Below are 144,179 nucleotides of genomic sequence, written 5' to 3'. Positions count from 1 at the left end.
TGCTGAATTCTACAAGGCAAAGCCTTAAATATCTGTGTCCGAGTCTTCTATTAAAAGTTACAGCTGTCTTCATCTAGTAAATGAAAATCGCTTTATTTCGCCAAGACAGTGCGTTCCTCGCTATTACATGCATTTGAATGGAATTCTCGCCTGAAACAAAGTACAGGTTTTCATTTTGTGAATAACTTGAAAATCTTAGCTCAAACAGCTGCAAAACCTATTTCCCCAGCACAGAAATGCTGAATTCTACAAGGCAAAGCCTTAAATATCTGTGTCCGAGTCTTCTATCAAAAGTTACAGCTGTCTTCATCTAGTAAATGAAAATCGCTTTATTTCGCCAAGACAGTGCGTTCCTCGCTATTACATGCATTTGAATGGAGTTCTCGCCTGAAACAAAGTATAGGTTTTCATTTTGTGAATAACTTGAAAAGCTTAGCTCAAACAGCTGCAAAACCTATTTCCCCAGCACAGAAATGCTGAATTCTATAAGGCAAAGCCTTAAATATCTGTGTCCGAGTCTTCTATCAAAAGTTACAGCTGTCTTTATGAAGTTAATGAAAATCGCTTTATTTCGCCAAGACAGTGCGTTTGGCGCTATTACATGCATTTGAATGGAGTTCTCGCCTGAAACAAATTATAGGTTTTCATTTTGTGAATAACTTGAAAATCTTAGCTCAAACAGCTGCAAAACCTATTTCCCCAGCACAGAAATGCTGAATTCTACAAGGCAAAGCCTTAAATATCTGTGTCCGAGTCTTCTATCAAAAGTTACAGCTGTCTTCATCTAGTAAATGAAAATCGCTTTATTTCGCCAAGACAGTGCGTTCCTCGCTATTACATGCATTTGAATGGAGTTCTCGCCTGAAACAAAGTATAGGTTTTCATTTTGTGAATAACTTGAAAATCTTAGCTCAAACAGCTGCAAAACCTATTTCCCCAGCACAGAAATGCTGAATTCTACAAGGCAAAGCCTTAAATATCTGTGTCCGAGTCTTCTATCAAAAGTTACAGCTGTCTTCATCTAGTAAATGAAAATCGCTTTATTTCGCCAAGGCAGTGCGTTCCTCGCTATTACATGCATTTGAATGGAGTTCTCGCCTGAAACAAAGTATAGGTTTTCATTTTGTGAATAACTTGAAAATCTTAGCTCAAACAGCTGCAAAACCTATTTCCCCAGCACAGAAATGCTGAATTCTATAAGGCAAAGCCTTAAATATCTGTGTCCGAGTCTTCTATCAAAAGTTACAGCTGTCTTCATCTAGTAAATGAAAATCGCTTTATTTCGCCAAGACAGTGCGTTCCTCGCTATTACATGCATTTGAATGGAGTTCTCGCCTGAAACAAAGTATAGGTTTTCATTTTGTGAATAACTTGAAAAGCTTAGCTCAAACAGCTGCAAAACCTATTTCCCCAGCACAGAAATGCTGAATTCTATAAGGCAAAGCCTTAAATATCTGTGTCCGAGTCTTCTATCAAAAGTTACAGCTGTCTTTATGAAGTTAATGAAAATCGCTTTATTTCGCCAAGACAGTGCGTTTGGCGCTATTACATGCATTTGAATGGAGTTCTCGCCTGAAACAAATTATAGGTTTTCATTTTGTGAATAACTTGAAAATCTTAGCTCAAACAGCTGCAAAACCTATTTCCCCAGCACAGAAATGCTGAATTCTACAAGGCAAAGCCTTAAATATCTGTGTCCGAGTCTTCTATCAAAAGTTACAGCTGTCTTCATCTAGTAAATGAAAATCGCTTTATTTCGCCAAGACAGTGCGTTCCTCGCTATTACATGCATTTGAATGGAGTTCTCGCCTGAAACAAAGTATAGGTTTTCATTTTGTGAATAACTTGAAAAGCTTAGCTCAAACAGCTGCAAAACCTATTTCCCCAGCACAGAAATGCTGAATTCTACAAGGCAAAGCCTTAAATATCTGTGTCCGAGTCTTCTATTAAAAGTTACAGCTGTCTTCATCTAGTAAATGAAAATCGCTTTATTTCGCCAAGACAGTGCGTTCCTCGCTATTACATGCATTTGAATGGAATTCTCGCCTGAAACAAAGTACAGGTTTTCATTTTGTGAATAACTTGAAAATCTTAGCTCAAACAGCTGCAAAACCTATTTCCCCAGCACAGAAATGCTGAATTCTACAAGGCAAAGCCTTAAATATCTGTGTCCGAGTCTTCTATCAAAAGTTACAGCTGTCTTCATCTAGTAAATGAAAATCGCTTTATTTCGCCAAGACAGTGCGTTCCTCGCTATTACATGCATTTGAATGGAGTTCTCGCCTGAAACAAAGTATAGGTTTTCATTTTGTGAATAACTTGAAAAGCTTAGCTCAAACAGCTGCAAAACCTATTTCCCCAGCACAGAAATGCTGAATTCTATAAGGCAAAGCCTTAAATATCTGTGTCCGAGTCTTCTATCAAAAGTTACAGCTGTCTTTATGAAGTTAATGAAAATCGCTTTATTTCGCCAAGACAGTGCGTTTGGCGCTATTACATGCATTTGAATGGAGTTCTCGCCTGAAACAAATTATAGGTTTTCATTTTGTGAATAACTTGAAAATCTTAGCTCAAACAGCTGCAAAACCTATTTCCCCAGCACAGAAATGCTGAATTCTACAAGGCAAAGCCTTAAATATCTGTGTCCGAGTCTTCTATCAAAAGTTACAGCTGTCTTCATCTAGTAAATGAAAATCGCTTTATTTCGCCAAGACAGTGCGTTCCTCGCTATTACATGCATTTGAATGGAGTTCTCGCCTGAAACAAAGTATAGGTTTTCATTTTGTGAATAACTTGAAAAGCTTAGCTCAAACAGCTGCAAAACCTATTTCCCCAGCACAGAAATGCTGAATTCTACAAGGCAAAGCCTTAAATATCTGTGTCCGAGTCTTCTATTAAAAGTTACAGCTGTCTTCATCTAGTAAATGAAAATCGCTTTATTTCGCCAAGACAGTGCGTTCCTCGCTATTACATGCATTTGAATGGAATTCTCGCCTGAAACAAAGTACAGGTTTTCATTTTGTGAATAACTTGAAAATCTTAGCTCAAACAGCTGCAAAACCTATTTCCCCAGCACAGAAATGCTGAATTCTACAAGGCAAAGCCTTAAATATCTGTGTCCGAGTCTTCTATCAAAAGTTACAGCTGTCTTCATCTAGTAAATGAAAATCGCTTTATTTCGCCAAGACAGTGCGTTCCTCGCTATTACATGCATTTGAATGGAGTTCTCGCCTGAAACAAAGTATAGGTTTTCATTTTGTGAATAACTTGAAAAGCTTAGCTCAAACAGCTGCAAAACCTATTTCCCCAGCACAGAAATGCTGAATTCTATAAGGCAAAGCCTTAAATATCTGTGTCCGAGTCTTCTATCAAAAGTTACAGCTGTCTTTATGAAGTTAATGAAAATCGCTTTATTTCGCCAAGACAGTGCGTTTGGCGCTATTACATGCATTTGAATGGAGTTCTCGCCTGAAACAAATTATAGGTTTTCATTTTGTGAATAACTTGAAAATCTTAGCTCAAACAGCTGCAAAACCTATTTCCCCAGCACAGAAATGCTGAATTCTACAAGGCAAAGCCTTAAATATCTGTGTCCGAGTCTTCTATCAAAAGTTACAGCTGTCTTCATCTAGTAAATGAAAATCGCTTTATTTCGCCAAGACAGTGCGTTCCTCGCTATTACATGCATTTGAATGGAGTTCTCGCCTGAAACAAAGTATAGGTTTTCATTTTGTGAATAACTTGAAAATCTTAGCTCAAACAGCTGCAAAACCTATTTCCCCAGCACAGAAATGCTGAATTCTATAAGGCAAAGCCTTAAATATCTGTGTCCGAGTCTTCTATCAAAAGTTACAGCTGTCTTCATCTAGTAAATGAAAATCGCTTTATTTCGCCAAGGCAGTGCGTTCCTCGCTATTACATGCATTTGAATGGAGTTCTCGCCTGAAACAAATTATAGGTTTTCATTTTGTGAATAACTTGAAAATCTTAGCTCAAACAGCTGCAAAACCTATTTCCCCAGCACAGAAATGCTGAATTCTATAAGGCAAAGCCTTAAATATCTGTGTCCGAGTCTTCTATCAAAAGTTACAGCTGTCTTCATCTAGTAAATGAAAATCGCTTTATTTCGCCAAGACAGTGCGTTCCTCGCTATTACATGCATTTGAATGGAGTTCTCGCTTGAAACAAAGTATAGGTTTTCATTTTGTGAATAACTTGAAAATCTTAGCTCAAACACCTGCAAAACCTATTTCCCCAGCACAGAAATGCTGAATTCTATAAGGCAAAGCCTTAAATATCTGTGTCCGAGTCTTCTATCAAAAGTTACAGCTGTCTTTATGAAGTTAATGAAAATCGCTTTATTTCGCCAAGACAGTGCGTTTGGCGCTATTACATGCATTTGAATGGAGTTCTCGCCTGAAACAAATTATAGGTTTTCATTTTGTGAATAACTTGAAAATCTTAGCTCAAACAGCTGCAAAACCTATTTCCCCAGCACAGAAATGCTGAATTCTACAAGGCAAAGCCTTAAATATCTGTGTCCGAGTCTTCTATCAAAAGTTACAGCTGTCTTCATCTAGTAAATGAAAATCGCTTTATTTCGCCAAGACAGTGCGTTCCTCGCTATTACATGCATTTGAATGGAGTTCTCGCCTGAAACAAAGTATAGGTTTTCATTTTGTGAATAACTTGAAAAGCTTAGCTCAAACAGCTGCAAAACCTATTTCCCCAGCACAGAAATGCTGAATTCTACAAGGCAAAGCCTTAAATATCTGTGTCCGAGTCTTCTATTAAAAGTTACAGCTGTCTTCATCTAGTAAATGAAAATCGCTTTATTTCGCCAAGACAGTGCGTTCCTCGCTATTACATGCATTTGAATGGAATTCTCGCCTGAAACAAAGTACAGGTTTTCATTTTGTGAATAACTTGAAAATCTTAGCTCAAACAGCTGCAAAACCTATTTCCCCAGCACAGAAATGCTGAATTCTACAAGGCAAAGCCTTAAATATCTGTGTCCGAGTCTTCTATTAAAAGTTACAGCTGTCTTCATCTAGTAAATGAAAATCGCTTTATTTCGCCAAGACAGTGCGTTCCTCGCTATTACATGCATTTGAATGGAATTCTCGCCTGAAACAAAGTACAGGTTTTCATTTTGTGAATAACTTGAAAATCTTAGCTCAAACAGCTGCAAAACCTATTTCCCCAGCACAGAAATGCTGAATTCTACAAGGCAAAGCCTTAAATATCTGTGTCCGAGTCTTCTATCAAAAGTTACAGCTGTCTTCATCTAGTAAATGAAAATCGCTTTATTTCGCCAAGACAGTGCGTTCCTCGCTATTACATGCATTTGAATGGAGTTCTCGCCTGAAACAAAGTATAGGTTTTCATTTTGTGAATAACTTGAAAAGCTTAGCTCAAACAGCTGCAAAACCTATTTCCCCAGCACAGAAATGCTGAATTCTATAAGGCAAAGCCTTAAATATCTGTGTCCGAGTCTTCTATCAAAAGTTACAGCTGTCTTTATGAAGTTAATGAAAATCGCTTTATTTCGCCAAGACAGTGCGTTTGGCGCTATTACATGCATTTGAATGGAGTTCTCGCCTGAAACAAATTATAGGTTTTCATTTTGTGAATAACTTGAAAATCTTAGCTCAAACAGCTGCAAAACCTATTTCCCCAGCACAGAAATGCTGAATTCTACAAGGCAAAGCCTTAAATATCTGTGTCCGAGTCTTCTATCAAAAGTTACAGCTGTCTTCATCTAGTAAATGAAAATCGCTTTATTTCGCCAAGACAGTGCGTTCCTCGCTATTACATGCATTTGAATGGAGTTCTCGCCTGAAACAAAGTATAGGTTTTCATTTTGTGAATAACTTGAAAATCTTAGCTCAAACAGCTGCAAAACCTATTTCCCCAGCACAGAAATGCTGAATTCTATAAGGCAAAGCCTTAAATATCTGTGTCCGAGTCTTCTATCAAAAGTTACAGCTGTCTTCATCTAGTAAATGAAAATCGCTTTATTTCGCCAAGGCAGTGCGTTCCTCGCTATTACATGCATTTGAATGGAGTTCTCGCCTGAAACAAAGTATAGGTTTTCATTTTGTGAATAACTTGAAAATCTTAGCTCAAACAGCTGCAAAACCTATTTCCCCAGCACAGAAATGCTGAATTCTATAAGGCAAAGCCTTAAATATCTGTGTCCGAGTCTTCTATCAAAAGTTACAGCTGTCTTCATCTAGTAAATGAAAATCGCTTTATTTCGCCAAGACAGTGCGTTCCTCGCTATTACATGCATTTGAATGGAGTTCTCGCTTGAAACAAAGTATAGGTTTTCATTTTGTGAATAACTTGAAAATCTTAGCTCAAACACCTGCAAAACCTATTTCCCCAGCACAGAAATGCTGAATTCTATAAGGCAAAGCCTTAAATATCTGTGTCCGAGTCTTCTATCAAAAGTTACAGCTGTCTTTATGAAGTTAATGAAAATCGCTTTATTTCGCCAAGACAGTGCGTTTGGCGCTATTACATGCATTTGAATGGAGTTCTCGCCTGAAACAAATTATAGGTTTTCATTTTGTGAATAACTTGAAAATCTTAGCTCAAACAGCTGCAAAACCTATTTCCCCAGCACAGAAATGCTGAATTCTACAAGGCAAAGCCTTAAATATCTGTGTCCGAGTCTTCTATCAAAAGTTACAGCTGTCTTCATCTAGTAAATGAAAATCGCTTTATTTCGCCAAGACAGTGCGTTCCTCGCTATTACATGCATTTGAATGGAGTTCTCGCCTGAAACAAAGTATAGGTTTTCATTTTGTGAATAACTTGAAAAGCTTAGCTCAAACAGCTGCAAAACCTATTTCCCCAGCACAGAAATGCTGAATTCTACAAGGCAAAGCCTTAAATATCTGTGTCCGAGTCTTCTATTAAAAGTTACAGCTGTCTTCATCTAGTAAATGAAAATCGCTTTATTTCGCCAAGACAGTGCGTTCCTCGCTATTACATGCATTTGAATGGAATTCTCGCCTGAAACAAAGTACAGGTTTTCATTTTGTGAATAACTTGAAAATCTTAGCTCAAACACCTGCAAAACCTATTTCCCCAGCACAGAAATGCTGAATTCTATAAGGCAAAGCCTTAAATATCTGTGTCCGAGTCTTCTATCAAAAGTTACAGCTGTCTTTATGAAGTTAATGAAAATCGCTTTATTTCGCCAAGACAGTGCGTTTGGCGCTATTACATGCATTTGAATGGAGTTCTCGCCTGAAACAAATTATAGGTTTTCATTTTGTGAATAACTTGAAAATCTTAGCTCAAACAGCTGCAAAACCTATTTCCCCAGCACAGAAATGCTGAATTCTACAAGGCAAAGCCTTAAATATCTGTGTCCGAGTCTTCTATCAAAAGTTACAGCTGTCTTCATCTAGTAAATGAAAATCGCTTTATTTCGCCAAGACAGTGCGTTCCTCGCTATTACATGCATTTGAATGGAGTTCTCGCCTGAAACAAAGTATAGGTTTTCATTTTGTGAATAACTTGAAAAGCTTAGCTCAAACAGCTGCAAAACCTATTTCCCCAGCACAGAAATGCTGAATTCTACAAGGCAAAGCCTTAAATATCTGTGTCCGAGTCTTCTATTAAAAGTTACAGCTGTCTTCATCTAGTAAATGAAAATCGCTTTATTTCGCCAAGACAGTGCGTTCCTCGCTATTACATGCATTTGAATGGAATTCTCGCCTGAAACAAAGTACAGGTTTTCATTTTGTGAATAACTTGAAAATCTTAGCTCAAACAGCTGCAAAACCTATTTCCCCAGCACAGAAATGCTGAATTCTACAAGGCAAAGCCTTAAATATCTGTGTCCGAGTCTTCTATCAAAAGTTACAGCTGTCTTCATCTAGTAAATGAAAATCGCTTTATTTCGCCAAGACAGTGCGTTCCTCGCTATTACATGCATTTGAATGGAGTTCTCGCCTGAAACAAAGTATAGGTTTTCATTTTGTGAATAACTTGAAAAGCTTAGCTCAAACAGCTGCAAAACCTATTTCCCCAGCACAGAAATGCTGAATTCTATAAGGCAAAGCCTTAAATATCTGTGTCCGAGTCTTCTATCAAAAGTTACAGCTGTCTTTATGAAGTTAATGAAAATCGCTTTATTTCGCCAAGACAGTGCGTTTGGCGCTATTACATGCATTTGAATGGAGTTCTCGCCTGAAACAAATTATAGGTTTTCATTTTGTGAATAACTTGAAAATCTTAGCTCAAACAGCTGCAAAACCTATTTCCCCAGCACAGAAATGCTGAATTCTACAAGGCAAAGCCTTAAATATCTGTGTCCGAGTCTTCTATCAAAGGTTACAGCTGTCTTCATCTAGTAAATGAAAATCGCTTTATTTCGCCAAGACAGTGCGTTCCTCGCTATTACATGCATTTGAATGGAGTTCTCGCCTGAAACAAAGTATAGGTTTTCATTTTGTGAATAACTTGAAAATCTTAGCTCAAACAGCTGCAAAACCTATTTCCCCAGCACAGAAATGCTGAATTCTATAAGGCAAAGCCTTAAATATCTGTGTCCGAGTCTTCTATCAAAAGTTACAGCTGTCTTCATCTAGTAAATGAAAATCGCTTTATTTCGCCAAGGCAGTGCGTTCCTCGCTATTACATGCATTTGAATGGAGTTCTCGCCTGAAACAAAGTATAGGTTTTCATTTTGTGAATAACTTGAAAATCTTAGCTCAAACAGCTGCAAAACCTATTTCCCCAGCACAGAAATGCTGAATTCTATAAGGCAAAGCCTTAAATATCTGTGTCCGAGTCTTCTATCAAAAGTTACAGCTGTCTTCATCTAGTAAATGAAAATCGCTTTATTTCGCCAAGACAGTGCGTTCCTCGCTATTACATGCATTTGAATGGAGTTCTCGCTTGAAACAAAGTATAGGTTTTCATTTTGTGAATAACTTGAAAATCTTAGCTCAAACACCTGCAAAACCTATTTCCCCAGCACAGAAATGCTGAATTCTATAAGGCAAAGCCTTAAATATCTGTGTCCGAGTCTTCTATCAAAAGTTACAGCTGTCTTTATGAAGTTAATGAAAATCGCTTTATTTCGCCAAGACAGTGCGTTTGGCGCTATTACATGCATTTGAATGGAGTTCTCGCCTGAAACAAATTATAGGTTTTCATTTTGTGAATAACTTGAAAATCTTAGCTCAAACAGCTGCAAAACCTATTTCCCCAGCACAGAAATGCTGAATTCTACAAGGCAAAGCCTTAAATATCTGTGTCCGAGTCTTCTATCAAAAGTTACAGCTGTCTTCATCTAGTAAATGAAAATCGCTTTATTTCGCCAAGACAGTGCGTTCCTCGCTATTACATGCATTTGAATGGAGTTCTCGCCTGAAACAAAGTATAGGTTTTCATTTTGTGAATAACTTGAAAAGCTTAGCTCAAACAGCTGCAAAACCTATTTCCCCAGCACAGAAATGCTGAATTCTACAAGGCAAAGCCTTAAATATCTGTGTCCGAGTCTTCTATTAAAAGTTACAGCTGTCTTCATCTAGTAAATGAAAATCGCTTTATTTCGCCAAGACAGTGCGTTCCTCGCTATTACATGCATTTGAATGGAATTCTCGCCTGAAACAAAGTACAGGTTTTCATTTTGTGAATAACTTGAAAATCTTAGCTCAAACACCTGCAAAACCTATTTCCCCAGCACAGAAATGCTGAATTCTATAAGGCAAAGCCTTAAATATCTGTGTCCGAGTCTTCTATCAAAAGTTACAGCTGTCTTTATGAAGTTAATGAAAATCGCTTTATTTCGCCAAGACAGTGCGTTTGGCGCTATTACATGCATTTGAATGGAGTTCTCGCCTGAAACAAATTATAGGTTTTCATTTTGTGAATAACTTGAAAATCTTAGCTCAAACAGCTGCAAAACCTATTTCCCCAGCACAGAAATGCTGAATTCTACAAGGCAAAGCCTTAAATATCTGTGTCCGAGTCTTCTATCAAAAGTTACAGCTGTCTTCATCTAGTAAATGAAAATCGCTTTATTTCGCCAAGACAGTGCGTTCCTCGCTATTACATGCATTTGAATGGAGTTCTCGCCTGAAACAAAGTATAGGTTTTCATTTTGTGAATAACTTGAAAAGCTTAGCTCAAACAGCTGCAAAACCTATTTCCCCAGCACAGAAATGCTGAATTCTACAAGGCAAAGCCTTAAATATCTGTGTCCGAGTCTTCTATTAAAAGTTACAGCTGTCTTCATCTAGTAAATGAAAATCGCTTTATTTCGCCAAGACAGTGCGTTCCTCGCTATTACATGCATTTGAATGGAATTCTCGCCTGAAACAAAGTACAGGTTTTCATTTTGTGAATAACTTGAAAATCTTAGCTCAAACAGCTGCAAAACCTATTTCCCCAGCACAGAAATGCTGAATTCTACAAGGCAAAGCCTTAAATATCTGTGTCCGAGTCTTCTATCAAAAGTTACAGCTGTCTTTATGAAGTTAATGAAAATCGCTTTATTTCGCCAAGACAGTGCGTTTGGCGCTATTACATGCATTTGAATGGAGTTCTCGCCTGAAACAAATTATAGGTTTTCATTTTGTGAATAACTTGAAAATCTTAGCTCAAACAGCTGCAAAACCTATTTCCCCAGCACAGAAATGCTGAATTCTACAAGGCAAAGCCTTAAATATCTGTGTCCGAGTCTTCTATCAAAAGTTACAGCTGTCTTCATCTAGTAAATGAAAATCGCTTTATTTCGCCAAGACAGTGCGTTCCTCGCTATTACATGCATTTGAATGGAGTTCTCGCCTGAAACAAAGTATAGGTTTTCATTTTGTGAATAACTTGAAAAGCTTAGCTCAAACAGCTGCAAAACCTATTTCCCCAGCACAGAAATGCTGAATTCTACAAGGCAAAGCCTTAAATATCTGTGTCCGAGTCTTCTATTAAAAGTTACAGCTGTCTTCATCTAGTAAATGAAAATCGCTTTATTTCGCCAAGACAGTGCGTTCCTCGCTATTACATGCATTTGAATGGAATTCTCGCCTGAAACAAAGTACAGGTTTTCATTTTGTGAATAACTTGAAAATCTTAGCTCAAACAGCTGCAAAACCTATTTCCCCAGCACAGAAATGCTGAATTCTACAAGGCAAAGCCTTAAATATCTGTGTCCGAGTCTTCTATCAAAAGTTACAGCTGTCTTCATCTAGTAAATGAAAATCGCTTTATTTCGCCAAGACAGTGCGTTCCTCGCTATTACATGCATTTGAATGGAGTTCTCGCCTGAAACAAAGTATAGGTTTTCATTTTGTGAATAACTTGAAAAGCTTAGCTCAAACAGCTGCAAAACCTATTTCCCCAGCACAGAAATGCTGAATTCTATAAGGCAAAGCCTTAAATATCTGTGTCCGAGTCTTCTATCAAAAGTTACAGCTGTCTTTATGAAGTTAATGAAAATCGCTTTATTTCGCCAAGACAGTGCGTTTGGCGCTATTACATGCATTTGAATGGAGTTCTCGCCTGAAACAAATTATAGGTTTTCATTTTGTGAATAACTTGAAAATCTTAGCTCAAACAGCTGCAAAACCTATTTCCCCAGCACAGAAATGCTGAATTCTACAAGGCAAAGCCTTAAATATCTGTGTCCGAGTCTTCTATCAAAAGTTACAGCTGTCTTCATCTAGTAAATGAAAATCGCTTTATTTCGCCAAGACAGTGCGTTCCTCGCTATTACATGCATTTGAATGGAGTTCTCGCCTGAAACAAAGTATAGGTTTTCATTTTGTGAATAACTTGAAAAGCTTAGCTCAAACAGCTGCAAAACCTATTTCCCCAGCACAGAAATGCTGAATTCTACAAGGCAAAGCCTTAAATATCTGTGTCCGAGTCTTCTATTAAAAGTTACAGCTGTCTTCATCTAGTAAATGAAAATCGCTTTATTTCGCCAAGACAGTGCGTTCCTCGCTATTACATGCATTTGAATGGAATTCTCGCCTGAAACAAAGTACAGGTTTTCATTTTGTGAATAACTTGAAAATCTTAGCTCAAACAGCTGCAAAACCTATTTCCCCAGCACAGAAATGCTGAATTCTACAAGGCAAAGCCTTAAATATCTGTGTCCGAGTCTTCTATCAAAAGTTACAGCTGTCTTCATCTAGTAAATGAAAATCGCTTTATTTCGCCAAGACAGTGCGTTCCTCGCTATTACATGCATTTGAATGGAGTTCTCGCCTGAAACAAAGTATAGGTTTTCATTTTGTGAATAACTTGAAAAGCTTAGCTCAAACAGCTGCAAAACCTATTTCCCCAGCACAGAAATGCTGAATTCTATAAGGCAAAGCCTTAAATATCTGTGTCCGAGTCTTCTATCAAAAGTTACAGCTGTCTTTATGAAGTTAATGAAAATCGCTTTATTTCGCCAAGACAGTGCGTTTGGCGCTATTACATGCATTTGAATGGAGTTCTCGCCTGAAACAAATTATAGGTTTTCATTTTGTGAATAACTTGAAAATCTTAGCTCAAACAGCTGCAAAACCTATTTCCCCAGCACAGAAATGCTGAATTCTACAAGGCAAAGCCTTAAATATCTGTGTCCGAGTCTTCTATCAAAAGTTACAGCTGTCTTCATCTAGTAAATGAAAATCGCTTTATTTCGCCAAGACAGTGCGTTCCTCGCTATTACATGCATTTGAATGGAGTTCTCGCCTGAAACAAAGTATAGGTTTTCATTTTGTGAATAACTTGAAAATCTTAGCTCAAACAGCTGCAAAACCTATTTCCCCAGCACAGAAATGCTGAATTCTATAAGGCAAAGCCTTAAATATCTGTGTCCGAGTCTTCTATCAAAAGTTACAGCTGTCTTCATCTAGTAAATGAAAATCGCTTTATTTCGCCAAGGCAGTGCGTTCCTCGCTATTACATGCATTTGAATGGAGTTCTCGCCTGAAACAAATTATAGGTTTTCATTTTGTGAATAACTTGAAAATCTTAGCTCAAACAGCTGCAAAACCTATTTCCCCAGCACAGAAATGCTGAATTCTATAAGGCAAAGCCTTAAATATCTGTGTCCGAGTCTTCTATCAAAAGTTACAGCTGTCTTTATGAAGTTAATGAAAAGAGCTTTATTTTGCCAAGACAGTGCGTTTGGCGCTATTACATGCATTTGAATGGAGTTCTCGCCTGAAACAAAGTATAGGTTTTCATTTTGTGAATAACTTGAAAATCTTAGCTCAAACAGCTGCAAAACCTATTTCCCCAGCACAGAAATGCTGAATTCTATAAGGCAAAGCCTTAAATATCTGTGTCCGAGTCTTCTATCAAAAGTTACAGCTGTCTTTATGAAGTTAATGAAAATCGCTTTATTTCGCCAAGACAGTGCGTTTGGCGCTATTACATGCATTTGAATGGAGTTCTCGCCTGAAACAAATTATAGGTTTTCATTTTGTGAATAACTTGAAAATCTTAGCTCAAACAGCTGCAAAACCTATTTCCCCAGCACAGAAATGCTGAATTCTACAAGGCAAAGCCTTAAATATCTGTGTCCGAGTCTTCTATCAAAAGTTACAGCTGTCTTCATCTAGTAAATGAAAATCGCTTTATTTCGCCAAGACAGTGCGTTCCTCGCTATTACATGCATTTGAATGGAGTTCTCGCCTGAAACAAAGTATAGGTTTTCATTTTGTGAATAACTTGAAAAGCTTAGCTCAAACAGCTGCAAAACCTATTTCCCCAGCACAGAAATGCTGAATTCTACAAGGCAAAGCCTTAAATATCTGTGTCCGAGTCTTCTATTAAAAGTTACAGCTGTCTTCATCTAGTAAATGAAAATCGCTTTATTTCGCCAAGACAGTGCGTTCCTCGCTATTACATGCATTTGAATGGAATTCTCGCCTGAAACAAAGTACAGGTTTTCATTTTGTGAATAACTTGAAAATCTTAGCTCAAACAGCTGCAAAACCTATTTCCCCAGCACAGAAATGCTGAATTCTACAAGGCAAAGCCTTAAATATCTGTGTCCGAGTCTTCTATCAAAAGTTACAGCTGTCTTCATCTAGTAAATGAAAATCGCTTTATTTCGCCAAGACAGTGCGTTCCTCGCTATTACATGCATTTGAATGGAGTTCTCGCCTGAAACAAAGTATAGGTTTTCATTTTGTGAATAACTTGAAAAGCTTAGCTCAAACAGCTGCAAAACCTATTTCCCCAGCACAGAAATGCTGAATTCTATAAGGCAAAGCCTTAAATATCTGTGTCCGAGTCTTCTATCAAAAGTTACAGCTGTCTTTATGAAGTTAATGAAAATCGCTTTATTTCGCCAAGACAGTGCGTTTGGCGCTATTACATGCATTTGAATGGAGTTCTCGCCTGAAACAAATTATAGGTTTTCATTTTGTGAATAACTTGAAAATCTTAGCTCAAACAGCTGCAAAACCTATTTCCCCAGCACAGAAATGCTGAATTCTACAAGGCAAAGCCTTAAATATCTGTGTCCGAGTCTTCTATCAAAAGTTACAGCTGTCTTCATCTAGTAAATGAAAATCGCTTTATTTCGCCAAGACAGTGCGTTCCTCGCTATTACATGCATTTGAATGGAGTTCTCGCCTGAAACAAAGTATAGGTTTTCATTTTGTGAATAACTTGAAAATCTTAGCTCAAACAGCTGCAAAACCTATTTCCCCAGCACAGAAATGCTGAATTCTACAAGGCAAAGCCTTAAATATCTGTGTCCGAGTCTTCTATCAAAAGTTACAGCTGTCTTCATCTAGTAAATGAAAATCGCTTTATTTCGCCAAGGCAGTGCGTTCCTCGCTATTACATGCATTTGAATGGAGTTCTCGCCTGAAACAAAGTATAGGTTTTCATTTTGTGAATAACTTGAAAATCTTAGCTCAAACAGCTGCAAAACCTATTTCCCCAGCACAGAAATGCTGAATTCTATAAGGCAAAGCCTTAAATATCTGTGTCCGAGTCTTCTATCAAAAGTTACAGCTGTCTTCATCTAGTAAATGAAAATCGCTTTATTTCGCCAAGACAGTGCGTTCCTCGCTATTACATGCATTTGAATGGAGTTCTCGCCTGAAACAAAGTATAGGTTTTCATTTTGTGAATAACTTGAAAAGCTTAGCTCAAACAGCTGCAAAACCTATTTCCCCAGCACAGAAATGCTGAATTCTATAAGGCAAAGCCTTAAATATCTGTGTCCGAGTCTTCTATCAAAAGTTACAGCTGTCTTTATGAAGTTAATGAAAATCGCTTTATTTCGCCAAGACAGTGCGTTTGGCGCTATTACATGCATTTGAATGGAGTTCTCGCCTGAAACAAATTATAGGTTTTCATTTTGTGAATAACTTGAAAATCTTAGCTCAAACAGCTGCAAAACCTATTTCCCCAGCACAGAAATGCTGAATTCTACAAGGCAAAGCCTTAAATATCTGTGTCCGAGTCTTCTATCAAAAGTTACAGCTGTCTTCATCTAGTAAATGAAAATCGCTTTATTTCGCCAAGACAGTGCGTTCCTCGCTATTACATGCATTTGAATGGAGTTCTCGCCTGAAACAAAGTATAGGTTTTCATTTTGTGAATAACTTGAAAAGCTTAGCTCAAACAGCTGCAAAACCTATTTCCCCAGCACAGAAATGCTGAATTCTACAAGGCAAAGCCTTAAATATCTGTGTCCGAGTCTTCTATTAAAAGTTACAGCTGTCTTCATCTAGTAAATGAAAATCGCTTTATTTCGCCAAGACAGTGCGTTCCTCGCTATTACATGCATTTGAATGGAATTCTCGCCTGAAACAAAGTACAGGTTTTCATTTTGTGAATAACTTGAAAATCTTAGCTCAAACAGCTGCAAAACCTATTTCCCCAGCACAGAAATGCTGAATTCTACAAGGCAAAGCCTTAAATATCTGTGTCCGAGTCTTCTATCAAAAGTTACAGCTGTCTTCATCTAGTAAATGAAAATCGCTTTATTTCGCCAAGACAGTGCGTTCCTCGCTATTACATGCATTTGAATGGAGTTCTCGCCTGAAACAAAGTATAGGTTTTCATTTTGTGAATAACTTGAAAAGCTTAGCTCAAACAGCTGCAAAACCTATTTCCCCAGCACAGAAATGCTGAATTCTATAAGGCAAAGCCTTAAATATCTGTGTCCGAGTCTTCTATCAAAAGTTACAGCTGTCTTTATGAAGTTAATGAAAATCGCTTTATTTCGCCAAGACAGTGCGTTTGGCGCTATTACATGCATTTGAATGGAGTTCTCGCCTGAAACAAATTATAGGTTTTCATTTTGTGAATAACTTGAAAATCTTAGCTCAAACAGCTGCAAAACCTATTTCCCCAGCACAGAAATGCTGAATTCTACAAGGCAAAGCCTTAAATATCTGTGTCCGAGTCTTCTATCAAAAGTTACAGCTGTCTTCATCTAGTAAATGAAAATCGCTTTATTTCGCCAAGACAGTGCGTTCCTCGCTATTACATGCATTTGAATGGAGTTCTCGCCTGAAACAAAGTATAGGTTTTCATTTTGTGAATAACTTGAAAAGCTTAGCTCAAACAGCTGCAAAACCTATTTCCCCAGCACAGAAATGCTGAATTCTACAAGGCAAAGCCTTAAATATCTGTGTCCGAGTCTTCTATTAAAAGTTACAGCTGTCTTCATCTAGTAAATGAAAATCGCTTTATTTCGCCAAGACAGTGCGTTCCTCGCTATTACATGCATTTGAATGGAATTCTCGCCTGAAACAAAGTACAGGTTTTCATTTTGTGAATAACTTGAAAATCTTAGCTCAAACAGCTGCAAAACCTATTTCCCCAGCACAGAAATGCTGAATTCTACAAGGCAAAGCCTTAAATATCTGTGTCCGAGTCTTCTATCAAAAGTTACAGCTGTCTTCATCTAGTAAATGAAAATCGCTTTATTTCGCCAAGACAGTGCGTTCCTCGCTATTACATGCATTTGAATGGAGTTCTCGCCTGAAACAAAGTATAGGTTTTCATTTTGTGAATAACTTGAAAAGCTTAGCTCAAACAGCTGCAAAACCTATTTCCCCAGCACAGAAATGCTGAATTCTATAAGGCAAAGCCTTAAATATCTGTGTCCGAGTCTTCTATCAAAAGTTACAGCTGTCTTTATGAAGTTAATGAAAATCGCTTTATTTCGCCAAGACAGTGCGTTTGGCGCTATTACATGCATTTGAATGGAGTTCTCGCCTGAAACAAATTATAGGTTTTCATTTTGTGAATAACTTGAAAATCTTAGCTCAAACAGCTGCAAAACCTATTTCCCCAGCACAGAAATGCTGAATTCTACAAGGCAAAGCCTTAAATATCTGTGTCCGAGTCTTCTATCAAAAGTTACAGCTGTCTTCATCTAGTAAATGAAAATCGCTTTATTTCGCCAAGACAGTGCGTTCCTCGCTATTACATGCATTTGAATGGAGTTCTCGCCTGAAACAAAGTATAGGTTTTCATTTTGTGAATAACTTGAAAATCTTAGCTCAAACAGCTGCAAAACCTATTTCCCCAGCACAGAAATGCTGAATTCTATAAGGCAAAGCCTTAAATATCTGTGTCCGAGTCTTCTATCAAAAGTTACAGCTGTCTTCATCTAGTAAATGAAAATCGCTTTATTTCGCCAAGGCAGTGCGTTCCTCGCTATTACATGCATTTGAATGGAGTTCTCGCCTGAAACAAATTATAGGTTTTCATTTTGTGAATAACTTGAAAATCTTAGCTCAAACAGCTGCAAAACCTATTTCCCCAGCACAGAAATGCTGAATTCTATAAGGCAAAGCCTTAAATATCTGTGTCCGAGTCTTCTATCAAAAGTTACAGCTGTCTTCATCTAGTAAATGAAAATCGCTTTATTTCGCCAAGACAGTGCGTTCCTCGCTATTACATGCATTTGAATGGAGTTCTCGCTTGAAACAAAGTATAGGTTTTCATTTTGTGAATAACTTGAAAATCTTAGCTCAAACACCTGCAAAACCTATTTCCCCAGCACAGAAATGCTGAATTCTATAAGGCAAAGCCTTAAATATCTGTGTCCGAGTCTTCTATCAAAAGTTACAGCTGTCTTTATGAAGTTAATGAAAATCGCTTTATTTCGCCAAGACAGTGCGTTTGGCGCTATTACATGCATTTGAATGGAGTTCTCGCCTGAAACAAATTATAGGTTTTCATTTTGTGAATAACTTGAAAATCTTAGCTCAAACAGCTGCAAAACCTATTTCCCCAGCACAGAAATGCTGAATTCTACAAGGCAAAGCCTTAAATATCTGTGTCCGAGTCTTCTATCAAAAGTTACAGCTGTCTTCATCTAGTAAATGAAAATCGCTTTATTTCGCCAAGACAGTGCGTTCCTCGCTATTACATGCATTTGAATGGAGTTCTCGCCTGAAACAAAGTATAGGTTTTCATTTTGTGAATAACTTGAAAAGCTTAGCTCAAACAGCTGCAAAACCTATTTCCCCAGCACAGAAATGCTGAATTCTACAAGGCAAAGCCTTAAATATCTGTGTCCGAGTCTTCTATTAAAAGTTACAGCTGTCTTCATCTAGTAAATGAAAATCGCTTTATTTCGCCAAGACAGTGCGTTCCTCGCTATTACATGCATTTGAATGGAATTCTCGCCTGAAACAAAGTACAGGTTTTCATTTTGTGAATAACTTGAAAATCTTAGCTCAAACAGCTGCAAAACCTATTTCCCCAGCACAGAAATGCTGAATTCTACAAGGCAAAGCCTTAAATATCTGTGTCCGAGTCTTCTATTAAAAGTTACAGCTGTCTTCATCTAGTAAATGAAAATCGCTTTATTTCGCCAAGACAGTGCGTTCCTCGCTATTACATGCATTTGAATGGAATTCTCGCCTGAAACAAAGTACAGGTTTTCATTTTGTGAATAACTTGAAAATCTTAGCTCAAACAGCTGCAAAACCTATTTCCCCAGCACAGAAATGCTGAATTCTACAAGGCAAAGCCTTAAATATCTGTGTCCGAGTCTTCTATCAAAAGTTACAGCTGTCTTCATCTAGTAAATGAAAATCGCTTTATTTCGCCAAGACAGTGCGTTCCTCGCTATTACATGCATTTGAATGGAGTTCTCGCCTGAAACAAAGTATAGGTTTTCATTTTGTGAATAACTTGAAAAGCTTAGCTCAAACAGCTGCAAAACCTATTTCCCCAGCACAGAAATGCTGAATTCTATAAGGCAAAGCCTTAAATATCTGTGTCCGAGTCTTCTATCAAAAGTTACAGCTGTCTTTATGAAGTTAATGAAAATCGCTTTATTTCGCCAAGACAGTGCGTTTGGCGCTATTACATGCATTTGAATGGAGTTCTCGCCTGAAACAAATTATAGGTTTTCATTTTGTGAATAACTTGAAAATCTTAGCTCAAACAGCTGCAAAACCTATTTCCCCAGCACAGAAATGCTGAATTCTACAAGGCAAAGCCTTAAATATCTGTGTCCGAGTCTTCTATCAAAAGTTACAGCTGTCTTCATCTAGTAAATGAAAATCGCTTTATTTCGCCAAGACAGTGCGTTCCTCGCTATTACATGCATTTGAATGGAGTTCTCGCCTGAAACAAAGTATAGGTTTTCATTTTGTGAATAACTTGAAAATCTTAGCTCAAACAGCTGCAAAACCTATTTCCCCAGCACAGAAATGCTGAATTCTATAAGGCAAAGCCTTAAATATCTGTGTCCGAGTCTTCTATCAAAAGTTACAGCTGTCTTCATCTAGTAAATGAAAATCGCTTTATTTCGCCAAGGCAGTGCGTTCCTCGCTATTACATGCATTTGAATGGAGTTCTCGCCTGAAACAAAGTATAGGTTTTCATTTTGTGAATAACTTGAAAATCTTAGCTCAAACAGCTGCAAAACCTATTTCCCCAGCACAGAAATGCTGAATTCTATAAGGCAAAGCCTTAAATATCTGTGTCCGAGTCTTCTATCAAAAGTTACAGCTGTCTTCATCTAGTAAATGAAAATCGCTTTATTTCGCCAAGACAGTGCGTTCCTCGCTATTACATGCATTTGAATGGAGTTCTCGCTTGAAACAAAGTATAGGTTTTCATTTTGTGAATAACTTGAAAATCTTAGCTCAAACACCTGCAAAACCTATTTCCCCAGCACAGAAATGCTGAATTCTATAAGGCAAAGCCTTAAATATCTGTGTCCGAGTCTTCTATCAAAAGTTACAGCTGTCTTTATGAAGTTAATGAAAATCGCTTTATTTCGCCAAGACAGTGCGTTTGGCGCTATTACATGCATTTGAATGGAGTTCTCGCCTGAAACAAATTATAGGTTTTCATTTTGTGAATAACTTGAAAATCTTAGCTCAAACAGCTGCAAAACCTATTTCCCCAGCACAGAAATGCTGAATTCTACAAGGCAAAGCCTTAAATATCTGTGTCCGAGTCTTCTATCAAAAGTTACAGCTGTCTTCATCTAGTAAATGAAAATCGCTTTATTTCGCCAAGACAGTGCGTTCCTCGCTATTACATGCATTTGAATGGAGTTCTCGCCTGAAACAAAGTATAGGTTTTCATTTTGTGAATAACTTGAAAAGCTTAGCTCAAACAGCTGCAAAACCTATTTCCCCAGCACAGAAATGCTGAATTCTACAAGGCAAAGCCTTAAATATCTGTGTCCGAGTCTTCTATTAAAAGTTACAGCTGTCTTCATCTAGTAAATGAAAATCGCTTTATTTCGCCAAGACAGTGCGTTCCTCGCTATTACATGCATTTGAATGGAATTCTCGCCTGAAACAAAGTACAGGTTTTCATTTTGTGAATAACTTGAAAATCTTAGCTCAAACACCTGCAAAACCTATTTCCCCAGCACAGAAATGCTGAATTCTATAAGGCAAAGCCTTAAATATCTGTGTCCGAGTCTTCTATCAAAAGTTACAGCTGTCTTTATGAAGTTAATGAAAATCGCTTTATTTCGCCAAGACAGTGCGTTTGGCGCTATTACATGCATTTGAATGGAGTTCTCGCCTGAAACAAATTATAGGTTTTCATTTTGTGAATAACTTGAAAATCTTAGCTCAAACAGCTGCAAAACCTATTTCCCCAGCACAGAAATGCTGAATTCTACAAGGCAAAGCCTTAAATATCTGTGTCCGAGTCTTCTATCAAAAGTTACAGCTGTCTTCATCTAGTAAATGAAAATCGCTTTATTTCGCCAAGACAGTGCGTTCCTCGCTATTACATGCATTTGAATGGAGTTCTCGCCTGAAACAAAGTATAGGTTTTCATTTTGTGAATAACTTGAAAAGCTTAGCTCAAACAGCTGCAAAACCTATTTCCCCAGCACAGAAATGCTGAATTCTACAAGGCAAAGCCTTAAATATCTGTGTCCGAGTCTTCTATTAAAAGTTACAGCTGTCTTCATCTAGTAAATGAAAATCGCTTTATTTCGCCAAGACAGTGCGTTCCTCGCTATTACATGCATTTGAATGGAATTCTCGCCTGAAACAAAGTACAGGTTTTCATTTTGTGAATAACTTGAAAATCTTAGCTCAAACAGCTGCAAAACCTATTTCCCCAGCACAGAAATGCTGAATTCTACAAGGCAAAGCCTTAAATATCTGTGTCCGAGTCTTCTATCAAAAGTTACAGCTGTCTTCATCTAGTAAATGAAAATCGCTTTATTTCGCCAAGACAGTGCGTTCCTCGCTATTACATGCATTTGAATGGAGTTCTCGCCTGAAACAAAGTATAGGTTTTCATTTTGTGAATAACTTGAAAAGCTTAGCTCAAACAGCTGCAAAACCTATTTCCCCAGCACAGAAATGCTGAATTCTATAAGGCAAAGCCTTAAATATCTGTGTCCGAGTCTTCTATCAAAAGTTACAGCTGTCTTTATGAAGTTAATGAAAATCGCTTTATTTCGCCAAGACAGTGCGTTTGGCGCTATTACATGCATTTGAATGGAGTTCTCGCCTGAAACAAATTATAGGTTTTCATTTTGTGAATAACTTGAAAATCTTAGCTCAAACAGCTGCAAAACCTATTTCCCCAGCACAGAAATGCTGAATTCTACAAGGCAAAGCCTTAAATATCTGTGTCCGAGTCTTCTATCAAAAGTTACAGCTGTCTTCATCTAGTAAATGAAAATCGCTTTATTTCGCCAAGACAGTGCGTTCCTCGCTATTACATGCATTTGAATGGAGTTCTCGCCTGAAACAAAGTATAGGTTTTCATTTTGTGAATAACTTGAAAATCTTAGCTCAAACAGCTGCAAAACCTATTTCCCCAGCACAGAAATGCTGAATTCTATAAGGCAAAGCCTTAAATATCTGTGTCCGAGTCTTCTATCAAAAGTTACAGCTGTCTTCATCTAGTAAATGAAAATCGCTTTATTTCGCCAAGGCAGTGCGTTCCTCGCTATTACATGCATTTGAATGGAGTTCTCGCCTGAAACAAAGTATAGGTTTTCATTTTGTGAATAACTTGAAAATCTTAGCTCAAACAGCTGCAAAACCTATTTCCCCAGCACAGAAATGCTGAATTCTATAAGGCAAAGCCTTAAATATCTGTGTCCGAGTCTTCTATCAAAAGTTACAGCTGTCTTCATCTAGTAAATGAAAATCGCTTTATTTCGCCAAGACAGTGCGTTCCTCGCTATTACATGCATTTGAATGGAGTTCTCGCTTGAAACAAAGTATAGGTTTTCATTTTGTGAATAACTTGAAAATCTTAGCTCAAACACCTGCAAAACCTATTTCCCCAGCACAGAAATGCTGAATTCTATAAGGCAAAGCCTTAAATATCTGTGTCCGAGTCTTCTATCAAAAGTTACAGCTGTCTTTATGAAGTTAATGAAAATCGCTTTATTTCGCCAAGACAGTGCGTTTGGCGCTATTACATGCATTTGAATGGAGTTCTCGCCTGAAACAAATTATAGGTTTTCATTTTGTGAATAACTTGAAAATCTTAGCTCAAACAGCTGCAAAACCTATTTCCCCAGCACAGAAATGCTGAATTCTACAAGGCAAAGCCTTAAATATCTGTGTCCGAGTCTTCTATCAAAAGTTACAGCTGTCTTCATCTAGTAAATGAAAATCGCTTTATTTCGCCAAGACAGTGCGTTCCTCGCTATTACATGCATTTGAATGGAGTTCTCGCCTGAAACAAAGTATAGGTTTTCATTTTGTGAATAACTTGAAAAGCTTAGCTCAAACAGCTGCAAAACCTATTTCCCCAGCACAGAAATGCTGAATTCTACAAGGCAAAGCCTTAAATATCTGTGTCCGAGTCTTCTATTAAAAGTTACAGCTGTCTTCATCTAGTAAATGAAAATCGCTTTATTTCGCCAAGACAGTGCGTTCCTCGCTATTACATGCATTTGAATGGAATTCTCGCCTGAAACAAAGTACAGGTTTTCATTTTGTGAATAACTTGAAAATCTTAGCTCAAACACCTGCAAAACCTATTTCCCCAGCACAGAAATGCTGAATTCTATAAGGCAAAGCCTTAAATATCTGTGTCCGAGTCTTCTATCAAAAGTTACAGCTGTCTTTATGAAGTTAATGAAAATCGCTTTATTTCGCCAAGACAGTGCGTTTGGCGCTATTACATGCATTTGAATGGAGTTCTCGCCTGAAACAAATTATAGGTTTTCATTTTGTGAATAACTTGAAAATCTTAGCTCAAACAGCTGCAAAACCTATTTCCCCAGCACAGAAATGCTGAATTCTACAAGGCAAAGCCTTAAATATCTGTGTCCGAGTCTTCTATCAAAAGTTACAGCTGTCTTCATCTAGTAAATGAAAATCGCTTTATTTCGCCAAGACAGTGCGTTCCTCGCTATTACATGCATTTGAATGGAGTTCTCGCCTGAAACAAAGTATAGGTTTTCATTTTGTGAATAACTTGAAAAGCTTAGCTCAAACAGCTGCAAAACCTATTTCCCCAGCACAGAAATGCTGAATTCTACAAGGCAAAGCCTTAAATATCTGTGTCCGAGTCTTCTATTAAAAGTTACAGCTGTCTTCATCTAGTAAATGAAAATCGCTTTATTTCGCCAAGACAGTGCGTTCCTCGCTATTACATGCATTTGAATGGAATTCTCGCCTGAAACAAAGTACAGGTTTTCATTTTGTGAATAACTTGAAAATCTTAGCTCAAACAGCTGCAAAACCTATTTCCCCAGCACAGAAATGCTGAATTCTACAAGGCAAAGCCTTAAATATCTGTGTCCGAGTCTTCTATCAAAAGTTACAGCTGTCTTTATGAAGTTAATGAAAATCGCTTTATTTCGCCAAGACAGTGCGTTTGGCGCTATTACATGCATTTGAATGGAGTTCTCGCCTGAAACAAATTATAGGTTTTCATTTTGTGAATAACTTGAAAATCTTAGCTCAAACAGCTGCAAAACCTATTTCCCCAGCACAGAAATGCTGAATTCTACAAGGCAAAGCCTTAAATATCTGTGTCCGAGTCTTCTATCAAAAGTTACAGCTGTCTTCATCTAGTAAATGAAAATCGCTTTATTTCGCCAAGACAGTGCGTTCCTCGCTATTACATGCATTTGAATGGAGTTCTCGCCTGAAACAAAGTATAGGTTTTCATTTTGTGAATAACTTGAAAAGCTTAGCTCAAACAGCTGCAAAACCTATTTCCCCAGCACAGAAATGCTGAATTCTACAAGGCAAAGCCTTAAATATCTGTGTCCGAGTCTTCTATTAAAAGTTACAGCTGTCTTCATCTAGTAAATGAAAATCGCTTTATTTCGCCAAGACAGTGCGTTCCTCGCTATTACATGCATTTGAATGGAATTCTCGCCTGAAACAAAGTACAGGTTTTCATTTTGTGAATAACTTGAAAATCTTAGCTCAAACAGCTGCAAAACCTATTTCCCCAGCACAGAAATGCTGAATTCTACAAGGCAAAGCCTTAAATATCTGTGTCCGAGTCTTCTATCAAAAGTTACAGCTGTCTTCATCTAGTAAATGAAAATCGCTTTATTTCGCCAAGACAGTGCGTTCCTCGCTATTACATGCATTTGAATGGAGTTCTCGCCTGAAACAAAGTATAGGTTTTCATTTTGTGAATAACTTGAAAAGCTTAGCTCAAACAGCTGCAAAACCTATTTCCCCAGCACAGAAATGCTGAATTCTATAAGGCAAAGCCTTAAATATCTGTGTCCGAGTCTTCTATCAAAAGTTACAGCTGTCTTTATGAAGTTAATGAAAATCGCTTTATTTCGCCAAGACAGTGCGTTTGGCGCTATTACATGCATTTGAATGGAGTTCTCGCCTGAAACAAATTATAGGTTTTCATTTTGTGAATAACTTGAAAATCTTAGCTCAAACAGCTGCAAAACCTATTTCCCCAGCACAGAAATGCTGAATTCTACAAGGCAAAGCCTTAAATATCTGTGTCCGAGTCTTCTATCAAAAGTTACAGCTGTCTTCATCTAGTAAATGAAAATCGCTTTATTTCGCCAAGACAGTGCGTTCCTCGCTATTACATGCATTTGAATGGAGTTCTCGCCTGAAACAAAGTATAGGTTTTCATTTTGTGAATAACTTGAAAAGCTTAGCTCAAACAGCTGCAAAACCTATTTCCCCAGCACAGAAATGCTGAATTCTACAAGGCAAAGCCTTAAATATCTGTGTCCGAGTCTTCTATTAAAAGTTACAGCTGTCTTCATCTAGTAAATGAAAATCGCTTTATTTCGCCAAGACAGTGCGTTCCTCGCTATTACATGCATTTGAATGGAATTCTCGCCTGAAACAAAGTACAGGTTTTCATTTTGTGAATAACTTGAAAATCTTAGCTCAAACAGCTGCAAAACCTATTTCCCCAGCACAGAAATGCTGAATTCTACAAGGCAAAGCCTTAAATATCTGTGTCCGAGTCTTCTATCAAAAGTTACAGCTGTCTTCATCTAGTAAATGAAAATCGCTTTATTTCGCCAAGACAGTGCGTTCCTCGCTATTACATGCATTTGAATGGAGTTCTCGCCTGAAACAAAGTATAGGTTTTCATTTTGTGAATAACTTGAAAAGCTTAGCTCAAACAGCTGCAAAACCTATTTCCCCAGCACAGAAATGCTGAATTCTATAAGGCAAAGCCTTAAATATCTGTGTCCGAGTCTTCTATCAAAAGTTACAGCTGTCTTTATGAAGTTAATGAAAATCGCTTTATTTCGCCAAGACAGTGCGTTTGGCGCTATTACATGCATTTGAATGGAGTTCTCGCCTGAAACAAATTATAGGTTTTCATTTTGTGAATAACTTGAAAATCTTAGCTCAAACAGCTGCAAAACCTATTTCCCCAGCACAGAAATGCTGAATTCTACAAGGCAAAGCCTTAAATATCTGTGTCCGAGTCTTCTATCAAAAGTTACAGCTGTCTTCATCTAGTAAATGAAAATCGCTTTATTTCGCCAAGACAGTGCGTTCCTCGCTATTACATGCATTTGAATGGAGTTCTCGCCTGAAACAAAGTATAGGTTTTCATTTTGTGAATAACTTGAAAATCTTAGCTCAAACAGCTGCAAAACCTATTTCCCCAGCACAGAAATGCTGAATTCTATAAGGCAAAGCCTTAAATATCTGTGTCCGAGTCTTCTATCAAAAGTTACAGCTGTCTTCATCTAGTAAATGAAAATCGCTTTATTTCGCCAAGGCAGTGCGTTCCTCGCTATTACATGCATTTGAATGGAGTTCTCGCCTGAAACAAATTATAGGTTTTCATTTTGTGAATAACTTGAAAATCTTAGCTCAAACAGCTGCAAAACCTATTTCCCCAGCACAGAAATGCTGAATTCTATAAGGCAAAGCCTTAAATATCTGTGTCCGAGTCTTCTATCAAAAGTTACAGCTGTCTTCATCTAGTAAATGAAAATCGCTTTATTTCGCCAAGACAGTGCGTTCCTCGCTATTACATGCATTTGAATGGAGTTCTCGCTTGAAACAAAGTATAGGTTTTCATTTTGTGAATAACTTGAAAATCTTAGCTCAAACACCTGCAAAACCTATTTCCCCAGCACAGAAATGCTGAATTCTATAAGGCAAAGCCTTAAATATCTGTGTCCGAGTCTTCTATCAAAAGTTACAGCTGTCTTTATGAAGTTAATGAAAATCGCTTTATTTCGCCAAGACAGTGCGTTTGGCGCTATTACATGCATTTGAATGGAGTTCTCGCCTGAAACAAATTATAGGTTTTCATTTTGTGAATAACTTGAAAATCTTAGCTCAAACAGCTGCAAAACCTATTTCCCCAGCACAGAAATGCTGAATTCTACAAGGCAAAGCCTTAAATATCTGTGTCCGAGTCTTCTATCAAAAGTTACAGCTGTCTTCATCTAGTAAATGAAAATCGCTTTATTTCGCCAAGACAGTGCGTTCCTCGCTATTACATGCATTTGAATGGAGTTCTCGCCTGAAACAAAGTATAGGTTTTCATTTTGTGAATAACTTGAAAAGCTTAGCTCAAACAGCTGCAAAACCTATTTCCCCAGCACAGAAATGCTGAATTCTACAAGGCAAAGCCTTAAATATCTGTGTCCGAGTCTTCTATTAAAAGTTACAGCTGTCTTCATCTAGTAAATGAAAATCGCTTTATTTCGCCAAGACAGTGCGTTCCTCGCTATTACATGCATTTGAATGGAATTCTCGCCTGAAACAAAGTACAGGTTTTCATTTTGTGAATAACTTGAAAATCTTAGCTCAAACAGCTGCAAAACCTATTTCCCCAGCACAGAAATGCTGAATTCTACAAGGCAAAGCCTTAAATATCTGTGTCCGAGTCTTCTATTAAAAGTTACAGCTGTCTTCATCTAGTAAATGAAAATCGCTTTATTTCGCCAAGACAGTGCGTTCCTCGCTATTACATGCATTTGAATGGAATTCTCGCCTGAAACAAAGTACAGGTTTTCATTTTGTGAATAACTTGAAAATCTTAGCTCAAACAGCTGCAAAACCTATTTCCCCAGCACAGAAATGCTGAATTCTACAAGGCAAAGCCTTAAATATCTGTGTCCGAGTCTTCTATCAAAAGTTACAGCTGTCTTCATCTAGTAAATGAAAATCGCTTTATTTCGCCAAGACAGTGCGTTCCTCGCTATTACATGCATTTGAATGGAGTTCTCGCCTGAAACAAAGTATAGGTTTTCATTTTGTGAATAACTTGAAAAGCTTAGCTCAAACAGCTGCAAAACCTATTTCCCCAGCACAGAAATGCTGAATTCTATAAGGCAAAGCCTTAAATATCTGTGTCCGAGTCTTCTATCAAAAGTTACAGCTGTCTTTATGAAGTTAATGAAAATCGCTTTATTTCGCCAAGACAGTGCGTTTGGCGCTATTACATGCATTTGAATGGAGTTCTCGCCTGAAACAAATTATAGGTTTTCATTTTGTGAATAACTTGAAAATCTTAGCTCAAACAGCTGCAAAACCTATTTCCCCAGCACAGAAATGCTGAATTCTACAAGGCAAAGCCTTAAATATCTGTGTCCGAGTCTTCTATCAAAAGTTACAGCTGTCTTCATCTAGTAAATGAAAATCGCTTTATTTCGCCAAGACAGTGCGTTCCTCGCTATTACATGCATTTGAATGGAGTTCTCGCCTGAAACAAAGTATAGGTTTTCATTTTGTGAATAACTTGAAAATCTTAGCTCAAACAGCTGCAAAACCTATTTCCCCAGCACAGAAATGCTGAATTCTATAAGGCAAAGCCTTAAATATCTGTGTCCGAGTCTTCTATCAAAAGTTACAGCTGTCTTCATCTAGTAAATGAAAATCGCTTTATTTCGCCAAGGCAGTGCGTTCCTCGCTATTACATGCATTTGAATGGAGTTCTCGCCTGAAACAAAGTATAGGTTTTCATTTTGTGAATAACTTGAAAATCTTAGCTCAAACAGCTGCAAAACCTATTTCCCCAGCACAGAAATGCTGAATTCTATAAGGCAAAGCCTTAAATATCTGTGTCCGAGTCTTCTATCAAAAGTTACAGCTGTCTTCATCTAGTAAATGAAAATCGCTTTATTTCGCCAAGACAGTGCGTTCCTCGCTATTACATGCATTTGAATGGAGTTCTCGCTTGAAACAAAGTATAGGTTTTCATTTTGTGAATAACTTGAAAATCTTAGCTCAAACACCTGCAAAACCTATTTCCCCAGCACAGAAATGCTGAATTCTATAAGGCAAAGCCTTAAATATCTGTGTCCGAGTCTTCTATCAAAAGTTACAGCTGTCTTTATGAAGTTAATGAAAATCGCTTTATTTCGCCAAGACAGTGCGTTTGGCGCTATTACATGCATTTGAATGGAGTTCTCGCCTGAAACAAATTATAGGTTTTCATTTTGTGAATAACTTGAAAATCTTAGCTCAAACAGCTGCAAAACCTATTTCCCCAGCACAGAAATGCTGAATTCTACAAGGCAAAGCCTTAAATATCTGTGTCCGAGTCTTCTATCAAAAGTTACAGCTGTCTTCATCTAGTAAATGAAAATCGCTTTATTTCGCCAAGACAGTGCGTTCCTCGCTATTACATGCATTTGAATGGAGTTCTCGCCTGAAACAAAGTATAGGTTTTCATTTTGTGAATAACTTGAAAAGCTTAGCTCAAACAGCTGCAAAACCTATTTCCCCAGCACAGAAATGCTGAATTCTACAAGGCAAAGCCTTAAATATCTGTGTCCGAGTCTTCTATTAAAAGTTACAGCTGTCTTCATCTAGTAAATGAAAATCGCTTTATTTCGCCAAGACAGTGCGTTCCTCGCTATTACATGCATTTGAATGGAATTCTCGCCTGAAACAAAGTACAGGTTTTCATTTTGTGAATAACTTGAAAATCTTAGCTCAAACACCTGCAAAACCTATTTCCCCAGCACAGAAATGCTGAATTCTATAAGGCAAAGCCTTAAATATCTGTGTCCGAGTCTTCTATCAAAAGTTACAGCTGTCTTTATGAAGTTAATGAAAATCGCTTTATTTCGCCAAGACAGTGCGTTTGGCGCTATTACATGCATTTGAATGGAGTTCTCGCCTGAAACAAATTATAGGTTTTCATTTTGTGAATAACTTGAAAATCTTAGCTCAAACAGCTGCAAAACCTATTTCCCCAGCACAGAAATGCTGAATTCTACAAGGCAAAGCCTTAAATATCTGTGTCCGAGTCTTCTATCAAAAGTTACAGCTGTCTTCATCTAGTAAATGAAAATCGCTTTATTTCGCCAAGACAGTGCGTTCCTCGCTATTACATGCATTTGAATGGAGTTCTCGCCTGAAACAAAGTATAGGTTTTCATTTTGTGAATAACTTGAAAAGCTTAGCTCAAACAGCTGCAAAACCTATTTCCCCAGCACAGAAATGCTGAATTCTACAAGGCAAAGCCTTAAATATCTGTGTCCGAGTCTTCTATTAAAAGTTACAGCTGTCTTCATCTAGTAAATGAAAATCGCTTTATTTCGCCAAGACAGTGCGTTCCTCGCTATTACATGCATTTGAATGGAATTCTCGCCTGAAACAAAGTACAGGTTTTCATTTTGTGAATAACTTGAAAATCTTAGCTCAAACAGCTGCAAAACCTATTTCCCCAGCACAGAAATGCTGAATTCTACAAGGCAAAGCCTTAAATATCTGTGTCCGAGTCTTCTATCAAAAGTTACAGCTGTCTTCATCTAGTAAATGAAAATCGCTTTATTTCGCCAAGACAGTGCGTTCCTCGCTATTACATGCATTTGAATGGAGTTCTCGCCTGAAACAAAGTATAGGTTTTCATTTTGTGAATAACTTGAAAAGCTTAGCTCAAACAGCTGCAAAACCTATTTCCCCAGCACAGAAATGCTGAATTCTACAAGGCAAAGCCTTAAATATCTGTGTCCGAGTCTTCTATTAAAAGTTACAGCTGTCTTCATCTAGTAAATGAAAATCGCTTTATTTCGCCAAGACAGTGCGTTCCTCGCTATTACATGCATTTGAATGGAATTCTCGCCTGAAACAAAGTACAGGTTTTCATTTTGTGAATAACTTGAAAATCTTAGCTCAAACAGCTGCAAAACCTATTTCCCCAGCACAGAAATGCTGAATTCTACAAGGCAAAGCCTTAAATATCTGTGTCCGAGTCTTCTATCAAAAGTTACAGCTGTCTTCATCTAGTAAATGAAAATCGCTTTATTTCGCCAAGACAGTGCGTTCCTCGCTATTACATGCATTTGAATGGAGTTCTCGCCTGAAACAAAGTATAGGTTTTCATTTTGTGAATAACTTGAAAATCTTAGCTCAAACAGCTGCAAAACCTATTTCCCCAGCACAGAAATGCTGAATTCTATAAGGCAAAGCCTTAAATATCTGTGTCCGAGTCTTCTATCAAAAGTTACAGCTGTCTTTATGAAGTTAATGAAAATCGCTTTATTTCGCCAAGACAGTGCGTTTGGCGCTATTACATGCATTTGAATGGAGTTCTCGCCTGAAACAAATTATAGGTTTTCATTTTGTGAATAACTTGAAAATCTTAGCTCAAACAGCTGCAAAACCTATTTCCCCAGCACAGAAATGCTGAATTCTACAAGGCAAAGCCTTAAATATCTGTGTCCGAGTCTTCTATCAAAAGTTACAGCTGTCTTCATCTAGTAAATGAAAATCGCTTTATTTCGCCAAGACAGTGCGTTCCTCGCTATTACATGCATTTGAATGGAGTTCTCGCCTGAAACAAAGTATAGGTTTTCATTTTGTGAATAACTTGAAAATCTTAGCTCAAACAGCTGCAAAACCTATTTCCCCAGCACAGAAATGCTGAATTCTATAAGGCAAAGCCTTAAATATCTGTGTCCGAGTCTTCTATCAAAAGTTACAGCTGTCTTCATCTAGTAAATGAAAATCGCTTTATTTCGCCAAGGCAGTGCGTTCCTCGCTATTACATGCATTTGAATGGAGTTCTCGCCTGAAACAAAGTATAGGTTTTCATTTTGTGAATAACTTGAAAATCTTAGCTCAAACAGCTGCAAAACCTATTTCCCCAGCACAGAAATGCTGAATTCTATAAGGCAAAGCCTTAAATATCTGTGTCCGAGTCTTCTATCAAAAGTTACAGCTGTCTTCATCTAGTAAATGAAAATCGCTTTATTTCGCCAAGACAGTGCGTTCCTCGCTATTACATGCATTTGAATGGAGTTCTCGCTTGAAACAAAGTATAGGTTTTCATTTTGTGAATAACTTGAAAATCTTAGCTCAAACAGCTGCAAAACCTATTTCCCCAGCACAGAAATGCTGAATTCTATTAGGCAAAGCCTTAAATATCTGTGTCCGAGTCTTCTATCAAAAGTTACAGCTGTCTTCATCTAGTAAATGAAAATCGCTTTATTTCGCCAAGACAGTGCGTTCCTCGCTATTACATGCATTTGAATGGAGTTCTCGCTTGAAACAAAGTATAGGTTTTCATTTTGTGAATAACTTGAAAATCTTAGCTCAAACAGCTGCAAAACCTATTTCCCCAGCACAGAAATGCTGAATTCTATTAGGCAAAGCCTTAAATATCTGTGTCCGAGTCTTCTATCAAATGTTACAGCTGTCTTCATCTAGTAAATGAAAATCGCTTTATTTCGCCAAGACAGTGCGTTCCTCGCTATTACATGCATTTGATTGGAGTTCTCGCCTGAAACAAAGTACAGGTTTTCATTTTGTGAATAACTTGAAAATCTCTGCTCAAACAGTTGCAAAACCTATTTCCCCAGCACAGAAATGCTGAATTCTATAAGGCAAAGCCTTAAATATCTGTGTCCGAGTCCTCTATCAAAAGTTACAGCTGTCTTCATCTAGTAAATGAAAATCGCTTTATTTCGCCAAGACAGTGCGTTCCTCGCTATTACATGCATTTGAATGGAGTTCTCGCTTGAAACAAATTATAGGTTTTCATTTTGTGAATAACTTGAAAATCTTAGCTCAAACAGCTGCAAAACCTATTTCCCCAGCACAGAAATGCTGAATTCTACAAGGCAAAGCCTTAAATATCTGTGTCCGAGTCTTCTATCAAAAGTTACAGCTGTCTTCATCTAGTAAATGAAAATCGCTTTATTTCGCCAAGACAGTGCGTTCCTCGCTATTACATGCATTTGAATGGAGTTCTCGCCTGAAACAAATTATAAGTTTTCATTTTATGAATAACTTGAAAATCTTAGCTCAAACAGCTGCAAAACCTAGTTCCCCAGCACAGAAATGCTGAATTCTATAAGGCAAAGCCTTAAATATCTGTGTCCGAGTCTTCTATCAAAAGTTACAGCTGTCTTCATCTAGTAAATGAAACGAGCTTTATTTCGCCAAGACATTGCGTTCCTCGCTATTACATGCATTTGAATGGAGTTCTCGCCTGAAACAAAGTATAGGTTTTCATTTTGTGAATAACTTGAAAATCTTAGCTCAAACAGCTGCAAAACCTATTTCCCCAGCACAGAAATGCTGAATTCTATAAGGCAAAGCCTTAAATATCTGTGTCCGAGTCTTCTATCAAAAGTTACAGCTGTCTTCATCTAGTAAATGAAAATCGCTTTATTTCGCCAAGACAGTGCGTTCCTCGCTATTACATGCATTTGAATGGAGTTCTCGCTTGAAACAAAGTATAGGTTTTCATTTTGTGAATAACTTGAAAATCTTAGCTCAAACAGCTGCAAAACCTATTTCCCCAGCACAGAAATGCTGAATTCTATTAGGCAAAGCCTTAAATATCTGTGTCCGAGTCTTCTATCAAAAGTTACAGCTGTCTTCATCTAGTAAATGAAAATCGCTTTATTTCGCCAAGACAGTGCGTTCCTCGCTATTACATGCATTTGAATGGAGTTCTCGCTTGAAACAAAGTATAGGTTTTCATTTTGTGAATAACTTGAAAATCTTAGCTCAAACAGCTGCAAAACCTATTTCCCCAGCACAGAAATGCTGAATTCTATAAGGCAAAGCCTTAAATATCTGTGTCCGAGTCTTCTATCAAATGTTACAGCTGTCTTCATCTAGTAAATGAAAATCGCTTTATTTCGCCAAGACAGTGCGTTCCTCGCTATTACATGCATTTGATTGGAGTTCTCGCCTGAAACAAAGTACAGGTTTTCATTTTGTGAATAACTTGAAAATCTCTGCTCAAACAGTTGCAAAACCTATTTCCCCAGCACAGAAATGCTGAATTCTATAAGGCAAAGCCTTAAATATCTGTGTCCGAGTCCTCTATCAAAAGTTACAGCTGTCTTTATGAAGTTAATGAAAATCGCTTTATTTCGCCAAGACAGTGCGTTCCTCGCTATTACATGCATTTGAATGGAGTTCTCGCTTGAAACAAATTATAGGTTTTCATTTTGTGAATAACTTGAAAATCTTAGCTCAAACAGCTGCAAAACCTATTTCCCCAGCACAGAAATGCTGAATTCTACAAGGCAAAGCCTTAAATATCTGTGTCCGAGTCTTCTATCAAAAGTTACAGCTGTCTTCATCTAGTAAATGAAAATCGCTTTATTTCGCCAAGACAGTGCGTTCCTCGCTATTACATGCATTTGAATGGAGTTCTCGCCTGAAACAAATTATAAGTTTTCATTTTATGAATAACTTGAAAATCTTAGCTCAAACAGCTGCAAAACCTAGTTCCCCAGCACAGAAATGCTGAATTCTATAAGGCAAAGCCTTAAATATCTGTGTCCGAGTCTTCTATCAAAAGTTACAGCTGTCTTCATCTAGTAAATGAAACGAGCTTTATTTCGCCAAGACATTGCGTTCCTCGCTATTACATGCATTTGAATGGAGTTCTCGCCTGAAACAAAGTATAGGTTTTCATTTTGTGAATAACTTGAAAATCTTAGCTCAAACACCTGCAAAACCTATTTCCCCAGCACAGAAATGCTGAATTCTACAAGGCAAAGCCTTAAATATCTGTGTCCGAGTCTTCTATCAAAAGTTACAGCTGTCTTCATCTAGTAAATGAAAATCGCTTTATTTCGCCAAGACAGTGCGTTCCTCGCTATTACATGCATTTGAATGGAGTTCTCGCCTGAAACAAATTATAAGTTTTCATTTTATGAATAACTTGAAAATCTTAGCTCAAACAGCTGCAAAACCTAGTTCCCCAGCACAGAAATGCTGAATTCTATAAGGCAAAGCCTTAAATATCTGTGTCCGAGTCTTCTATCAAAAGTTACAGCTGTCTTCATCTAGTAAATGAAACGAGCTTTATTTCGCCAAGACATTGCGTTCCTCGCTATTACATGCATTTGAATGGAGTTCTCGCCTGAAACAAAGTATAGGTTTTCATTTTGTGAATAACTTGAAAATCTTAGCTCAAACACCTGCAAAACCTATTTCCCCAGCACAGAAATGCTGAATTCTACAAGGCAAAGCCTTAAATATCTGTGTCCGAGTCTTCTATCAAAAGTTACAGCTGTCTTCATCTAGTAAATGAAAATCGCTTTATTTCGCCAAGACAGTGCGTTCCTCGCTATTACATGCATTTGAATGGAGTTCTCGCCTGAAACAAATTATAAGTTTTCATTTTATGAATAACTTGAAAATCTTAGCTCAAACAGCTGCAAAACCTAGTTCCCCAGCACAGAAATGCTGAATTCTATAAGGCAAAGCCTTAAATATCTGTGTCCGAGTCTTCTATCAAAAGTTACAGCTGTCTTCATCTAGTAAATGAAACGAGCTTTATTTCGCCAAGACATTGCGTTCCTCGCTATTACATGCATTTGAATGGAGTTCTCGCCTGAAACAAAGTATAGGTTTTCATTTTGTGAATAACTTGAAAATCTTAGCTCAAACACCTGCAAAACCTATTTCCCCAGCACAGAAATGCTGAATTCTACAAGGCAAAGCCTTAAATATCTGTGTCCGAGTCTTCTATCAAAAGTTACAGCTGTCTTCATCTAGTAAATGAAAATCGCTTTATTTCGCCAAGACAGTGCGTTCCTCGCTATTACATGCATTTGAATGGAGTTCTCGCTTGAAACAAAGTATAGGTTTTCATTTTGTGAATAACTTGAAAATCTTAGCTCAAACAGCTGCAAAACCTATTTCCCCAGCACAGAAATGTTGAATTCTATTAGGCAAAGCCTTAAATATCTGTGTCCGAGTCTTCTATCAAAAGTTACAGCTGTCTTCATCTAGTAAATGAAAATCGCTTTATTTCGCCAAGACAGTGCGTTCCTCGCTATTACATGCATTTGAATGGAGTTCTCGCCTGAAACAAAGTATAGGTTTTCATTTTGTGAATAACTTGAAAATCTTAGCTCAAACAGCTGCAAAACCTATTTCCCCAGCACAGAAATGCTGAATTCTATTAGGCAAAGCCTTAAATATCTGTGTCCGAGTGTTCTATCAAAAGTTACAGCTGTCTTCATGAAGTTAATGAAAAGAGCTTTATTTCGCCAAGACAGTGCGTTTGTCGCTATTACATGCATTTGAATGGAGTTCTCGCCTGAAACAAAGTATAGGTTTTCATTTTGTGAATAACTTGAAAATCTTAGCTCAAACAGCTGCAAAACCTATTTCCCCAGCACAGAAATAATGAATTCTATAAGGCAAAGCCTTAAATATCTGTGTCCGAGTCTTCTATCAAAAGTTACAGCTGTCTTCATCTAGTAAATGAAAATCGCTTTATTTCGCCAAGACAGTGCGTTCCTCCCTATTACATGCATTTGAATGGAGTTCTCGCCTGAAACAAAGTATAGGTTTTCATTTTGTGAATAACTTGAAAATCTTAGCTCAAACAGCTGCAAAACCTATTTCCCCAGCACAGAAATGCTGAATTCTATTAGGCAAAGCCTTAAATATCTGTGTCCGAGTCTTCTATCAAAAGTTACAGCTGTCTTCATCTAGTAAATGAAAATCGCTTTATTTCGCCAAGACAGTGCGTTCCTCGCTATTACATGCATTTGAATGGAGTTCTCGCTTGAAACAAAGTATAGGTTTTCATTTTGTGAATAACTTGAAAATCTTAGCTCAAACAGCTGCAAAACCTATTTCCCCAGCACAGAAATGCTGAATTCTATAAGGCAAAGCCTTAAATATCTGTGTCCGAGTCTTCTATCAAATGTTACAGCTGTCTTCATCTAGTAAATGAAAATCGCTTTATTTCGCCAAGACAGTGCGTTCCTCGCTATTACATGCATTTGATTGGAGTTCTCGCCTGAAACAAAGTACAGGTTTTCATTTTGTGAATAACTTGAAAATCTCTGCTCAAACAGTTGCAAAACCTATTTCCCCAGCACAGAAATGCTGAATTCTATAAGGCAAAGCCTTAAATATCTGTGTCCGAGTCCTCTATCAAAAGTTACAGCTGTCTTTATGAAGTTAATGAAAATCGCTTTATTTCGCCAAGACAGTGCGTTCCTCGCTATTACATGCATTTGAATGGAGTTCTCGCTTGAAACAAATTATAGGTTTTCATTTTGTGAATAACTTGAAAATCTTAGCTCAAACAGCTGCAAAACCTATTTCCCCAGCACAGAAATGCTGAATTCTACAAGGCAAAGCCTTAAATATCTGTGTCCGAGTCTTCTATCAAAAGTTACAGCTGTCTTCATCTAGTAAATGAAAATCGCTTTATTTCGCCAAGACAGTGCGTTCCTCGCTATTACATGCATTTGAATGGAGTTCTCGCCTGAAACAAATTATAAGTTTTCATTTTATGAATAACTTGAAAATCTTAGCTCAAACAGCTGCAAAACCTAGTTCCCCAGCACAGAAATGCTGAATTCTATAAGGCAAAGCCTTAAATATCTGTGTCCGAGTCTTCTATCAAAAGTTACAGCTGTCTTCATCTAGTAAATGAAACGAGCTTTATTTCGCCAAGACATTGCGTTCCTCGCTATTACATGCATTTGAATGGAGTTCTCGCCTGAAACAAAGTATAGGTTTTCATTTTGTGAATAACTTGAAAATCTTAGCTCAAACACCTGCAAAACCTATTTCCCCAGCACAGAAATGCTGAATTCTACAAGGCAAAGCCTTAAATATCTGTGTCCGAGTCTTCTATCAAAAGTTACAGCTGTCTTCATCTAGTAAATGAAAATCGCTTTATTTCGCCAAGACAGTGCGTTCCTCGCTATTACATGCATTTGAATGGAGTTCTCGCCTGAAACAAATTATAAGTTTTCATTTTATGAATAACTTGAAAATCTTAGCTCAAACAGCTGCAAAACCTAGTTCCCCAGCACAGAAATGCTGAATTCTATAAGGCAAAGCCTTAAATATCTGTGTCCGAGTCTTCTATCAAAAGTTACAGCTGTCTTCATCTAGTAAATGAAACGAGCTTTATTTCGCCAAGACATTGCGTTCCTCGCTATTACATGCATTTGAATGGAGTTCTCGCCTGAAACAAAGTATAGGTTTTCATTTTGTGAATAACTTGAAAATCTTAGCTCAAACACCTGCAAAACCTATTTCCCCAGCACAGAAATGCTGAATTCTACAAGGCAAAGCCTTAAATATCTGTGTCCGAGTCTTCTATCAAAAGTTACAGCTGTCTTCATCTAGTAAATGAAAATCGCTTTATTTCGCCAAGACAGTGCGTTCCTCGCTATTACATGCATTTGAATGGAGTTCTCGCCTGAAACAAATTATAAGTTTTCATTTTATGAATAACTTGAAAATCTTAGCTCAAACAGCTGCAAAACCTAGTTCCCCAGCACAGAAATGCTGAATTCTATAAGGCAAAGCCTTAAATATCTGTGTCCGAGTCTTCTATCAAAAGTTACAGCTGTCTTCATCTAGTAAATGAAACGAGCTTTATTTCGCCAAGACATTGCGTTCCTCGCTATTACATGCATTTGAATGGAGTTCTCGCCTGAAACAAAGTATAGGTTTTCATTTTGTGAATAACTTGAAAATCTTAGCTCAAACACCTGCAAAACCTATTTCCCCAGCACAGAAATGCTGAATTCTACAAGGCAAAGCCTTAAATATCTGTGTCCGAGTCTTCTATCAAAAGTTACAGCTGTCTTCATCTAGTAAATGAAAATCGCTTTATTTCGCCAAGACAGTGCGTTCCTCGCTATTACATGCATTTGAATGGAGTTCTCGCTTGAAACAAAGTATAGGTTTTCATTTTGTGAATAACTTGAAAATCTTAGCTCAAACAGCTGCAAAACCTATTTCCCCAGCACAGAAATGTTGAATTCTATTAGGCAAAGCCTTAAATATCTGTGTCCGAGTCTTCTATCAAAAGTTACAGCTGTCTTCATCTAGTAAATGAAAATCGCTTTATTTCGCCAAGACAGTGCGTTCCTCGCTATTACATGCATTTGAATGGAGTTCTCGCCTGAAACAAAGTATAGGTTTTCATTTTGTGAATAACTTGAAAATCTTAGCTCAAACAGCTGCAAAACCTATTTCCCCAGCACAGAAATGCTGAATTCTATTAGGCAAAGCCTTAAATATCTGTGTCCGAGTGTTCTATCAAAAGTTACAGCTGTCTTCATGAAGTTAATGAAAAGAGCTTTATTTCGCCAAGACAGTGCGTTTGTCGCTATTACATGCATTTGAATGGAGTTCTCGCCTGAAACAAATTATAGGTTTTCACTTTGTGAATAACTTCAAAATCTTAGCTCAAACAGCTGCAAAACCTATTTCCCCAGCACAGAAATGCTGAATTCTATAAGGCAAAGCCTTAAATATCTGTGTCCGAGTCTTCTATCAAAAGTTACAGCTGTCTTCATCTAGTAAATGAAAATCGCTTTATTTCGCCAAGACAGTGCGTTCCTCGCTATTACATGCATTTGAATGGAGTTCTGCCTGAAACAAAGTATAGGTTTTCATTTTGTGAATAACTTGAAAATCTTAGCTCAAACAGCTGCAAAACCTATTTCCCCAGCACAGAAATGCTGAATTCTATTAGGCAGAAGACTCGGACTCTGTGTCCGAGTCTTCTATCAAAAGTTACAGCTGTCTTTATGAAGTTAATGAAAATCGCTTTATTTCGCCAAGACAATGCGTTTGGCGCTATTACATGCATTTGAATGGAGTTCTCGCCTGAAACAAAGTATAGGTTTTCATTTTGTGAATAACTTGAAAATCTTAGCTCAAACAGCTGCAAAACCTAGTTCCCCAGCACAGAAATGCTGAATTCTATTAGGCAAAGCCTTAAATATCTGTGTCCGAGTCTTCTATCAAAAGTTACAGCTGTCTTTATGAAGTTAATGAAAATCGCTTTATTTCGCCAAGACAATGCGTTTGGCGCTATTACATGCATTTGAATGGAGTTCTCGCCTGAACCAATTTAAAGGTTTTCATTTTGTGAATAACTTGAAAATCTTAGCTCAAACAGCTGCAAAACCTATTTCCCCAGCACAGAAATAATGAATTCTATAAGGCAAAGCCTTAAATATCTGTGTCCGAGTCTTCTATCAAAAGTTACAGCTGTCTTCATCTAGTAAATGAAAATCGCTTTATTTCGCCAAGACAGTGCGTTCCTCCCTATTACATGCATTTGAATGGAGTTCTCGCCTGAAACAAAGTATAGGTTTTCATTTTGTGAATAACTTGAAAATCTTAGCTCAAACACCTGCAAAACCTATTTCCCCAGCACAGAAATGCTGAATTCTATTAGGCAAAGCCTTAAATATCTGTGTCCGAGTCTTCTATCAAAAGTTACAGCTGTCTTCATCTAGTAAATGAAAATCGCTTTATTTCGCCAAGACAGTGCGTTTGTCGCTATTACATGCATTTGATTGGAGTTCTCGCCTGAAACAAATTATAGGTTTTCATTTTGTGAATAACTTGAAAATCTTAGCTCAAACAGCTGCAAAACCTATTTCCCCAGCACAGAAATGCTGAATTCTACAAGGCAAAGCCTTAAATATCTGTGTCCGAGTCTTCTATCAAAAGTTACAGCTGTCTTCATCTAGTAAATGAAAATCGCTTTATTTCGCCAAGACAGTGCGTTTGGCGCTATTACATGCATTTGAATGGAGTTCTGGCCTGAAACAAAGTATAGGTTTTCATTTTGTGAATAACTTGAAAATCTTAGCTCAAACAGCTGCAAAACCTATTTCCCCAGCACAGAAATGCTGAATTCTACAAGGCAAAGCCTTAAATATCTGTGTCCGAGTCTTCTATCAAAAGTTACAGCTGGCTTCATCTAGTAAATGAAAATCGCTTTATTTCGCCAAGACAGTGCGTTCCTCGCTATTACATGCATTTGAATGGAGTTCTCGCCTGAAACAAAGTATAGGTTTTCATTTTGTGAATAACTTGAAAAGCTTAGCTCAAACAGCTGCAAAACCTATTTCCCCAGCACAGAAATGCTGAATTCTATAAGGCAAAGCCTTAAATATCTGTGTCCGAGTCTTCTATCAAAAGTTACAGCTGTCTTCATCTAGTAAATGAAAATCGCTTTATTTCGCCAAGGCAGTGCGTTCCTCGCTATTACATGCATTTGAATGGAGTTCTCGCCTGAAACAAAGTATAGGTTTTCATTTTGTGAATAACTTGAAAATCTTAGCTCAAACAGCTGCAAAACCTATTTCCCCAGCACAGAAATGCTGAATTCTATAAGGCAAAGCCTTAAATATCTGTGTCCGAGTCTTCTATCAAAAGTTACAGCTGTCTTTATGAAGTTAATGAAACGAGCTTTATTTTGCCAAGACAGTGCGTTTGGCGCTATTACATGCATTTGAATGGAGTTCTCGCCTGAAACAAAGTATAGGTTTTCATTTTGTGAATAACTTGAAAATCTTAGCTCAAACAGCTGCAAAACCTATTTCCCCAGCACAGAAATGCTGAATTCTACAAGGCAAAGCCTTAAATATCTGTGTCCGAGTCTTCTATCAAAAGTTACAGCTGTCTTCATCTAGTAAATGAAAATCGCTTTATTTCGCCAAGACAGTGCGTTCCTCGCTATTACATGCATTTGAATGGTGTTCTCGCTTGAAACAAAGTATAGGTTTTCATTTTGTGAATAACTTGAAAATCTTAGCTCAAACAGCTGCAAAACCTATTTCCCCAGCACAGAAATGCTGAATTCTATAAGGCAAAGCCTTAAATATCTGTGTCCGAGTCTTCTATCAAAAGTTACAGCTGTCTTCATCTAGTAAATGAAAATCGCTTTATTTCGCCAAGACAGTGCGTTCCTCGCTATTACATGCATTTGAATGGAATTCTCGCCTGAAACAAAGTACAGGTTTTCATTTTGTGAATAACTTGAAAATCTTAGCTCAAACAGCTGCAAAACCTATTTCCCCAGCACAGAAATGTTGAATTCTACAAGGCAAAGCCTTAAATATCTGTGTCCGATTCTTCTATCAAAAGTTACAGCTGTCTTCATCTAGTAAATGAAAATCGCTTTATTTCGCCAAGACAGTGCGTTCCTCGCTATTACATGCATTTGAATGGAGTTCTCGCCTGAAACAAAGTATAGGTTTTCATTTTGTGAATAACTTGAAAAGCTTAGCTCAAACACCTGCAAAACCTATTTCCCCAGCACAGAAATGCTGAATTCTATAAGGCAAAGCCTTAAATATCTGTGTCCGAGTCTTCTATCAAAAGTTACAGCTGTCTTTATGAAGTTAATGAAAATCGCTTTATTTCGCCAAGACAGTGCGTTTGGCGCTATTACATGCATTTGAATGGAGTTCTCGCCTGAAACAAATTATAGGTTTTCATTTTGTGAATAACTTGAAAATCTTAGCTCAAACAGCTGCAAAACCTATTTCCCCAGCACAGAAATGCTGAATTCTACAAGGCAAAGCCTTAAATATCTGTGTCCGAGTCTTCTATCAAAAGTTACAGCTGTCTTCATCTAGTAAATGAAAATCGCTTTATTTCGCCAAGACAGTGCGTTCCTCGCTATTACATGCATTTGAATGGAGTTCTCGCCTGAAACAAAGTATAGGTTTTCATTTTGTGAATAACTTGAAAAGCTTAGCTCAAACAGCTGCAAAACCTATTTCCCCAGCACAGAAATGCTGAATTCTATAAGGCAAAGCCTTAAATATCTGTGTCCGAGTCTTCTATCAAAAGTTACAGCTGTCTTCATCTAGTAAATGAAAATCGCTTTATTTCGCCAAGGCAGTGCGTTCCTCGCTATTACATGCATTTGAATGGAGTTCTCGCCTGAAACAAAGTATAGGTTTTCATTTTGTGAATAACTTGAAAATCTTAGCTCAAACAGCTGCAAAACCTATTTCCCCAGCACAGAAATGCTGAATTCTATTAGGCAAAGCCTTAAATATCTGTGTCCGAGTCTTCTATCAAAAGTTACAGCTGTCTTCATCTAGTAAATGAAAATCGCTTTATTTCGCCAAGACAGTGCGTTCCTCGCTATTACATGCATTTGAATGGAGTTCTCGCTTGAAACAAATTATAGGTTTTCATTTTGTGAATAACTTGAAAATCTTAGCTCAAACAGCTGCAAAACCTATTTCCCCAGCACAGAAATGCTGAATTCTATTAGGCAGAAGACTCGGACTCTGTGTCCGAGTCTTCTATCAAAAGTTACAGCTGTCTTTATGAAGTTAATGAAAATCGCTTTATTTCGCCAAGACAATGCGTTTGGCGCTATTACATGCATTTGAATGGAGTTCTCGCCTGAAACAAAGTATAGGTTTTCATTTTGTGAATAACTTGAAAATCTTAGCTCAAACAGCTGCAAAACCTAGTTCCCCAGCACAGAAATGCTGAATTCTATTAGGCAAAGCCTTAAATATCTGTGTCCGAGTCTTCTATCAAAAGTTACAGCTGTCTTTATGAAGTTAATGAAAATCGCTTTATTTCGCCAAGACAATGCGTTTGGCGCTATTACATGCATTTGAATGGAGTTCTCGCCTGAACCAATTTAAAGGTTTTCATTTTGTGAATAACTTGAAAATCTTAGCTCAAACAGCTGCAAAACCTATTTCCCCAGCACAGAAATAATGAATTCTATAAGGCAAAGCCTTAAATATCTGTGTCCGAGTCTTCTATCAAAAGTTACAGCTGTCTTCATCTAGTAAATGAAAATCGCTTTATTTCGCCAAGACAGTGCGTTCCTCGCTATTACATGCATTTGAATGGAGTTCTCGCTTGAAACAAAGTATAGGTTTTCATTTTGTGAATAACTTGAAAATCTTAGCTCAAACAGCTGCAAAACCTATTTCCCCAGCACAGAAATGCTGAATTCTATAAGGCAAAGCCTTAAATATCTGTGTCCGAGTCTTCTATCAAAAGTTACAGCTGTCTTCATCTAGTAAATGAAAATCGCTTTATTTCGCCAAGACAGTGCGTTCCTCGCTATTACATGCATTTGAATGGAATTCTCGCCTGAAACAAAGTACAGGTTTTCATTTTGTGAATAACTTGAAAATCTTAGCTCAAACAGCTGCAAAACCTATTTCCCCAGCACAGAAATGCTGAATTCTACAAGGCAAAGCCTTAAATATCTGTGTCCGAGTCTTCTATCAAAAGTTACAGCTGTCTTTATGAAGTTAATGAAAATCGCTTTATTTCGCCAAGACAGTGCGTTTGGCGCTATTACATGCATTTGAATGGAGTTCTGGCCTGAAACAAAGTATAGGTTTTCATTTTGTGAATAACTTGAAAATCTTAGCTCAAACAGCTGCAAAACCTATTTCCCCAGCACAGAAATGCTGAATTCTACAAGGCAAAGCCTTAAATATCTGTGTCCGAGTTTTCTATCAAAAGTTACAGCTGGCTTCATCTAGTAAATGAAAATCGCTTTATTTCGCCAAGACAGTGCGTTCCTCGCTATTACATGCATTTGAATGGAGTTCTCGCCTGAAACAAAGTATAGGTTTTCATTTTGTGAATAACTTGAAAAGCTTAGCTCAAACAGCTGCAAAACCTATTTCCCCAGCACAGAAATGCTGAATTCTATAAGGCAAAGCCTTAAATATCTGTGTCCGAGTCTTCTATCAAAAGTTACAGCTGTCTTCATCTAGTAAATGAAAATCGCTTTATTTCGCCAAGGCAGTGCGTTCCTCGCTATTACATGCATTTGAATGGAGTTCTCGCCTGAAACAAAGTATAGGTTTTCATTTTGTGAATAACTTGAAAATCTTAGCTCAAACAGCTGCAAAACCTATTTCCCCAGCACAGAAATGCTGAATTCTATAAGGCAAAGCCTTAAATATCTGTGTCCGAGTCTTCTATCAAAAGTTACAGCTGTCTTTATGAAGTTAATGAAAAGAGCTTTATTTTGCCAAGACAGTGCGTTTGGCGCTATTACATGCATTTGAATGGAGTTCTCGCCTGAAACAAAGTATAGGTTTTCATTTTGTGAATAACTTGAAAATCTTAGCTCAAACAGCTGCAAAACCTATTTCCCCAGCACAGAAATGCTGAATTCTACAAGGCAAAGCCTTAAATATCTGTGTCCGAGTCTTCTATCAAAAGTTACAGCTGTCTTCATCTAGTAAATGAAAATCGCTTTATTTCGCCAAGACAGTGCGTTCCTCGCTATTACATGCATTTGAATGGAGTTCTCGCTTGAAACAAAGTATAGGTTTTCATTTTGTGAATAACTTGAAAATCTTAGCTCAAACAGCTGCAAAACCTATTTCCCCAGCACAGAAATGCTGAATTCTATAAGGCAAAGCCTTAAATATCTGTGTCCGAGTCTTCTATCAAAAGTTACAGCTGTCTTCATCTAGTAAATGAAAATCGCTTTATTTCGCCAAGACAGTGCGTTCCTCGCTATTACATGCATTTGAATGGAATTCTCGCCTGAAACAAAGTACAGGTTTTCATTTTGTGAATAACTTGAAAATCTTAGCTCAAACAGCTGCAAAACCTATTTCCCCAGCACAGAAATGCTGAATTCTACAAGGCAAAGCCTTAAATATCTGTGTCCGATTCTTCTATCAAAAGTTACAGCTGTCTTCATCTAGTAAATGAAAATCGCTTTATTTCGCCAAGACAGTGCGTTCCTCGCTATTACATGCATTTGAATGGAGTTCTCGCCTGAAACAAAGTATAGGTTTTCATTTTGTGAATAACTTGAAAAGCTTAGCTCAAACACCTGCAAAACCTATTTCCCCAGCACAGAAATGCTGAATTCTATAAGGCAAAGCCTTAAATATCTGTGTCCGAGTCTTCTATCAAAAGTTACAGCTGTCTTTATGAAGTTAATGAAAATCGCTTTATTTCGCCAAGACAGTGCGTTTGGCGCTATTACATGCATTTGAATGGAGTTCTGGCCTGAAACAAAGTATAGGTTTTCATTTTGTGAATAACTTGAAAATCTTAGCTCAAACAGCTGCAAAACCTATTTCCCCAGCACAGAAATGCTGAATTCTACAAGGCAAAGCCTTAAATATCTGTGTCCGAGTCTTCTATCAAAAGTTACAGCTGGCTTCATCTAGTAAATGAAAATCGCTTTATTTCGCCAAGACAGTGCGTTCCTCGCTATTACATGCATTTGAATGGAGTTCTCGCCTGAAACAAATTATAGGTTTTCATTTTGTGAATAACTTGAAAAGCTTAGCTCAAACAGCTGCAAAACCTATTTCCCCAGCACAGAAATGCTGAATTCTATAAGGCAAAGCCTTAAATATCTGTGTCCGAGTCTTCTATCAAAAGTTACAGCTGTCTTCATCTAGTAAATGAAAATCGCTTTATTTCGCCAAGGCAGTGCGTTCCTCGCTATTACATGCATTTGAATGGAGTTCTCGCCTGAAACAAAGTATAGGTTTTCATTTTGTGAATAACTTGAAAATCTTAGCTCAAACAGCTGCAAAACCTATTTCCCCAGCACAGAAATGCTGAATTCTATAAGGCAAAGCCTTAAATATCTGTGTCCGAGTCTTCTATCAAAAGTTACAGCTGTCTTTATGAAGTTAATGAAAAGAGCTTTATTTTGCCAAGACAGTGCGTTTGGCGCTATTACATGCATTTGAATGGAGTTCTCGCCTGAAACAAAGTATAGGTTTTCATTTTGTGAATAACTTGAAAATCTTAGCTCAAACAGCTGCAAAACCTATTTCCCCAGCACAGAAATGCTGAATTCTACAAGGCAAAGCCTTAAATATCTGTGTCCGAGTCTTCTATCAAAAGTTACAGCTGTCTTCATCTAGTAAATGAAAATCGCTTTATTTCGCCAAGACAGTGCGTTCCTCGCTATTACATGCATTTGAATGGAGTTCTCGCTTGAAACAAAGTATAGGTTTTCATTTTGTGAATAACTTGAAAATCTTAGCTCAAACAGCTGCAAAACCTATTTCCCCAGCACAGAAATGCTGAATTCTATAAGGCAAAGCCTTAAATATCTGTGTCCGAGTCTTCTATCAAAAGTTACAGCTGTCTTCATCTAGTAAATGAAAATCGCTTTATTTCGCCAAGACAGTGCGTTCCTCGCTATTACATGCATTTGAATGGAATTCTCGCCTGAAACAAAGTACAGGTTTTCATTTTGTGAATAACTTGAAAATCTTAGCTCAAACAGCTGCAAAACCTATTTCCCCAGCACAGAAATGCTGAATTCTACAAGGCAAAGCCTTAAATATCTGTGTCCGATTCTTCTATCAAAAGTTACAGCTGTCTTCATCTAGTAAATGAAAATCGCTTTATTTCGCCAAGACAGTGCGTTCCTCGCTATTACATGCATTTGAATGGAGTTCTCGCCTGAAACAAAGTATAGGTTTTCATTTTGTGAATAACTTGAAAAGCTTAGCTCAAACACCTGCAAAACCTATTTCCCCAGCACAGAAATGCTGAATTCTATAAGGCAAAGCCTTAAATATCTGTGTCCGAGTCTTCTATCAAAAGTTACAGCTGTCTTTATGAAGTTAATGAAAATCGCTTTATTTCGCCAAGACAGTGCGTTTGGCGCTATTACATGCATTTGAATGGAGTTCTCGCCTGAAACAAATTATAGGTTTTCATTTTGTGAATAACTTGAAAATCTTAGCTCAAACAGCTGCAAAACCTATTTCCCCAGCACAGAAATGCTGAATTCTACAAGGCAAAGCCTTAAATATCTGTGTCCGAGTCTTCTATCAAAAGTTACAGCTGTCTTCATCTAGTAAATGAAAATCGCTTTATTTCGCCAAGACAGTGCGTTCCTCGCTATTACATGCATTTGAATGGAGTTCTCGCCTGAAACAAAGTATAGGTTTTCATTTTGTGAATAACTTGAAAAGCTTAGCTCAAACAGCTGCAAAACCTATTTCCCCAGCACAGAAATGCTGAATTCTATAAGGCAAAGCCTTAAATATCTGTGTCCGAGTCTTCTATCAAAAGTTACAGCTGTCTTCATCTAGTAAATGAAAATCGCTTTATTTCGCCAAGGCAGTGCGTTCCTCGCTATTACATGCATTTGAATGGAGTTCTCGCCTGAAACAAAGTATAGGTTTTCATTTTGTGAATAACTTGAAAATCTTAGCTCAAACAGCTGCAAAACCTATTTCCCCAGCACAGAAATGCTGAATTCTATTAGGCAAAGCCTTAAATATCTGTGTCCGAGTCTTCTATCAAAAGTTACAGCTGTCTTCATCTAGTAAATGAAAATCGCTTTATTTCGCCAAGACAGTGCGTTCCTCGCTATTACATGCATTTGAATGGAGTTCTCGCTTGAAACAAAGTATAGGTTTTCATTTTGTGAATAACTTGAAAATCTTAGCTCAAACAGCTGCAAAACCTATTTCCCCAGCACAGAAATGCTGAATTCTATAAGGCAAAGCCTTAAATATCTGTGTCCGAGTCTTCTATCAAAAGTTACAGCTGTCTTCATCTAGTAAATGAAAATCGCTTTATTTCGCCAAGACAGTGCGTTCCTCGCTATTACATGCATTTGAATGGAGTTCTCGCCTGAAACAAATTATAAGTTTTCATTTTATGAATAACTTGAAAATCTTAGCTCAAACAGCTGCAAAACCTAGTTCCCCAGCACAGAAATGCTGAATTCTATAAGGCAAAGCCTTAAATATCTGTGTCCGAGTCTTCTATCAAAAGTTACAGCTGTCTTCATCTAGTAAATGAAACGAGCTTTATTTCGCCAAGACATTGCGTTCCTCGCTATTACATGCATTTGAATGGAGTTCTCGCCTGAAACAAAGCATAGGTTTTCATTTTGTGAATAACTTGAAAATCTTAGCTCAAACAGCTGCAAAACCTATTTCCCCAGCACAGAAATGCTGAATTCTATTAGGCAAAGCCTTAAATATCTGTGTCCGAGTCTTCTATCAAAAGTTACAGCTGTCTTTATGAAGTTAATGAAACGAGCTTTATTTTGCCAAGACAGTGCGTTTGGCGCTATTACATGCATTTGAATGGAGTTCTCGCCTGAAACAAAGTATAGGTTTTCATTTTGTGAATAACTTGAAAATCTTAGCTCAAACAGCTGCAAAACCTATTTCCCCAGCACAGAAATGCTGAATTCTACAAGGCAAAGCCTTAAATATCTGTGTCCGAGTCTTCTATCAAAAGTTACAGCTGTCTTCATCTAGTAAATGAAAATCGCTTTATTTCGCCAAGACAGTGCGTTCCTCGCTATTACATGCATTTGAATGGAGTTCTCGCTTGAAACAAAGTATAGGTTTTCATTTTGTGAATAACTTGAAAATCTCTGCTCAAACAGTTGCAAAACCTATTTCCCCAGCACAGAAATGCTGAATTCTACAAGGCAAAGCCTTAAATATCTGTGTCCGAGTCTTCTATCAAAAGTTACAGCTGTCTTCATCTAGTAAATGAAAATCGCTTTATTTCGCCAAGACAGTGCGTTCCTCGCTATTACATGCATTTGAATGGAGTTCTCGCCTGAAACAAATTATAAGTTTTCATTTTATGAATAACTTGAAAATCTTAGCTCAAACAGCTGCAAAACCTAGTTCCCCAGCACAGAAATGCTGAATTCTATAAGGCAAAGCCTTAAATATCTGTGTCCGAGTCTTCTATCAAAAGTTACAGCTGTCTTCATCTAGTAAATGAAACGAGCTTTATTTCGCCAAGACATTGCGTTCCTCGCTATTACATGCATTTGAATGGAGTTCTCGCCTGAAACAAAGCATAGGTTTTCATTTTGTGAATAACTTGAAAATCTTAGCTCAAACAGCTGCAAAACCTATTTCCCCAGCACAGAAATGCTGAATTCTATTAGGCAAAGCCTTAAATATCTGTGTCCGAGTGTTCTATCAAAAGTTACAGCTGTCTTCATGAAGTTAATGAAAAGAGCTTTATTTCGCCAAGACAGTGCGTTTGTCGCTATTACATGCATTTGAATGGAGTTCTCGCCTGAAACAAATTATAGGTTTTCACTTTGTGAATAACTTCAAAATCTTAGCTCAAACAGCTGCAAAACCTATTTCCCCAGCACAGAAATGCTGAATTCTACAAGGCAAAGCCTTAAATATCTGTGTCCGAGTCTTCTATCAAAAGTTACAGCTGTCTTCATCTAGTAAATGAAAATCGCTTTATTTCGCCAAGACAGTGCGTTCCTCGCTATTACATGCATTTGAATGGAGTTCTCGCTTGAAACAAAGTATAGGTTTTCATTTTGTGAATAACTTGAAAATCTTAGCTCAAACACCTGCAAAACCTATTTCCCCAGCACAGAAATGCTGAATTCTATAAGGCAAAGCCTTAAATATCTGTGTCCGAGTCTTCTATCAAAAGTTACAGCTGTCTTTATGAAGTTAATGAAAAGAGCTTTATTTCGCCAAGACAATGCGTTTGGCGCTATTACATGCATTTGAATGGAGTTCTCGCCTGAAACAAATTATAGGTTTTCATTTTGTGAATAACTTGAAAATCTTAGCTCAAACAGCTGCAAAACCTATTTCCCCAGCACAGAAATGTTGAATTCTATTAGGCAAAGCCTTAAATATCTGTGTCCGAGTCTTCTATCAAAAGTTACAGCTGTCTTCATCTAGTAAATGAAAATCGCTTTATTTCGCCAAGACAGTGCGTTCCTCGCTATTACATGCATTTGAATGGAGTTCTCGCCTGAAACAAAGTATAGGTTTTCATTTTGTGAATAACTTGAAAATCTTAGCTCAAACAGCTGCAAAACCTATTTCCCCAGCACAGAAATGCTGAATTCTATTAGGCAAAGCCTTAAATATCTGTGTCCGAGTGTTCTATCAAAAGTTACAGCTGTCTTCATGAAGTTAATGAAAAGAGCTTTATTTCGCCAAGACAGTGCGTTTGTCGCTATTACATGCATTTGAATGGAGTTCTCGCCTGAAACAAATTATAGGTTTTCACTTTGTGAATAACTTCAAAATCTTAGCTCAAACAGCTGCAAAACCTATTTCCCCAGCACAGAAATGCTGAATTCTACAAGGCAAAGCCTTAAATATCTGTGTCCGAGTCTTCTATCAAAAGTTACAGCTGTCTTCATCTAGTAAATGAAAATCGCTTTATTTCGCCAAGACAGTGCGTTCCTCGCTATTACATGCATTTGAATGGAGTTCTCGCTTGAAACAAAGTATAGGTTTTCATTTTGTGAATAACTTGAAAATCTTAGCTCAAACAGCTGCAAAACCTATTTCCCCAGCACAGAAATGCTGAATTCTATAAGGCAAAGCCTTAAATATCTGTGTCCGAGTCTTCTATCAAAAGTTACAGCTGTCTTTATGAAGTAAATGAAAAGAGCTTTATTTCGCCAAGACAATGCGTTTGGCGCTATTACATGCATTTGAATGGAGTTCTCGCCTGAAACAAATTATAGGTTTTCATTTTGTGAATAACTTGAAAATCTTAGCTCAAACAGCTGCAAAACCTATTTCCCCAGCACAGAAATGCTGAATTCTATTAGGCAGAAGACTCGGACTCTGTGTCCGAGTCTTCTATCAAAAGTTACAGCTGTCTTTATGAAGTTAATGAAAATCGCTTTATTTCGCCAAGACAATGCGTTTGGCGCTATTACATGCATTTGAATGGAGTTCTCGCCTGAAACAAAGTATAGGTTTTCATTTTGTGAATAACTTGAAAATCTTAGCTCAAACAGCTGCAAAACCTAGTTCCCCAGCACAGAAATGCTGAATTCTATTAGGCAAAGCCTTAAATATCTGTGTCCGAGTCTTCTATCAAAAGTTACAGCTGTCTTTATGAAGTTAATGAAAATCGCTTTATTTCGCCAAGACAATGCGTTTGGCGCTATTACATGCATTTGAATGGAGTTCTCGCCTGAAACAAATTAAAGGTTTTCATTTTGTGAATAACTTGAAAATCTTAGCTCAAACAGCTGCAAAACCTATTTCCCCAGCACAGAAATGCTGAATTCTATAAGGCAAAGCCTTAAATATCTGTGTCCGAGTCTTCTATCAAAAGTTACAGCTGTCTTCATCTAGTAAATGAAAATCGCTTTATTTCGCCAAGACAGTGCGTTCCTCCCTATTACATGCATTTGAATGGAGTTCTCGCCTGAAACAAAGTATAGGTTTTCATTTTGTGAATAACTTGAAAATCTTAGCTCAAACAGCTGCAAAACCTATTTCCCCAGCATAGAAATGCTGAATTCTATTAGGCAAAGCCTTAAATATCTGTGTCCGAGTCTTCTATCAAAAGTTACAGCTGTCTTCATCTAGTAAATGAAAATCGCTTTATTTCGCCAAGACATTGAGTTCCTCGCTATTACATGCATTTGAATGGAGTTCTCGCCTGAAACAAAGTATAGGTTTTCATTTTGTGAATAACTTGAAAATCTTAGCTCAAACAGCTGCAAAACCTATTTCCCCAGCACAGAAATGCTGAATTCTATAAGGCAAAGCCTTAAATATCTGTGTCCGAGTCTTCTATCAAAAGTTACAGCTATCTTTATGAAGTTAATGAAAATCGCTTTATTTCGCCAAGACAATGCGTTTGGCGCTATTACATGCATTTGAATGGAGTTCTCGCCTGAAACAAATTATAAGTTTTCATTTTGTGAATAACTTGAAAATCTTAGCTCAAACAGCTACAAAACCTATTTCTCCAGCACAGAAATGCTGAATTCTATAAGGCAAAGCCTTAAATATCTGTGTCCGAGTCTTCTATCAAAAGTTACAGCTGTCTTCATCTAGTAAATGAAAATCGCTTTATTTCGCCAAGACAGTGCGTTCCTCGCTATTACATGCATTTGAATGGAGTTCTCGCCTGAAACAAATTATAGGTTTTCATTTTGTGAATAACTTGAAAATCTTAGCTCAAACAGCTGCAAAACCTATTTCCCCAGCACAGAAATGCTGAATTCTATAAGGCAAAGCCTTAAATATCTGTGTCCGAGTCTTCTATCAAAAGTTACAGCTGTCTTCATCTAGTAAATGAAAATCGCTTTATTTCGCCAAGACAGTGCGGTCCTCGCTATTACATGCATTTGAATGGAGTTCTCGCCTGAAACAAATTATAAGTTTTCATTTTGTGAATAACTTGAAAATCTTAGCTCAAACAGCTGCAAAACCTAGTTCCCCAGCACAGAAATGCTGAATTCTATAAGGCAAAGCCTTAAATATCTGTGTCCGAGTCTTCTATCAAATGTTACAGCTGTCTTCATCTAGTAAATGAAAATCGCTTTATTTCGCCAAGACAGTGCGTTTGTCGCTATTACATGCATTTGATTGGAGTTCTCGCCTGAAACAAATTATAGGTTTTCATTTTGTGAATAACTTGAAAATCTCTGCTCAAACAGCTGCAAAACCTATTTCCCCAGCACAGAAATGCTGAATTCTATAAGGCAAAGCCTTAAATATCTGTGTCCGAGTCCTCTATCAAAAGTTACAGCTGTCTTTATGAAGTTAATGAAAATCGCTTTATTTCGCCAAGACAGTGCGTTCCTCGCTATTACATGCATTTGAATGGAGTTCTCGCTTGAAACAAATTATAGGTTTTCATTTTGTGAATAACTTGAAAATCTTAGCTCAAACAGCTGCAAAACCTATTTCCCCAGCACAGAAATGCTGAATTCTACAAGGCAAAGCCTTAAATATCTGTGTCCGAGTCTTCTATCAAAAGTTACAGCTGTCTTCATCTAGTAAATGAAAATCGCTTTATTTCGCCAAGACAGTGCGTTCCTCGCTATTACATGCATTTGAATGGAGTTCTCGCCTGAAACAAATTATAAGTTTTCATTTTATGAATAACTTGAAAATCTTAGCTCAAACAGCTGCAAAACCTAGTTCCCCAGCACAGAAATGCTGAATTCTATAAGGCAAAGCCTTAAATATCTGTGTCCGAGTCTTCTATCAAAAGTTACAGCTGTCTTCATCTAGTAAATGAAACGAGCTTTATTTCGCCAAGACATTGCGTTCCTCGCTATTACATGCATTTGAATGGAGTTCTCGCCTGAAACAAAGTATAGGTTTTCATTTTGTGAATAACTTGAAAATCTTAGCTCAAACACCTGCAAAACCTATTTCCCCAGCACAGAAATGCTGAATTCTATTAGGCAAAGCCTTAAATATCTGTGTCCGAGTCTTCTATCAAATGTTACAGCTGTCTTCATCTAGTAAATGAAAATCGCTTTATTTCGCCAAGACAGTGCGTTCCTCGCTATTACATGCATTTGAATGGAGTTCTCGCTTGAAACAAATTATAGGTTTTCATTTTGTGAATAACTTGAAAATCTTAGCTCAAACAGCTGCAAAACCTATTTCCCCAGCACAGAAATGCTGAATTCTACAAGGCAAAGCCTTAAATATCTGTGTCCGAGTCTTCTATCAAAAGTTACAGCTGTCTTCATCTAGTAAATGAAAATCGCTTTATTTCGCCAAGACAGTGCGTTCCTCGCTATTACATGCATTTGAATGGAGTTCTCGCCTGAAACAAATTATAAGTTTTCATTTTATGAATAACTTGAAAATCTTAGCTCAAACAGCTGCAAAACCTAGTTCCCCAGCACAGAAATGCTGAATTCTATAAGGCAAAGCCTTAAATATCTGTGTCCGAGTCTTCTATCAAAAGTTACAGCTGTCTTCATCTAGTAAATGAAACGAGCTTTATTTCGCCAAGACATTGCGTTCCTCGCTATTACATGCATTTGAATGGAGTTCTCGCCTGAAACAAAGTATAGGTTTTCATTTTGTGAATAACTTGAAAATCTTAGCTCAAACACCTGCAAAACCTATTTCCCCAGCACAGAAATGCTGAATTCTATTAGGCAAAGCCTTAAATATCTGTGTCCGAGTCTTCTATCAAAAGTTACAGCTGTCTTCATCTAGTAAATGAAAATCGCTTTATTTCGCCAAGACATTGAGTTCCTCGCTATTACATGCATTTGAATGGAGTTCTCGCCTGAAACAAATTATAAGTTTTCATTTTGTGAATAACTTGAAAATCTTAGCTCAAACAGCTGCAAAACCTAGTTCCCCAGCACAGAAATGCTGAATTCTATAAGGCAAAGCCTTAAATATCTGTGTCCGAGTCCTCTATCAACAGTTACAGCTGTCTTTATGAAGTTAATGAAAATCGCTTTATTTCGCCAAGACAGTGCGTTCCTCGCTATTACATGCATTTGAATGGAGTTCTCGCTTGAAACAAAGTATAGGTTTTCATTTTGTGAATAACTTGAAAATCTTAGCTCAAACAGCTGCAAAACCTATTTCCCCAGCACAGAAATGCTGAATTCTACAAGGCAAAGCCTTAAATATCTGTGTCCGAGTCTTCTATCAAAAGTTACAGCTGTCTTCATCTAGTAAATGAAAATCGCTTTATTTCGCCAAGACAGTGCGTTCCTCGCTATTACATGCATTTGAATGGAGTTCTCGCTTGAAACAAAGTATAGGTTTTCATTTTGTGAATAACTTGAAAATCTTAGCTCAAACAGCTGCAAAACCTATTTCCCCAGCACAGAAATGCTGAATTCTATTAGGCAAAGCCTTAAATATCTGTGTCCGAGTCTTCTATCAAAAGTTACAGCTGTCTTCATCTAGTAAATGAAAATCGCTTTATTTCGCCAAGACAGTGCGTTCCTCGCTATTACATGCATTTGAATGGAGTTCTCGCCTGAAACAAATTATAAGTTTTCATTTTGTGAATAACTTGAAAAGCTTAGCTCAAACAGCTGCAAAACCTAGTTCCCCAGCACAGAAATGCTGAATTCTATAAGGCAAAGCCTTAAATATCTGTGTCCGAGTCTTCTATCAAAAGTTACAGCTGTCTTCATCTAGTAAATGAAAAGAGCTTTATTTCGCCAAGACAGTGCGTTTGTCGCTATTACATGCATTTGAATGGAGTTCTCGCCTGAAACAAAGTATAGGTTTTCATTTTGTGAATAACTTGAAAATCTTAGCTCAAACAGCTGCAAAACCTATTTCCCCAGCACAGAAATGCTGAATTCTACAAGGCAAAGCCTTAAATATCTGTGTCCGAGTCTTCTATCAAAAGTTACAGCTGTCTTCATCTAGTAAATGAAAATCGCTTTATTTCGCCAAGACAGTGCGTTCCTCGCTATTACATGCATTTGAATGGAGTTCTCGCCTGAAACAAATTATAAGTTTTCATTTTGTGAATAACTTGAAAATCTTAGCTCAAACAGCTGCAAAACCTAGTTCCCCAGCACAGAAATGCTGAATTCTATAAGGCAAAGCCTTAAATATCTGTGTCCGAGTCTTCTATCAAAAGTTACAGCTGTCTTCATCTAGTAAATGAAAAGAGCTTTATTTCGCCAAGACAGTGCGTTTGTCGCTATTACATGCATTTGAATGGAGTTCTCGCCTGAAACAAAGTATAGGTTTTCATTTTGTGAATAACTTGAAAATCTTAGCTCAAACAGCTGCAAAACCTATTTCCCCAGCACAGAAATGCTGAATTCTACAAGGCAAAGCCTTAAATATCTGTGTCCGAGTCTTCTATCAAAAGTTACAGCTGTCTTCATCTAGTAAATGAAAATCGCTTTATTTCGCCAAGACAGTGCGTTCCTCGCTATTACATGCATTTGAATGGAGTTCTCGCTTGAAACAAAGTATAGGTTTTCATTTTGTGAATAACTTGAAAATCTTAGCTCAAACACCTGCAAAACCTATTTCCCCAGCACAGAAATGCTGAATTCTATAAGGCAAAGCCTTAAATATCTGTGTCCGAGTCTTCTATCAAAAGTTACAGCTGTCTTTATGAAGTTAATGAAAAGAGCTTTATTTCGCCAAGACAATGCGTTTGGCGCTATTACATGCATTTGAATGGAGTTCTCGCCTGAAACAAAGTATAGGTTTTCATTTTGTGAATAGCTTGAAAATCTTAGCTCAAACACCTGCAAAACCTATTTCCCCAGCACAGAAATGTTGAATTCTATTAGGCAAAGCCTTAAATATCTGTGTCCGAGTCTTCTATCAAAAGTTACAGCTGTCTTCATCTAGTAAATGAAAATCGCTTTATTTCGCCAAGACATTGAGTTCCTCGCTATTACATGCATTTGAATGGAGTTCTCAACTGAAACAAAATATAGGTTTTCATTCTGTGAATAACTTGAAAATTTTAGCTCCAACACCTGCAAAACCTATTTCCCCAGCACAGAAATGCTGAATTCTATAAGGCAAAGCCTTAAATATCTGTGTCCGAGTCTTCTATCAAAAGTTACAGCTGTCTTCATCTAGTAAATGAAAATCGCTTTATTTCGCCAAGACAGTGCGTTCCTCGCTATTACATGCATTTGAATGGAGTTCTCGCCTGAAACAAATTATAGGTTTTCATTTTGTGAATAACTTGAAAATCTTAGCTCAAACAGCTGCAAAACCTATTTCCCCAGCACAGAAATGCTGAATTCTATTAGGCAAAGCCTTAAATATCTGTGTCCGAGTCTTCTATCAAAAGTTACAGCTGTCTTTATGAAGTTAATGAAAATCGCTTTATTTGGCCAAGACAATGCGTTTGGCGCTATTACATGCATTTGAATGGAGTTCTCGCCTGAAACAAATTATAAGTTTTCATTTTGTGAATAACTTGAAAATCTTAGCTCAAACAGCTGCAAAACCTATTTCTCCAGCACAGAAATGCTGAATTCTATTAGGCAAAGCCTTAAATATCTGTGTCCGAGTCTTCTATCAAAAGTTACAGCTGTCTTCATCTAGTAAATGAAAATCGCTTTATTTCGCCAAGACAGTGCGTTTGTCGCTATTACATGCATTTGAATGGAGTTCTGCCTGAAACAAAGTATAGGTTTTCATTTTGTGAATAACTTGAAAATCTTAGCTCAAACAGATGCAAAACCTATTTCCCCAGCACAGAAATGCTGAATTGTATTAGGCAAAGCCTTAAATATCTGTGTCCGAGTCCTCTATCAAAAGTTACAGCTGTCTTCATCTAGGAAATGAAAATCGCTTTATTTCGCCAAGACATTGAGTTCCTCGCTATTACATGCATTTGAATGGAGTTCTCGCCTGAAACAAATTATAAGTTTTCATTTTGTGAATAACTTGAAAATCTTAGCTCAAACAGCTGCAAAACCTAGTTCCCCAGCACAGAAATGCTGAATTCTATAAGGCAAAGCCTTAAATATCTGTGTCCGAGTCTTCTATCAAAAGTTACAGCTGTCTTCATCTAGTAAATGAAAATCGCTTTATTTCGCCAAGACAGTGCGTTCCTCGCTATTACATGCATTTGAATGGAGTTCTGCCTGAAACAAAGTATAGGTTTTCATTTTGTGAATAACTTGAAAATCTTAGCTCAAACAGATGCAAAACCTATTTCCCCAGCACAGAAATGCTGAATTCTATTAGGCAAAGCCTTAAATATCTGTGTCCGAGTCTTCTATCAAAAGTTACAGCTGTCTTTATGAAGTTAATGAAAAGAGCTTTATTTCGCCAAGACAGTGCGTTTGGCGCTATTACATGCATTTGAATGGAGTTCTCGCCTGAAACAAATTATAAGTTTTCATTTTGTGAATAACTTGAAAATCTTAGCTCAAACAGCTGCAAAACCTATTTCCCCAGCACAGAAATGCTGAATTCTATAAGGCAAAGCCTTAAATATCTGTGTCCGAGTCTTCTATCAAAAGTTACAGCTGTCTTTATGAAGTTAATGAAAAGAGCTTTATTTCGCCAAGACAGTGCGTTTGGCGCTATTACATGCATTTGAATGGAGTTCTCGCCTGAAACAAATTATAAGTTTTCATTTTGTGAATAACTTGAAAATCTTAGCTCAAACAGCTGCAAAACCTATTTCTCCAGCACAGAAATGCTGAATTCTATTAGGCAAAGCCTTAAATATCTGTGTCCGAGTCTTCTATCAAAAGTTACAGCTGTCTTCATCTAGTAAATGAAAATCGCTTTATTTCGCCAAGACAGTGCGTTTGTCGCTATTACATGCATTTGAATGGAGTTCTGCCTGAAACAAAGTATAGGTTTTCATTTTGTGAATAACTTGAAAATCTTAGCTCAAACAGATGCAAAACCTATTTCCCCAGCACAGAAATGCTGAATTGTATTAGGCAAAGCCTTAAATATCTGTGTCCGAGTCCTCTATCAAAAGTTACAGCTGTCTTCATCTAGGAAATGAAAATCGCTTTATTTCGCCAAGACATTGAGTTCCTCGCTATTACATGCATTTGAATGGAGTTCTCGCCTGAAACAAATTATAAGTTTTCATTTTGTGAATAACTTGAAAATCTTAGCTCAAACAGCTGCAAAACCTAGTTCCCCAGCACAGAAATGCTGAATTCTATAAGGCAAAGCCTTAAATATCTGTGTCCGAGTCTTCTATCAAAAGTTACAGCTGTCTTCATCTAGTAAATGAAAATCGCTTTATTTCGCCAAGACAGTGCGTTCCTCGCTATTACATGCATTTGAATGGAGTTCTGCCTGAAACAAAGTATAGGTTTTCATTTTGTGAATAACTTGAAAATCTTAGCTCAAACAGATGCAAAACCTATTTCCCCAGCACAGAAATGCTGAATTCTATTAGGCAAAGCCTTAAATATCTGTGTCCGAGTCTTCTATCAAAAGTTACAGCTGTCTTTATGAAGTTAATGAAAAGAGCTTTATTTCGCCAAGACAGTGCGTTTGGCGCTATTACATGCATTTGAATGGAGTTCTCGCCTGAAACAAATTATAGGTTTTCATTTTGTGAATAACTTGAAAATCTTAGCTCAAACAGCTGCAAAACCTATTTCCCCAGCACAGAAATGCTGAATTCTATAAGGCAAAGCCTTAAATATCTGTGTCCGAGTCTTCTATCAAAAGTTACAGCTGTCTTTATGAAGTTAATGAAAAGAGCTTTATTTCGCCAAGACAGTGCGTTTGGCGCTATTACATGCATTTGAATGGAGTTCTCGCCTGAAACAAATTATAGGTTTTCATTTTGTGAATAACTTGAAAATCTTAGCTCAAACAGCTGCAAAACCTAGTTCCCCAGCACAGAAATGCTGAATTCTATAAGGCAAAGCCTTAAATATCTGTGTCCGAGTCTTCTATCAAAAGTTACAGCTGTTTTCATCTAGTAAATGAAAATCGCTTTATTTCGCCAAGACACTGCGTTCCTCGCTATTACATGCATTTGAATGGAGTTCTCGCCTGAAACAAAGTATAGGTTTTCATTTTGTGAATAACTTGAAAATCTTAGCTCAAACAGCTGCAAAACCTATTTCCCCAGCACAGAAATGCTGAATTCTATAAGGCAAAGCCTTAAATATCTGTGTCCGAGTCTTCTATCAAAAGTTACAGCTGTCTTCATCTAGTAAATGAAAATCGCTTTATTTCGCCAAGACAGTGCGTTCCTCGCTATTACATGCATTTGAATGGAGTTCTGCCTGAAACAAAGTATAGGTTTTCATTTTGTGAATAACTTGAAAATCTTAGCTCAAACAGATGCAAAACCTATTTCCCCAGCACAGAAATGCTGAATTCTATTAGGCAAAGCCTTAAATATCTGTGTCCGAGTCTTCTATCAAAAGTTACAGCTGTCTTCATCTAGTAAATGAAAATCGCTTTATTTTGCCAAGACAGTGCGTTCCTCGCTATTACATGCATTTGAATGGAGTTCTCGCCTGAAACAAAGTATAGGTTTTCATTTTGTGAATAACTTGAAAATCTTAGCTCAAACAGCTGCAAAACCTATTTCCCCAGCACAGAAATGCTGAATTCTATAAGGCAAAGCCTTAAATATCTGTGTCCGAATCTTCTATCAAAAGTTACAGCTGTCTTTATGAAGTTAATGAAAATCGCTTTATTTCGCCAAGACAGTGCGTTCCTCGCTATTACATGCATTTGAATGGAGTTCTGCCTGAAACAAAGTATAGGTTTTCATTTTGTGAATAACTTGAAAATCTTAGCTCAAACAGATGCAAAACCTATTTCCCCAGCACAGAAATGCTGAATTCTATTAGGCAAAGCCTTAAATATCTGTGTCCGAGTCTTCTATCAAAAGTTACAGCTGTCTTTATGAAGTTAATGAAACGAGCTTTATTTCGCCAAGACAGTGCGTTTGTCGCTATTACATGCATTTGAATGGAGTTCTCGCCTGAAACAAATTATAGGTTTTCATTTTGTGAATAACTTGAAAATCTTAGCTCAAACAGCTGCAAAACCTATTTCCCCAGCACAGAAATGCTGAATTCTATTAGGCAAAGCCTTAAATATCTGTGTCCGAGTCTTCTATCAAAAGTTACAGCTGTCTTCATCTAGTAAATGAAAATCGCTTTATTTCGCCAAGACAGTGCGTTCCTCGCTATTACATGCATTTGAATGGAGTTCTCGCCTGAAACAAAGTATAGGTTTTCATTTTGTGAATAACTTGAAAATCTTTGCTCAAACAGCTGCAAAACCTATTTCCCCAGCACAGAAATGCTGAATTCTATAAGGCAAAGCCTTAAATAGCTGTGTCCGAATCTTCTATCAAAAGTTACAGCTGTCTTTATGAAGTTAATGAAACGAGCTTTATTTCGCCAAGACAGTGCGTTTGTCGCTATTACATGCATTTGAATGGAGTTCTCGCCTGAAACAAATTATAGGTTTTCATTTTGTGAATAACTTGAAAATCTTAGCTCAAACAGCTGCAAAACCTATTTCCCCAGCACAGAAATGCTGAATTCTATAAGGCAAAGCCTTAAATATCTGTGTCCGAGTCTTCTATCAAAAGTTACAGCTGTCTTTATGAAGTTAATGAAAATCGCTTTATTTCGCCAAGACAGTGCGTTCCTCGCTATTACATGCATTTGAATGGAGTTCTCGCCTGAAACAAATTATAGGTTTTCATTTTGTGAATAACTTGAAAATCTCTGCTCAAACAGCTGCAAAACCTATTTCCCCAGCACAGAAATGCTGAATTCTATAAGGCAAAGCCTTAAATATCTGTGTCCGAGTCTTCTATCAAAAGTTACAGCTGTCTTCATCTAGTAAATGAAAATCGCTTTATTTCGCCAAGACAGTGCGTTCCTCGCTATTACATGCATTTGAATGGAGTTCTCGCCTGAAACAAAGTATAGGTTTTCATTTTGTGAATAACTTGAAAATCTTAGCTCAAACAGCTGCAAAACCTATTTCCCCAGCACAGAAATGCTGAATTCTATAAGGCAAAGCCTTAAATATCTGTGTCCGAGTCTTCTATCAAAAGTTACAGCTGTCTTCATCTAGTAAATGAAAATCGCTTTATTTCGCCAAGACAGTGCGTTCCTCGCTATTACATGCATTTGAATGGAGATCTCGCTTGAAACAAATTATAGGTTTTCATTTTGTGAATAACTTGAAAATCTTAGCTCAAACACCTGCAAAACCTATTTCCCCAGCACAGAAATGCTGAATTCTATAAGGCAAAGCCTTAAATATCTGTGTCCGAGTCTTCTATCAAAAGTTACAGCTGTCTTCATCTAGTAAATGAAAATCGCTTTATTTCGCCAAGACAGTGCGTTTGTCGCTATTACATGCATTTGAATGGAGTTCTCGCCTGAAACAAATTATAGGTTTTCATTTTGTGAATAACTTGAAAATCTTAGCTCAAACAGCTGCAAAACCTATTTCCCCAGCACAGAAATGCTAACTTCTATTAGGCAAAGCCTTAAATAGCTGTGTCCGAATCTTCTATCAAAAGTTACAGCTGTCTTTATGAAGTTAATGAAACGAGCTTTATTTCGCCAAGACAGTGCGTTCCTCGCTATTACATGCATTTGAATGGAGTTCTCGCGTGAAACAAATTATAGGTTTTCATTTTGTGAATAACTTGAAAATCTTAGCTCAAACAGCTGCAAAACCTATTTCCCCAGCACAGAAATGCTGAATTCTATAAGGCAAAGCCTTAAATAGCTGTGTCCGAATCTTCTATCAAAAGTTACAGCTGTCTTTATGAAGTTAATGAAAATCGCTTTATTTCGCCAAGACAGTGCGTTCCTCGCTATTACATGCATTTGAATGGAGTTCTCGCCTGAAACAAATTATAGGTTTTCATTTTGTGAATAACTTGAAAATCTCTGCTCAAACAGCTGCAAAACCTATTTCCCCAGCACAGAAATGCTGAATTCTATAAGGCAAAGCCTTAAATATCTGTGTCCGAGTCTTCTATCAAAAGTTACAGCTGTCTTCATCTAGTAAATGAAAATCGCTTTATTTCGCCAAGACAGTGCGTTCCTCGCTATTACATGCATTTGAATGGAGTTCTCGCCTGAAACAAAGTATAGGTTTTCATTTTGTGAATAACTTGAAAATCTTAGCTCAAACAGCTGCAAAACCTATTTCCCCAGCACAGAAATGCTGAATTCTATAAGGCAAAGCCTTAAATATCTGTGTCCGAGTCTTCTATCAAAAGTTACAGCTGTCTTTATGAAGTTAATGAAAAGAGCTTTATTTCGCCAAGACAGTGCGTTCCTCGCTATTACATGCATTTGAATGGAGTGCTCGCCTGAAACAAAGTATAGGTTTTCATTTTGTGAATAACTTGAAAATCTTAGCTCAAACAGCTGCAAAACCTATTTCCCCAGCACAGAAATGCTGAATTCTATAAGGCAAAGCCTTAAATAGCTGTGTCCGAATCTTCTATCCAAAGTTACAGCTGTCTTTATGAAGTTAATGAAAATCGCTTTATTTCGCCAAGACAGTGCGTTCCTCGCTATTACATGCATTTGAATGGAGTTCTCGCCTGAAACAAATTATAGGTTTTCATTTTGTGAATAACTTGAAAATCTCTGCTCAAACAGCTGCAAAACCTATTTCCCCAGCACAGAAATGCTGAATTCTATAAGGCAAAGCCTTAAATATCTGTGTCCGAGTCTTCTATCAAAAGTTACAGCTGTCTTCATCTAGTAAATGAAAATCGCTTTATTTCGCCAAGACAGTGCGTTCCTCGCTATTACATGCATTTAAATGGAGTTCTCGCTTGAAACAAAGTATAGGTTTTCATTTTGTGAATAACTTGAAAATCTTAGCTCAAACAGCTGCAAAACCTATTTCCCCAGCACAGAAATGCTGAATTCTATAAGGCAAAGCCTTAAATATCTGTGTCCGAGTCTTCTATCAAAAGTTACAGCTGTCTTCATCTAGTAAATGAAAATCGCTTTATTTCGCCAAGACAGTGCGTTCCTCGCTATTACATGCATTTGAATGGAGTTCTCGCCTGAAACAAATTATAGGTTTTCATTTTGTGAATAACTTGAAAATCTTAGCTCAAACAGCTGCAAAACCTATTTCCCCAGCACAGAAATGCTGAATTCTATAAGGCAAAGCCTTAAATAGCTGTGTCCGAATCTTCTATCAAAAGTTACAGCTGTCTTTATGAAGTTAATGAAAATCGCTTTATTTCGCCAAGACAGTGCGTTCCTCGCTATTACATGCATTTGAATGGAGTTCTCGCCTGAAACAAATTATAGGTTTTCATTTTGTGAATAACTTGAAAATCTCTGCTCAAACAGCTGCAAAACCTATTTCCCCAGCACAGAAATGCTGAATTCTATAAGGCAAAGCCTTAAATATCTGTGTCCAGTCTTCTATCAAAAGTTACAGCTGTCTTCATCTAGTAAATGAAAATCGCTTTATTTCGCCAAGACAGTGCGTTCCTCGCTATTACATGCATTTGAATGGAGTTCTCGCCTGAAACAAATTATAGGTTTTCATTTTGTGAATAACTTGAAAATCTTAGCTCAAACAGCTGCAAAACCTATTTCCCCAGCACAGAAATGCTGAATTCTATAAGGCAAAGCCTTAAATATCTGTGTCCGAGTCTTCTATCAAAAGTTACAGCTGTCTTTATGAAGTTAATGAAAAGAGCTTTATTTCGCCAAGACAGTGCGTTCCTCGCTATTACATGCATTTGAATGGAGTGCTCGCCTGAAACAAAGTATAGGTTTTCATTTTGTGAATAACTTGAAAATCTTAGCTCAAACAGCTGCAAAACCTATTTCCCCAGCACAGAAATGCTGAATTCTATAAGGCAAAGCCTTAAATATCTGTGTCCGAATCTTCTATCAAAAGTTACAGCTGTCTTTATGAAGTTAATGAAACGAGCTTTATTTCGCCAAGACAGTGCGTTTGTCGCTATTACATGCATTTGAATGGAGTTCTCGCCTGAAACAAATTATAGGTTTTCATTTTGTGAATAACTTGAAAATCTTAGCTCAAACAGCTGCAAAACCTATTTCCCCAGCACAGAAATGCTGAATTCTATAAGGCAAAGCCTTAAATATCTGTGTCCGAGTCTTCTATCAAAAGTTACAGCTGTCTTCATCTAGTAAATGAAAATCGCTTTATTTTGCCAAGACAGTGCGTTCCTCGCTATTACATGCATTTGAATGGAGTTCTCGCTTGAAACAAAGTATAGGTTTTCATTTTGTGAATAACTTGAAAATCTTAGCTCAAACAGCTGCAAAACCTATTTCCCCAGCACAGAAATGCTGAATTCTACAAGGCAAAGCCTTAAATATCTGTGTCCGAGTCTTCTATCAAAAGTTACAGCTGTCTTCATCTAGTAAATGAAAATCGCTTTATTTCGCCAAGACAGTGCGTTCCTCGCTATTACATGCATTTGAATGGAGTTCTCGCTTGAAACAAAGTATAGGTTTTCATTTTGTGAATAACTTGAAAATCTTAGCTCAAACAGCTGCAAAACCTATTTCCCCAGCACAGAAATGCTGAATTCTATAAGGCAAAGCCTTAAATATCTGTGTCCGAGTCTTCTATCAAAAGTTACAGCTGTCTTCATCTAGTAAATGAAAATCGCTTTATTTCGCCAAGACAGTGCGTTCCTCGCTATTACATGCATTTGAATGGAGTTCTCGCTTGAAACAAAGTATAGGTTTTCATTTTGTGAATAACTTGAAAATCTTAGCTCAAACAGCTGCAAAACCTATTTCCCCAGCACAGAAATGCTGAATTCTATAAGGCCAAAGCCTTAAATATCTGTGTCCGAGTCTTCTATCAAAAGTTACAGCTGTCTTCATCTAGTAAATGAAAATCGCTTTATTTCGCCAAGACAGTGCGTTCCTCGCTATTACATGCATTTGAATGGAGTTCTCGCCTGAAACAAAGTATAGGTTTTCATTTTGTGAATAACTTGAAAATCTTAGCTCAAACAGCTGCAAAACCTATTTCCCCAGCACAGAAATGCTGAATTCTATAAGGCAAAGCCTTAAATATCTGTGTCCGAGTCTTCTATCAAAAGTTACAGCTGTCTTCATCTAGTAAATGAAAATCGCTTTATTTCGCCAAGACAGTGCGTTCCTCGCTATTACATGCATTTGAATGGAGATCTCGCTTGAAACAAATTATAGGTTTTCATTTTGTGAATAACTTGAAAATCTTAGCTCAAACAGCTGCAAAACCTATTTCCCCAGCACAGAAATGCTGAATTCTATAAGGCAAAGCCTTAAATATCTGTGTCCGAGTCTTCTATCAAAAGTTACAGCTGTCTTCATCTAGTAAATGAAAATCGCTTTATTTCGCCAAGACAGTGCGTTTGTCGCTATTACATGCATTTGAATGGAGTTCTCGCCTGAAACAAATTATAGGTTTTCATTTTGTGAATAACTTGAAAATCTTAGCTCAAACAGCTGCAAAACCTATTTCCCCAGCACAGAAATGCTGAATTCTATAAGGCAAAGCCTTAAATAGCTGTGTCCGAATCTTCTATCAAAAGTTACAGCTGTCTTTATGAAGTTAATGAAAATCGCTTTATTTCGCCAAGACAGTGCGTTCCTCGCTATTACATGCATTTGAATGGAGTTCTCGCCTGAAACAAATTATAGGTTTTCATTTTGTGAATAACTTGAAAATCTCTGCTCAAACAGCTGCAAAACCTATTTCCCCAGCACAGAAATGCTGAATTCTATAAGGCAAAGCCTTAAATATCTGTGTCCGAGTCTTCTATCAAAAGTTACAGCTGTCTTCATCTAGTAAATGAAAATCGCTTTATTTCGCCAAGACAGTGCGTTCCTCGCTATTACATGCATTTGAATGGAGTTCTCGCCTGAAACAAAGTATAGGTTTTCATTTTGTGAATAACTTGAAAATCTTAGCTCAAACAGCTGCAAAACCTATTTCCCCAGCACAGAAATGCTGAATTCTATAAGGCAAAGCCTTAAATATCTGTGTCCGAATCTTCTATCAAAAGTTACAGCTGTCTTTATGAAGTTAATGAAACGAGCTTTATTTCGCCAAGACAGTGCGTTCCTCGCTATTACATGCATTTGAATGGAGTGCTCGCCTGAAACAAAGTATAGGTTTTCATTTTGTGAATAACTTGAAAATCTTAGCTCAAACAGCTGCAAAACCTATTTCCCCAGCACAGAAATGCTGAATTCTATAAGGCAAAGCCTTAAATATCTGTGTCCGAATCTTCTATCAAAAGTTACAGCTGTCTTTATGAAGTTAATGAAACGAGCTTTATTTCGCCAAGACAGTGCGTTTGTCGCTATTACATGCATTTGAATGGAGTTCTCGCTTGAAACAAATTATAGGTTTTCATTTTGTGAATAACTTGAAAATCTTAGCTCAAACAGCTGCAAAACCTATTTCCCCAGCACAGAAATGCTGAATTCTATAAGGCAAAGCCTTAAATATCTGTGTCCGAGTCTTCTATCAAAAGTTACAGCTGTCTTCATCTAGTAAATGAAAATCGCTTTATTTCGCCAAGACAGTGCGTTCCTCGCTATTACATGCATTTGAATGGAGTTCTGCCTGAAACAAAGTATAGGTTTTCATTTTGTGAATAACTTGAAAATCTTAGCTCAAACAGCTGCAAAACCTATTTCCCCAGCACAGAAATGCTGAATTCTATAAGGCAAAGCCTTAAATATCTGTGTCCGAGTCTTCTATCAAAAGTTACAGCTGTCTTCATCTAGTAAATGAAAATCGCTTTATTTCGCCAAGACAGTGCGTTTGGCGCTATTACATGCATTTGAATGGAGTTCTCGCTTGAAACAAAGAAGCGGTTTTCATTTTGTGAATAACTTGAAAATCTTAGCTCAAACAGCTGCAAAACCTATTTCCCCAGCACAGAAATGCTGAATTCTATAAGGCAAAGCCTTAAATATCTGTGTCCGAGTCTTCTATCAAAAGCTACAGCTGTCTTTATGAAGTTAATGAAACGAGCTTTATTTCGCCAAGACAGTGCGTTTGTCGCTATTACATGCATTTGAATGGAGTTCTCGCTTGAAACAAAGTATAGGTTTTCATTTTGTGAATAACTTGAAAATCTTAGCTCAAACAGCTGCAAAACCTATTTCCCCAGCACAGAAATGCTGAATTCTATAAGGCAAAGCCTTAAATATCTGTGTCCGAGTCTTCTATCAAAAGTTACAGCTGTCTTCATCTAGTAAATGAAAATCGCTTTATTTCGCCAAGACAGTGCGTTCCTCGCTATTACATGCATTTGAATGGAGTTCTCGCTTGAAACAAAGTATAGGTTTTCATTTTGTGAATAACTTGAAAATCTTAGCTCAAACAGCTGCAAAACCTATTTCCCGAGCACAGAAATGCTGAATTCTATAAGGCAAAGCCTTAAATATCTGTGTCCGAGTCTTCTATCAAAAGTTACAGCTGTCTTTATGAAGTTAATGAAAATCGCTTTATTTCACCAAGACAGTGCGTTCCTCGCTATTACATGCATTTGAATGGAGTTCTCGCCTGAAACAAAGTATAGGTTTTCATTTTGTGAATAACTTGAAAATCTTAGCTCAAACAGCTGCAAAACCTATTTCCCCAGCACAGAAATGCTGAATTCTATAAGGCAAAGCCTTAAATATCTGTGTCCGAGTCTTCTATCAAAAGTTACAGCTGTCTTCATCTAGTAAATGAAAATCGCTTTATTTCGCCAAGACAGTGCGTTCCTCGCTATTACATGCATTTGAATGGAGTTCTCGCTTGAAACAAAGTATAGGTTTTCATTTTGTGAATAACTTGAAAATCTTAGCTCAAACAGCTGCAAAACCTATTTCCCCAGCACAGAAATGCTGAATTCTATAAGGCAAAGCCTTAAATATCTGTGTCCGAGTCTTCTATCAAAAGTTACAGCTGTCTTTATGAAGTTAATGAAAAGAGCTTTATTTCGCCAAGACAGTGCGTTTGTCGCTATTACATGCATTTGAATGGAGTTCTCGCCTGAAACAAATTATAGGTTTTCATTTTGTGAATAACTTGAAAATCTTAGCTCAAACACCTGCAAAACCTATTTCCCCAGCACAGAAATGCTGAATTCTATAAGGCAAAGCCTTAAATATCTGTGTCCGAGTCTTCTATCAAAAGTTACAGCTGTCTTCATCTAGTAAATGAAAATCGCTTTATTTTGCCAAGACAGTGCGTTCCTCGCTATTACATGCATTTGAATGGAGTTCTCGCTTGAAACAAAGTATAGGTTTTCATTTTGTGAATAACTTGAAAATCTTAGCTCAAACAGCTGCAAAACCTATTTCCCCAGCACAGAAATGCTGAATTCTATAAGGCAAAGCCTTAAATATCTGTGTCCGAGTCTTCTATCAAAAGTTACAGCTGTCTTTATGAAGTTAATGAAAAGAGCTTTATTTCGCCAAGACAGTGCGTTCCTCGCTATTACATGCATTTGAATGGAGTTCTCGCTTGAAACAAATTATAGGTTTTCATTTTGTGAATAACTTGAAAATCTTAGCTCAAACAGCTGCAAAACCTATTTCCCCAGCACAGAAATGCTGAATTCTATAAGGCAAAGCCTTAAATATCTGTGTCCGAGTCTTCTATCAAAAGTTACAGCTGTCTTTATGAAGTTAATGAAACGAGCTTTATTTCGCCAAGACAGTGCGTTTGTCGCTATTACATGCATTTGAATGGAGTTCTCGCCTGAAACAAATTATAGGTTTTCATTTTGTGAATAACTTGAAAATCTTAGCTCAAACAGCTGCAAAACCTATTTCCCCAGCACAGAAATGCTGAATTCTATAAGGCAAAGCCTTAAATATCTGTGTCCGAGTCTTCTATCAAAAGTTACAGCTGTCTTCATCTAGTAAATGAAAATCGCTTTATTTCGCCAAGACAGTGCGTTCCTCGCTATTACATGCATTTGAATGGAGTTCTCGCTTGAAACAAAGTATAGGTTTTCATTTTGTGAATAACTTGAAAATCTTAGCTCAAACAGCTGCAAAACCTATTTCCCCAGCACAGAAATGCTGAATTCTATAAGGCAAAGCCTTAAATATCTGTGTCCGAGTCTTCTATCAAAAGTTACAGCTGTCTTTATGAAGTTAATGAAAAGAGCTTTATTTCGCCAAGACAGTGCGTTCCTCGCTATTACATGCATTTGAATGGAGTGCTCGCCTGAAACAAAGTATAGGTTTTCATTTTGTGAATAACTTGAAAATCTTAGCTCAAACAGCTGCAAAACCTATTTCCCCAGCACAGAAATGCTGAATTCTATAAGGCAAAGCCTTAAATATCTGTGTCCGAATCTTCTATCAAAAGTTACAGCTGTCTTTATGAAGTTAATGAAACGAGCTTTATTTCGCCAAGACAGTGCGTTCCTCGCTATTACATGCATTTGAATGGAGTTCTCGCCTGAAACAAATTATAGGTTTTCATTTTGTGAATAACTTGAAAATCTTAGCTCAAACAGCTGCAAAACCTATTTCCCCAGCACAGAAATGCTGAATTCTATAAGGCAAAGCCTTAAATATCTGTGTCCGAGTCTTCTATCAAAAGTTACAGCTGTCTTTATGAAGTTAATGAAAAGAGCTTTATTTCGCCAAGACAGTGCGTTCCTCGCTATTACATGCATTTGAATGGAGTGCTCGCCTGAAACAAAGTATAGGTTTTCATTTTGTGAATAACTTGAAAATCTTAGCTCAAACAGCTGCAAAACCTATTTCCCCAGCACAGAAATGCTGAATTCTATAAGGCAAAGCCTTAAATATCTGTGTCCGAATCTTCTATCAAAAGTTACAGCTGTCTTTATGAAGTTAATGAAACGAGCTTTATTTCGCCAAGACAGTGCGTTTGTCGCTATTACATGCATTTGAATGGAGTTCTCGCTTGAAACAAAGTATAGGTTTTCATTTTGTGAATAACTTGAAAATCTTAGCTCAAACAGCTGCAAAACCTATTTCCCCAGCACAGAAATGCTGAATTCTATAAGGCAAAGCCTTAAATATCTGTGTCCGAGTCTTCTATCAAAAGTTACAGCTGTCTTTATGAAGTTAATGAAAAGAGCTTTATTTCGCCAAGACAGTGCGTTTGTCGCTATTACATGCATTTGAATGGAGTTCTCGCCTGAAACAAATTATAGGTTTTCATTTTGTGAATAACTTGAAAATCTTAGCTCAAACAGCTGCAAAACCTATTTCCCCAGCACAGAAATGCTGAATTCTATAAGGCAAAGCCTTAAATATCTGTGTCCGAGTCTTCTATCAAAAGTTACAGCTGTCTTCATCTAGTAAATGAAAATCGCTTTATTTTGCCAAGACAGTGCGTTCCTCGCTATTACATGCATTTGAATGGAGTTCTCGCTTGAAACAAAGTATAGGTTTTCATTTTGTGAATAACTTGAAAATCTTAGCTCAAACAGCTGCAAAACCTATTTCCCCAGCACAGAAATGCTGAATTCTATAAGGCAAAGCCTTAAATATCTGTGTCCGAGTCTTCTATCAAAAGTTACAGCTGTCTTTATGAAGTTAATGAAAAGAGCTTTATTTCGCCAAGACAGTGCGTTTGTCGCTATTACATGCATTTGAATGGAGTTCTCGCTTGAAACAAATTATAGGTTTTCATTTTGTGAATAACTTGAAAATCTTAGCTCAAACAGCTGCAAAACCTATTTCCCCAGCACAGAAATGCTGAATTCTATAAGGCAAAGCCTTAAATATCTGTGTCCGAATCTTCTATCAAAAGTTACAGCTGTCTTTATGAAGTTAATGAAACGAGCTTTATTTCGCCAAGACAGTGCGTTTGTCGCTATTACATGCATTTGAATGGAGTTCTCGCTTGAAACAAAGTATAGGTTTTCATTTTGTGAATAACTTGAAAATCTTAGCTCAAACAGCTGCAAAACCTATTTCCCCAGCACAGAAATGCTGAATTCTATAAGGCAAAGCCTTAAATATCTGTGTCCGAGTCTTCTATCAAAAGTTACAGCTGTCTTTATGAAGTTAATGAAAAGAGCTTTATTTCGCCAAGACAGTGCGTTTGTCGCTATTACATGCATTTGAATGGAGTTCTCGCCTGAAACAAATTATAGGTTTTCATTTTGTGAATAACTTGAAAATCTTAGCTCAAACAGCTGCAAAACCTATTTCCCCAGCACAGAAATGCTGAATTCTATAAGGCAAAGCCTTAAATATCTGTGTCCGAGTCTTCTATCAAAAGTTACAGCTGTCTTTATGAAGTTAATGAAAAGAGCTTTATTTCGCCAAGACAGTGCGTTCCTCGCTATTACATGCATTTGAATGGAGTGCTCGCCTGAAACAAAGTATAGGTTTTCATTTTGTGAATAACTTGAAAATCTTAGCTCAAACAGCTGCAAAACCTATTTCCCCAGCACAGAAATGCTGAATTCTATAAGGCAAAGCCTTAAATATCTGTGTCCGAATCTTCTATCAAAAGTTACAGCTGTCTTTATGAAGTTAATGAAACGAGCTTTATTTCGCCAAGACAGTGCGTTCCTCGCTATTACATGCATTTGAATGGAGTTCTCGCCTGAAACAAATTATAGGTTTTCATTTTGTGAATAACTTGAAAATCTTAGCTCAAACAGCTGCAAAACCTATTTCCCCAGCACAGAAATGCTGAATTCTATAAGGCAAAGCCTTAAATATCTGTGTCCGAGTCTTCTATCAAAAGTTACAGCTGTCTTTATGAAGTTAATGAAAAGAGCTTTATTTCGCCAAGACAGTGCGTTCCTCGCTATTACATGCATTTGAATGGAGTGCTCGCCTGAAACAAAGTATAGGTTTTCATTTTGTGAATAACTTGAAAATCTTAGCTCAAACAGCTGCAAAACCTATTTCCCCAGCACAGAAATGCTGAATTCTATAAGGCAAAGCCTTAAATATCTGTGTCCGAATCTTCTATCAAAAGTTACAGCTGTCTTTATGAAGTTAATGAAACGAGCTTTATTTCGCCAAGACAGTGCGTTTGTCGCTATTACATGCATTTGAATGGAGTTCTCGCTTGAAACAAAGTATAGGTTTTCATTTTGTGAATAACTTGAAAATCTTAGCTCAAACAGCTGCAAAACCTATTTCCCCAGCACAGAAATGCTGAATTCTATAAGGCAAAGCCTTAAATATCTGTGTCCGAGTCTTCTATCAAAAGTTACAGCTGTCTTTATGAAGTTAATGAAAAGAGCTTTATTTCGCCAAGACAGTGCGTTTGTCGCTATTACATGCATTTGAATGGAGTTCTCGCCTGAAACAAATTATAGGTTTTCATTTTGTGAATAACTTGAAAATCTTAGCTCAAACAGCTGCAAAACCTATTTCCCCAGCACAGAAATGCTGAATTCTATAAGGCAAAGCCTTAAATATCTGTGTCCGAGTCTTCTATCAAAAGTTACAGCTGTCTTCATCTAGTAAATGAAAATCGCTTTATTTTGCCAAGACAGTGCGTTCCTCGCTATTACATGCATTTGAATGGAGTTCTCGCTTGAAACAAAGTATAGGTTTTCATTTTGTGAATAACTTGAAAATCTTAGCTCAAACAGCTGCAAAACCTATTTCCCCAGCACAGAAATGCTGAATTCTATAAGGCAAAGCCTTAAATATCTGTGTCCGAGTCTTCTATCAAAAGTTACAGCTGTCTTTATGAAGTTAATGAAAAGAGCTTTATTTCGCCAAGACAGTGCGTTTGTCGCTATTACATGCATTTGAATGGAGTTCTCGCTTGAAACAAATTATAGGTTTTCATTTTGTGAATAACTTGAAAATCTTAGCTCAAACAGCTGCAAAACCTATTTCCCCAGCACAGAAATGCTGAATTCTATAAGGCAAAGCCTTAAATATCTGTGTCCGAATCTTCTATCAAAAGTTACAGCTGTCTTTATGAAGTTAATGAAACGAGCTTTATTTCGCCAAGACAGTGCGTTTGTCGCTATTACATGCATTTGAATGGAGTTCTCGCTTGAAACAAAGTATAGGTTTTCATTTTGTGAATAACTTGAAAATCTTAGCTCAAACAGCTGCAAAACCTATTTCCCCAGCACAGAAATGCTGAATTCTATAAGGCAAAGCCTTAAATATCTGTGTCCGAGTCTTCTATCAAAAGTTACAGCTGTCTTTATGAAGTTAATGAAAAGAGCTTTATTTCGCCAAGACAGTGCGTTTGTCGCTATTACATGCATTTGAATGGAGTTCTCGCCTGAAACAAATTATAGGTTTTCATTTTGTGAATAACTTGAAAATCTTAGCTCAAACAGCTGCAAAACCTATTTCCCCAGCACAGAAATGCTGAATTCTATAAGGCAAAGCCTTAAATATCTGTGTCCGAGTCTTCTATCAAAAGTTACAGCTGTCTTCATCTAGTAAATGAAAATCGCTTTATTTTGCCAAGACAGTGCGTTCCTCGCTATTACATGCATTTGAATGGAGTTCTCGCTTGAAACAAAGTATAGGTTTTCATTTTGTGAATAACTTGAAAATCTTAGCTCAAACAGCTGCAAAACCTATTTCCCCAGCACAGAAATGCTGAATTCTATAAGGCAAAGCCTTAAATATCTGTGTCCGAGTCTTCTATCAAAAGTTACAGCTGTCTTTATGAAGTTAATGAAAAGAGCTTTATTTCGCCAAGACAGTGCGTTTGTCGCTATTACATGCATTTGAATGGAGTTCTCGCTTGAAACAAATTATAGGTTTTCATTTTGTGAATAACTTGAAAATCTTAGCTCAAACAGCTGCAAAACCTATTTCCCCAGCACAGAAATGCTGAATTCTATAAGGCAAAGCCTTAAATATCTGTGTCCGAGTCTTCTATCAAAAGTTACAGCTGTCTTCATCTAGTAAATGAAAATCGCTTTATTTCGCCAAGACAGTGCGTTCCTCGCTATTACATGCATTTGAATGGAGTTCTGCCTGAAACAAAGTATAGGTTTTCATTTTGTGAATAACTTGAAAATCTTAGCTCAAACAGCTGCAAAACCTATTTCCCCAGCACAGAAATGCTGAATTCTATAAGGCAAAGCCTTAAATATCTGTGTCCGAGTCTTCTATCAAAAGTTACAGCTGTCTTCATCTAGTAAATGAAAATCGCTTTATTTCGCCAAGACAGTGCGTTCCTCGCTATTACATGCATTTGAATGGAGTTCTCGCTTGAAACAAAGTATAGGTTTTCATTTTGTGAATAACTTGAAAATCTTAGCTCAAACAGCTGCAAAACCTATTTCCCCAGCACAGAAATGCTGAATTCTATAAGGCAAAGCCTAAAATATCTGTGTCCGAGTCTTCTATCAAAAGTTACAGCTGTCTTCATCTAGTAAATGAAAATCGCTTTATTTCGCCAAGACAGTGCGTTCCTCGCTATTACATGCATTTGAATGGAGTTCTCGCTTGAAACAAAGTATAGGTTTTCATTTTGTGAATAACTTGAAAATCTTAGCTCAAACAGCTGCAAAACCTATTTCCCCAGCACAGAAATGCTGAATTCTATAAGGCAAAGCCTAAAATATCTGTGTCCGAGTCTTCTATCAAAAGTTACAGCTGTCTTCATCTAGTAAATGAAAATCGCTTTATTTCGCCAAGACAGTGCGTTCCTCGCTATTACATGCATTTGAATGGAGTTCTCACCTGAAACAAAGTATAGGTTTTCATTTTGTGAATAACTTGAAAATCTTAGCTCAAACAGCTGCAAAACCTATTTCCCCAGCACAGAAATGCTGAATTCTATAAGGCAAAGCCTTAAATATCTGTGTCCGAGTCTTCTATCAAAAGTTACAGCTGTCTTCATCTAGTAAATGAAAATCGCTTTATTTCGCCAAGACAGTGCGTTCCTCGCTATTACATGCGTTTGAATGGAGATCTCGCTTGAAACAAATTATAGGTTTTCATTTTGTGAATAACTTGAAAATCTTAGCTCAAACAGCTGCAAAACCTATTTCCCCAGCACAGAAATGCTGAATTCTATAAGGCAAAGCCTTAAATATCTGTGTCCGAGTCTTCTATCAAAAGTTACAGCTGTCTTCATCTAGTAAATGAAAATCGCTTTATTTCGCCAAGACAGTGCGTTTGTCGCTATTACATGCATTTGAATGGAGTTCTCGCCTGAAACAAATTATAGGTTTTCATTTTGTGAATAACTTGAAAATCTTAGCTCAAACAGCTGCAAAACCTATTTCCCCAGCACAGAAATGCTGAATTCTATAAGGCAAAGCCTTAAATAGCTGTGTCCGAATCTTCTATCAAAAGTTACAGCTGTCTTTATGAAGTTAATGAAAATCGCTTTATTTCGCCAAGACAGTGCGTTCCTCGCTATTACATGCATTTGAATGGAGTTCTCGCCTGAAACAAATTATAGGTTTTCATTTTGTGAATAACTTGAAAATCTCTGCTCAAACAGCTGCAAAACCTATTTCCCCAGCACAGAAATGCTGAATTCTATAAGGCAAAGCCTTAAATATCTGTGTCCGAGTCTTCTATCAAAAGTTACAGCTGTCTTTATGAAGTTAATGAAAATCGCTTTATTTCGCCAACACATTGAGTTCCTCGCTATTACATGCATTTGAATGGAGTTCTCGCCTGAAACAAAGTATAGGTTTTCATTTTGTGAATAACTTGAAAATCTTAGCTCAAACAGCTGCAAAACCTATTTCCCCAGCACAGAAATGCTGAATTCTATAAGGCAAAGCCTTAAACATCTGTGTCCGAGTCTTCTATCAAAAGTTACAGCTGTCTTCATCTAGTAAATGAAAATCGCTTTATTTCGCCAAGACAGTGCGTTCCTCGCTATTACATGCATTTGAATGGAGTTCTCGCCTGAAACAAATTATAGGTTTTCATTTTGTGAATAACTTGAAAATCTTAGCTCAAACAGCTGCAAAACCTATTTCCCCAGCACAGAAATGCTGAATTCTATAAGGCAAAGCCTTAAATATCTGTGTCCTAGTCTTCTATCAAAAGTTACAGCTGTCTTCATCTAGTAAATGAAAATCGCTTTATTTCGCCAAGACAGTGCGTTCCTCGCTATTACATGCATTTGAATGGAGTTCTGCCTGAAACAAAGTATAGGTTTTCATTTTGTGAATAACTTGAAAATTTTAGCTCAAGCACCTGCAAAACCTATTTCCCCAGCACAGAAATGCTGAATTCTATAAGGCAAAGCCTTAAATATCTGTGTCCGAGTCTTCTATCAAAAGTTACAGCTGTCTTCATCTAGTAAATGAAAATCGCTTTATTTCGCCAAGACATTGAGTTCCTCGCTATTACATGCATTTGAATGGAGTTCTCGCCTGAAACAAATTATAGGTTTTCATTTTGTGAATAACTTGAAAATCTTAGCTCAAACACCTGCAAAACCTATTTCCCCAGCACAGAAATGCTGAATTCTATAAGGCAAAGCCTTAAATATCTGTGTCCGAGTCTTCTATCAAAAGCTACAGCTGTCTTTATGAAGTTAATGAAACGAGCTTTATTTCGCCAAGACAGTGCGTTTGTCGCTATTACATGCATTTGAATGGAGTTCTCGCCTGAAACAAAGTATAGGTTTTCATTTTGTGAATAACTTGAAAATCTTAGCTCAAACAGCTGCAAAACCTATTTCCCCAGCACAGAAATGCTGAATTCTATAAGGCAAAGCCTTAAACATCTGTGTCCGAGTCTTCTATCAAAAGTTACAGCTGTCTTCATCTAGTAAATGAAAATCGCTTTATTTCGCCAAGACATTGAGTTCCTCGCTATTACATGCATTTGAATGGAGTTCTCGCCTGAAACAAATTATAGGTTTTCATTTTGTGAATAACTTGAAAATCTTAGCTCAAACACCTGCAAAACCTATTTCCCCAGCACAGAAATGCTGAATTCTATAAGGCAAAGCCTTAAATATCTGTGTCCGAGTCTTCTATCAAAAGCTACAGCTGTCTTTATGAAGTTAATGAAACGAGCTTTATTTCGCCAAGACAGTGCGTTTGTCGCTATTACATGCATTTGAATGGAGTTCTCGCCTGAAACAAAGTATAGGTTTTCATTTTGTGAATAACTTGAAAATCTTAGCTCAAACAGCTGCAAAACCTATTTCCCCAGCACAGAAATGCTGAATTCTATAAGGCAAAGCCTTAAACATCTGTGTCCGAGTCTTCTATCAAAAGTTACAGCTGTCTTCATCTAGTAAATGAAAATCGCTTTATTTCGCCAAGACAGTGCGTTCCTCGCTATTACATGCATTTGAATGGAGTTCTCGCCTGAAACAAATTATAGGTTTTCATTTTGTGAATAACTTGAAAATCTTAGCTCAAACAGCTGCAAAACCTATTTCCCCAGCACAGAAATGCTGAATTCTATAAGGCAAAGCCTTAAATATCTGTGTCCGAGTCTTCTATCAAAAGTTACAGCTGTCTTCATCTAGTAAATGAAAGTCGCTTTATTTCGCCAAGACAGTGCGTTCCTCGCTATTACATGCATTTGAATGGAGTTCTCGCTTGAAACAAAGTATAGGTTTTCATTTTGTGAATAACTTGAAAATCTTAGCTCAAACAGCTGCAAAACCTATTTCCCCAGCACAGAAATGCTGAATTCTATAAGGCAAAGCCTTAAATATCTGTGTCTGAGTCTTCTATCAAAAGCTACAGCTGTCTTTCTGAAGTTAATGAAACGAGCTTTATTTCGCCAAGACAGTGCGTTCCTCGCTATTACATGCATTTGAATGGAGTTCTGCCTGAAACAAAGTATAGGTTTTCATTTTGTGAATAACTTGAAAATCTTAGCTCAAACAGCTGCAAAACCTATTTCCCCAGCACAGAAATGCTGAATTCTATAAGGCAAAGCCTTAAATATCTGTGTCCGAGTCTTCTATCAAAAGTTACAGCTGTCTTTATGAAGTTAATGAAAATCGCTTTATTTCGCCAACACATTGAGTTCCTCGCTATTACATGCATTTGAATGGAGTTCTGCCTGAAACAAAGTATAGGTTTTCATTTTGTGAATAACTTGAAAAGCTTAGCTCAAACAGCTGCAAAACCTATTTCCCCAGCACAGAAATGCTGAATTCTATAAGGCAAAGCCTTAAATATCTGTGTCCGAGTCTTCTATCAAAAGCTACAGCTGTCTTTATGAAGTTAATGAAACGAGCTTTATTTCGCCAAGACAGTGCGTTTGTCGCTATTACATGCATTTGAATGGAGTTCTGCCTGAAACAAAGTATAGGTTTTCATTTTGTGAATAACTTGAAAATCTTAGCTCAAACAGCTGCAAAACCTATTTCCCCAGCACAGAAATGCTGAATTCTATAAGGCAAAGCCTTAAATATCTGTGTCCGAGTCTTCTATCAAAAGTTACAGCTGTCTTCATCTAGTAAATGAAAATCGCTTTATTTCGCCAAGACAGTGCGTTCCTCGCTATTACATGCATTTGAATGGAGTTCTGCCTGAAACAAAGTATAGGTTTTCATTTTGTGAATAACTTGAAAATTTTAGCTCAAGCACCTGCAAAACCTATTTCCCCAGCACAGAAATGCTGAATTCTATAAGGCAAAGCCTTAAATATCTGTGTCCGAGTCTTCTATCAAAAGTTACAGCTGTCTTCATCTAGTAAATGAAAATCGCTTTATTTCGCCAAGACATTGAGTTCCTCGCTATTACATGCATTTGAATGGAGTTCTCGCCTGAAACAAATTATAGGTTTTCATTTTGTGAATAACTTGAAAATCTTAGCTCAAACACCTGCAAAACCTATTTCCCCAGCACAGAAATGCTGAATTCTATAAGGCAAAGCCTTAAATATCTGTGTCCGAGTCTTCTATCAAAAGCTACAGCTGTCTTTATGAAGTTAATGAAACGAGCTTTATTTCGCCAAGACAGTGCGTTTGTCGCTATTACATGCATTTGAATGGAGTTCTCGCCTGAAACAAAGTATAGGTTTTCATTTTGTGAATAACTTGAAAATCTTAGCTCAAACAGCTGCAAAACCTATTTCCCCAGCACAGAAATGCTGAATTCTATAAGGCAAAGCCTTAAACATCTGTGTCCGAGTCTTCTATCAAAAGTTACAGCTGTCTTCATCTAGTAAATGAAAATCGCTTTATTTCGCCAAGACATTGAGTTCCTCGCTATTACATGCATTTGAATGGAGTTCTCGCCTGAAACAAATTATAGGTTTTCATTTTGTGAATAACTTGAAAATCTTAGCTCAAACACCTGCAAAACCTATTTCCCCAGCACAGAAATGCTGAATTCTATAAGGCAAAGCCTTAAATATCTGTGTCCGAGTCTTCTATCAAAAGCTACAGCTGTCTTTATGAAGTTAATGAAACGAGCTTTATTTCGCCAAGACAGTGCGTTTGTCGCTATTACATGCATTTGAATGGAGTTCTCGCCTGAAACAAAGTATAGGTTTTCATTTTGTGAATAACTTGAAAATCTTAGCTCAAACAGCTGCAAAACCTATTTCCCCAGCACAGAAATGCTGAATTCTATAAGGCAAAGCCTTAAACATCTGTGTCCGAGTCTTCTATCAAAAGTTACAGCTGTCTTCATCTAGTAAATGAAAATCGCTTTATTTCGCCAAGACATTGAGTTCCTCGCTATTACATGCATTTGAATGGAGTTCTCGCCTGAAACAAATTATAGGTTTTCATTTTGTGAATAACTTGAAAATCTTAGCTCAAACACCTGCAAAACCTATTTCCCCAGCACAGAAATGCTGAATTCTATAAGGCAAAGCCTTAAATATCTGTGTCCGAGTCTTCTATCAAAAGCTACAGCTGTCTTTATGAAGTTAATGAAACGAGCTTTATTTCGCCAAGACAGTGCGTTTGTCGCTATTACATGCATTTGAATGGAGTTCTCGCCTGAAACAAAGTATAGGTTTTCATTTTGTGAATAACTTGAAAATCTTAGCTCAAACAGCTGCAAAACCTATTTCCCCAGCACAGAAATGCTGAATTCTATAAGGCAAAGCCTTAAACATCTGTGTCCGAGTCTTCTATCAAAAGTTACAGCTGTCTTCATCTAGTAAATGAAAATCGCTTTATTTCGCCAAGACAGTGCGTTCCTCGCTATTACATGCATTTGAATGGAGTTCTCGCCTGAAACAAATTATAGGTTTTCATTTTGTGAATAACTTGAAAATCTTAGCTCAAACAGCTGCAAAACCTATTTCCCCAGCACAGAAATGCTGAATTCTATAAGGCAAAGCCTTAAATATCTGTGTCCGAGTCTTCTATCAAAAGTTACAGCTGTCTTCATCTAGTAAATGAAAGTCGCTTTATTTCGCCAAGACAGTGCGTTCCTCGCTATTACATGCATTTGAATGGAGTTCTCGCTTGAAACAAAGTATAGGTTTTCATTTTGTGAATAACTTGAAAATCTTAGCTCAAACAGCTGCAAAACCTATTTCCCCAGCACAGAAATGCTGAATTCTATAAGGCAAAGCCTTAAATATCTGTGTCTGAGTCTTCTATCAAAAGTTACAGCTGTCTTTCTGAAGTTAATGAAACGAGCTTTATTTCGCCAAGACAGTGCGTTCCTCGCTATTACATGCATTTGAATGGAGTTCTCGCCTGAAACAAAGTATAGGTTTTCATTTTGTGAATAACTTGAAAATCTTAGCTCAAACAGCTGCAAAACCTATTTCCCCAGCACAGAAATGCTGAATTCTATAAGGCAAAGCCTTAAATATCTGTGTCCGAGTCTTCTATCAAAAGTTACAGCTGTCTTTATGAAGTTAATGAAAATCGCTTTATTTCGCCAACACATTGAGTTCCTCGCTATTACATGCATTTGAATGGAGTTCTGCCTGAAACAAAGTATAGGTTTTCATTTTGTGAATAACTTGAAAAGCTTAGCTCAAACAGCTGCAAAACCTATTTCCCCAGCACAGAAATGCTGAATTCTATAAGGCAAAGCCTTAAATATCTGTGTCCGAGTCTTCTATCAAAAGCTACAGCTGTCTTTATGAAGTTAATGAAACGAGCTTTATTTCGCCAAGACAGTGCGTTTGTCGCTATTACATGCATTTGAATGGAGTTCTGCCTGAAACAAAGTATAGGTTTTCATTTTGTGAATAACTTGAAAATCTTAGCTCAAACAGCTGCAAAACCTATTTCCCCAGCACAGAAATGCTGAATTCTATTAGGCAAAGCCTTAAATATCTGTGTCCGAGTCTTCTATCAAAAGTTACAGCTGTCTTCATCTAGTAAATGAAAATCGCTTTATTTCGCCAAGACAGTGCGTTCCTCGCTATTACATGCATTTGAATGGAGTTCTCGCCTGAAGCAAAGTATAGGTTTTCATTTTGTGAATAACTTGAAAATCTTAGCTCAAACAGCTGCAAAACCTATTTCCCCAGCACAGAAATGCTGAATTCTATAAGGCAAAGCCTTAAATATCTGTGTCCGAGTCTTCTATCAAAAGTTACAGCTGTCTTCATCTAGTAAATGAAAATCGCTTTATTTCGCCAAGACAGTGCGTTCCTCGCTATTACATGCATTTGAATGGAGTTCTCGCTTGAAACAAAGTATAGGTTTTCATTTTGTGAATAACTTGAAAATCTTAGCTCAAACAGCTGCAAAACCTATTTCCCCAGCACAGAAATGCTGAATTCTATAAGGCAAAGCCTTAAATATCTGTGTCTGAGTCTTCTATCAAAAGCTACAGCTGTCTTTATGAAGTTAATGAAACGAGCTTTATTTCGCCAAGACAGTGCGTTCCTCGCTATTACATGCATTTGAATGGAGTTCTGCCTGAAACAAAGTATAGGTTTTCATTTTGTGAATAACTTGAAAATCTTAGCTCAAACAGCTGCAAAACCTATTTCCCCAGCACAGAAATGCTGAATTCTATAAGGCAAAGCCTTAAATATCTGTGTCCGAGTCTTCTATCAAAAGTTACAGCTGTCTTTATGAAGTTAATGAAAATCGCTTTATTTCGCCAAGACAGTGCGTTCCTCGCTATTACATGCATTTGAATGGAGTTCTGCCTGAAACAAAGTATAGGTTTTCATTTTGTGAATAACTTGAAAAGCTTAGCTCAAACAGCTGCAAAACCTATTTCCCCAGCACAGAAATGCTGAATTCTATAAGGCAAAGCCTTAAATATCTGTGTCCGAGTCTTCTATCAAAAGCTACAGCTGTCTTTATGAAGTTAATGAAACGAGCTTTATTTCGCCAAGACAGTGCGTTTGTCGTTATTACATGCATTTGAATGGAGTTCTGCCTGAAACAAAGTATAGGTTTTCATTTTGTGAATAACTTGAAAATCTTAGCTCAAACAGCTGCAAAACCTATTTCCCCAGCACAGAAATGCTGAATTCTATTAGGCAAAGCCTTAAATATCTGTGTCCGAGTCTTCTATCAAAAGTTACAGCTGTCTTCATCTAGTAAATGAAAATCGCTTTATTTCGCCAAGACAGTGCGGTCCTCGCTATTACATGCATTTGAATGGAGTTCTCGACTGAAACAAAGTATAGGTTTTCATTTTGTGAATAACTTGAAAATCTTAGCTCAAACAGCTGCAAAACCTATTTCCCCAGCACAGAAATGCTGAATTCTATAAGGCAAAGCCTTAAACATCTGTGTCCGAGTCTTCTATCAAAAGTTACAGCTGTCTTCATCTAGTAAATGAAAATCGCTTTATTTCGCCAAGACAGTGCGTTCCTCGCTATTACATGCATTTGAATGGAGTTCTCGCCTGAAACAAATTATAGGTTTTCATTTTGTGAATAACTTGAAAATCTTAGCTCAAACACCTGCAAAACCTATTTCCCCAGCACACAAATGCTGAATTCTATAAGGCAAAGCCTTAAATATCTGTGTCCGAGTCTTCTATCAAAAGTTACAGCTGTCTTCATCTAGTAAATGAAAATCGCTTTATTTCGCCAAGACAGTGCGTTTCTCGCTATTACATGCATTTGAATGGAGTTCTCGCCTGAAACAAATTATAGGTTTTCATTTTGTGAATAACTTGAAAATTTTAGCTCAAGCACCTGCAAAACCTATTTCCCCAGCACAGAAATGCTGAATTCTATAAGGCAAAGCCTTAAATATCTGTGTCTGAGTCTTCTATCAAAAGCTACAGCTGTCTTTATGAAGTTAATGAAACGAGCTTTATTTCGCCAAGACAGTGCGTTCCTCGCTATTACATGCATTTGAATGGAGTTCTGCCTGAAACAAAGTATAGGTTTTCATTTTGTGAATAACTTGAAAATCTTAGCTCAAACAGCTGCAAAACCTATTTCCCCAGCACAGAAATGCTGAATTCTATAAGGCAAAGCCTTAAATATCTGTGTCCGAGTCTTCTATCAAAAGCTACAGCTGTCTTTATGAAGTTAATGAAAATCGCTTTATTTCGCCAAGACAGTGCGTTTGTCGCTATTACATGCATTTGAATGGAGTTCTCGCCTGAAACAAAGTAAAGGTTTTCATTTTGTGAATAACTTGAAAATCTTAGCTCAAACACCTGCAAAACCTATTTCCCCAGCACACAAATGCTGAATTCTATAAGGCAAAGCCTTAAATATCTGTGTCCGAGTCTTCTATCAAAAGTTACAGCTGTCTTCATCTAGTAAATGAAAATCGCTTTATTTCGCCAAGGCAGTGCGTTCCTCGCTATTACATGCATTTGAATGGAGTTCTCGCCTGAAACAAAGTATAGGTTTTCATTTTGTGAATAACTTGAAAATCTTAGCTCAAACAGCTGCAAAACCTATTTCCCCAGCACAGAAATGCTGAATTCTATAAGGCAAAGCCTTAAATATCTGTGTCCGAGTCTTCTATTAAAAGTTACAGCTGTCTTCATCTAGTAAATGAAAATCGCTTTATTTCGCCAAGACAGTGCGTTCCTCGCTATTACATGCATTTGAATGGAATTCTCGCCTGAAACAAAGTACAGGTTTTCATTTTGTGAATAACTTGAAAATCTTAGCTCAAACACCTGCAAAACCTATTTCCCCAGCACAGAAATGCTGAATTCTATAAGGCAAAGCCTTAAATATCTGTGTCCGAGTCTTCTATCAAAAGTTACAGCTGTCTTTATGAAGTTAATGAAAATCGCTTTATTTCGCCAAGACAGTGCGTTTGGCGCTATTACATGCATTTGAATGGAGTTCTCGCCTGAAACAAATTATAGGTTTTCATTTTGTGAATAACTTGAAAATCTTAGCTCAAACAGCTGCAAAACCTATTTCCCCAGCACAGAAATGCTGAATTCTACAAGGCAAAGCCTTAAATATCTGTGTCCGAGTCTTCTATCAAAAGTTACAGCTGTCTTCATCTAGTAAATGAAAATCGCTTTATTTCGCCAAGACAGTGCGTTCCTCGCTATTACATGCATTTGAATGGAGTTCTCGCCTGAAACAAAGTATAGGTTTTCATTTTGTGAATAACTTGAAAAGCTTAGCTCAAACAGCTGCAAAACCTATTTCCCCAGCACAGAAATGCTGAATTCTACAAGGCAAAGCCTTAAATATCTGTGTCCGAGTCTTCTATTAAAAGTTACAGCTGTCTTCATCTAGTAAATGAAAATCGCTTTATTTCGCCAAGACAGTGCGTTCCTCGCTATTACATGCATTTGAATGGAATTCTCGCCTGAAACAAAGTACAGGTTTTCATTTTGTGAATAACTTGAAAATCTTAGCTCAAACAGCTGCAAAACCTATTTCCCCAGCACAGAAATGCTGAATTCTACAAGGCAAAGCCTTAAATATCTGTGTCCGAGTCTTCTATCAAAAGTTACAGCTGTCTTTATGAAGTTAATGAAAATCGCTTTATTTCGCCAAGACAGTGCGTTTGGCGCTATTACATGCATTTGAATGGAGTTCTCGCCTGAAACAAATTATAGGTTTTCATTTTGTGAATAACTTGAAAATCTTAGCTCAAACAGCTGCAAAACCTATTTCCCCAGCACAGAAATGCTGAATTCTACAAGGCAAAGCCTTAAATATCTGTGTCCGAGTCTTCTATCAAAAGTTACAGCTGTCTTCATCTAGTAAATGAAAATCGCTTTATTTCGCCAAGACAGTGCGTTCCTCGCTATTACATGCATTTGAATGGAGTTCTCGCCTGAAACAAAGTATAGGTTTTCATTTTGTGAATAACTTGAAAAGCTTAGCTCAAACAGCTGCAAAACCTATTTCCCCAGCACAGAAATGCTGAATTCTACAAGGCAAAGCCTTAAATATCTGTGTCCGAGTCTTCTATTAAAAGTTACAGCTGTCTTCATCTAGTAAATGAAAATCGCTTTATTTCGCCAAGACAGTGCGTTCCTCGCTATTACATGCATTTGAATGGAATTCTCGCCTGAAACAAAGTACAGGTTTTCATTTTGTGAATAACTTGAAAATCTTAGCTCAAACAGCTGCAAAACCTATTTCCCCAGCACAGAAATGCTGAATTCTACAAGGCAAAGCCTTAAATATCTGTGTCCGAGTCTTCTATCAAAAGTTACAGCTGTCTTCATCTAGTAAATGAAAATCGCTTTATTTCGCCAAGACAGTGCGTTCCTCGCTATTACATGCATTTGAATGGAGTTCTCGCCTGAAACAAAGTATAGGTTTTCATTTTGTGAATAACTTGAAAAGCTTAGCTCAAACAGCTGCAAAACCTATTTCCCCAGCACAGAAATGCTGAATTCTATAAGGCAAAGCCTTAAATATCTGTGTCCGAGTCTTCTATCAAAAGTTACAGCTGTCTTTATGAAGTTAATGAAAATCGCTTTATTTCGCCAAGACAGTGCGTTTGGCGCTATTACATGCATTTGAATGGAGTTCTCGCCTGAAACAAATTATAGGTTTTCATTTTGTGAATAACTTGAAAATCTTAGCTCAAACAGCTGCAAAACCTATTTCCCCAGCACAGAAATGCTGAATTCTACAAGGCAAAGCCTTAAATATCTGTGTCCGAGTCTTCTATCAAAAGTTACAGCTGTCTTCATCTAGTAAATGAAAATCGCTTTATTTCGCCAAGACAGTGCGTTCCTCGCTATTACATGCATTTGAATGGAGTTCTCGCCTGAAACAAAGTATAGGTTTTCATTTTGTGAATAACTTGAAAAGCTTAGCTCAAACAGCTGCAAAACCTATTTCCCCAGCACAGAAATGCTGAATTCTACAAGGCAAAGCCTTAAATATCTGTGTCCGAGTCTTCTATTAAAAGTTACAGCTGTCTTCATCTAGTAAATGAAAATCGCTTTATTTCGCCAAGACAGTGCGTTCCTCGCTATTACATGCATTTGAATGGAATTCTCGCCTGAAACAAAGTACAGGTTTTCATTTTGTGAATAACTTGAAAATCTTAGCTCAAACAGCTGCAAAACCTATTTCCCCAGCACAGAAATGCTGAATTCTACAAGGCAAAGCCTTAAATATCTGTGTCCGAGTCTTCTATCAAAAGTTACAGCTGTCTTCATCTAGTAAATGAAAATCGCTTTATTTCGCCAAGACAGTGCGTTCCTCGCTATTACATGCATTTGAATGGAGTTCTCGCCTGAAACAAAGTATAGGTTTTCATTTTGTGAATAACTTGAAAAGCTTAGCTCAAACAGCTGCAAAACCTATTTCCCCAGCACAGAAATGCTGAATTCTATAAGGCAAAGCCTTAAATATCTGTGTCCGAGTCTTCTATCAAAAGTTACAGCTGTCTTTATGAAGTTAATGAAAATCGCTTTATTTCGCCAAGACAGTGCGTTTGGCGCTATTACATGCATTTGAATGGAGTTCTCGCCTGAAACAAATTATAGGTTTTCATTTTGTGAATAACTTGAAAATCTTAGCTCAAACAGCTGCAAAACCTATTTCCCCAGCACAGAAATGCTGAATTCTACAAGGCAAAGCCTTAAATATCTGTGTCCGAGTCTTCTATCAAAAGTTACAGCTGTCTTCATCTAGTAAATGAAAATCGCTTTATTTCGCCAAGACAGTGCGTTCCTCGCTATTACATGCATTTGAATGGAGTTCTCGCCTGAAACAAAGTATAGGTTTTCATTTTGTGAATAACTTGAAAATCTTAGCTCAAACAGCTGCAAAACCTATTTCCCCAGCACAGAAATGCTGAATTCTATAAGGCAAAGCCTTAAATATCTGTGTCCGAGTCTTCTATCAAAAGTTACAGCTGTCTTCATCTAGTAAATGAAAATCGCTTTATTTCGCCAAGGCAGTGCGTTCCTCGCTATTACATGCATTTGAATGGAGTTCTCGCCTGAAACAAATTATAGGTTTTCATTTTGTGAATAACTTGAAAATCTTAGCTCAAACAGCTGCAAAACCTATTTCCCCAGCACAGAAATGCTGAATTCTATAAGGCAAAGCCTTAAATATCTGTGTCCGAGTCTTCTATCAAAAGTTACAGCTGTCTTCATCTAGTAAATGAAAATCGCTTTATTTCGCCAAGACAGTGCGTTCCTCGCTATTACATGCATTTGAATGGAGTTCTCGCTTGAAACAAAGTATAGGTTTTCATTTTGTGAATAACTTGAAAATCTTAGCTCAAACACCTGCAAAACCTATTTCCCCAGCACAGAAATGCTGAATTCTATAAGGCAAAGCCTTAAATATCTGTGTCCGAGTCTTCTATCAAAAGTTACAGCTGTCTTTATGAAGTTAATGAAAATCGCTTTATTTCGCCAAGACAGTGCGTTTGGCGCTATTACATGCATTTGAATGGAGTTCTCGCCTGAAACAAATTATAGGTTTTCATTTTGTGAATAACTTGAAAATCTTAGCTCAAACAGCTGCAAAACCTATTTCCCCAGCACAGAAATGCTGAATTCTACAAGGCAAAGCCTTAAATATCTGTGTCCGAGTCTTCTATCAAAAGTTACAGCTGTCTTCATCTAGTAAATGAAAATCGCTTTATTTCGCCAAGACAGTGCGTTCCTCGCTATTACATGCATTTGAATGGAGTTCTCGCCTGAAACAAAGTATAGGTTTTCATTTTGTGAATAACTTGAAAAGCTTAGCTCAAACAGCTGCAAAACCTATTTCCCCAGCACAGAAATGCTGAATTCTACAAGGCAAAGCCTTAAATATCTGTGTCCGAGTCTTCTATTAAAAGTTACAGCTGTCTTCATCTAGTAAATGAAAATCGCTTTATTTCGCCAAGACAGTGCGTTCCTCGCTATTACATGCATTTGAATGGAATTCTCGCCTGAAACAAAGTACAGGTTTTCATTTTGTGAATAACTTGAAAATCTTAGCTCAAACAGCTGCAAAACCTATTTCCCCAGCACAGAAATGCTGAATTCTACAAGGCAAAGCCTTAAATATCTGTGTCCGAGTCTTCTATTAAAAGTTACAGCTGTCTTCATCTAGTAAATGAAAATCGCTTTATTTCGCCAAGACAGTGCGTTCCTCGCTATTACATGCATTTGAATGGAATTCTCGCCTGAAACAAAGTACAGGTTTTCATTTTGTGAATAACTTGAAAATCTTAGCTCAAACAGCTGCAAAACCTATTTCCCCAGCACAGAAATGCTGAATTCTACAAGGCAAAGCCTTAAATATCTGTGTCCGAGTCTTCTATCAAAAGTTACAGCTGTCTTCATCTAGTAAATGAAAATCGCTTTATTTCGCCAAGACAGTGCGTTCCTCGCTATTACATGCATTTGAATGGAGTTCTCGCCTGAAACAAAGTATAGGTTTTCATTTTGTGAATAACTTGAAAAGCTTAGCTCAAACAGCTGCAAAACCTATTTCCCCAGCACAGAAATGCTGAATTCTATAAGGCAAAGCCTTAAATATCTGTGTCCGAGTCTTCTATCAAAAGTTACAGCTGTCTTTATGAAGTTAATGAAAATCGCTTTATTTCGCCAAGACAGTGCGTTTGGCGCTATTACATGCATTTGAATGGAGTTCTCGCCTGAAACAAATTATAGGTTTTCATTTTGTGAATAACTTGAAAATCTTAGCTCAAACAGCTGCAAAACCTATTTCCCCAGCACAGAAATGCTGAATTCTACAAGGCAAAGCCTTAAATATCTGTGTCCGAGTCTTCTATCAAAAGTTACAGCTGTCTTCATCTAGTAAATGAAAATCGCTTTATTTCGCCAAGACAGTGCGTTCCTCGCTATTACATGCATTTGAATGGAGTTCTCGCCTGAAACAAAGTATAGGTTTTCATTTTGTGAATAACTTGAAAATCTTAGCTCAAACAGCTGCAAAACCTATTTCCCCAGCACAGAAATGCTGAATTCTATAAGGCAAAGCCTTAAATATCTGTGTCCGAGTCTTCTATCAAAAGTTACAGCTGTCTTCATCTAGTAAATGAAAATCGCTTTATTTCGCCAAGGCAGTGCGTTCCTCGCTATTACATGCATTTGAATGGAGTTCTCGCCTGAAACAAAGTATAGGTTTTCATTTTGTGAATAACTTGAAAATCTTAGCTCAAACAGCTGCAAAACCTATTTCCCCAGCACAGAAATGCTGAATTCTATAAGGCAAAGCCTTAAATATCTGTGTCCGAGTCTTCTATCAAAAGTTACAGCTGTCTTCATCTAGTAAATGAAAATCGCTTTATTTCGCCAAGACAGTGCGTTCCTCGCTATTACATGCATTTGAATGGAGTTCTCGCTTGAAACAAAGTATAGGTTTTCATTTTGTGAATAACTTGAAAATCTTAGCTCAAACACCTGCAAAACCTATTTCCCCAGCACAGAAATGCTGAATTCTATAAGGCAAAGCCTTAAATATCTGTGTCCGAGTCTTCTATCAAAAGTTACAGCTGTCTTTATGAAGTTAATGAAAATCGCTTTATTTCGCCAAGACAGTGCGTTTGGCGCTATTACATGCATTTGAATGGAGTTCTCGCCTGAAACAAATTATAGGTTTTCATTTTGTGAATAACTTGAAAATCTTAGCTCAAACAGCTGCAAAACCTATTTCCCCAGCACAGAAATGCTGAATTCTACAAGGCAAAGCCTTAAATATCTGTGTCCGAGTCTTCTATCAAAAGTTACAGCTGTCTTCATCTAGTAAATGAAAATCGCTTTATTTCGCCAAGACAGTGCGTTCCTCGCTATTACATGCATTTGAATGGAGTTCTCGCCTGAAACAAAGTATAGGTTTTCATTTTGTGAATAACTTGAAAAGCTTAGCTCAAACAGCTGCAAAACCTATTTCCCCAGCACAGAAATGCTGAATTCTACAAGGCAAAGCCTTAAATATCTGTGTCCGAGTCTTCTATTAAAAGTTACAGCTGTCTTCATCTAGTAAATGAAAATCGCTTTATTTCGCCAAGACAGTGCGTTCCTCGCTATTACATGCATTTGAATGGAATTCTCGCCTGAAACAAAGTACAGGTTTTCATTTTGTGAATAACTTGAAAATCTTAGCTCAAACACCTGCAAAACCTATTTCCCCAGCACAGAAATGCTGAATTCTATAAGGCAAAGCCTTAAATATCTGTGTCCGAGTCTTCTATCAAAAGTTACAGCTGTCTTTATGAAGTTAATGAAAATCGCTTTATTTCGCCAAGACAGTGCGTTTGGCGCTATTACATGCATTTGAATGGAGTTCTCGCCTGAAACAAATTATAGGTTTTCATTTTGTGAATAACTTGAAAATCTTAGCTCAAACAGCTGCAAAACCTATTTCCCCAGCACAGAAATGCTGAATTCTACAAGGCAAAGCCTTAAATATCTGTGTCCGAGTCTTCTATCAAAAGTTACAGCTGTCTTCATCTAGTAAATGAAAATCGCTTTATTTCGCCAAGACAGTGCGTTCCTCGCTATTACATGCATTTGAATGGAGTTCTCGCCTGAAACAAAGTATAGGTTTTCATTTTGTGAATAACTTGAAAAGCTTAGCTCAAACAGCTGCAAAACCTATTTCCCCAGCACAGAAATGCTGAATTCTACAAGGCAAAGCCTTAAATATCTGTGTCCGAGTCTTCTATTAAAAGTTACAGCTGTCTTCATCTAGTAAATGAAAATCGCTTTATTTCGCCAAGACAGTGCGTTCCTCGCTATTACATGCATTTGAATGGAATTCTCGCCTGAAACAAAGTACAGGTTTTCATTTTGTGAATAACTTGAAAATCTTAGCTCAAACAGCTGCAAAACCTATTTCCCCAGCACAGAAATGCTGAATTCTACAAGGCAAAGCCTTAAATATCTGTGTCCGAGTCTTCTATCAAAAGTTACAGCTGTCTTCATCTAGTAAATGAAAATCGCTTTATTTCGCCAAGACAGTGCGTTCCTCGCTATTACATGCATTTGAATGGAGTTCTCGCCTGAAACAAAGTATAGGTTTTCATTTTGTGAATAACTTGAAAAGCTTAGCTCAAACAGCTGCAAAACCTATTTCCCCAGCACAGAAATGCTGAATTCTACAAGGCAAAGCCTTAAATATCTGTGTCCGAGTCTTCTATTAAAAGTTACAGCTGTCTTCATCTAGTAAATGAAAATCGCTTTATTTCGCCAAGACAGTGCGTTCCTCGCTATTACATGCATTTGAATGGAATTCTCGCCTGAAACAAAGTACAGGTTTTCATTTTGTGAATAACTTGAAAATCTTAGCTCAAACAGCTGCAAAACCTATTTCCCCAGCACAGAAATGCTGAATTCTACAAGGCAAAGCCTTAAATATCTGTGTCCGAGTCTTCTATCAAAAGTTACAGCTGTCTTCATCTAGTAAATGAAAATCGCTTTATTTCGCCAAGACAGTGCGTTCCTCGCTATTACATGCATTTGAATGGAGTTCTCGCCTGAAACAAAGTATAGGTTTTCATTTTGTGAATAACTTGAAAAGCTTAGCTCAAACAGCTGCAAAACCTATTTCCCCAGCACAGAAATGCTGAATTCTATAAGGCAAAGCCTTAAATATCTGTGTCCGAGTCTTCTATCAAAAGTTACAGCTGTCTTTATGAAGTTAATGAAAATCGCTTTATTTCGCCAAGACAGTGCGTTTGGCGCTATTACATGCATTTGAATGGAGTTCTCGCCTGAAACAAATTATAGGTTTTCATTTTGTGAATAACTTGAAAATCTTAGCTCAAACAGCTGCAAAACCTATTTCCCCAGCACAGAAATGCTGAATTCTACAAGGCAAAGCCTTAAATATCTGTGTCCGAGTCTTCTATCAAAAGTTACAGCTGTCTTCATCTAGTAAATGAAAATCGCTTTATTTCGCCAAGACAGTGCGTTCCTCGCTATTACATGCATTTGAATGGAGTTCTCGCCTGAAACAAAGTATAGGTTTTCATTTTGTGAATAACTTGAAAATCTTAGCTCAAACAGCTGCAAAACCTATTTCCCCAGCACAGAAATGCTGAATTCTATAAGGCAAAGCCTTAAATATCTGTGTCCGAGTCTTCTATCAAAAGTTACAGCTGTCTTCATCTAGTAAATGAAAATCGCTTTATTTCGCCAAGGCAGTGCGTTCCTCGCTATTACATGCATTTGAATGGAGTTCTCGCCTGAAACAAAGTATAGGTTTTCATTTTGTGAATAACTTGAAAATCTTAGCTCAAACAGCTGCAAAACCTATTTCCCCAGCACAGAAATGCTGAATTCTATAAGGCAAAGCCTTAAATATCTGTGTCCGAGTCTTCTATCAAAAGTTACAGCTGTCTTCATCTAGTAAATGAAAATCGCTTTATTTCGCCAAGACAGTGCGTTCCTCGCTATTACATGCATTTGAATGGAGTTCTCGCTTGAAACAAAGTATAGGTTTTCATTTTGTGAATAACTTGAAAATCTTAGCTCAAACAGCTGCAAAACCTATTTCCCCAGCACAGAAATGCTGAATTCTATTAGGCAAAGCCTTAAATATCTGTGTCCGAGTCTTCTATCAAAAGTTACAGCTGTCTTCATCTAGTAAATGAAAATCGCTTTATTTCGCCAAGACAGTGCGTTCCTCGCTATTACATGCATTTGAATGGAGTTCTCGCTTGAAACAAAGTATAGGTTTTCATTTTGTGAATAACTTGAAAATCTTAGCTCAAACAGCTGCAAAACCTATTTCCCCAGCACAGAAATGCTGAATTCTATTAGGCAAAGCCTTAAATATCTGTGTCCGAGTCTTCTATCAAATGTTACAGCTGTCTTCATCTAGTAAATGAAAATCGCTTTATTTCGCCAAGACAGTGCGTTCCTCGCTATTACATGCATTTGATTGGAGTTCTCGCCTGAAACAAAGTACAGGTTTTCATTTTGTGAATAACTTGAAAATCTCTGCTCAAACAGTTGCAAAACCTATTTCCCCAGCACAGAAATGCTGAATTCTATAAGGCAAAGCCTTAAATATCTGTGTCCGAGTCCTCTATCAAAAGTTACAGCTGTCTTCATCTAGTAAATGAAAATCGCTTTATTTCGCCAAGACAGTGCGTTCCTCGCTATTACATGCATTTGAATGGAGTTCTCGCTTGAAACAAATTATAGGTTTTCATTTTGTGAATAACTTGAAAATCTTAGCTCAAACAGCTGCAAAACCTATTTCCCCAGCACAGAAATGCTGAATTCTACAAGGCAAAGCCTTAAATATCTGTGTCCGAGTCTTCTATCAAAAGTTACAGCTGTCTTCATCTAGTAAATGAAAATCGCTTTATTTCGCCAAGACAGTGCGTTCCTCGCTATTACATGCATTTGAATGGAGTTCTCGCCTGAAACAAATTATAAGTTTTCATTTTATGAATAACTTGAAAATCTTAGCTCAAACAGCTGCAAAACCTAGTTCCCCAGCACAGAAATGCTGAATTCTATAAGGCAAAGCCTTAAATATCTGTGTCCGAGTCTTCTATCAAAAGTTACAGCTGTCTTCATCTAGTAAATGAAACGAGCTTTATTTCGCCAAGACATTGCGTTCCTCGCTATTACATGCATTTGAATGGAGTTCTCGCCTGAAACAAAGTATAGGTTTTCATTTTGTGAATAACTTGAAAATCTTAGCTCAAACAGCTGCAAAACCTATTTCCCCAGCACAGAAATGCTGAATTCTATAAGGCAAAGCCTTAAATATCTGTGTCCGAGTCTTCTATCAAAAGTTACAGCTGTCTTCATCTAGTAAATGAAAATCGCTTTATTTCGCCAAGACAGTGCGTTCCTCGCTATTACATGCATTTGAATGGAGTTCTCGCTTGAAACAAAGTATAGGTTTTCATTTTGTGAATAACTTGAAAATCTTAGCTCAAACAGCTGCAAAACCTATTTCCCCAGCACAGAAATGCTGAATTCTATTAGGCAAAGCCTTAAATATCTGTGTCCGAGTCTTCTATCAAAAGTTACAGCTGTCTTCATCTAGTAAATGAAAATCGCTTTATTTCGCCAAGACAGTGCGTTCCTCGCTATTACATGCATTTGAATGGAGTTCTCGCTTGAAACAAAGTATAGGTTTTCATTTTGTGAATAACTTGAAAATCTTAGCTCAAACAGCTGCAAAACCTATTTCCCCAGCACAGAAATGCTGAATTCTATAAGGCAAAGCCTTAAATATCTGTGTCCGAGTCTTCTATCAAATGTTACAGCTGTCTTCATCTAGTAAATGAAAATCGCTTTATTTCGCCAAGACAGTGCGTTCCTCGCTATTACATGCATTTGATTGGAGTTCTCGCCTGAAACAAAGTACAGGTTTTCATTTTGTGAATAACTTGAAAATCTCTGCTCAAACAGTTGCAAAACCTATTTCCCCAGCACAGAAATGCTGAATTCTATAAGGCAAAGCCTTAAATATCTGTGTCCGAGTCCTCTATCAAAAGTTACAGCTGTCTTTATGAAGTTAATGAAAATCGCTTTATTTCGCCAAGACAGTGCGTTCCTCGCTATTACATGCATTTGAATGGAGTTCTCGCTTGAAACAAATTATAGGTTTTCATTTTGTGAATAACTTGAAAATCTTAGCTCAAACAGCTGCAAAACCTATTTCCCCAGCACAGAAATGCTGAATTCTACAAGGCAAAGCCTTAAATATCTGTGTCCGAGTCTTCTATCAAAAGTTACAGCTGTCTTCATCTAGTAAATGAAAATCGCTTTATTTCGCCAAGACAGTGCGTTCCTCGCTATTACATGCATTTGAATGGAGTTCTCGCCTGAAACAAATTATAAGTTTTCATTTTATGAATAACTTGAAAATCTTAGCTCAAACAGCTGCAAAACCTAGTTCCCCAGCACAGAAATGCTGAATTCTATAAGGCAAAGCCTTAAATATCTGTGTCCGAGTCTTCTATCAAAAGTTACAGCTGTCTTCATCTAGTAAATGAAACGAGCTTTATTTCGCCAAGACATTGCGTTCCTCGCTATTACATGCATTTGAATGGAGTTCTCGCCTGAAACAAAGTATAGGTTTTCATTTTGTGAATAACTTGAAAATCTTAGCTCAAACACCTGCAAAACCTATTTCCCCAGCACAGAAATGCTGAATTCTACAAGGCAAAGCCTTAAATATCTGTGTCCGAGTCTTCTATCAAAAGTTACAGCTGTCTTCATCTAGTAAATGAAAATCGCTTTATTTCGCCAAGACAGTGCGTTCCTCGCTATTACATGCATTTGAATGGAGTTCTCGCCTGAAACAAATTATAAGTTTTCATTTTATGAATAACTTGAAAATCTTAGCTCAAACAGCTGCAAAACCTAGTTCCCCAGCACAGAAATGCTGAATTCTATAAGGCAAAGCCTTAAATATCTGTGTCCGAGTCTTCTATCAAAAGTTACAGCTGTCTTCATCTAGTAAATGAAACGAGCTTTATTTCGCCAAGACATTGCGTTCCTCGCTATTACATGCATTTGAATGGAGTTCTCGCCTGAAACAAAGTATAGGTTTTCATTTTGTGAATAACTTGAAAATCTTAGCTCAAACACCTGCAAAACCTATTTCCCCAGCACAGAAATGCTGAATTCTACAAGGCAAAGCCTTAAATATCTGTGTCCGAGTCTTCTATCAAAAGTTACAGCTGTCTTCATCTAGTAAATGAAAATCGCTTTATTTCGCCAAGACAGTGCGTTCCTCGCTATTACATGCATTTGAATGGAGTTCTCGCTTGAAACAAAGTATAGGTTTTCATTTTGTGAATAACTTGAAAATCTTAGCTCAAACAGCTGCAAAACCTATTTCCCCAGCACAGAAATGTTGAATTCTATTAGGCAAAGCCTTAAATATCTGTGTCCGAGTCTTCTATCAAAAGTTACAGCTGTCTTCATCTAGTAAATGAAAATCGCTTTATTTCGCCAAGACAGTGCGTTCCTCGCTATTACATGCATTTGAATGGAGTTCTCGCCTGAAACAAAGTATAGGTTTTCATTTTGTGAATAACTTGAAAATCTTAGCTCAAACAGCTGCAAAACCTATTTCCCCAGCACAGAAATGCTGAATTCTATTAGGCAAAGCCTTAAATATCTGTGTCCGAGTGTTCTATCAAAAGTTACAGCTGTCTTCATGAAGTTAATGAAAAGAGCTTTATTTCGCCAAGACAGTGCGTTTGTCGCTATTACATGCATTTGAATGGAGTTCTCGCCTGAAACAAATTATAGGTTTTCACTTTGTGAATAACTTCAAAATCTTAGCTCAAACAGCTGCAAAACCTATTTCCCCAGCACAGAAATGCTGAATTCTATAAGGCAAAGCCTTAAATATCTGTGTCCGAGTCTTCTATCAAAAGTTACAGCTGTCTTCATCTAGTAAATGAAAATCGCTTTATTTCGCCAAGACAGTGCGTTCCTCGCTATTACATGCATTTGAATGGAGTTCTGCCTGAAACAAAGTATAGGTTTTCATTTTGTGAATAACTTGAAAATCTTAGCTCAAACAGCTGCAAAACCTATTTCCCCAGCACAGAAATGCTGAATTCTATTAGGCAGAAGACTCGGACTCTGTGTCCGAGTCTTCTATCAAAAGTTACAGCTGTCTTTATGAAGTTAATGAAAATCGCTTTATTTCGCCAAGACAATGCGTTTGGCGCTATTACATGCATTTGAATGGAGTTCTCGCCTGAAACAAAGTATAGGTTTTCATTTTGTGAATAACTTGAAAATCTTAGCTCAAACAGCTGCAAAACCTAGTTCCCCAGCACAGAAATGCTGAATTCTATTAGGCAAAGCCTTAAATATCTGTGTCCGAGTCTTCTATCAAAAGTTACAGCTGTCTTTATGAAGTTAATGAAAATCGCTTTATTTCGCCAAGACAATGCGTTTGGCGCTATTACATGCATTTGAATGGAGTTCTCGCCTGAACCAATTTAAAGGTTTTCATTTTGTGAATAACTTGAAAATCTTAGCTCAAACAGCTGCAAAACCTATTTCCCCAGCACAGAAATAATGAATTCTATAAGGCAAAGCCTTAAATATCTGTGTCCGAGTCTTCTATCAAAAGTTACAGCTGTCTTCATCTAGTAAATGAAAATCGCTTTATTTCGCCAAGACAGTGCGTTCCTCCCTATTACATGCATTTGAATGGAGTTCTCGCCTGAAACAAAGTATAGGTTTTCATTTTGTGAATAACTTGAAAATCTTAGCTCAAACAGCTGCAAAACCTATTTCCCCAGCACAGAAATGCTGAATTCTATTAGGCAAAGCCTTAAATATCTGTGTCCGAGTCTTCTATCAAAAGTTACAGCTGTCTTCATCTAGTAAATGAAAATCGCTTTATTTCGCCAAGACAGTGCGTTTGTCGCTATTACATGCATTTGATTGGAGTTCTCGCCTGAAACAAATTATAGGTTTTCATTTTGTGAATAACTTGAAAATCTTAGCTCAAACAGCTGCAAAACCTATTTCCCCAGCACAGAAATGCTGAATTCTACAAGGCAAAGCCTTAAATATCTGTGTCCGAGTCTTCTATCAAAAGTTACAGCTGTCTTTATGAAGTTAATGAAAATCGCTTTATTTCGCCAAGACAGTGCGTTTGGCGCTATTACATGCATTTGAATGGAGTTCTGGCCTGAAACAAAGTATAGGTTTTCATTTTGTGAATAACTTGAAAATCTTAGCTCAAACAGCTGCAAAACCTATTTCCCCAGCACAGAAATGCTGAATTCTACAAGGCAAAGCCTTAAATATCTGTGTCCGAGTCTTCTATCAAAAGTTACAGCTGGCTTCATCTAGTAAATGAAAATCGCTTTATTTCGCCAAGACAGTGCGTTCCTCGCTATTACATGCATTTGAATGGAGTTCTCGCCTGAAACAAAGTATAGGTTTTCATTTTGTGAATAACTTGAAAAGCTTAGCTCAAACAGCTGCAAAACCTATTTCCCCAGCACAGAAATGCTGAATTCTATAAGGCAAAGCCTTAAATATCTGTGTCCGAGTCTTCTATCAAAAGTTACAGCTGTCTTCATCTAGTAAATGAAAATCGCTTTATTTCGCCAAGGCAGTGCGTTCCTCGCTATTACATGCATTTGAATGGAGTTCTCGCCTGAAACAAAGTATAGGTTTTCATTTTGTGAATAACTTGAAAATCTTAGCTCAAACAGCTGCAAAACCTATTTCCCCAGCACAGAAATGCTGAATTCTATAAGGCAAAGCCTTAAATATCTGTGTCCGAGTCTTCTATCAAAAGTTACAGCTGTCTTTATGAAGTTAATGAAACGAGCTTTATTTTGCCAAGACAGTGCGTTTGGCGCTATTACATGCATTTGAATGGAGTTCTCGCCTGAAACAAAGTATAGGTTTTCATTTTGTGAATAACTTGAAAATCTTAGCTCAAACAGCTGCAAAACCTATTTCCCCAGCACAGAAATGCTGAATTCTACAAGGCAAAGCCTTAAATATCTGTGTCCGAGTCTTCTATCAAAAGTTACAGCTGTCTTCATCTAGTAAATGAAAATCGCTTTATTTCGCCAAGACAGTGCGTTCCTCGCTATTACATGCATTTGAATGGAGTTCTCGCTTGAAACAAAGTATAGGTTTTCATTTTGTGAATAACTTGAAAATCTTAGCTCAAACAGCTGCAAAACCTATTTCCCCAGCACAGAAATGCTGAATTCTATAAGGCAAAGCCTTAAATATCTGTGTCCGAGTCTTCTATCAAAAGTTACAGCTGTCTTCATCTAGTAAATGAAAATCGCTTTATTTCGCCAAGACAGTGCGTTCCTCGCTATTACATGCATTTGAATGGAATTCTCGCCTGAAACAAAGTACAGGTTTTCATTTTGTGAATAACTTGAAAATCTTAGCTCAAACAGCTGCAAAACCTATTTCCCCAGCACAGAAATGTTGAATTCTACAAGGCAAAGCCTTAAATATCTGTGTCCGATTCTTCTATCAAAAGTTACAGCTGTCTTCATCTAGTAAATGAAAATCGCTTTATTTCGCCAAGACAGTGCGTTCCTCGCTATTACATGCATTTGAATGGAGTTCTCGCCTGAAACAAAGTATAGGTTTTCATTTTGTGAATAACTTGAAAAGCTTAGCTCAAACAGCTGCAAAACCTATTTCCCCAGCACAGAAATGCTGAATTCTATAAGGCAAAGCCTTAAATATCTGTGTCCGAGTCTTCTATCAAAAGTTACAGCTGTCTTTATGAAGTTAATGAAAATCGCTTTATTTCGCCAAGACAGTGCGTTTGGCGCTATTACATGCATTTGAATGGAGTTCTCGCCTGAAACAAATTATAGGTTTTCATTTTGTGAATAACTTGAAAATCTTAGCTCAAACAGCTGCAAAACCTATTTCCCCAGCACAGAAATGCTGAATTCTACAAGGCAAAGCCTTAAATATCTGTGTCCGAGTCTTCTATCAAAAGTTACAGCTGTCTTCATCTAGTAAATGAAAATCGCTTTATTTCGCCAAGACAGTGCGTTCCTCGCTATTACATGCATTTGAATGGAGTTCTCGCCTGAAACAAAGTATAGGTTTTCATTTTGTGAATAACTTGAAAAGCTTAGCTCAAACAGCTGCAAAACCTATTTCCCCAGCACAGAAATGCTGAATTCTATAAGGCAAAGCCTTAAATATCTGTGTCCGAGTCTTCTATCAAAAGTTACAGCTGTCTTCATCTAGTAAATGAAAATCGCTTTATTTCGCCAAGGCAGTGCGTTCCTCGCTATTACATGCATTTGAATGGAGTTCTCGCCTGAAACAAAGTATAGGTTTTCATTTTGTGAATAACTTGAAAATCTTAGCTCAAACAGCTGCAAAACCTATTTCCCCAGCACAGAAATGCTGAATTCTATTAGGCAAAGCCTTAAATATCTGTGTCCGAGTCTTCTATCAAAAGTTACAGCTGTCTTCATCTAGTAAATGAAAATCGCTTTATTTCGCCAAGACAGTGCGTTCCTCGCTATTACATGCATTTGAATGGAGTTCTCGCTTGAAACAAATTATAGGTTTTCATTTTGTGAATAACTTGAAAATCTTAGCTCAAACAGCTGCAAAACCTATTTCCCCAGCACAGAAATGCTGAATTCTATTAGGCAGAAGACTCGGACTCTGTGTCCGAGTCTTCTATCAAAAGTTACAGCTGTCTTTATGAAGTTAATGAAAATCGCTTTATTTCGCCAAGACAATGCGTTTGGCGCTATTACATGCATTTGAATGGAGTTCTCGCCTGAAACAAAGTATAGGTTTTCATTTTGTGAATAACTTGAAAATCTTAGCTCAAACAGCTGCAAAACCTAGTTCCCCAGCACAGAAATGCTGAATTCTATTAGGCAAAGCCTTAAATATCTGTGTCCGAGTCTTCTATCAAAAGTTACAGCTGTCTTTATGAAGTTAATGAAAATCGCTTTATTTCGCCAAGACAATGCGTTTGGCGCTATTACATGCATTTGAATGGAGTTCTCGCCTGAACCAATTTAAAGGTTTTCATTTTGTGAATAACTTGAAAATCTTAGCTCAAACAGCTGCAAAACCTATTTCCCCAGCACAGAAATAATGAATTCTATAAGGCAAAGCCTTAAATATCTGTGTCCGAGTCTTCTATCAAAAGTTACAGCTGTCTTCATCTAGTAAATGAAAATCGCTTTATTTCGCCAAGACAGTGCGTTCCTCGCTATTACATGCATTTGAATGGAGTTCTCGCTTGAAACAAAGTATAGGTTTTCATTTTGTGAATAACTTGAAAATCTTAGCTCAAACAGCTGCAAAACCTATTTCCCCAGCACAGAAATGCTGAATTCTATAAGGCAAAGCCTTAAATATCTGTGTCCGAGTCTTCTATCAAAAGTTACAGCTGTCTTCATCTAGTAAATGAAAATCGCTTTATTTCGCCAAGACAGTGCGTTCCTCGCTATTACATGCATTTGAATGGAATTCTCGCCTGAAACAAAGTACAGGTTTTCATTTTGTGAATAACTTGAAAATCTTAGCTCAAACAGCTGCAAAACCTATTTCCCCAGCACAGAAATGCTGAATTCTACAAGGCAAAGCCTTAAATATCTGTGTCCGAGTCTTCTATCAAAAGTTACAGCTGTCTTTATGAAGTTAATGAAAATCGCTTTATTTCGCCAAGACAGTGCGTTTGGCGCTATTACATGCATTTGAATGGAGTTCTGGCCTGAAACAAAGTATAGGTTTTCATTTTGTGAATAACTTGAAAATCTTAGCTCAAACAGCTGCAAAACCTATTTCCCCAGCACAGAAATGCTGAATTCTACAAGGCAAAGCCTTAAATATCTGTGTCCGAGTTTTCTATCAAAAGTTACAGCTGGCTTCATCTAGTAAATGAAAATCGCTTTATTTCGCCAAGACAGTGCGTTCCTCGCTATTACATGCATTTGAATGGAGTTCTCGCCTGAAACAAAGTATAGGTTTTCATTTTGTGAATAACTTGAAAAGCTTAGCTCAAACAGCTGCAAAACCTATTTCCCCAGCACAGAAATGCTGAATTCTATAAGGCAAAGCCTTAAATATCTGTGTCCGAGTCTTCTATCAAAAGTTACAGCTGTCTTCATCTAGTAAATGAAAATCGCTTTATTTCGCCAAGGCAGTGCGTTCCTCGCTATTACATGCATTTGAATGGAGTTCTCGCCTGAAACAAAGTATAGGTTTTCATTTTGTGAATAACTTGAAAATCTTAGCTCAAACAGCTGCAAAACCTATTTCCCCAGCACAGAAATGCTGAATTCTATAAGGCAAAGCCTTAAATATCTGTGTCCGAGTCTTCTATCAAAAGTTACAGCTGTCTTTATGAAGTTAATGAAAAGAGCTTTATTTTGCCAAGACAGTGCGTTTGGCGCTATTACATGCATTTGAATGGAGTTCTCGCCTGAAACAAAGTATAGGTTTTCATTTTGTGAATAACTTGAAAATCTTAGCTCAAACAGCTGCAAAACCTATTTCCCCAGCACAGAAATGCTGAATTCTACAAGGCAAAGCCTTAAATATCTGTGTCCGAGTCTTCTATCAAAAGTTACAGCTGTCTTCATCTAGTAAATGAAAATCGCTTTATTTCGCCAAGACAGTGCGTTCCTCGCTATTACATGCATTTGAATGGAGTTCTCGCTTGAAACAAAGTATAGGTTTTCATTTTGTGAATAACTTGAAAATCTTAGCTCAAACAGCTGCAAAACCTATTTCCCCAGCACAGAAATGCTGAATTCTATAAGGCAAAGCCTTAAATATCTGTGTCCGAGTCTTCTATCAAAAGTTACAGCTGTCTTCATCTAGTAAATGAAAATCGCTTTATTTCGCCAAGACAGTGCGTTCCTCGCTATTACATGCATTTGAATGGAATTCTCGCCTGAAACAAAGTACAGGTTTTCATTTTGTGAATAACTTGAAAATCTTAGCTCAAACAGCTGCAAAACCTATTTCCCCAGCACAGAAATGCTGAATTCTACAAGGCAAAGCCTTAAATATCTGTGTCCGATTCTTCTATCAAAAGTTACAGCTGTCTTCATCTAGTAAATGAAAATCGCTTTATTTCGCCAAGACAGTGCGTTCCTCGCTATTACATGCATTTGAATGGAGTTCTCGCCTGAAACAAAGTATAGGTTTTCATTTTGTGAATAACTTGAAAAGCTTAGCTCAAACACCTGCAAAACCTATTTCCCCAGCACAGAAATGCTGAATTCTATAAGGCAAAGCCTTAAATATCTGTGTCCGAGTCTTCTATCAAAAGTTACAGCTGTCTTTATGAAGTTAATGAAAATCGCTTTATTTCGCCAAGACAGTGCGTTTGGCGCTATTACATGCATTTGAATGGAGTTCTGGCCTGAAACAAAGTATAGGTTTTCATTTTGTGAATAACTTGAAAATCTTAGCTCAAACAGCTGCAAAACCTATTTCCCCAGCACAGAAATGCTGAATTCTACAAGGCAAAGCCTTAAATATCTGTGTCCGAGTCTTCTATCAAAAGTTACAGCTGGCTTCATCTAGTAAATGAAAATCGCTTTATTTCGCCAAGACAGTGCGTTCCTCGCTATTACATGCATTTGAATGGAGTTCTCGCCTGAAACAAATTATAGGTTTTCATTTTGTGAATAACTTGAAAAGCTTAGCTCAAACAGCTGCAAAACCTATTTCCCCAGCACAGAAATGCTGAATTCTATAAGGCAAAGCCTTAAATATCTGTGTCCGAGTCTTCTATCAAAAGTTACAGCTGTCTTCATCTAGTAAATGAAAATCGCTTTATTTCGCCAAGGCAGTGCGTTCCTCGCTATTACATGCATTTGAATGGAGTTCTCGCCTGAAACAAAGTATAGGTTTTCATTTTGTGAATAACTTGAAAATCTTAGCTCAAACAGCTGCAAAACCTATTTCCCCAGCACAGAAATGCTGAATTCTATAAGGCAAAGCCTTAAATATCTGTGTCCGAGTCTTCTATCAAAAGTTACAGCTGTCTTTATGAAGTTAATGAAAAGAGCTTTATTTTGCCAAGACAGTGCGTTTGGCGCTATTACATGCATTTGAATGGAGTTCTCGCCTGAAACAAAGTATAGGTTTTCATTTTGTGAATAACTTGAAAATCTTAGCTCAAACAGCTGCAAAACCTATTTCCCCAGCACAGAAATGCTGAATTCTACAAGGCAAAGCCTTAAATATCTGTGTCCGAGTCTTCTATCAAAAGTTACAGCTGTCTTCATCTAGTAAATGAAAATCGCTTTATTTCGCCAAGACAGTGCGTTCCTCGCTATTACATGCATTTGAATGGAGTTCTCGCTTGAAACAAAGTATAGGTTTTCATTTTGTGAATAACTTGAAAATCTTAGCTCAAACAGCTGCAAAACCTATTTCCCCAGCACAGAAATGCTGAATTCTATAAGGCAAAGCCTTAAATATCTGTGTCCGAGTCTTCTATCAAAAGTTACAGCTGTCTTCATCTAGTAAATGAAAATCGCTTTATTTCGCCAAGACAGTGCGTTCCTCGCTATTACATGCATTTGAATGGAATTCTCGCCTGAAACAAAGTACAGGTTTTCATTTTGTGAATAACTTGAAAATCTTAGCTCAAACAGCTGCAAAACCTATTTCCCCAGCACAGAAATGCTGAATTCTACAAGGCAAAGCCTTAAATATCTGTGTCCGATTCTTCTATCAAAAGTTACAGCTGTCTTCATCTAGTAAATGAAAATCGCTTTATTTCGCCAAGACAGTGCGTTCCTCGCTATTACATGCATTTGAATGGAGTTCTCGCCTGAAACAAAGTATAGGTTTTCATTTTGTGAATAACTTGAAAAGCTTAGCTCAAACAGCTGCAAAACCTATTTCCCCAGCACAGAAATGCTGAATTCTATAAGGCAAAGCCTTAAATATCTGTGTCCGAGTCTTCTATCAAAAGTTACAGCTGTCTTTATGAAGTTAATGAAAATCGCTTTATTTCGCCAAGACAGTGCGTTTGGCGCTATTACATGCATTTGAATGGAGTTCTCGCCTGAAACAAATTATAGGTTTTCATTTTGTGAATAACTTGAAAATCTTAGCTCAAACAGCTGCAAAACCTATTTCCCCAGCACAGAAATGCTGAATTCTACAAGGCAAAGCCTTAAATATCTGTGTCCGAGTCTTCTATCAAAAGTTACAGCTGTCTTCATCTAGTAAATGAAAATCGCTTTATTTCGCCAAGACAGTGCGTTCCTCGCTATTACATGCATTTGAATGGAGTTCTCGCCTGAAACAAAGTATAGGTTTTCATTTTGTGAATAACTTGAAAAGCTTAGCTCAAACAGCTGCAAAACCTATTTCCCCAGCACAGAAATGCTGAATTCTATAAGGCAAAGCCTTAAATATCTGTGTCCGAGTCTTCTATCAAAAGTTACAGCTGTCTTCATCTAGTAAATGAAAATCGCTTTATTTCGCCAAGGCAGTGCGTTCCTCGCTATTACATGCATTTGAATGGAGTTCTCGCCTGAAACAAAGTATAGGTTTTCATTTTGTGAATAACTTGAAAATCTTAGCTCAAACAGCTGCAAAACCTATTTCCCCAGCACAGAAATGCTGAATTCTATTAGGCAAAGCCTTAAATATCTGTGTCCGAGTCTTCTATCAAAAGTTACAGCTGTCTTCATCTAGTAAATGAAAATCGCTTTATTTCGCCAAGACAGTGCGTTCCTCGCTATTACATGCATTTGAATGGAGTTCTCGCTTGAAACAAAGTATAGGTTTTCATTTTGTGAATAACTTGAAAATCTTAGCTCAAACAGCTGCAAAACCTATTTCCCCAGCACAGAAATGCTGAATTCTATAAGGCAAAGCCTTAAATATCTGTGTCCGAGTCTTCTATCAAAAGTTACAGCTGTCTTCATCTAGTAAATGAAAATCGCTTTATTTCGCCAAGACAGTGCGTTCCTCGCTATTACATGCATTTGAATGGAGTTCTCGCCTGAAACAAATTATAAGTTTTCATTTTATGAATAACTTGAAAATCTTAGCTCAAACAGCTGCAAAACCTAGTTCCCCAGCACAGAAATGCTGAATTCTATAAGGCAAAGCCTTAAATATCTGTGTCCGAGTCTTCTATCAAAAGTTACAGCTGTCTTCATCTAGTAAATGAAACGAGCTTTATTTCGCCAAGACATTGCGTTCCTCGCTATTACATGCATTTGAATGGAGTTCTCGCCTGAAACAAAGCATAGGTTTTCATTTTGTGAATAACTTGAAAATCTTAGCTCAAACAGCTGCAAAACCTATTTCCCCAGCACAGAAATGCTGAATTCTACAAGGCAAAGCCTTAAATATCTGTGTCCGAGTCTTCTATCAAAAGTTACAGCTGTCTTTATGAAGTTAATGAAACGAGCTTTATTTTGCCAAGACAGTGCGTTTGGCGCTATTACATGCATTTGAATGGAGTTCTCGCCTGAAACAAAGTATAGGTTTTCATTTTGTGAATAACTTGAAAATCTTAGCTCAAACAGCTGCAAAACCTATTTCCCCAGCACAGAAATGCTGAATTCTACAAGGCAAAGCCTTAAATATCTGTGTCCGAGTCTTCTATCAAAAGTTACAGCTGTCTTCATCTAGTAAATGAAAATCGCTTTATTTCGCCAAGACAGTGCGTTCCTCGCTATTACATGCATTTGAATGGAGTTCTCGCTTGAAACAAAGTATAGGTTTTCATTTTGTGAATAACTTGAAAATCTCTGCTCAAACAGTTGCAAAACCTATTTCCCCAGCACAGAAATGCTGAATTCTACAAGGCAAAGCCTTAAATATCTGTGTCCGAGTCTTCTATCAAAAGTTACAGCTGTCTTCATCTAGTAAATGAAAATCGCTTTATTTCGCCAAGACAGTGCGTTCCTCGCTATTACATGCATTTGAATGGAGTTCTCGCCTGAAACAAATTATAAGTTTTCATTTTATGAATAACTTGAAAATCTTAGCTCAAACAGCTGCAAAACCTAGTTCCCCAGCACAGAAATGCTGAATTCTATAAGGCAAAGCCTTAAATATCTGTGTCCGAGTCTTCTATCAAAAGTTACAGCTGTCTTCATCTAGTAAATGAAACGAGCTTTATTTCGCCAAGACATTGCGTTCCTCGCTATTGCATGCATTTGAATGGAGTTCTCGCCTGAAACAAAGCATAGGTTTTCATTTTGTGAATAACTTGAAAATCTTAGCTCAAACAGCTGCAAAACCTATTTCCCCAGCACAGAAATGCTGAATTCTATTAGGCAAAGCCTTAAATATCTGTGTCCGAGTGTTCTATCAAAAGTTACAGCTGTCTTCATGAAGTTAATGAAAAGAGCTTTATTTCGCCAAGACAGTGCGTTTGTCGCTATTACATGCATTTGAATGGAGTTCTCGCCTGAAACAAATTATAGGTTTTCACTTTGTGAATAACTTCAAAATCTTAGCTCAAACAGCTGCAAAACCTATTTCCCCAGCACAGAAATGCTGAATTCTACAAGGCAAAGCCTTAAATATCTGTGTCCGAGTCTTCTATCAAAAGTTACAGCTGTCTTCATCTAGTAAATGAAAATCGCTTTATTTCGCCAAGACAGTGCGTTCCTCGCTATTACATGCATTTGAATGGAGTTCTCGCTTGAAACAAAGTATAGGTTTTCATTTTGTGAATAACTTGAAAATCTTAGCTCAAACACCTGCAAAACCTATTTCCCCAGCACAGAAATGCTGAATTCTATAAGGCAAAGCCTTAAATATCTGTGTCCGAGTCTTCTATCAAAAGTTACAGCTGTCTTTATGAAGTTAATGAAAAGAGCTTTATTTCGCCAAGACAATGCGTTTGGCGCTATTACATGCATTTGAATGGAGTTCTCGCCTGAAACAAATTATAGGTTTTCATTTTGTGAATAACTTGAAAATCTTAGCTCAAACAGCTGCAAAACCTATTTCCCCAGCACAGAAATGTTGAATTCTATAAGGCAAAGCCTTAAATATCTGTGTCCGAGTCTTCTATCAAAAGTTACAGCTGTCTTCATCTAGTAAATGAAAATCGCTTTATTTCGCCAAGACAGTGCGTTCCTCGCTATTACATGCATTTGAATGGAGTTCTCGCCTGAAACAAAGTATAGGTTTTCATTTTGTGAATAACTTGAAAATCTTAGCTCAAACAGCTGCAAAACCTATTTCCCCAGCACAGAAATGCTGAATTCTATTAGGCAAAGCCTTAAATATCTGTGTCCGAGTGTTCTATCAAAAGTTACAGCTGTCTTCATGAAGTTAATGAAAAGAGCTTTATTTCGCCAAGACAGTGCGTTTGTCGCTATTACATGCATTTGAATGGAGTTCTCGCCTGAAACAAATTATAGGTTTTCACTTTGTGAATAACTTCAAAATCTTAGCTCAAACAGCTGCAAAACCTATTTCCCCAGCACAGAAATGCTGAATTCTACAAGGCAAAGCCTTAAATATCTGTGTCCGAGTCTTCTATCAAAAGTTACAGCTATCTTTATGAAGTTAATGAAAATCGCTTTATTTCGCCAAGACAATGCGTTTGGCGCTATTACATGCATTTGAATGGAGTTCTCGCCTGAAACAAATTATAAGTTTTCATTTTGTGAATAACTTGAAAATCTTAGCTCAAACAGCTACAAAACCTATTTCTCCAGCACAGAAATGCTGAATTCTATAAGGCAAAGCCTTAAATATCTGTGTCCGAGTCTTCTATCAAAAGTTACAGCTGTCTTCATCTAGTAAATGAAAATCGCTTTATTTCGCCAAGACAGTGCGTTCCTCGCTATTACATGCATTTGAATGGAGTTCTCGCCTGAAACAAATTATAGGTTTTCATTTTGTGAATAACTTGAAAATCTTAGCTCAAACAGCTGCAAAACCTATTTCCCCAGCACAGAAATGCTGAATTCTATAAGGCAAAGCCTTAAATATCTGTGTCCGAGTCTTCTATCAAAAGTTACAGCTGTCTTCATCTAGTAAATGAAAATCGCTTTATTTCGCCAAGACAGTGCGGTCCTCGCTATTACATGCATTTGAATGGAGTTCTCGCCTGAAACAAATTATAAGTTTTCATTTTGTGAATAACTTGAAAATCTTAGCTCAAACAGCTGCAAAACCTAGTTCCCCAGCACAGAAATGCTGAATTCTATAAGGCAAAGCCTTAAATATCTGTGTCCGAGTCTTCTATCAAATGTTACAGCTGTCTTCATCTAGTAAATGAAAATCGCTTTATTTCGCCAAGACAGTGCGTTTGTCGCTATTACATGCATTTGATTGGAGTTCTCGCCTGAAACAAATTATAGGTTTTCATTTTGTGAATAACTTGAAAATCTCTGCTCAAACAGCTGCAAAACCTATTTCCCCAGCACAGAAATGCTGAATTCTATAAGGCAAAGCCTTAAATATCTGTGTCCGAGTCCTCTATCAAAAGTTACAGCTGTCTTTATGAAGTTAATGAAAATCGCTTTATTTCGCCAAGACAGTGCGTTCCTCGCTATTACATGCATTTGAATGGAGTTCTCGCTTGAAACAAATTATAGGTTTTCATTTTGTGAATAACTTGAAAATCTTAGCTCAAACAGCTGCAAAACCTATTTCCCCAGCACAGAAATGCTGAATTCTACAAGGCAAAGCCTTAAATATCTGTGTCCGAGTCTTCTATCAAAAGTTACAGCTGTCTTCATCTAGTAAATGAAAATCGCTTTATTTCGCCAAGACAGTGCGTTCCTCGCTATTACATGCATTTGAATGGAGTTCTCGCCTGAAACAAATTATAAGTTTTCATTTTATGAATAACTTGAAAATCTTAGCTCAAACAGCTGCAAAACCTAGTTCCCCAGCACAGAAATGCTGAATTCTATAAGGCAAAGCCTTAAATATCTGTGTCCGAGTCTTCTATCAAAAGTTACAGCTGTCTTCATCTAGTAAATGAAACGAGCTTTATTTCGCCAAGACATTGCGTTCCTCGCTATTACATGCATTTGAATGGAGTTCTCGCCTGAAACAAAGTATAGGTTTTCATTTTGTGAATAACTTGAAAATCTTAGCTCAAACACCTGCAAAACCTATTTCCCCAGCACAGAAATGCTGAATTCTATTAGGCAAAGCCTTAAATATCTGTGTCCGAGTCTTCTATCAAATGTTACAGCTGTCTTCATCTAGTAAATGAAAATCGCTTTATTTCGCCAAGACAGTGCGTTCCTCGCTATTACATGCATTTGAATGGAGTTCTCGCTTGAAACAAATTATAGGTTTTCATTTTGTGAATAACTTGAAAATCTTAGCTCAAACAGCTGCAAAACCTATTTCCCCAGCACAGAAATGCTGAATTCTACAAGGCAAAGCCTTAAATATCTGTGTCCGAGTCTTCTATCAAAAGTTACAGCTGTCTTCATCTAGTAAATGAAAATCGCTTTATTTCGCCAAGACAGTGCGTTCCTCGCTATTACATGCATTTGAATGGAGTTCTCGCCTGAAACAAATTATAAGTTTTCATTTTATGAATAACTTGAAAATCTTAGCTCAAACAGCTGCAAAACCTAGTTCCCCAGCACAGAAATGCTGAATTCTATAAGGCAAAGCCTTAAATATCTGTGTCCGAGTCTTCTATCAAAAGTTACAGCTGTCTTCATCTAGTAAATGAAACGAGCTTTATTTCGCCAAGACATTGCGTTCCTCGCTATTACATGCATTTGAATGGAGTTCTCGCCTGAAACAAAGTATAGGTTTTCATTTTGTGAATAACTTGAAAATCTTAGCTCAAACACCTGCAAAACCTATTTCCCCAGCACAGAAATGCTGAATTCTATTAGGCAAAGCCTTAAATATCTGTGTCCGAGTCTTCTATCAAAAGTTACAGCTGTCTTCATCTAGTAAATGAAAATCGCTTTATTTCGCCAAGACATTGAGTTCCTCGCTATTACATGCATTTGAATGGAGTTCTCGCCTGAAACAAATTATAAGTTTTCATTTTGTGAATAACTTGAAAATCTTAGCTCAAACAGCTGCAAAACCTAGTTCCCCAGCACAGAAATGCTGAATTCTATAAGGCAAAGCCTTAAATATCTGTGTCCGAGTCCTCTATCAACAGTTACAGCTGTCTTTATGAAGTTAATGAAAATCGCTTTATTTCGCCAAGACAGTGCGTTCCTCGCTATTACATGCATTTGAATGGAGTTCTCGCTTGAAACAAAGTATAGGTTTTCATTTTGTGAATAACTTGAAAATCTTAGCTCAAACAGCTGCAAAACCTATTTCCCCAGCACAGAAATGCTGAATTCTACAAGGCAAAGCCTTAAATATCTGTGTCCGAGTCTTCTATCAAAAGTTACAGCTGTCTTCATCTAGTAAATGAAAATCGCTTTATTTCGCCAAGACAGTGCGTTCCTCGCTATTACATGCATTTGAATGGAGTTCTCGCTTGAAACAAAGTATAGGTTTTCATTTTGTGAATAACTTGAAAATCTTAGCTCAAACAGCTGCAAAACCTATTTCCCCAGCACAGAAATGCTGAATTCTATTAGGCAAAGCCTTAAATATCTGTGTCCGAGTCTTCTATCAAAAGTTACAGCTGTCTTCATCTAGTAAATGAAAATCGCTTTATTTCGCCAAGACAGTGCGTTCCTCGCTATTACATGCATTTGAATGGAGTTCTCGCCTGAAACAAATTATAAGTTTTCATTTTGTGAATAACTTGAAAAGCTTAGCTCAAACAGCTGCAAAACCTAGTTCCCCAGCACAGAAATGCTGAATTCTATAAGGCAAAGCCTTAAATATCTGTGTCCGAGTCTTCTATCAAAAGTTACAGCTGTCTTCATCTAGTAAATGAAAAGAGCTTTATTTCGCCAAGACAGTGCGTTTGTCGCTATTACATGCATTTGAATGGAGTTCTCGCCTGAAACAAAGTATAGGTTTTCATTTTGTGAATAACTTGAAAATCTTAGCTCAAACAGCTGCAAAACCTATTTCCCCAGCACAGAAATGCTGAATTCTACAAGGCAAAGCCTTAAATATCTGTGTCCGAGTCTTCTATCAAAAGTTACAGCTGTCTTCATCTAGTAAATGAAAATCGCTTTATTTCGCCAAGACAGTGCGTTCCTCGCTATTACATGCATTTGAATGGAGTTCTCGCCTGAAACAAATTATAAGTTTTCATTTTGTGAATAACTTGAAAATCTTAGCTCAAACAGCTGCAAAACCTAGTTCCCCAGCACAGAAATGCTGAATTCTATAAGGCAAAGCCTTAAATATCTGTGTCCGAGTCTTCTATCAAAAGTTACAGCTGTCTTCATCTAGTAAATGAAAAGAGCTTTATTTCGCCAAGACAGTGCGTTTGTCGCTATTACATGCATTTGAATGGAGTTCTCGCCTGAAACAAAGTATAGGTTTTCATTTTGTGAATAACTTGAAAATCTTAGCTCAAACAGCTGCAAAACCTATTTCCCCAGCACAGAAATGCTGAATTCTACAAGGCAAAGCCTTAAATATCTGTGTCCGAGTCTTCTATCAAAAGTTACAGCTGTCTTCATCTAGTAAATGAAAATCGCTTTATTTCGCCAAGACAGTGCGTTCCTCGCTATTACATGCATTTGAATGGAGTTCTCGCTTGAAACAAAGTATAGGTTTTCATTTTGTGAATAACTTGAAAATCTTAGCTCAAACACCTGCAAAACCTATTTCCCCAGCACAGAAATGCTGAATTCTATAAGGCAAAGCCTTAAATATCTGTGTCCGAGTCTTCTATCAAAAGTTACAGCTGTCTTTATGAAGTTAATGAAAAGAGCTTTATTTCGCCAAGACAATGCGTTTGGCGCTATTACATGCATTTGAATGGAGTTCTCGCCTGAAACAAAGTATAGGTTTTCATTTTGTGAATAGCTTGAAAATCTTAGCTCAAACACCTGCAAAACCTATTTCCCCAGCACAGAAATGTTGAATTCTATTAGGCAAAGCCTTAAATATCTGTGTCCGAGTCTTCTATCAAAAGTTACAGCTGTCTTCATCTAGTAAATGAAAATCGCTTTATTTCGCCAAGACATTGAGTTCCTCGCTATTACATGCATTTGAATGGAGTTCTCAACTGAAACAAAATATAGGTTTTCATTCTGTGAATAACTTGAAAATTTTAGCTCCAACACCTGCAAAACCTATTTCCCCAGCACAGAAATGCTGAATTCTATAAGGCAAAGCCTTAAATATCTGTGTCCGAGTCTTCTATCAAAAGTTACAGCTGTCTTCATCTAGTAAATGAAAATCGCTTTATTTCGCCAAGACAGTGCGTTCCTCGCTATTACATGCATTTGAATGGAGTTCTCGCCTGAAACAAATTATAGGTTTTCATTTTGTGAATAACTTGAAAATCTTAGCTCAAACAGCTGCAAAACCTATTTCCCCAGCACAGAAATGCTGAATTCTATTAGGCAAAGCCTTAAATATCTGTGTCCGAGTCTTCTATCAAAAGTTACAGCTGTCTTTATGAAGTTAATGAAAATCGCTTTATTTGGCCAAGACAATGCGTTTGGCGCTATTACATGCATTTGAATGGAGTTCTCGCCTGAAACAAATTATAAGTTTTCATTTTGTGAATAACTTGAAAATCTTAGCTCAAACAGCTGCAAAACCTATTTCTCCAGCACAGAAATGCTGAATTCTATTAGGCAAAGCCTTAAATATCTGTGTCCGAGTCTTCTATCAAAAGTTACAGCTGTCTTCATCTAGTAAATGAAAATCGCTTTATTTCGCCAAGACAGTGCGTTTGTCGCTATTACATGCATTTGAATGGAGTTCTGCCTGAAACAAAGTATAGGTTTTCATTTTGTGAATAACTTGAAAATCTTAGCTCAAACAGATGCAAAACCTATTTCCCCAGCACAGAAATGCTGAATTGTATTAGGCAAAGCCTTAAATATCTGTGTCCGAGTCCTCTATCAAAAGTTACAGCTGTCTTCATCTAGGAAATGAAAATCGCTTTATTTCGCCAAGACATTGAGTTCCTCGCTATTACATGCATTTGAATGGAGTTCTCGCCTGAAACAAATTATAAGTTTTCATTTTGTGAATAACTTGAAAATCTTAGCTCAAACAGCTGCAAAACCTAGTTCCCCAGCACAGAAATGCTGAATTCTATAAGGCAAAGCCTTAAATATCTGTGTCCGAGTCTTCTATCAAAAGTTACAGCTGTCTTCATCTAGTAAATGAAAATCGCTTTATTTCGCCAAGACAGTGCGTTCCTCGCTATTACATGCATTTGAATGGAGTTCTGCCTGAAACAAAGTATAGGTTTTCATTTTGTGAATAACTTGAAAATCTTAGCTCAAACAGATGCAAAACCTATTTCCCCAGCACAGAAATGCTGAATTCTATTAGGCAAAGCCTTAAATATCTGTGTCCGAGTCTTCTATCAAAAGTTACAGCTGTCTTTATGAAGTTAATGAAAAGAGCTTTATTTCGCCAAGACAGTGCGTTTGGCGCTATTACATGCATTTGAATGGAGTTCTCGCCTGAAACAAATTATAAGTTTTCATTTTGTGAATAACTTGAAAATCTTAGCTCAAACAGCTGCAAAACCTATTTCCCCAGCACAGAAATGCTGAATTCTATAAGGCAAAGCCTTAAATATCTGTGTCCGAGTCTTCTATCAAAAGTTACAGCTGTCTTTATGAAGTTAATGAAAAGAGCTTTATTTCGCCAAGACAGTGCGTTTGGCGCTATTACATGCATTTGAATGGAGTTCTCGCCTGAAACAAATTATAAGTTTTCATTTTGTGAATAACTTGAAAATCTTAGCTCAAACAGCTGCAAAACCTATTTCTCCAGCACAGAAATGCTGAATTCTATTAGGCAAAGCCTTAAATATCTGTGTCCGAGTCTTCTATCAAAAGTTACAGCTGTCTTCATCTAGTAAATGAAAATCGCTTTATTTCGCCAAGACAGTGCGTTTGTCGCTATTACATGCATTTGAATGGAGTTCTGCCTGAAACAAAGTATAGGTTTTCATTTTGTGAATAACTTGAAAATCTTAGCTCAAACAGATGCAAAACCTATTTCCCCAGCACAGAAATGCTGAATTGTATTAGGCAAAGCCTTAAATATCTGTGTCCGAGTCCTCTATCAAAAGTTACAGCTGTCTTCATCTAGGAAATGAAAATCGCTTTATTTCGCCAAGACATTGAGTTCCTCGCTATTACATGCATTTGAATGGAGTTCTCGCCTGAAACAAATTATAAGTTTTCATTTTGTGAATAACTTGAAAATCTTAGCTCAAACAGCTGCAAAACCTAGTTCCCCAGCACAGAAATGCTGAATTCTATAAGGCAAAGCCTTAAATATCTGTGTCCGAGTCTTCTATCAAAAGTTACAGCTGTCTTCATCTAGTAAATGAAAATCGCTTTATTTCGCCAAGACAGTGCGTTCCTCGCTATTACATGCATTTGAATGGAGTTCTGCCTGAAACAAAGTATAGGTTTTCATTTTGTGAATAACTTGAAAATCTTAGCTCAAACAGATGCAAAACCTATTTCCCCAGCACAGAAATGCTGAATTCTATTAGGCAAAGCCTTAAATATCTGTGTCCGAGTCTTCTATCAAAAGTTACAGCTGTCTTTATGAAGTTAATGAAAAGAGCTTTATTTCGCCAAGACAGTGCGTTTGGCGCTATTACATGCATTTGAATGGAGTTCTCGCCTGAAACAAATTATAGGTTTTCATTTTGTGAATAACTTGAAAATCTTAGCTCAAACAGCTGCAAAACCTATTTCCCCAGCACAGAAATGCTGAATTCTATAAGGCAAAGCCTTAAATATCTGTGTCCGAGTCTTCTATCAAAAGTTACAGCTGTCTTTATGAAGTTAATGAAAAGAGCTTTATTTCGCCAAGACAGTGCGTTTGGCGCTATTACATGCATTTGAATGGAGTTCTCGCCTGAAACAAATTATAGGTTTTCATTTTGTGAATAACTTGAAAATCTTAGCTCAAACAGCTGCAAAACCTAGTTCCCCAGCACAGAAATGCTGAATTCTATAAGGCAAAGCCTTAAATATCTGTGTCCGAGTCTTCTATCAAAAGTTACAGCTGTTTTCATCTAGTAAATGAAAATCGCTTTATTTCGCCAAGACACTGCGTTCCTCGCTATTACATGCATTTGAATGGAGTTCTCGCCTGAAACAAAGTATAGGTTTTCATTTTGTGAATAACTTGAAAATCTTAGCTCAAACAGCTGCAAAACCTATTTCCCCAGCACAGAAATGCTGAATTCTATAAGGCAAAGCCTTAAATATCTGTGTCCGAGTCTTCTATCAAAAGTTACAGCTGTCTTCATCTAGTAAATGAAAATCGCTTTATTTCGCCAAGACAGTGCGTTCCTCGCTATTACATGCATTTGAATGGAGTTCTGCCTGAAACAAAGTATAGGTTTTCATTTTGTGAATAACTTGAAAATCTTAGCTCAAACAGATGCAAAACCTATTTCCCCAGCACAGAAATGCTGAATTCTATTAGGCAAAGCCTTAAATATCTGTGTCCGAGTCTTCTATCAAAAGTTACAGCTGTCTTCATCTAGTAAATGAAAATCGCTTTATTTTGCCAAGACAGTGCGTTCCTCGCTATTACATGCATTTGAATGGAGTTCTCGCCTGAAACAAAGTATAGGTTTTCATTTTGTGAATAACTTGAAAATCTTAGCTCAAACAGCTGCAAAACCTATTTCCCCAGCACAGAAATGCTGAATTCTATAAGGCAAAGCCTTAAATATCTGTGTCCGAATCTTCTATCAAAAGTTACAGCTGTCTTTATGAAGTTAATGAAAATCGCTTTATTTCGCCAAGACAGTGCGTTCCTCGCTATTACATGCATTTGAATGGAGTTCTGCCTGAAACAAAGTATAGGTTTTCATTTTGTGAATAACTTGAAAATCTTAGCTCAAACAGATGCAAAACCTATTTCCCCAGCACAGAAATGCTGAATTCTATTAGGCAAAGCCTTAAATATCTGTGTCCGAGTCTTCTATCAAAAGTTACAGCTGTCTTTATGAAGTTAATGAAACGAGCTTTATTTCGCCAAGACAGTGCGTTTGTCGCTATTACATGCATTTGAATGGAGTTCTCGCCTGAAACAAATTATAGGTTTTCATTTTGTGAATAACTTGAAAATCTTAGCTCAAACAGCTGCAAAACCTATTTCCCCAGCACAGAAATGCTGAATTCTATTAGGCAAAGCCTTAAATATCTGTGTCCGAGTCTTCTATCAAAAGTTACAGCTGTCTTCATCTAGTAAATGAAAATCGCTTTATTTTGCCAAGACAGTGCGTTCCTCGCTATTACATGCATTTGAATGGAGTTCTCGCCTGAAACAAAGTATAGGTTTTCATTTTGTGAATAACTTGAAAATCTTTGCTCAAACAGCTGCAAAACCTATTTCCCCAGCACAGAAATGCTGAATTCTATAAGGCAAAGCCTTAAATAGCTGTGTCCGAATCTTCTATCAAAAGTTACAGCTGTCTTTATGAAGTTAATGAAACGAGCTTTATTTCGCCAAGACAGTGCGTTTGTCGCTATTACATGCATTTGAATGGAGTTCTCGCCTGAAACAAATTATAGGTTTTCATTTTGTGAATAACTTGAAAATCTTAGCTCAAACAGCTGCAAAACCTATTTCCCCAGCACAGAAATGCTGAATTCTATAAGGCAAAGCCTTAAATATCTGTGTCCGAGTCTTCTATCAAAAGTTACAGCTGTCTTTATGAAGTTAATGAAAATCGCTTTATTTCGCCAAGACAGTGCGTTCCTCGCTATTACATGCATTTGAATGGAGTTCTCGCCTGAAACAAATTATAGGTTTTCATTTTGTGAATAACTTGAAAATCTCTGCTCAAACAGCTGCAAAACCTATTTCCCCAGCACAGAAATGCTGAATTCTATAAGGCAAAGCCTTAAATATCTGTGTCCGAGTCTTCTATCAAAAGTTACAGCTGTCTTCATCTAGTAAATGAAAATCGCTTTATTTCGCCAAGACAGTGCGTTCCTCGCTATTACATGCATTTGAATGGAGTTCTCGCCTGAAACAAAGTATAGGTTTTCATTTTGTGAATAACTTGAAAATCTTAGCTCAAACAGCTGCAAAACCTATTTCCCCAGCACAGAAATGCTGAATTCTATAAGGCAAAGCCTTAAATATCTGTGTCCGAGTCTTCTATCAAAAGTTACAGCTGTCTTCATCTAGTAAATGAAAATCGCTTTATTTCGCCAAGACAGTGCGTTCCTCGCTATTACATGCATTTGAATGGAGATCTCGCTTGAAACAAATTATAGGTTTTCATTTTGTGAATAACTTGAAAATCTTAGCTCAAACACCTGCAAAACCTATTTCCCCAGCACAGAAATGCTGAATTCTATAAGGCAAAGCCTTAAATATCTGTGTCCGAGTCTTCTATCAAAAGTTACAGCTGTCTTCATCTAGTAAATGAAAATCGCTTTATTTCGCCAAGACAGTGCGTTTGTCGCTATTACATGCATTTGAATGGAGTTCTCGCCTGAAACAAATTATAGGTTTTCATTTTGTGAATAACTTGAAAATCTTAGCTCAAACAGCTGCAAAACCTATTTCCCCAGCACAGAAATGCTAACTTCTATTAGGCAAAGCCTTAAATAGCTGTGTCCGAATCTTCTATCAAAAGTTACAGCTGTCTTTATGAAGTTAATGAAACGAGCTTTATTTCGCCAAGACAGTGCGTTCCTCGCTATTACATGCATTTGAATGGAGTTCTCGCGTGAAACAAATTATAGGTTTTCATTTTGTGAATAACTTGAAAATCTTAGCTCAAACAGCTGCAAAACCTATTTCCCCAGCACAGAAATGCTGAATTCTATAAGGCAAAGCCTTAAATAGCTGTGTCCGAATCTTCTATCAAAAGTTACAGCTGTCTTTATGAAGTTAATGAAAATCGCTTTATTTCGCCAAGACAGTGCGTTCCTCGCTATTACATGCATTTGAATGGAGTTCTCGCCTGAAACAAATTATAGGTTTTCATTTTGTGAATAACTTGAAAATCTCTGCTCAAACAGCTGCAAAACCTATTTCCCCAGCACAGAAATGCTGAATTCTATAAGGCAAAGCCTTAAATATCTGTGTCCGAGTCTTCTATCAAAAGTTACAGCTGTCTTCATCTAGTAAATGAAAATCGCTTTATTTCGCCAAGACAGTGCGTTCCTCGCTATTACATGCATTTGAATGGAGTTCTCGCCTGAAACAAAGTATAGGTTTTCATTTTGTGAATAACTTGAAAATCTTAGCTCAAACAGCTGCAAAACCTATTTCCCCAGCACAGAAATGCTGAATTCTATAAGGCAAAGCCTTAAATATCTGTGTCCGAGTCTTCTATCAAAAGTTACAGCTGTCTTTATGAAGTTAATGAAAAGAGCTTTATTTCGCCAAGACAGTGCGTTCCTCGCTATTACATGCATTTGAATGGAGTGCTCGCCTGAAACAAAGTATAGGTTTTCATTTTGTGAATAACTTGAAAATCTTAGCTCAAACAGCTGCAAAACCTATTTCCCCAGCACAGAAATGCTGAATTCTATAAGGCAAAGCCTTAAATAGCTGTGTCCGAATCTTCTATCCAAAGTTACAGCTGTCTTTATGAAGTTAATGAAAATCGCTTTATTTCGCCAAGACAGTGCGTTCCTCGCTATTACATGCATTTGAATGGAGTTCTCGCCTGAAACAAATTATAGGTTTTCATTTTGTGAATAACTTGAAAATCTCTGCTCAAACAGCTGCAAAACCTATTTCCCCAGCACAGAAATGCTGAATTCTATAAGGCAAAGCCTTAAATATCTGTGTCCGAGTCTTCTATCAAAAGTTACAGCTGTCTTCATCTAGTAAATGAAAATCGCTTTATTTCGCCAAGACAGTGCGTTCCTCGCTATTACATGCATTTAAATGGAGTTCTCGCTTGAAACAAAGTATAGGTTTTCATTTTGTGAATAACTTGAAAATCTTAGCTCAAACAGCTGCAAAACCTATTTCCCCAGCACAGAAATGCTGAATTCTATAAGGCAAAGCCTTAAATATCTGTGTCCGAGTCTTCTATCAAAAGTTACAGCTGTCTTCATCTAGTAAATGAAAATCGCTTTATTTCGCCAAGACAGTGCGTTCCTCGCTATTACATGCATTTGAATGGAGTTCTCGCCTGAAACAAATTATAGGTTTTCATTTTGTGAATAACTTGAAAATCTTAGCTCAAACAGCTGCAAAACCTATTTCCCCAGCACAGAAATGCTGAATTCTATAAGGCAAAGCCTTAAATAGCTGTGTCCGAATCTTCTATCAAAAGTTACAGCTGTCTTTATGAAGTTAATGAAAATCGCTTTATTTCGCCAAGACAGTGCGTTCCTCGCTATTACATGCATTTGAATGGAGTTCTCGCCTGAAACAAATTATAGGTTTTCATTTTGTGAATAACTTGAAAATCTCTGCTCAAACAGCTGCAAAACCTATTTCCCCAGCACAGAAATGCTGAATTCTATAAGGCAAAGCCTTAAATATCTGTGTCCAGTCTTCTATCAAAAGTTACAGCTGTCTTCATCTAGTAAATGAAAATCGCTTTATTTCGCCAAGACAGTGCGTTCCTCGCTATTACATGCATTTGAATGGAGTTCTCGCCTGAAACAAATTATAGGTTTTCATTTTGTGAATAACTTGAAAATCTTAGCTCAAACAGCTGCAAAACCTATTTCCCCAGCACAGAAATGCTGAATTCTATAAGGCAAAGCCTTAAATAGCTGTGTCCGAATCTTCTATCAAAAGTTACAGCTGTCTTTATGAAGTTAATGAAAATCGCTTTATTTCGCCAAGACAGTGCGTTCCTCGCTATTACATGCATTTGAATGGAGTTCTCGCCTGAAACAAATTATAGGTTTTCATTTTGTGAATAACTTGAAAATCTCTGCTCAAACAGCTGCAAAACCTATTTCCCCAGCACAGAAATGCTGAATTCTATAAGGCAAAGCCTTAAATATCTGTGTCCGAGTCTTCTATCAAAAGTTACAGCTGTCTTCATCTAGTAAATGAAAATCGCTTTATTTCGCCAAGACAGTGCGTTCCTCGCTATTACATGCATTTGAATGGAGTTCTCGCCTGAAACAAAGTATAGGTTTTCATTTTGTGAATAACTTGAAAATCTTAGCTCAAACAGCTGCAAAACCTATTTCCCCAGCACAGAAATGCTGAATTCTATAAGGCAAAGCCTTAAATATCTGTGTCCGAGTCTTCTATCAAAAGTTACAGCTGTCTTTATGAAGTTAATGAAAAGAGCTTTATTTCGCCAAGACAGTGCGTTCCTCGCTATTACATGCATTTGAATGGAGTGCTCGCCTGAAACAAAGTATAGGTTTTCATTTTGTGAATAACTTGAAAATCTTAGCTCAAACAGCTGCAAAACCTATTTCCCCAGCACAGAAATGCTGAATTCTATAAGGCAAAGCCTTAAATATCTGTGTCCGAATCTTCTATCAAAAGTTACAGCTGTCTTTATGAAGTTAATGAAACGAGCTTTATTTCGCCAAGACAGTGCGTTTGTCGCTATTACATGCATTTGAATGGAGTTCTCGCCTGAAACAAATTATAGGTTTTCATTTTGTGAATAACTTGAAAATCTTAGCTCAAACAGCTGCAAAACCTATTTCCCCAGCACAGAAATGCTGAATTCTATAAGGCAAAGCCTTAAATATCTGTGTCCGAGTCTTCTATCAAAAGTTACAGCTGTCTTCATCTAGTAAATGAAAATCGCTTTATTTTGCCAAGACAGTGCGTTCCTCGCTATTACATGCATTTGAATGGAGTTCTCGCTTGAAACAAAGTATAGGTTTTCATTTTGTGAATAACTTGAAAATCTTAGCTCAAACAGCTGCAAAACCTATTTCCCCAGCACAGAAATGCTGAATTCTACAAGGCAAAGCCTTAAATATCTGTGTCCGAGTCTTCTATCAAAAGTTACAGCTGTCTTCATCTAGTAAATGAAAATCGCTTTATTTCGCCAAGACAGTGCGTTCCTCGCTATTACATGCATTTGAATGGAGTTCTCGCTTGAAACAAAGTATAGGTTTTCATTTTGTGAATAACTTGAAAATCTTAGCTCAAACAGCTGCAAAACCTATTTCCCCAGCACAGAAATGCTGAATTCTATAAGGCAAAGCCTTAAATATCTGTGTCCGAGTCTTCTATCAAAAGTTACAGCTGTCTTCATCTAGTAAATGAAAATCGCTTTATTTCGCCAAGACAGTGCGTTCCTCGCTATTACATGCATTTGAATGGAGTTCTCGCTTGAAACAAAGTATAGGTTTTCATTTTGTGAATAACTTGAAAATCTTAGCTCAAACAGCTGCAAAACCTATTTCCCCAGCACAGAAATGCTGAATTCTATAAGGCCAAAGCCTTAAATATCTGTGTCCGAGTCTTCTATCAAAAGTTACAGCTGTCTTCATCTAGTAAATGAAAATCGCTTTATTTCGCCAAGACAGTGCGTTCCTCGCTATTACATGCATTTGAATGGAGTTCTCGCCTGAAACAAAGTATAGGTTTTCATTTTGTGAATAACTTGAAAATCTTAGCTCAAACAGCTGCAAAACCTATTTCCCCAGCACAGAAATGCTGAATTCTATAAGGCAAAGCCTTAAATATCTGTGTCCGAGTCTTCTATCAAAAGTTACAGCTGTCTTCATCTAGTAAATGAAAATCGCTTTATTTCGCCAAGACAGTGCGTTCCTCGCTATTACATGCATTTGAATGGAGATCTCGCTTGAAACAAATTATAGGTTTTCATTTTGTGAATAACTTGAAAATCTTAGCTCAAACAGCTGCAAAACCTATTTCCCCAGCACAGAAATGCTGAATTCTATAAGGCAAAGCCTTAAATATCTGTGTCCGAGTCTTCTATCAAAAGTTACAGCTGTCTTCATCTAGTAAATGAAAATCGCTTTATTTCGCCAAGACAGTGCGTTTGTCGCTATTACATGCATTTGAATGGAGTTCTCGCCTGAAACAAATTATAGGTTTTCATTTTGTGAATAACTTGAAAATCTTAGCTCAAACAGCTGCAAAACCTATTTCCCCAGCACAGAAATGCTGAATTCTATAAGGCAAAGCCTTAAATAGCTGTGTCCGAATCTTCTATCAAAAGTTACAGCTGTCTTTATGAAGTTAATGAAAATCGCTTTATTTCGCCAAGACAGTGCGTTCCTCGCTATTACATGCATTTGAATGGAGTTCTCGCCTGAAACAAATTATAGGTTTTCATTTTGTGAATAACTTGAAAATCTCTGCTCAAACAGCTGCAAAACCTATTTCCCCAGCACAGAAATGCTGAATTCTATAAGGCAAAGCCTTAAATATCTGTGTCCGAGTCTTCTATCAAAAGTTACAGCTGTCTTCATCTAGTAAATGAAAATCGCTTTATTTCGCCAAGACAGTGCGTTCCTCGCTATTACATGCATTTGAATGGAGTTCTCGCCTGAAACAAAGTATAGGTTTTCATTTTGTGAATAACTTGAAAATCTTAGCTCAAACAGCTGCAAAACCTATTTCCCCAGCACAGAAATGCTGAATTCTATAAGGCAAAGCCTTAAATATCTGTGTCCGAATCTTCTATCAAAAGTTACAGCTGTCTTTATGAAGTTAATGAAACGAGCTTTATTTCGCCAAGACAGTGCGTTCCTCGCTATTACATGCATTTGAATGGAGTGCTCGCCTGAAACAAAGTATAGGTTTTCATTTTGTGAATAACTTGAAAATCTTAGCTCAAACAGCTGCAAAACCTATTTCCCCAGCACAGAAATGCTGAATTCTATAAGGCAAAGCCTTAAATATCTGTGTCCGAATCTTCTATCAAAAGTTACAGCTGTCTTTATGAAGTTAATGAAACGAGCTTTATTTCGCCAAGACAGTGCGTTTGTCGCTATTACATGCATTTGAATGGAGTTCTCGCTTGAAACAAATTATAGGTTTTCATTTTGTGAATAACTTGAAAATCTTAGCTCAAACAGCTGCAAAACCTATTTCCCCAGCACAGAAATGCTGAATTCTATAAGGCAAAGCCTTAAATATCTGTGTCCGAGTCTTCTATCAAAAGTTACAGCTGTCTTCATCTAGTAAATGAAAATCGCTTTATTTCGCCAAGACAGTGCGTTCCTCGCTATTACATGCATTTGAATGGAGTTCTGCCTGAAACAAAGTATAGGTTTTCATTTTGTGAATAACTTGAAAATCTTAGCTCAAACAGCTGCAAAACCTATTTCCCCAGCACAGAAATGCTGAATTCTATAAGGCAAAGCCTTAAATATCTGTGTCCGAGTCTTCTATCAAAAGTTACAGCTGTCTTCATCTAGTAAATGAAAATCGCTTTATTTCGCCAAGACAGTGCGTTTGGCGCTATTACATGCATTTGAATGGAGTTCTCGCTTGAAACAAAGAATCGGTTTTCATTTTGTGAATAACTTGAAAATCTTAGCTCAAACAGCTGCAAAACCTATTTCCCCAGCACAGAAATGCTGAATTCTATAAGGCAAAGCCTTAAATATCTGTGTCCGAGTCTTCTATCAAAAGCTACAGCTGTCTTTATGAAGTTAATGAAACGAGCTTTATTTCGCCAAGACAGTGCGTTTGTCGCTATTACATGCATTTGAATGGAGTTCTCGCTTGAAACAAAGTATAGGTTTTCATTTTGTGAATAACTTGAAAATCTTAGCTCAAACAGCTGCAAAACCTATTTCCCCAGCACAGAAATGCTGAATTCTATAAGGCAAAGCCTTAAATATCTGTGTCCGAGTCTTCTATCAAAAGTTACAGCTGTCTTCATCTAGTAAATGAAAATCGCTTTATTTCGCCAAGACAGTGCGTTCCTCGCTATTACATGCATTTGAATGGAGTTCTCGCTTGAAACAAAGTATAGGTTTTCATTTTGTGAATAACTTGAAAATCTTAGCTCAAACAGCTGCAAAACCTATTTCCCGAGCACAGAAATGCTGAATTCTATAAGGCAAAGCCTTAAATATCTGTGTCCGAGTCTTCTATCAAAAGTTACAGCTGTCTTTATGAAGTTAATGAAAATCGCTTTATTTCACCAAGACAGTGCGTTCCTCGCTATTACATGCATTTGAATGGAGTTCTCGCCTGAAACAAAGTATAGGTTTTCATTTTGTGAATAACTTGAAAATCTTAGCTCAAACAGCTGCAAAACCTATTTCCCCAGCACAGAAATGCTGAATTCTATAAGGCAAAGCCTTAAATATCTGTGTCCGAGTCTTCTATCAAAAGTTACAGCTGTCTTCATCTAGTAAATGAAAATCGCTTTATTTCGCCAAGACAGTGCGTTCCTCGCTATTACATGCATTTGAATGGAGTTCTCGCTTGAAACAAAGTATAGGTTTTCATTTTGTGAATAACTTGAAAATCTTAGCTCAAACAGCTGCAAAACCTATTTCCCCAGCACAGAAATGCTGAATTCTATAAGGCAAAGCCTTAAATATCTGTGTCCGAGTCTTCTATCAAAAGTTACAGCTGTCTTTATGAAGTTAATGAAAAGAGCTTTATTTCGCCAAGACAGTGCGTTTGTCGCTATTACATGCATTTGAATGGAGTTCTCGCCTGAAACAAATTATAGGTTTTCATTTTGTGAATAACTTGAAAATCTTAGCTCAAACACCTGCAAAACCTATTTCCCCAGCACAGAAATGCTGAATTCTATAAGGCAAAGCCTTAAATATCTGTGTCCGAGTCTTCTATCAAAAGTTACAGCTGTCTTCATCTAGTAAATGAAAATCGCTTTATTTTGCCAAGACAGTGCGTTCCTCGCTATTACATGCATTTGAATGGAGTTCTCGCTTGAAACAAAGTATAGGTTTTCATTTTGTGAATAACTTGAAAATCTTAGCTCAAACAGCTGCAAAACCTATTTCCCCAGCACAGAAATGCTGAATTCTATAAGGCAAAGCCTTAAATATCTGTGTCCGAGTCTTCTATCAAAAGTTACAGCTGTCTTTATGAAGTTAATGAAAAGAGCTTTATTTCGCCAAGACAGTGCGTTCCTCGCTATTACATGCATTTGAATGGAGTTCTCGCTTGAAACAAATTATAGGTTTTCATTTTGTGAATAACTTGAAAATCTTAGCTCAAACAGCTGCAAAACCTATTTCCCCAGCACAGAAATGCTGAATTCTATAAGGCAAAGCCTTAAATATCTGTGTCCGAGTCTTCTATCAAAAGTTACAGCTGTCTTCATCTAGTAAATGAAAATCGCTTTATTTCGCCAAGACAGTGCGTTCCTCGCTATTACATGCATTTGAATGGAGTTCTGCCTGAAACAAAGTATAGGTTTTCATTTTGTGAATAACTTGAAAATCTTAGCTCAAACAGCTGCAAAACCTATTTCCCCAGCACAGAAATGCTGAATTCTATAAGGCAAAGCCTTAAATATCTGTGTCCGAGTCTTCTATCAAAAGTTACAGCTGTCTTCATCTAGTAAATGAAAATCGCTTTATTTCGCCAAGACAGTGCGTTTGGCGCTATTACATGCATTTGAATGGAGTTCTCGCTTGAAACAAAGAATCGGTTTTCATTTTGTGAATAACTTGAAAATCTTAGCTCAAACAGCTGCAAAACCTATTTCCCCAGCACAGAAATGCTGAATTCTATAAGGCAAAGCCTTAAATATCTGTGTCCGAGTCTTCTATCAAAAGCTACAGCTGTCTTTATGAAGTTAATGAAACGAGCTTTATTTCGCCAAGACAGTGCGTTTGTCGCTATTACATGCATTTGAATGGAGTTCTCGCTTGAAACAAAGTATAGGTTTTCATTTTGTGAATAACTTGAAAATCTTAGCTCAAACAGCTGCAAAACCTATTTCCCCAGCACAGAAATGCTGAATTCTATAAGGCAAAGCCTTAAATATCTGTGTCCGAGTCTTCTATCAAAAGTTACAGCTGTCTTCATCTAGTAAATGAAATCGCTTTATTTCGCCAAGACAGTGCGTTCCTCGCTATTACATGCATTTGAATGGAGTTCTCGCTTGAAACAAAGTATAGGTTTTCATTTTGTGAATAACTTGAAAATCTTAGCTCAAACAGCTGCAAAACCTATTTCCCCAGCACAGAAATGCTGAATTCTATAAGGCAAAGCCTAAAATATCTGTGTCCGAGTCTTCTATCAAAAGTTACAGCTGTCTTCATCTAGTAAATGAAAATCGCTTTATTTCGCCAAGACAGTGCGTTCCTCGCTATTACATGCATTTGAATGGAGTTCTCGCTTGAAACAAAGTATAGGTTTTCATTTTGTGAATAACTTGAAAATCTTAGCTCAAACAGCTGCAAAACCTATTTCCCCAGCACAGAAATGCTGAATTCTATAAGGCAAAGCCTAAAATATCTGTGTCCGAGTCTTCTATCAAAAGTTACAGCTGTCTTCATCTAGTAAATGAAAATCGCTTTATTTCGCCAAGACAGTGCGTTCCTCGCTATTACATGCATTTGAATGGAGTTCTCACCTGAAACAAAGTATAGGTTTTCATTTTGTGAATAACTTGAAAATCTTAGCTCAAACAGCTGCAAAACCTATTTCCCCAGCACAGAAATGCTGAATTCTATAAGGCAAAGCCTTAAATATCTGTGTCCGAGTCTTCTATCAAAAGTTACAGCTGTCTTCATCTAGTAAATGAAAATCGCTTTATTTCGCCAAGACAGTGCGTTCCTCGCTATTACATGCGTTTGAATGGAGATCTCGCTTGAAACAAATTATAGGTTTTCATTTTGTGAATAACTTTAAAATCTTAGCTCAAACAGCTGCAAAACCTATTTCCCCAGCACAGAAATGCTGAATTCTATAAGGCAAAGCCTTAAATATCTGTGTCCGAGTCTTCTATCAAAAGTTACAGCTGTCTTCATCTAGTAAATGAAAATCGCTTTATTTCGCCAAGACAGTGCGTTTGTCGCTATTACATGCATTTGAATGGAGTTCTCGCCTGAAACAAATTATAGGTTTTCATTTTGTGAATAACTTGAAAATCTTAGCTCAAACAGCTGCAAAACCTATTTCCCCAGCACAGAAATGCTGAATTCTATAAGGCAAAGCCTTAAATAGCTGTGTCCGAATCTTCTATCAAAAGTTACAGCTGTCTTTATGAAGTTAATGAAAATCGCTTTATTTCGCCAAGACAGTGCGTTCCTCGCTATTACATGCATTTGAATGGAGTTCTCGCCTGAAACAAATTATAGGTTTTCATTTTGTGAATAACTTGAAAATCTCTGCTCAAACAGCTGCAAAACCTATTTCCCCAGCACAGAAATGCTGAATTCTATAAGGCAAAGCCTTAAATATCTGTGTCCGAGTCTTCTATCAAAAGTTACAGCTGTCTTCATCTAGTAAATGAAAATCGCTTTATTTCGCCAAGACAGTGCGTTCCTCGCTATTACATGCATTTGAATGGAGTTCTCGCCTGAAACAAAGTATAGGTTTTCATTTTGTGAATAACTTGAAAATCTTAGCTCAAACAGCTGCAAAACCTATTTCCCCAGCACAGAAATGCTGAATTCTATAAGGCAAAGCCTTAAATATCTGTGTCCGAGTCTTCTATCAAAAGTTACAGCTGTCTTTATGAAGTTAATGAAAAGAGCTTTATTTCGCCAAGACAGTGCGTTCCTCGCTATTACATGCATTTGAATGGAGTGCTCGCCTGAAACAAAGTATAGGTTTTCATTTTGTGAATAACTTGAAAATCTTAGCTCAAACAGCTGCAAAACCTATTTCCCCAGCACAGAAATGCTGAATTCTATAAGGCAAAGCCTTAAATATCTGTGTCCGAGTCTTCTATCAAAAGTTACAGCTGTCTTTATGAAGTTAATGAAACGAGCTTTATTTCGCCAAGACAGTGCGTTTGTCGCTATTACATGCATTTGAATGGAGTTCTCGCCTGAAACAAATTATAGGTTTTCATTTTGTGAATAACTTGAAAATCTTAGCTCAAACAGCTGCAAAACCTATTTCCCCAGCACAGAAATGCTGAATTCTATAAGGCAAAGCCTTAAATATCTGTGTCCGAATCTTCTATCAAAAGTTACAGCTGTCTTTATGAAGTTAATGAAACGAGCTTTATTTCGCCAAGACAGTGCGTTCCTCGCTATTACATGCATTTGAATGGAGTTCTCGCCTGAAACAAATTATAGGTTTTCATTTTGTGAATAACTTGAAAATCTTAGCTCAAACAGCTGCAAAACCTATTTCCCCAGCACAGAAATGCTGAATTCTATAAGGCAAAGCCTTAAATATCTGTGTCCGAGTCTTCTATCAAAAGTTACAGCTGTCTTTATGAAGTTAATGAAAAGAGCTTTATTTCGCCAAGACAGTGCGTTCCTCGCTATTACATGCATTTGAATGGAGTGCTCGCCTGAAACAAAGTATAGGTTTTCATTTTGTGAATAACTTGAAAATCTTAGCTCAAACAGCTGCAAAACCTATTTCCCCAGCACAGAAATGCTGAATTCTATAAGGCAAAGCCTTAAATATCTGTGTCCGAATCTTCTATCAAAAGTTACAGCTGTCTTTATGAAGTTAATGAAACGAGCTTTATTTCGCCAAGACAGTGCGTTTGTCGCTATTACATGCATTTGAATGGAGTTCTCGCTTGAAACAAAGTATAGGTTTTCATTTTGTGAATAACTTGAAAATCTTAGCTCAAACAGCTGCAAAACCTATTTCCCCAGCACAGAAATGCTGAATTCTATAAGGCAAAGCCTTAAATATCTGTGTCCGAGTCTTCTATCAAAAGTTACAGCTGTCTTTATGAAGTTAATGAAAAGAGCTTTATTTCGCCAAGACAGTGCGTTTGTCGCTATTACATGCATTTGAATGGAGTTCTCGCCTGAAACAAATTATAGGTTTTCATTTTGTGAATAACTTGAAAATCTTAGCTCAAACAGCTGCAAAACCTATTTCCCCAGCACAGAAATGCTGAATTCTATAAGGCAAAGCCTTAAATATCTGTGTCCGAGTCTTCTATCAAAAGTTACAGCTGTCTTCATCTAGTAAATGAAAATCGCTTTATTTTGCCAAGACAGTGCGTTCCTCGCTATTACATGCATTTGAATGGAGTTCTCGCTTGAAACAAAGTATAGGTTTTCATTTTGTGAATAACTTGAAAATCTTAGCTCAAACAGCTGCAAAACCTATTTCCCCAGCACAGAAATGCTGAATTCTATAAGGCAAAGCCTTAAATATCTGTGTCCGAGTCTTCTATCAAAAGTTACAGCTGTCTTTATGAAGTTAATGAAAAGAGCTTTATTTCGCCAAGACAGTGCGTTTGTCGCTATTACATGCATTTGAATGGAGTTCTCGCTTGAAACAAATTATAGGTTTTCATTTTGTGAATAACTTGAAAATCTTAGCTCAAACAGCTGCAAAACCTATTTCCCCAGCACAGAAATGCTGAATTCTATAAGGCAAAGCCTTAAATATCTGTGTCCGAATCTTCTATCAAAAGTTACAGCTGTCTTTATGAAGTTAATGAAACGAGCTTTATTTCGCCAAGACAGTGCGTTTGTCGCTATTACATGCATTTGAATGGAGTTCTCGCTTGAAACAAAGTATAGGTTTTCATTTTGTGAATAACTTGAAAATCTTAGCTCAAACAGCTGCAAAACCTATTTCCCCAGCACAGAAATGCTGAATTCTATAAGGCAAAGCCTTAAATATCTGTGTCCGAGTCTTCTATCAAAAGTTACAGCTGTCTTTATGAAGTTAATGAAAAGAGCTTTATTTCGCCAAGACAGTGCGTTTGTCGCTATTACATGCATTTGAATGGAGTTCTCGCCTGAAACAAATTATAGGTTTTCATTTTGTGAATAACTTGAAAATCTTAGCTCAAACAGCTGCAAAACCTATTTCCCCAGCACAGAAATGCTGAATTCTATAAGGCAAAGCCTTAAATATCTGTGTCCGAGTCTTCTATCAAAAGTTACAGCTGTCTTTATGAAGTTAATGAAAAGAGCTTTATTTCGCCAAGACAGTGCGTTCCTCGCTATTACATGCATTTGAATGGAGTGCTCGCCTGAAACAAAGTATAGGTTTTCATTTTGTGAATAACTTGAAAATCTTAGCTCAAACAGCTGCAAAACCTATTTCCCCAGCACAGAAATGCTGAATTCTATAAGGCAAAGCCTTAAATATCTGTGTCCGAATCTTCTATCAAAAGTTACAGCTGTCTTTATGAAGTTAATGAAACGAGCTTTATTTCGCCAAGACAGTGCGTTCCTCGCTATTACATGCATTTGAATGGAGTTCTCGCCTGAAACAAATTATAGGTTTTCATTTTGTGAATAACTTGAAAATCTTAGCTCAAACAGCTGCAAAACCTATTTCCCCAGCACAGAAATGCTGAATTCTATAAGGCAAAGCCTTAAATATCTGTGTCCGAGTCTTCTATCAAAAGTTACAGCTGTCTTTATGAAGTTAATGAAAAGAGCTTTATTTCGCCAAGACAGTGCGTTCCTCGCTATTACATGCATTTGAATGGAGTGCTCGCCTGAAACAAAGTATAGGTTTTCATTTTGTGAATAACTTGAAAATCTTAGCTCAAACAGCTGCAAAACCTATTTCCCCAGCACAGAAATGCTGAATTCTATAAGGCAAAGCCTTAAATATCTGTGTCCGAATCTTCTATCAAAAGTTACAGCTGTCTTTATGAAGTTAATGAAACGAGCTTTATTTCGCCAAGACAGTGCGTTTGTCGCTATTACATGCATTTGAATGGAGTTCTCGCTTGAAACAAAGTATAGGTTTTCATTTTGTGAATAACTTGAAAATCTTAGCTCAAACAGCTGCAAAACCTATTTCCCCAGCACAGAAATGCTGAATTCTATAAGGCAAAGCCTTAAATATCTGTGTCCGAGTCTTCTATCAAAAGTTACAGCTGTCTTTATGAAGTTAATGAAAAGAGCTTTATTTCGCCAAGACAGTGCGTTTGTCGCTATTACATGCATTTGAATGGAGTTCTCGCCTGAAACAAATTATAGGTTTTCATTTTGTGAATAACTTGAAAATCTTAGCTCAAACAGCTGCAAAACCTATTTCCCCAGCACAGAAATGCTGAATTCTATAAGGCAAAGCCTTAAATATCTGTGTCCGAGTCTTCTATCAAAAGTTACAGCTGTCTTCATCTAGTAAATGAAAATCGCTTTATTTTGCCAAGACAGTGCGTTCCTCGCTATTACATGCATTTGAATGGAGTTCTCGCTTGAAACAAAGTATAGGTTTTCATTTTGTGAATAACTTGAAAATCTTAGCTCAAACAGCTGCAAAACCTATTTCCCCAGCACAGAAATGCTGAATTCTATAAGGCAAAGCCTTAAATATCTGTGTCCGAGTCTTCTATCAAAAGTTACAGCTGTCTTTATGAAGTTAATGAAAAGAGCTTTATTTCGCCAAGACAGTGCGTTTGTCGCTATTACATGCATTTGAATGGAGTTCTCGCTTGAAACAAATTATAGGTTTTCATTTTGTGAATAACTTGAAAATCTTAGCTCAAACAGCTGCAAAACCTATTTCCCCAGCACAGAAATGCTGAATTCTATAAGGCAAAGCCTTAAATATCTGTGTCCGAATCTTCTATCAAAAGTTACAGCTGTCTTTATGAAGTTAATGAAACGAGCTTTATTTCGCCAAGACAGTGCGTTTGTCGCTATTACATGCATTTGAATGGAGTTCTCGCTTGAAACAAAGTATAGGTTTTCATTTTGTGAATAACTTGAAAATCTTAGCTCAAACAGCTGCAAAACCTATTTCCCCAGCACAGAAATGCTGAATTCTATAAGGCAAAGCCTTAAATATCTGTGTCCGAGTCTTCTATCAAAAGTTACAGCTGTCTTTATGAAGTTAATGAAAAGAGCTTTATTTCGCCAAGACAGTGCGTTTGTCGCTATTACATGCATTTGAATGGAGTTCTCGCCTGAAACAAATTATAGGTTTTCATTTTGTGAATAACTTGAAAATCTTAGCTCAAACAGCTGCAAAACCTATTTCCCCAGCACAGAAATGCTGAATTCTATAAGGCAAAGCCTTAAATATCTGTGTCCGAGTCTTCTATCAAAAGTTACAGCTGTCTTCATCTAGTAAATGAAAATCGCTTTATTTTGCCAAGACAGTGCGTTCCTCGCTATTACATGCATTTGAATGGAGTTCTCGCTTGAAACAAAGTATAGGTTTTCATTTTGTGAATAACTTGAAAATCTTAGCTCAAACAGCTGCAAAACCTATTTCCCCAGCACAGAAATGCTGAATTCTATAAGGCAAAGCCTTAAATATCTGTGTCCGAGTCTTCTATCAAAAGTTACAGCTGTCTTTATGAAGTTAATGAAAAGAGCTTTATTTCGCCAAGACAGTGCGTTTGTCGCTATTACATGCATTTGAATGGAGTTCTCGCTTGAAACAAATTATAGGTTTTCATTTTGTGAATAACTTGAAAATCTTAGCTCAAACAGCTGCAAAACCTATTTCCCCAGCACAGAAATGCTGAATTCTATAAGGCAAAGCCTTAAATATCTGTGTCCGAGTCTTCTATCAAAAGTTACAGCTGTCTTCATCTAGTAAATGAAAATCGCTTTATTTCGCCAAGACAGTGCGTTCCTCGCTATTACATGCATTTGAATGGAGTTCTCGCTTGAAACAAAGTATAGGTTTTCATTTTGTGAATAACTTGAAAATCTTAGCTCAAACAGCTGCAAAACCTATTTCCCCAGCACAGAAATGCTGAATTCTATAAGGCAAAGCCTTAAATATCTGTGTCCGAGTCTTCTATCAAAAGTTACAGCTGTCTTCATCTAGTAAATGAAAATCGCTTTATTTCGCCAAGACAGTGCGTTCCTCGCTATTACATGCATTTGAATGGAGTTCTCGCTTGAAACAAAGTATAGGTTTTCATTTTGTGAATAACTTGAAAATCTTAGCTCAAACAGCTGCAAAACCTATTTCCCCAGCACAGAAATGCTGAATTCTATAAGGCAAAGCCTAAAATATCTGTGTCCGAGTCTTCTATCAAAAGTTACAGCTGTCTTCATCTAGTAAATGAAAATCGCTTTATTTCGCCAAGACAGTGCGTTCCTCGCTATTACATGCATTTGAATGGAGTTCTCGCTTGAAACAAAGTATAGGTTTTCATTTTGTGAATAACTTGAAAATCTTAGCTCAAACAGCTGCAAAACCTATTTCCCCAGCACAGAAATGCTGAATTCTATAAGGCAAAGCCTAAAATATCTGTGTCCGAGTCTTCTATCAAAAGTTACAGCTGTCTTCATCTAGTAAATGAAAATCGCTTTATTTCGCCAAGACAGTGCGTTCCTCGCTATTACATGCATTTGAATGGAGTTCTCACCTGAAACAAAGTATAGGTTTTCATTTTGTGAATAACTTGAAAATCTTAGCTCAAACAGCTGCAAAACCTATTTCCCCAGCACAGAAATGCTGAATTCTATAAGGCAAAGCCTTAAATATCTGTGTCCGAGTCTTCTATCAAAAGTTACAGCTGTCTTCATCTAGTAAATGAAAATCGCTTTATTTCGCCAAGACAGTGCGTTCCTCGCTATTACATGCGTTTGAATGGAGATCTCGCTTGAAACAAATTATAGGTTTTCATTTTGTGAATAACTTGAAAATCTTAGCTCAAACAGCTGCAAAACCTATTTCCCCAGCACAGAAATGCTGAATTCTATAAGGCAAAGCCTTAAATATCTGTGTCCGAGTCTTCTATCAAAAGTTACAGCTGTCTTCATCTAGTAAATGAAAATCGCTTTATTTCGCCAAGACAGTGCGTTTGTCGCTATTACATGCATTTGAATGGAGTTCTCGCCTGAAACAAATTATAGGTTTTCATTTTGTGAATAACTTGAAAATCTTAGCTCAAACAGCTGCAAAACCTATTTCCCCAGCAAAGAAATGCTGAATTCTATAAGGCAAAGCCTTAAATAGCTGTGTCCGAATCTTCTATCAAAAGTTACAGCTGTCTTTATGAAGTTAATGAAAATCGCTTTATTTCGCCAAGACAGTGCGTTCCTCGCTATTACATGCATTTGAATGGAGTTCTCGCCTGAAACAAATTATAGGTTTTCATTTTGTGAATAACTTGAAAATCTCTGCTCAAACAGCTGCAAAACCTATTTCCCCAGCACAGAAATGCTGAATTCTATAAGGCAAAGCCTTAAATATCTGTGTCCGAGTCTTCTATCAAAAGTTACAGCTGTCTTCATCTAGTAAATGAAAATCGCTTTATTTCGCCAAGACAGTGCGTTCCTCGCTATTACATGCATTTGAATGGAGTTCTCGCCTGAAACAAAGTATAGGTTTTCATTTTGTGAATAACTTGAAAATCTTAGCTCAAACAGCTGCAAAACCTATTTCCCCAGCACAGAAATGCTGAATTCTATAAGGCAAAGCCTTAAATATCTGTGTCCGAGTCTTCTATCAAAAGTTACAGCTGTCTTTATGAAGTTAATGAAAAGAGCTTTATTTCGCCAAGACAGTGCGTTCCTCGCTATTACATGCATTTGAATGGAGTGCTCGCCTGAAACAAAGTATAGGTTTTCATTTTGTGAATAACTTGAAAATCTTAGCTCAAACAGCTGCAAAACCTATTTCCCCAGCACAGAAATGCTGAATTCTATAAGGCAAAGCCTTAAATATCTGTGTCCGAATCTTCTATCAAAAGTTACAGCTGTCTTTATGAAGTTAATGAAACGAGCTTTATTTCGCCAAGACAGTGCGTTCCTCGCTATTACATGCATTTGAATGGAGTTCTCGCCTGAAACAAATTATAGGTTTTCATTTTGTGAATAACTTGAAAATCTTAGCTCAAACAGCTGCAAAACCTATTTCCCCAGCACAGAAATGCTGAATTCTATAAGGCAAAGCCTTAAATATCTGTGTCCGAGTCTTCTATCAAAAGTTACAGCTGTCTTCATCTAGTAAATGAAAATCGCTTTATTTCGCCAAGACAGTGCGTTCCTCGCTATTACATGCATTTGAATGGAGTTCTCGCCTGAAACAAAGTATAGGTTTTCATTTTGTGAATAACTTGAAAATCTTAGCTCAAACAGCTGCAAAACCTATTTCCCCAGCACAGAAATGCTGAATTCTATAAGGCAAAGCCTTAAATATCTGTGTCCGAGTCTTCTATCAAAAGTTACAGCTGTCTTTATGAAGTTAATGAAAAGAGCTTTATTTCGCCAAGACAGTGCGTTCCTCGCTATTACATGCATTTGAATGGAGTGCTCGCCTGAAACAAAGTATAGGTTTTCATTTTGTGAATAACTTGAAAATCTTAGCTCAAACAGCTGCAAAACCTATTTCCCCAGCACAGAAATGCTGAATTCTATAAGGCAAAGCCTTAAATATCTGTGTCCGAATCTTCTATCAAAAGTTACAGCTGTCTTTATGAAGTTAATGAAACGAGCTTTATTTCGCCAAGACAGTGCGTTCCTCGCTATTACATGCATTTGAATGGAGTTCTCGCCTGAAACAAATTATAGGTTTTCATTTTGTGAATAACTTGAAAATCTTAGCTCAAACAGCTGCAAAACCTATTTCCCCAGCACAGAAATGCTGAATTCTATAAGGCAAAGCCTTAAATATCTGTGTCCGAGTCTTCTATCAAAAGTTACAGCTGTCTTTATGAAGTTAATGAAAAGAGCTTTATTTCGCCAAGACAGTGCGTTCCTCGCTATTACATGCATTTGAATGGAGTGCTCGCCTGAAACAAAGTATAGGTTTTCATTTTGTGAATAACTTGAAAATCTTAGCTCAAACAGCTGCAAAACCTATTTCCCCAGCACAGAAATGCTGAATTCTATAAGGCAAAGCCTTAAATATCTGTGTCCGAATCTTCTATCAAAAGTTACAGCTGTCTTTATGAAGTTAATGAAACGAGCTTTATTTCGCCAAGACAGTGCGTTTGTCGCTATTACATGCATTTGAATGGAGTTCTCGCCTGAAACAAATTATAGGTTTTCATTTTGTGAATAACTTGAAAATCTTAGCTCAAACAGCTGCAAAACCTATTTCCCCAGCACAGAAATGCTGAATTCTATAAGGCAAAGCCTTAAATATCTGTGTCCGAGTCTTCTATCAAAAGTTACAGCTGTCTTTATGAAGTTAATGAAAATCGCTTTATTTCGCCAACACATTGAGTTCCTCGCTATTACATGCATTTGAATGGAGTTCTGCCTGAAACAAAGTATAGGTTTTCATTTTGTGAATAACTTGAAAAGCTTAGCTCAAACAGCTGCAAAACCTATTTCCCCAGCACAGAAATGCTGAATTCTATAAGGCAAAGCCTTAAATATCTGTGTCCGAGTCTTCTATCAAAAGCTACAGCTGTCTTTATGAAGTTAATGAAACGAGCTTTATTTCGCCAAGACAGTGCGTTTGTCGCTATTACATGCATTTGAATGGAGTTCTGCCTGAAACAAAGTATAGGTTTTCATTTTGTGAATAACTTGAAAATCTTAGCTCAAACAGCTGCAAAACCTATTTCCCCAGCACAGAAATGCTGAATTCTATAAGGCAAAGCCTTAAATATCTGTGTCCGAGTCTTCTATCAAAAGTTACAGCTGTCTTCATCTAGTAAATGAAAATCGCTTTATTTCGCCAAGACAGTGCGTTCCTCGCTATTACATGCATTTGAATGGAGTTCTGCCTGAAACAAAGTATAGGTTTTCATTTTGTGAATAACTTGAAAATTTTAGCTCAAGCACCTGCAAAACCTATTTCCCCAGCACAGAAATGCTGAATTCTATAAGGCAAAGCCTTAAATATCTGTGTCCGAGTCTTCTATCAAAAGTTACAGCTGTCTTCATCTAGTAAATGAAAATCGCTTTATTTCGCCAAGACATTGAGTTCCTCGCTATTACATGCATTTGAATGGAGTTCTCGCCTGAAACAAATTATAGGTTTTCATTTTGTGAATAACTTGAAAATCTTAGCTCAAACAGCTGCAAAACCTATTTCCCCAGCACAGAAATGCTGAATTCTATAAGGCAAAGCCTTAAATATCTGTGTCCGAGTCTTCTATCAAAAGCTACAGCTGTCTTTATGAAGTTAATGAAACGAGCTTTATTTCGCCAAGACAGTGCGTTTGTCGCTATTACATGCATTTGAATGGAGTTCTCGCCTGAAACAAAGTATAGGTTTTCATTTTGTGAATAACTTGAAAATCTTAGCTCAAACAGCTGCAAAACCTATTTCCCCAGCACAGAAATGCTGAATTCTATAAGGCAAAGCCTTAAACATCTGTGTCCGAGTCTTCTATCAAAAGTTACAGCTGTCTTCATCTAGTAAATGAAAATCGCTTTATTTCGCCAAGACAGTGCGTTCCTCGCTATTACATGCATTTGAATGGAGTTCTCGCCTGAAACAAATTATAGGTTTTCATTTTGTGAATAACTTGAAAATCTTAGCTCAAACAGCTGCAAAACCTATTTCCCCAGCACAGAAATGCTGAATTCTATAAGGCAAAGCCTTAAATATCTGTGTCCTAGTCTTCTATCAAAAGTTACAGCTGTCTTCATCTAGTAAATGAAAATCGCTTTATTTCGCCAAGACAGTGCGTTCCTCGCTATTACATGCATTTGAATGGAGTTCTGCCTGAAACAAAGTATAGGTTTTCATTTTGTGAATAACTTGAAAATTTTAGCTCAAGCACCTGCAAAACCTATTTCCCCAGCACAGAAATGCTGAATTCTATAAGGCAAAGCCTTAAATATCTGTGTCCGAGTCTTCTATCAAAAGTTACAGCTGTCTTCATCTAGTAAATGAAAATCGCTTTATTTCGCCAAGACATTGAGTTCCTCGCTATTACATGCATTTGAATGGAGTTCTCGCCTGAAACAAATTATAGGTTTTCATTTTGTGAATAACTTGAAAATCTTAGCTCAAACACCTGCAAAACCTATTTCCCCAGCACAGAAATGCTGAATTCTATAAGGCAAAGCCTTAAATATCTGTGTCCGAGTCTTCTATCAAAAGCTACAGCTGTCTTTATGAAGTTAATGAAACGAGCTTTATTTCGCCAAGACAGTGCGTTTGTCGCTATTACATGCATTTGAATGGAGTTCTCGCCTGAAACAAAGTATAGGTTTTCATTTTGTGAATAACTTGAAAATCTTAGCTCAAACAGCTGCAAAACCTATTTCCCCAGCACAGAAATGCTGAATTCTATAAGGCAAAGCCTTAAACATCTGTGTCCGAGTCTTCTATCAAAAGTTACAGCTGTCTTCATCTAGTAAATGAAAATCGCTTTATTTCGCCAAGACATTGAGTTCCTCGCTATTACATGCATTTGAATGGAGTTCTCGCCTGAAACAAATTATAGGTTTTCATTTTGTGAATAACTTGAAAATCTTAGCTCAAACACCTGCAAAACCTATTTCCCCAGCACAGAAATGCTGAATTCTATAAGGCAAAGCCTTAAATATCTGTGTCCGAGTCTTCTATCAAAAGCTACAGCTGTCTTTATGAAGTTAATGAAACGAGCTTTATTTCGCCAAGACAGTGCGTTTGTCGCTATTACATGCATTTGAATGGAGTTCTCGCCTGAAACAAAGTATAGGTTTTCATTTTGTGAATAACTTGAAAATCTTAGCTCAAACAGCTGCAAAACCTATTTCCCCAGCACAGAAATGCTGAATTCTATAAGGCAAAGCCTTAAACATCTGTGTCCGAGTCTTCTATCAAAAGTTACAGCTGTCTTCATCTAGTAAATGAAAATCGCTTTATTTCGCCAAGACAGTGCGTTCCTCGCTATTACATGCATTTGAATGGAGTTCTCGCCTGAAACAAATTATAGGTTTTCATTTTGTGAATAACTTGAAAATCTTAGCTCAAACAGCTGCAAAACCTATTTCCCCAGCACAGAAATGCTGAATTCTATAAGGCAAAGCCTTAAATATCTGTGTCCGAGTCTTCTATCAAAAGTTACAGCTGTCTTCATCTAGTAAATGAAAGTCGCTTTATTTCGCCAAGACAGTGCGTTCCTCGCTATTACATGCATTTGAATGGAGTTCTCGCTTGAAACAAAGTATAGGTTTTCATTTTGTGAATAACTTGAAAATCTTAGCTCAAACAGCTGCAAAACCTATTTCCCCAGCACAGAAATGCTGAATTCTATAAGGCAAAGCCTTAAATATCTGTGTCTGAGTCTTCTATCAAAAGCTACAGCTGTCTTTCTGAAGTTAATGAAACGAGCTTTATTTCGCCAAGACAGTGCGTTCCTCGCTATTACATGCATTTGAATGGAGTTCTGCCTGAAACAAAGTATAGGTTTTCATTTTGTGAATAACTTGAAAATCTTAGCTCAAACAGCTGCAAAACCTATTTCCCCAGCACAGAAATGCTGAATTCTATAAGGCAAAGCCTTAAATATCTGTGTCCGAGTCTTCTATCAAAAGTTACAGCTGTCTTTATGAAGTTAATGAAAATCGCTTTATTTCGCCAACACATTGAGTTCCTCGCTATTACATGCATTTGAATGGAGTTCTGCCTGAAACAAAGTATAGGTTTTCATTTTGTGAATAACTTGAAAAGCTTAGCTCAAACAGCTGCAAAACCTATTTCCCCAGCACAGAAATGCTGAATTCTATAAGGCAAAGCCTTAAATATCTGTGTCCGAGTCTTCTATCAAAAGCTACAGCTGTCTTTATGAAGTTAATGAAACGAGCTTTATTTCGCCAAGACAGTGCGTTTGTCGCTATTACATGCATTTGAATGGAGTTCTGCCTGAAACAAAGTATAGGTTTTCATTTTGTGAATAACTTGAAAATCTTAGCTCAAACAGCTGCAAAACCTATTTCCCCAGCACAGAAATGCTGAATTCTATTAGGCAAAGCCTTAAATATCTGTGTCCGAGTCTTCTATCAAAAGTTACAGCTGTCTTCATCTAGTAAATGAAAATCGCTTTATTTCGCCAAGACAGTGCGGTCCTCGCTATTACATGCATTTGAATGGAGCTCTCGCCTGAAACAAAGTATAGGTTTTCATTTTGTGAATAACTTGAAAATCTTAGCTCAAACAGCTGCAAAACCTATTTCCCCAGCACAGAAATGCTGAATTCTATAAGGCAAAGCCTTAAATATCTGTGTCCGAGTCTTCTATCAAAAGCTACAGCTGTCTTTATGAAGTTAATGAAACGAGCTTTATTTCGCCAAGACAGTGCGTTTGTCGCTATTACATGCATTTGAATGGAGTTCTGCCTGAAACAAAGTATAGGTTTTCATTTTGTGAATAACTTGAAAATCTTAGCTCAAACAGCTGCAAAACCTATTTCCCCAGCACAGAAATGCTGAATTCTATTAGGCAAAGCCTTAAATATCTGTGTCCGAGTCTTCTATCAAAAGTTACAGCTGTCTTCATCTAGTAAATGAAAATCGCTTTATTTCGCCAAGACAGTGCGTTCCTCGCTATTACATGCATTTGAATGGAGTTCTCGCCTGAAACAAAGTATAGGTTTTCATTTTGTGAATAACTTGAAAATCTTAGCTCAAACAGCTGCAAAACCTATTTCCCCAGCACAGAAATGCTGAATTCTATAAGGCAAAGCCTTAAATATCTGTGTCCGAGTCTTCTATCAAAAGTTACAGCTGTCTTCATCTAGTAAATGAAAATCGCTTTATTTCGCCAAGACAGTGCGTTCCTCGCTATTACATGCATTTGAATGGAGTTCTCGCTTGAAACAAAGTATAGGTTTTCATTTTGTGAATAACTTGAAAATCTTAGCTCAAACAGCTGCAAAACCTATTTCCCCAGCACAGAAATGCTGAATTCTATAAGGCAAAGCCTTAAATATCTGTGTCCGAGTCTTCTATCAAAAGTTACAGCTGTCTTCATCTAGTAAATGAAAATCGCTTTATTTCGCCAAGACAGTGCGTTCCTCGCTATTACATGCATTTGAATGGAGTTCTGCCTGAAACAAAGTATAGGTTTTCATTTTGTGAATAACTTGAAAATTTTAGCTCAAGCACCTGCAAAACCTATTTCCCCAGCACAGAAATGCTGAATTCTATAAGGCAAAGCCTTAAATATCTGTGTCCGAGTCTTCTATCAAAAGTTACAGCTGTCTTCATCTAGTAAATGAAAATCGCTTTATTTCGCCAAGACATTGAGTTCCTCGCTATTACATGCATTTGAATGGAGTTCTCGCCTGAAACAAATTATAGGTTTTCATTTTGTGAATAACTTGAAAATCTTAGCTCAAACACCTGCAAAACCTATTTCCCCAGCACAGAAATGCTGAATTCTATAAGGCAAAGCCTTAAATATCTGTGTCCGAGTCTTCTATCAAAAGCTACAGCTGTCTTTATGAAGTTAATGAAACGAGCTTTATTTCGCCAAGACAGTGCGTTTGTCGCTATTACATGCATTTGAATGGAGTTCTCGCCTGAAACAAAGTATAGGTTTTCATTTTGTGAATAACTTGAAAATCTTAGCTCAAACAGCTGCAAAACCTATTTCCCCAGCACAGAAATGCTGAATTCTATAAGGCAAAGCCTTAAACATCTGTGTCCGAGTCTTCTATCAAAAGTTACAGCTGTCTTCATCTAGTAAATGAAAATCGCTTTATTTCGCCAAGACATTGAGTTCCTCGCTATTACATGCATTTGAATGGAGTTCTCGCCTGAAACAAATTATAGGTTTTCATTTTGTGAATAACTTGAAAATCTTAGCTCAAACACCTGCAAAACCTATTTCCCCAGCACAGAAATGCTGAATTCTATAAGGCAAAGCCTTAAATATCTGTGTCCGAGTCTTCTATCAAAAGCTACAGCTGTCTTTATGAAGTTAATGAAACGAGCTTTATTTCGCCAAGACAGTGCGTTTGTCGCTATTACATGCATTTGAATGGAGTTCTCGCCTGAAACAAAGTATAGGTTTTCATTTTGTGAATAACTTGAAAATCTTAGCTCAAACAGCTGCAAAACCTATTTCCCCAGCACAGAAATGCTGAATTCTATAAGGCAAAGCCTTAAACATCTGTGTCCGAGTCTTCTATCAAAAGTTACAGCTGTCTTCATCTAGTAAATGAAAATCGCTTTATTTCGCCAAGACAGTGCGTTCCTCGCT

This window comes from Pelmatolapia mariae, linkage group LG7 (genome assembly GCF_036321145.2).
Source record: "Pelmatolapia mariae isolate MD_Pm_ZW linkage group LG7, Pm_UMD_F_2, whole genome shotgun sequence".
NCBI classification, from domain to species: Eukaryota; Metazoa; Chordata; class Actinopteri; order Cichliformes; family Cichlidae; genus Pelmatolapia; species Pelmatolapia mariae.
Note: the sequence above shows the minus strand (reverse complement) of the source record.